Source organism: Caretta caretta, chromosome 5 (genome assembly GCF_965140235.1).
Source record: "Caretta caretta isolate rCarCar2 chromosome 5, rCarCar1.hap1, whole genome shotgun sequence".
Taxonomy (NCBI): domain Eukaryota; kingdom Metazoa; phylum Chordata; order Testudines; family Cheloniidae; genus Caretta; species Caretta caretta.
The window spans coordinates 86,694,484-86,838,662 of NC_134210.1; the positions used below are offsets into that span (position 1 = coordinate 86,694,484).

A 144,179-nucleotide genomic window follows, 5' to 3' on the forward strand; every position below is an offset into this window, starting at 1 on the left:
TCCCCTCCACTCTTTGTCCTTATAGCAATTTGCTGTAATTTCTTTGTGATGTTATCATGTGATTGCGCCTATCTCTTCTCTGGTTCAGACACAGGGTCCTGCATTCCTAAAACTCTTTCTTGGCCACCGTTTTGGAAAAGGGTGTGGTCTGATGGACACCTATGGGGGCAGGGGCATAGGATTTCTGAGAGGAAAGTTCTAGGTGTTTTAGAGATGGAGTTTTCCCTGGGGTTTGCTGCTCATTTTGGTTGTATTGTTCCTTTAAATAATGCCACGGGTACCCAGAGTGATACATGGGCTCCTTTTTAAGGTTGTTTATATCGTTTTATTTATAGCAAATGAGAATTTTGTCTGAGAAAGGATATCATGATTGGCATAGGTGAGACCTTAAGGTAAATTAGTCCTTTCCTCTGCATAGTAGGACTGAATTTCATTTTTTCCTAATGGCTCACATTCTATATAGATTAATTTAATCATTCTAATGAGATTAATTTAAATTATGCAGAATATGACTATTTTGCTGCATAATCCAGAGCTCATAATTAATATGCTTCCTATCAATTTAAAAAGCTTTTTGTTTTTTTTTAAAATATTCAAAGTATGGTTCTCCTTCCACTGTTTCTAAATCAGGTAATTTATCTGTTGAACTTTTTCACTGGGTCTCATATTTCTTAAATATATAGACTTAAGGCATAATCTCCCAGTTTTGCCTAACAACATTTCATCATGTGTAGTGTCTGCATTTGCTGAACAATTAGGCTGGATCAGACAACTCAGTCCTCTCAGTAGGCCTTCTCAAATTAAACACTATGGGAAACATGGAAAAGAAAATACCTTGATAACCCGCTGGAGGGTAGTCCTCCCATGTAAATGAAGGCTGATGTGCTTGGATAGAGCTATGTAGAGAAGTCTGCTTCACTCCCTCCCCATTAAGAACATGCTGGTAATGTGTTCTGGTAACAGAAAAAGGCCTTTTGGCTCAACAGGTCTTCTATTTCTACATCTTTTCTTTTGTCTTTAAAAAAGAATTTTGGTGATGAGAGAGAGCAAATCCAAGTAGGTAATGATGTAATTTGCTAATTTCAGCAGATGAGGTGGTTATATTGTAGAACAAAAATGTGCACAGTGATTTAATTGGGGATCGATCCTGCTTTGAGCAGGGGGTTGGACTAGATGACCTCCTGAGGTCCCTTCCAACCCTGATATTCTATGATTCTAAGATATACTCTAATTATAGTTAACATGACTCTGGAATAGTCAAGATTGCTCAATGTCAAAATGTTTTCATCCTCACTACTAAATAAAAGGCTCACTTAATTGCAGTTCAGTATCTTTACCTTCATTCGATGTGTTCGTTAGAGAAAATTTCCAATTTTAGGCAAGATGAGAATGAGTAACATCTTTCCAAATATTCAGTTAAGAAATGACCAGAACCCTTCAGGTCATCAAGGGGGGGAAAAAAGAGATAATTTGCATTTAAGAATTTTCTTTAAAGAAATGTTTTCCTTCAGAACAGTTTGTATGTGTACATATATATATAATTTATTATGATCCCTGGATGTTGAGAGTTTAGATTTCCCAATGATTAAATAATGAAGAAATGTGTTATTTCTCCACTGAGCGGCTAAATTTATAGAGCAAAGGCCATTTACTCAATTATTTGACAAAACTAATCCTGTTGAGAGAACACATTTCGTGCAAAACAGTCTTTACAGATCCAAGGATTGTGATTAAGCTCTGGCTTCAAAGGAACATCAGATGAAGGACTAAAGCTATATCAAATAAATATTATCTCAAGTACGAAACAGTAAAATAAGATCATCACCAGATTTACTAAATTATTAAATCTTGTTAAATGGATTCTGCACATCATCATTTGTTGTTCTCATGGACAGTTAATAAACCTGTTAAAGGAATCATGCATTGTACCTCAGGGCAATATGTTCAAAGCATCTTTGCTATTTCATATGTGCATCCTGGGGGATGGGAGCAGGAGAACAGAGTGCAGTAAAAAACTGAGGCCAGTTCAGGATGCTATATTCAGTATTTTAGAAGGTCAAAGACCTTGTGTATTTTATAAGACCTCCATCAATACAGTGTTAATACACTTACATCTCTACCTATCTAGGTTTGTATATTACCCCCATCACTGTAGAAATCTGAGCACCATCCCTCTGGGTGATAGAATTCACCATTGTAATACATTCCACCATGTAGCTTAGAAGTTCACCACCTATGAGTGACCATTTCAATAGGACCTACATAAAACAGTATCCATGATGGGTTTCCTTTGCTGTTCACTTTTCAAGTTAGATTAACTTTATAAACAATAAAAAGGTGAAGCTGTAACCTTTCCTTCCCTAAATAAGAACACCATTAACAACGCTTTGTATTGGAACGGTATTGCTTTAAGACAGAGGAGTACTCATATTAGGCAGAGTGGCTGGGGATGCTATGTGCATCACTCTGACCACAGGAGGTAGAGCAGAGACCAATCAGAGAGACAGGAGCAAACCAGCAGTAAGCCTAAATCCTCCTGCAGGATCATGGGGAACAAGAGTGTGGCTGTTGCAGGAAGATTTGGGAATGGAGTGAGCACTACTGGACTAGAGGATTGCTCCTCTGTTTTTATTGCGCCCTTCATCATCATTTGGTTGACTTTATTCACAGAAAAGCTATCATTGCCTGAACACTGATCTCTTGCAAAAATCTACCATTTTCTTATTCTTGAGCATGATAGTTCTTCAAGTGAACTTAGATGGGATGGTGAACCTGATGTTAAGATTGGCCCTGTAGCTACACCATGGAAATTTAATGTGTTTGGGTTTTGGCAAAATAATGATGATAATAATAATAATAATAATGCAATAACTTTCTAGACAGTCTTTAGCAAGGCTTCAACGTCTAGCTACTTGGGATGAGTTTATACTAATAAAAAAGGCAACAAAGTATTTAAAGTCCTATTTTTGCAGAGCCCTAAGGAGAGAGAGGTGTGCTGCTTGACCGGGTGCCAAGCCTCCAAATAGCATTTGTAAGTATGCTTTTTAATTTGTATTTTTTGGGTAATTTTCATGCCTGGTTATTTATGGAGACATCAAAAAGTTCTGATGAATACAAGATGAAGAGAAAACGAACATGCTCAAGAGTAACAGGTATTGACTGATTGCTTAAAATAAAGCGGTTAGTGGAGAAAGAGACCAAGCTGTCTCTGCAATACTGTCTTCTGCAAAGCTCACGTTTCTGGCTGGAAAAACAAGCAGGAATTAGTGCTACTTGAAGCATCAACTGCTGTACTGTACAGAAGCATGTGTTTTTGCAGGGAGGAAGTCTCTGTCACTGGCTATGCTACTGAGTGGGGGGCAGAGAGGAAGCCAGTGCAGTAATATGGAGGGAAAGAAAGCCTTTACAGGGTAAACTAGGTTCCCTTCCCAGTGGATGCACAGGATCAAAAGGCTGTACCCTCTGCCTCTTCTGCAAGCTGTCAGACCTTTCCACTTGAGGGGTGACTTAAGGTAATTTCCTGGGAGAAAATGTTTTGGACCCTTGTGTTGTAACTTGCTGTATCTGAAGCAGATCAGGAAGACCATGTGATCCCAGCTCAAAAATAGTACATTTAAGTGTGACTATTTTTTCCCTGGTTATTTTTCTCCATTAGTTTTAATTATGCTGGTGGCAGGCTAGCAAGCTTACTCTAGCATCAGTGGGAGTTTCACAGCTATACATTTAATTTAAGATTTGCTTTTAGAGAAAGCAGTAAAAATAGTTACTTCTTATCAGTTCCAGATTTCAGAAATGATTAATTGTTTGATTCAAACATGCACCACAGTAATTTAGGACTAGATATTTTAATTATGGAATAATCTCTACAAAGATCACTCGACATTCCCATTACATCCCATGTTAAACAAAGGATCCAAAACATATCACTTTTAAATAGTTAGAAAAAGTACATTTCAGCCATTTATAGCTGGGATATCTGTTAAAACACTTGCACTTTAAATGACTAACCTTGCTTTACAGTTAAGACACAATAAGGTCCCTTTGATTCCCCCTCCCTTGGGCTCAGACTTATACTGGGGAGAATGAGGGGCACCAATTATGTTTTGGGTTGACTTGACCATTAGGCCCTATCTATAGTATAATTGCAAGGGAATCAAGTTACCACAGAGTGAATAGTAGCAGGGCGGGCAGGACCTAGCAGCAGCACCGTAACTGGACTAATACTTTCAATTATTCTAGTTGCAGAGGAACAGTTAGATTCTATCTATGTTTCAGTTCTTAATTGTGCCGTCATGGGGTCGGCAGGGCCAGATGAAGGCCAAGGCATGAAGACATCCTAAGGCATAGAATCCCGGGGTCACACAATGACATCAGAATCTCAGCTTTTTTCTTTCTTTTTTTTTTTTTTTTAAATGCAAGGTTTTAGTCTGTATGGCTGTGAAAAATGCTTGAAAACAAACCCAGCATAACTGCTGCAGTGATATTTGCTTAAGCCTGCAGACACCATGAAATGGTTCTGAATAAAATGCCCCTTCATCTTGGTGGTTAACTCTGAGAACTGCTGCTCTTGGGGTCCTATGCCAAGATCACCCCAGCAGAGAAATCTGAAGGGGACCTCAAGGGAAGTTGGGGTTGCAAATACCCCATAAAGGCTTTGTTGGGGTGGTGGTAGCAGGGCCACCTGCCAGTCCTCTGCTCAGGTGAGTGTGCGTGAGTTCTCTCTCTGGGATAGACCCCAGATTACCAGAAGGCAGGGAGTGATGGGATGGGATAGGGTAAGCCTCATCCTGCCCATATAAGAGAGTGGTGGTGACTTCCTATGGCCCCAGTCACTGTCACCCCAAGCAGGAAAGGAGCCATGACTAGGGGCCCAAATTGCCCAAATCCAGCCTGGGGATTAAGGGGACTCTTGTGTTCTGATCAGGTGCCCTGCCCATTACTACTGAGCTATGGATGGGGCATTTAATGGGTTGTCCTCTTTCTGACTTACCTGCTTCTTTATTCTCCCACTTGCCCCCAAGCTGACAGTAACCGATCAGGCAGTTTAGAATTTTAGAGAACTCTAACACTTCCATTCCACTTCCTAATCTCTGTCCTGCCACAGAAATCCCTGTTAAACTGTCCCGTTTAATTCTATTTGTATTCAAGGCTGTTTCCAATCCAAAAGACAAAACAAGATGATTATATATTGTTTATGGTACTTTTTCTAAATTTGACTTATTTTGTGTCTTACATATTTGCCTGCTATTTAACCTAACAGGTTTATGGAAAAACGTAGCAGAAATTTCAGTGACAGTGACAACACACCCTTTACAGGATTTAAACTCAACTCCTTTGCAATATGATACAGACCTTCCTCTCACATCAGACAACAGAGATCTAGGAAATGCAAGGTGTTATGCTGGAAGGTATTAATGGCTGTCCTCAGTCACAAACTAAGTTATGGCTAAAGGGTATACTCAGCACCCTTTATCAGGCTAAAAGGAAAGAGCAATTAAATGCCAGTTGGCATAATGATAGCTGAAACAGAAGCTACTGCTCAAGGCATTGACCAGCATGGCAAGGCCCGAGCAGCAGCTAAGCCATGTGGAAATAGTGTTAAAAGACTGAGAATTCAACTAGGCAAGTTAACAATAAGTCTGTTCCATTACGTCTTTCTCTCTCTCTGTGATCACAATGCCAGGCAACATCACATACTGTTTGAGAAAAGGTGATCATCAAACTTTTAAGCATCAAACTCCACTTTTATCAAACTCAATGAACTTACCTCATAACTGCCATGCTGCGTGCAGCTCCATATGTGAAATGTTTCACCAGTGATAAAGACGCAGATGCCCGCCTCAGTGACACATGTATGTGGGAGGCCAAAGCCTATTCTTTGCACCATGCGAAAAGGAAGGAGGGAAATAGGAGCAGTGAGGGGGCTGAAGCAGCTGAGCCTGGGAAACCTCAGAGATCAAGATGGAGAAGGAGGCAGGAACAGTCTCTTTAGGGATGGAGAACATGGAATAGCCTGGAGGGGTTATTAGCAGAGGGAGAACACGGGGAAGTTCTGGGGAGAGCCTGGAGTGATTGTTTGAACTGAGATCCTGGAGAAACATCTCCCTTTTTGCCCCTGCTTCCCACTTCTCTCAGCATGTTCCCCTTTGAGCCTATCCCCTTATTCTGTCCCCTTCACTTCCCAGCTGGCTACTACCTCCAGCAGCTCCACTGTGACTGTACGCACAGGGACAAGAGGAAGGGTTCTTCAGTGGTTAGTGCACTAGCCTAGAACTTGGGGGACTAGGGTTCAATTCCCTGCTCTGCTTCCTCTGTTCAATTCCAAGCTTCCTGTGTGATCTTAGGCAAGCCACTTAGTACTTCCCCTTAAAGGTTTTGTGAGCATAAATACGTCATAAATTGAGAGTCACGACAGTAATTGGGCCCTGTAAGTACTGAAGATAGACAAAAGAGTTTAAGTTTGACACCAGACCAGACCCATTAATTTAAACTGAATTAACAAGATTGTATGCCTCGTGGTAGCTTTCAGCATATGTTCCATGGCTTCTTCTCAACAGAAATATACAGGGACATGGCATTCTAGCTTGGTCCCAAGTTTTGCCATAAACAGCATGGCTACTTTTAAACTCCCTTACAAACCGTTTTTGTCTTTCCACTCACTGTTGCACGAGCAGACATTTGTCATGGGGTCCAATCACTGCTAGTGTACCTCCTCCTGGCTCTTCTGGGGATTAGCTCCTTCCAGGCCCAACCCCCAAACTCCATCTGCTGCTCATTTGCATGCCCTTGCTCTCTCTGTGACTCAGAGTGCTCTCTTCATGGCTTGGCCCTCCAACCAGGTCACTGTAGTCCTCCCCTTTCGGGGTATCAAAGTCTCTCCATCCAGAATGGCAGTCTTCCCTTCACTGGCCAGAACCTGCTGCTTCCCCAAGTGGTGGTAGGGGAACCTGAGCCTGCCTTCTACTCCAGATTTCCAGTGCAGGGACCTATGTCTAGCAATGGCAACCTGCTTTCTCCCAGACCCTGTTGCTATTTTCCTGGACTCCTTCCTATGTCTTCTGGCTTCCCACATTCTGAGTTTACCAGCCCAAACTCCTTCCTCCCAGGGAGTAACTGAAGACTTCTTAACTCCATAGCCCCAAACACATCTCCCTTCTCCCAGGGAGGGACTGCAGACTACTTCCCTTGCAGCCTTGTTCTGCTGCCAACATCTTGGCTTTCTACTATCCCCACCTGTTCCATTTCAGCCATGCTCAATCATTTGTCTTTCCCCATCCATGCAGTCCATCAGATTAATTAACTTAATTTAACCTGCTCTGCTTTGAGTGGGGTGGACACCCCATCACATATGGAGTGAATTTATACTATAATAACAATTATGCTATTGATCCGAGTGAATTCTTGGCAGGCACAGAATTAATACACCTGGGAAACGGTGCAAGACCCAGAGAATAGATGAACAAACTCATGTTGGTGGGACTCTCCACAGAGATAAAGAATTTTTTGAACCAGTTACTGAAAACACTATTCCTCGATGCAATGCACAATAACATACCACGAGCAAAAGTAACTGTATGCTTCCCCTAGAAGTGAATTTGGTCAGCTGCTGCCATCCTTTCCCTAGAGTTGGGCATGTTCTTTGGGTTCCTGATTCTATCCTTTGTTTTGACCCTTTTAGGCTACAGGCCTACAGGCTTTTGTGGCAGATTTCTTGCTTATCAAGCAATAGCAGCTTATGGCTTTGACAGATGAGGTACAAACCCATAAGATATGTATTTCCGTACTCATCCAATCTATAATTTAATAGCTATTAAAAACTTACCTTCTTTACGGTGAAGAAGCAGCAGGCTGACCCAGGAGCTGGAACCGCCACTGGGCTTGGCAGGGGCTCCTCATGCATATGCAGGCATACACTTACCCCTTGGGGAAGGGAGGCTGGGGAGGTACAGGGCCTTTGCAGACCTGCCTAACTTCTACAATCCCACTGTGGCCTCACCAAGCAGGGATTACCACATTCTTATAAAGTGACTCCTGGGCATGGTAAATTGCCATGTGAACAAAGCAGCTTCTTGAGGCACTCTTAGCTATCCCAAGATTTGAGCCTCATGCAGCACTACATTCTTCAAACTTTCTGGCGGTGTTTTGCTACTGGAGGGAGTTGTGATATTTAAATCAAATCACAATTTGTCCTTAAATCTGTGTGTCTATCAATGCAATAAAAATATACAAAATGTACTTTGTAGCTTTTGAGAATTTTGTTAGATTTTGCCTCACCTGCCTGGGCTGATGAGTTGCCCATCAAGTACAGTAATATTTAGCTCTTTAGCATTTTCCCTCCATATATCTCAAGAGCACTTTCAAAAAGATAAGCCATTATTCTCATTTTACAGACAAGGAAATGAAAGCAACTTGCCCAGTGTCATACAGAAAACCAGTGGCAGAGATGAGACTAGGACCACTTTCCTAGTCTAGTGCTCTGTCCACTGGGCCACGCTGACTCCCAAACAAGCTTTCTTTGGACATCATAGGTCACATGATGAACTCACATTTTACAAGTATTTCCTTAACATGTTTATAACAATGATTTTTTAAGAAGTTCTCATTTTCTAATTGATCAAACTTGTGAAGAGATTTAAAAATATAAATTGATTCACATTTTCAAAGGATTAAAATAAATACCTAGGGAAGAGTCAAATCATCAGAACACAGTGAAATCCACTCAAATGCCAAACTTAACAGACGTGCCTAAGTTACAAAAAACCTTTCATCACCACAAGTGGCAACTTCATTGGCGAGCAGGAATAGAATGGGTACAAAGAATTATCCTCATGTCCCAGGGAGATGGGTCCACAACTCAGCTCAAGGTGAGTACACCTTCATCTTTGGTTAGTGAATCTAATGGCTTTATACCAAATGCCCACTCAACTTCTCCTTTTTTGGTAGGTTAACAAACCTAGTGAATAAAAAGGCCACAGTCATTTAGGGCATCTGATACAACACTACAGGGCTGTGTGACACGCAAACTTAAGTGAGATAATAGGGACACGCATTAAAAAATTCTGAGGGCTTGTATACACAGAACTGTGCTAGTTTACACTTAAAATGTGCTATTAAATTACTGTAAAAGGCTGTGTGATACTCTTATTTCATTTGAGTGGCTTATTTTGGTTTAAATTACGTCAATGTGAAACAGGTTTAAGAAACCAAAGTAAATGTTCACACAGAGGTTTGCGCACTTATTTAACCAAATCGTTTTTAATAAAACCAGTTGAAGTTTGGGTGTAGAGAATGCCTAAGTAATGGTTAGTGTTAAGTTGAATGGAGATGTTCCCAGAGGTCTTACAAGGGTCAGGTCTTAGCTATAATTAATGACTTGATGGGTAGAGTACAGAGTATGCTAAATTATACCTATGTTTCTGTGCATTTGTTAATCTGCGAGAGATTGTTTTGTCGAATAAGGTTTAAAATCTTTAAACCAGAACAATGGATTGAAATCAATAAAATTAAATTTAAAAATTTAGCAAAATTTCACATGCGGTAGGGAAGAATAATCAATCGTATCAAAATGGAATGGGAGATATTAACTTGACATCAGCTTATTTTGGCACTGGTTAGTGCCTTAACTGCAGTATATGACATTTGGATTGTTTTAATACTCCAAATTTGGAAGAGAAATTAATGAAAATTCAGAGAGAGCAACAACACTAATAAAATGATGAGAACAGAATTTAAAGAAAGCTTACAGGAGTGGCAATGTCAATCTGAAGGAAAGTAACACAGGGAAAACAACTCTTTTCAAATATAAAATGGGATGTTAGAATAGACAGGGATCATTCATTCTTATTTAGTCATCCACATCAAATTGGAGTTATGGGCATCAGCAAAGAAAACAAACAGAATTGACAGTGTGTCATGCCCAGTGAGATTACAGAATCACCATCACTGGAGAGAAGGCTGAATTAGACACATCTGTTAGATATGGCTGAAGAATTGAAATCTATCCTTCGACAATACAGAAGGATGAAAAAAATCACTTTTGATTTCCTCAACTCCAAATGATTAGTCATTCCTCCTCAAAATTAGAGAGAGGCCATAAGGGGGAACAGCACAAAACTTAACAACCAGCTACTCCAATTCACTCCTTGCAAGCAACAATGGATTACCTGGTGTTTTTGCTGAAGTAATCAGTAAGGTAAATGTTAACAAGGATGCCATTTAAATGGCTATTAGGCTTTGAAGTAAACACCTCAGAGCTAAACAGGAACAAATTATTCCTTTCTGAGATATTGTTTTAGAATGTTTGCAGACACATGAAGACAACCTTGCATCAGTTTAAAGCCAGTTCATACTTGGAAGGCTATCCTTCCATTCATAAGAGGTCTAAAAAGACCTTTAGCTACAGTTAAGCAGTTTTAGGTTCTGCAGAGAATACATAGAGCCCTACACAATATAAATGACTGTTTAGGGCTGTGATATCTGCATCTTCAATGTTTACACATTAAACAACTATTTGCTAGCTTTATGTAGATTGCCCTCAGATGGATTAACACATCTGCCTTCCTGAGTATCATTCTCTCCCTCCCCAAAGTCTTAATCAGTTGTGTAAGGATGGTTGAAGGGACTTAGAATCCATGAAGAGGGTTAACATGTCTGGGGAGGTGGCAGAGGGGAAGATAAACAACCCCCCAGGAGTTTCTTTAACTATCCACTCTGGAAGCAATTAAGCAGTTGGTTAAATGTGATGAAAAAAAGGTAGAGTATCAAAGACACTATATTTTAGTCCTGTAACTGGCTGCCTGATTATAAATATAATCCAGGGGTTTGAACTGATTGCAATGGAACAGATAGTAAACATTAAAATAAGTCAATTACTTAAAGTAATTTTCACTCAGACTTATTTCTCAGGCAGCATAATCCAGTCAATAGAACATAGGATGGAATCAGAAGAATCTGGGTGCAATTCCCAGTGCTGCAGCTAATTTGCTGTGTGACCTTGGGCTAGCCTCTTAATTAGCTTGGTATGAAAAGTTCATCCTTTTGAAAATCAAGCCAAATATTTGGATGCCCAAAGCGCTGAGTACCCAATAGCTCTCACTGACTTCAAAACGCATTCCTGTATGCTCAGCACATTTGAAAAACATCAGACCACTTATTTTAGGTGTCTAAAGATGGGCTTACAAGCTTACCTTTAGGCACCCTATTTTTTAAAAATATTGTCTTCACGTATACAGTGGGAATAATACTTACCCATCTTCATAAAGCTGAGGTGAAACATATTATGCCTATAATTGAAGCAGTTTCAAACCTCCAATTTTCAGTCTTTTTTGTGTTGTGAGTGAAATATAAATTCAAGTTTTATTTTGTTATTTAATTATGAATGTTGATTCAAAGCAGGCATGGAAGTAAGTGTCTACAAACCGACAAATGCTTCTGGAGTTCACAATTTCTGAGTCACTGCTTTTAAGAGTGCAAACTATAACGTGCACTGAAAATACAATAATTTACAGGCTCCTTCATGCATGTGCAGAATTCCCTTACACAGTGTTTTGAGAAAGTAAATTTAAGCACTATGCTTCACCTCAATCAGATTTCATCCACTTTAAATGCCATTTTATCAACATTCATACCTACTTGGCAAAAGAGAGAAGAAAGATTTGTTTTAGCAAGCAAAGAGGTTTCAAATGGCAAATTATTATACCAGCATAAATGGCTCAATGTTAAAATAATAAGTCCTTTTTTAATTATAAAACTGAAGAAACTGCTTCTTCACAATTTTAGACCACACCACTACATTTTGCTCGTGAGAACAAAATTTACAGTCATAAGTTGCACATAAAGGGTTTATTTTAAATGTTTTAAGGATAGAGTTACATCATAATTATAAAAATTACTTACAGAATTAAGTAACAGATTTAAAGTGTTTATACTTCTAAATGCAGAGAACAGGGAACTGTCTACATTGTTCAAAATAAAATAAAAATAATGAAACCAAGCTCTAAAGATGAAGTCATTACCTAATTTTAAAATGTGAACACGAAGACCTTTGAACTATACACATACCAAGAACCATCCAAATTGCACTAATGATGTAAAATACAAAAAGCACAGCATTTTAAAGGAACAAGAAACTGTTTTAGCTATAATTCTCCTTCCCTGTATTGATTGTAATTGCTGCTGTCCTCGAAGAAACCTTCAGTTTTAAAATGAATCAATTGAAAAAAGAAAAAAAAAAAAGACTTTTATGTATTGCGATTTGTGAAGTTTAACAGGGTTTTCCCCAATGTACTTAGGTCTTTATGTTTTCTATTTCAACTTAATTTAGGGTTTGGCACTCAAAAGAAAAAATGTGGTGTTTTAGATTCAACTGTGATTTTATTTACTAGTGAACAGAATACATGGTCCCTTCAAATGCTGTGACACATACAACTGGAAAATTACCTTCTGTTGGCACTATGCTCGCCTCACCGGTGCATTTAGTCCTACTAACATCCATTAAAACAGCACAATAAGCAAATTCACAAAAACTGAACACAAAATAAAACAAAACAAAAACAAAAAACCTAAACATTTTTAACATGCAACTTTAGTTTGTTACATTGAACATTCTACCTTCTAAGCATGCAAAAAAGGATGGTCTGCATTTAAGATTTTTTTTTCTTTTTTAAATTTTACATGGCAGCCTGACATCATACACACACACACACGCACACACGCACACACAATATACAACAATACTACAGCAGGTAAATGAGAAAGGCCAATAACTTTTATACACAGATCCCGGCTTGTGCTGTGACAAGCCCCATGATAATTTTGGAAAGTAATGTTGAACCCCTAGAACAAGGAACCAACATTTAGTTACCAGGGTAACGCAAGCACTGCATGCAGATCTGAAACATGAGCCTAAAACAAAGCCCAAAGCAGAAGGGCAGGAAGTGGAATTAGTGTCAAGCCACAAAAAAGGTGATTTAAGCTATCAAAAAACAAAACAAAACCAAAAAAACCCAACCCAAAAACCAACAAAGCAACAGACAACGGGGACACTTAAAAGGCCATAAAAAATTACAGATTATACTCCACTAATTGGCAGATTATGTGGTATATTAAAGTGGCTTGCAGAAAACCCACAAATGCAAGCCTTTAATGCTAAAAATGTTTCAGTAGACCTAAACTTCAAATATTTCAAAACAAACTTTGTTTTCCTCAGATGTATAGCCCAAAATTCACTGTACTACGTTATGCACGTATCCTGTGTATAATCAATACACTCACTCATTCTTGTGCCACAAATATCAACTTGGGCTCATGGAGCCAGGCTCAGCTTTGAGATTTACATGCAGGACTCTTAAGAGTCAATAGAAAACACATAACAGATCTGCAGGATGAAAACACTATGTTGCAAATCTGCTCACTTTGTTCAAAAACACAAGGAACATTTATGATTCAGGTACTTAGTACTTAAGGACTGCATTGAGAAGCTATTCACTGAAAGACAATGGCCTGCCTTTGGTTGCCCATGATGAAATACTGGACATAATGCAATAGTAGCAATGGACAAAGAATTAAGGTACTGTATTTATATGGTGAGTATTTGTTACCATTCAACAGCATAATGAGGCACAAGCCTTAAGGCTAAAATATGAAGTCAGGCAAAAATGGATAGACAGGGGCTTAAACCACTGAATCTTCAATGTCAAGGACATCCATAGTAGAGGTCATCTGGGCCTCAGATCTCTGATTAACAGCACCTTTTTCTAGTCTTCTGTGTAAGGTTGGGTATCTGGGTGTTCCTCCCCTCAACAGTGATAACTGGCTTCACATACTAGCCTTCTGTGAAGCAGTGCTTTCAAACTTGCAAAGCTCTGCCCTAATGTGACATGACAATTTAGTGCTGAACTGACCATTTTTGCCATTCTGATTACTTTTAAAAACTGCCAAATTTAAAAAACTACCTTGGTTTACAACTATCTTGCAAGATTAAAACCGTGAAAGGATTCTTCTGCTGTGGGCTGCTATTTACATCCACAATCTAATGCAGATGACCAAACCACTGAGGCTGCCTATAGCTTTCATTAGTTAGTACACCACTGGCATGCAGAACTCTAGTGTTCATTGAATGAAATTCACGTAACAGCATACCTCAAAGCGAGTACAACGTACACCACAAAAGGCGACAACAGGTTTAAGCTGTAGATGATTTGTCCGGACACTCGTAGAAAAGCCAGAAAGAAGAGCTAAGAAAGATGTTTTCTTGGGAGAAAATAATAATAAAAAAAAAAGGAATGCAGCAGACTGAGCAGAAGGCAACAAATGCTTCTCCTTCTCTAAAATAAGTCTTTAATGAAAGAGGACTGTTCTTTCATGAGGTTTTTGTCTTTACATGTAACAGATAAACTATTAGGCTTTTAAGTCCACACACAAACATCCAGGTTGCTAATTTTTATATTAAATGAGAGACTACTGATTGCCAATGTGTAGTCTAAAGATCTTTCTGAAGTAACATAATGTTATGACTGTTGTGGCACCACGCACTTGGGTTTGTTAAGACGTGTGTATAACAAAAATACAACATTTAGAATTGAAGGCAGCCTTGTTTGGTTTAGTTTTACTGGTTCCTACAACTTGTAAATGTGGGCCATTAACCTGCATTTTCTAATCAACAGTTTATATAGATGATTAAACCTTTTATAGTTTGAAGCCTTTTCACTGAAAGGTGCAAGTCAAACATTTGATGTTGTACTGTCTTGTGTCTACTAAGATGCACAAATATTCCCATGTACTGCTATTTCTTAAAAAGCTACCCTGAAATAAGGTGTAGAAACACAGTAGATTGATGTTACTTGGGTTAGGCACTCCTTAAAACTGCACAAACCAACCATTTACTTCTTTTTGAAATCATCTCAACCCCAACCCTGAAAACAAGGACTGCCAGTAGCCAAGAAATTAGATTTAATGTTACATAAGAAGGCAATATTGAAAATATCAAACTACACTTGCATGTGGCAGTTGAACAGGTGAGTGCGAGGTTGAAGAAAAAGTTAAAGGCTATGAAAAAATTTTTAGATTAATGATTACAATACTAGATCAACTTTACACAGCTTGAATTTGCAGCTGTTTACTTTAACTCCCTCTCCCCAAAAATATAGTGACTTCCTTCAAGAAAAGGAGTTCCCTTTCACAAAATGTGTCATGTTCACACAAATTTGTTTGTATTATTCAGAACAAAACAGTTTTGTTGGCAGAGATTGTGGGTTCGCAGGGACATTTAAGCTTTCATTAAACTGGAAAGCAGTCAAGTCTTTGTGTCTACAAATTTTACATTTAATAGTTCCACAAGTTTGGCAAAAGTTCACGATGATGTCTAAGATGTTTTCACTAAATCATAGACATAAATATGGAAATCATCATCAAACTTGATGAAATAGACAGAAGGTTTGGCTTCAACTTGATGAATGACCATGCCAGTCCTTTTAGAGCCATCTTCTTTGGCATATTCCACTTGTTTGCCTACCAGGCTGTCCACAACTTCACCTGGTTCCCGTTCTGCTGGAGGCGAATCATCTGTAACACAAAAATAAGATGTGTTTAGTTAGGAGTTTAAGGATTTTCAATCCACGTAACAACTGCAAAGATGTCTTCAGAATTTATTTAAATATCAGGAATGGTGAGAAGAGATGAATTACATTGTTTGAGAAGAACATTTTAAAAATTGTATTCTATTCAGTCAAACAGAGTTCATCAGTTCCACAGTTTACAATTACAGGAAAAAATTTACTTAGGTAACACTGCAACCAGAATTTTAAGAAACTGAAATCTTATACTAGCCTCCTAGACTTTCTGCATCTATTAGCTCCTGTGTAGGCACATGCACATAAAGCAAAGTAACAAATGAGGAAGTTCTTTGAGATGTGTGGTTCCTGTCTGTATTCCACTGTGGGTTACGCATGGAGACTATGTGTCTGGAGCCAGAGAATTTGAAAGTAGTGTCTGTGTATGTGCCCTGGCTCACCTCAACAGTTCCTTCTCCACCATGAATCAGATAAGATCTGAAGCAGAGGGGAACGAGGGTGGAAGAGGAATACAGATAGTGACCACACATCTTAAGAACCTCCCGTTACAGATAAGTCTTTTCTTATTCGTGTGATGGTCCCTATTGTAGTCCACTGTGGGTGATGGACAAACAGTACCTAAACAGGAGGAAGGTGCGAGGATGTGGCCGGTATGGCTGAGCGGACTACTGTTTTCCCACAGGAGGCATCAGCAGAATAATCCTGCACCAGTCTTACAAATGGGTGAATGGAACTCCACATAGCTGCTTTACAAGTGTCCAGGAGGGTACCTCCTGAAGAGATGCTACCGTTGTTGATTGCGCTCTGGTGGAATGAGCTCTTAGCCCCAGCGTGAAAGGGGAGGGGTTTGAGAGCTGACAGAGTAGAATGCAGCCAGATATCCATTTGGAGATTCTCTGGGTGGAGGCGGCCTGCCCTCTGACTGTTGTTGATACAGAGACAAATAGTCACAGGGATTTCCTGATTGATTTTGTTCTCTGCAGGTAGAAAGCCAAGGCTCATCAAACATCGAGGGAGTGGAATCTGCGGAAGCGTGTGGTTTTGGGAACAACACAGGTAAATTAATGGACTGGTTAAGGTCAAATTCCAAAACTACTTTAGGGATGAATCTGGGGCACAGATGTAAGGAAACCTTATCCTTATGGAATACGGTGTATGGAGGGGCAGCCATCATTGCTCCAAATTTCCCAACATTTCTTGCTGATGTGATGGTTACAAGAAAGGCAACATTCATGGAGCGGAAGGACATGGAGCAAGTAGCTAAAGGCTCAAAGGGGAGTCTTGTTAGCACTGAGAGAACAAGATTCAGGTTCCACTGGGACGCAAGCCTCTGAGTAGGCGGGAAGGTTCTTACCAAGCCTTTCCAGAATCTATTAGTCAGTGGGTGTGCGAAACCTCAGTAGTCTTGAGAAGGTGAATGGTATGTACTGATTGCTGCCAAGTAGACTCATAAGGAACTGATGCAAGGAGCCATGATTCCCTGCACATGACAACAGCAGTTGCCATAACTCTAGAAGAGGTATCAGTGGCACTGACTGCAGATTGGAGGGTGGTCCTGGCTATCAGTCTGCTTTTGTACATCAGAGGTAGGAAATGAGCTCTGTCAGTAAACTTCACAAACTTGCCATAGTTTAGGGAATCGTATTTAGCCAGCAATGCCTGGTAACTGGCTATTCTGAACAGGAGGCTGGATGATGAGAAGAACTTTTTTCCCAGTAGATCCAGGTGTTTATCCTCCTTGTCTGCAGGAGTAGACCTGGCATGTTGCTGTCTGGTCCTTTCAGAGATGGCATGGACCAACAACGAATTAGGAGCTGGATGAGACAACAAAAATTCTGCATCTTTAGCCAGCACATAACAATGCTTCTCTGCCCCTTTGAGGGTAGGAGCACAGGTAGCAGAGGTGGCCAAACTGTGCTAGCTTGCTCCAGTATAGTTTTGTTAACAGAGAGAGCTATTCTCTTGGGTCCGGAGAGGTACAGTATGATTAAGAGTTTGCTCTGGGAATCTTGGATCTCCTCAAGGGGAACATGAAGCTCTCCAGCGACTCTGCAGAGAAGGTCCTGGAAATTCCTCTTCCTGAAGTCATTGGGCGGGGGGGGGGGGGGGGGGGGGGGGGGGGGGAGAGAAGAAAGAGAGAATGTATGTATGTATGTATGGAGATGTAGAAGCAACCGCTTCATCTGGGGAAGATGATAGCAGTCTTCCTGGTTCTGGTGAAACCAGCACATAGTATTCTTCCTCCTATGTCAGATCCAGAGGTAGATCGGAGCAAATAGGTGCAAGAATTAGGAGTGCAGGGAGTGATGCTGCACCCCCTGGCTTGAAATGGTTTCCATCATATACAAGGTTACAGTTTGATTCAATGGCTCTCAGCACCCTGACTACACATATTGTTCCAGCATCCCTGATGGGAACATTTCCTTAGAGATGAGGCAAGGGGTGACTCCCTAGTAAATTTGATAGAGTCTGCAGGGTGGTACTGGTCCTGAGGCGTCCCCCCCCCCCAATATGGACAGCAGGAGGGGTCAGTAAGTGGTCACAGGGGCCCTGTAGCATGGAGTACCAATGGCTCTAAGTCAGATGAGGCAGAGGTTGTTTTTGAGCTTGTGTGGGTCTTTTGGGTAGTGGAGGATAAGTATGGTAAGTGAAGTTTCCAAACCTCAGGAAGACTGACTGTTCCTGGAAACACAGTGACAAGTACAAGAGGCTCCAACATCAAGCGCAGGAGATCAGAGTATCAGAACTCATTAACTCAATCTGTAACTATGAAAAGTATATACACCTTGTCTCCTCAGCTATGAGATGGGGTGGGGGGGAGGAGGGCGTAAAGGAGGGATGGAAGGGAAGACACAAAACCATGGCCTCAGTCCAATAAAAAGCCATTTGTCAGAGCTGGGATCCTTTCCTGCCCTGAAACAGAAAAAAGGACCAGGGACATTTAAAATTGCTTTTGGTAGAACACAGATTTATTGATTCATGACCCCATTTCTGAAACAGTACCACTGACTTGTTTGGGAACAGGTACAATTACAGCTTCCATCGTCCGTGATTCATGCTGGTGGCACACAGGTTTTTTTCCCCACTGCCAGATGGAGAAGCTGGGTTGATCTGACAATTAGCATATCACTCCAAAGAGCCATAGGCTGTAACCTTGAGTATATCCTGGTTGTTCAGGTATAATGACACTGGTGTGATATTGTCTACTAATAACTGTACCACATAGTTAAGAACCCAATGAATGGATTCCAGCAATAATGTTTATAGAAAGCTTCATCCATCAAGGACTTCAGCAACTAAATGAACAACCCATTATAAAGTCAAAGCATCTCTCACAATTCATTCACCTGGGTAAAGCGGTCCACTCTTGAAAACTTTTTGTTTTTATTTTTTTTTTAAAGGAATTTTCCTGTTTGTTTTCTAGATTTGTAATTCAATATTTTCTACCCTGGAAGACACTGTGAATACCTGGAGATCTACTATTAATACAACAGCACAAGAATCAAGAACCTCATTCACTGAAGGTGGGGGTATGTCATTTTTATTCAGACTATTTAAAACACTGTTTTTTGTTTTTCCTGTCTCATTTTTAAAGATTCAGCACTTCTCTCCTTCAGTTAATGGAAGAGAAATCTTCTAGTACCCATCTGACGCTCCTTCCCCTCGCCAAATCCACAGAGCAGCCAAGGGAGGAAAAGGGAAAAAAAAATCAAACTAATAGTTTCATTACTGATCATTTTAGCAGAAATGCTGAGCTAATATGCTTAATAATCATAGCTGGATGTAGGGGTATAATATGCTACAGTGAAGTGAGGGAGACAATCTCTTTCCCCCCAAAGTTTATACAAAGTACACTCTATTCCTGGCCAAGAGGGAGACGAGATACAGCCCCCGCTTCTCCTTTTCCCTAGTGCCAAAAGCTTCAATTGCCACCTGAATTAAAAAAAAAAAAAAAATCCAAGACACACAATCGCCCCTCTACCTTCCTGGATTTCAAAAATCCGTCTCTCAAAACCTCCAGCCTCCCCTTGAATAACTCCTGTAACAGACATGGTCAATACGAAATCTGCACCACACAGAGCACAAAGTGGGGGCAGTGTAAAGTGAAATTTAATCAAAAAGGGAATAATATTAAGACAAGGGTAATTTTTAATGAACTAACATTCAAGTCTTTTAGAGATGTTTAAAGAATTCTATTATATTCTTTTTATCATACCAACTTGCAAACAAACTGGTTGTTCTCATCTACATTTACAGGGCTGAAAATTAAATTTAGGGAAAAACCTTCACAATGTGTGTGCATGTATGCTCATTTCATTGTGTATTATAATGTTTGAATGGCACATGTGCACACACATTGTTTTCCCTTACCATCTTTCCTATAGTGCTGCTGACTCAGAAACACACATACCAGAAGTCTTTAAGAGTTATCAACCAAAATTCCCATGTCCTGATATGATCATTTAAGAAAACAGTGTTTAATTGGGTGACAATGATTCTAATTTGTGCAAAATCCTTTGAAAGAAATTCCAAATTCCTTTGTTACACAGACTGTCATGGACTACAAGTGTTTTCCTACATGCATTGTTTCATTTTAAAATGAACACTTATTTCTCCCTCCTCCCCTCCCCCAAACACACACAATGTTTAATTAGTGTACATGAATTCATCTAGTTTCACTTTCACCCTTATGATCTGTTATATTTAGTTAAAAGGTAACACAATGGAACAAAAAAAGCCTAATTTTGCTTCCCCATCAAAATTGTGCTATGATTAAACCAATATTTTTGAGGGAGAATACCTATACACATGGAAAAAGTGGATGGTGTTAGTATAAGCTAATACAATAACCATTTTATCCTTGTTTCAGATTACCACCATTTAGGAGTCATCCCTAATATTAAGATCATATGAATCTTTTGCAGTTCTTGCAGTTTGTCAGCTCTTTCATTTCAGAAAACAAACAAACCCAATGTCTATGGAAACTGAGCTCTCATTTTAGTTTTAGAAGGAAAAAAAACGTACTAGCGTACTTACTGGAATCAGGCATAATGCGGAGGTCACCTTCTTTATAGTCATCTAAGAGCTGATACATGTACAAGACAGGATCCTTCTCATAAGTAATATAAAACCACGTGTTCATTATAGGAGCTCGAGCCAAGACCATCCCCCTCCACTCATCTTTTGAGCCATCCTCTGTTTCAAACATATGTTCCACAGCTTTGCCAATCATTGTGTCTGCCAGGTGGGCATCACTGATTCGAGAAGAAGCTGAAATACGTACACAATATTGCATAAAATTCAGGACCACTTGGAAGCCTGCATACTACATCTTCCATAAAAATCATAAAAAGGGCTTCATTCAAATTGTTTTCTTTACAAAATAGACAATTAAATGATTTAACTGGTAGATATTTTTATTCTCTGGGTATATCCAGATTACAAAGATGTGGAATTCTAGCTATGATTATTAACTAAGGGCTTGTCGACATTGTCAATTATTCTAGAATAGCTATTCCCGGTTAAATTCCATGTGTGGATACACTTATTCTGGAACAAGAGCATTCACACATGGAGCTAATCAGGAAATTAATCCACTTTAAACTCACACCCTACTGTATTCCACATTAATTTTTATGTGTAGACAAGCCCTAACTCACTGCACTCACACTACAGAAAAGTATAATTAGAAACACTAAGGAAAACCGATTGTGGGTTACAGAGCAGATGCCACAACATCTTTGTTTCTATTAAAAATAAACTTTTAGCAAAAGGGGTGAGGACTGATCATAAAATAGCCTTAAGAGTTTTCTACTGTCACTGAATTTTTTTCTTCTTGAAGCACTGCTAACTCCTTGCAGCCAATAAAAAAAACTGATCTAGTTTGAGAGTCAGTGACAATTTGCATGAATTCTGAACTTTAATAAATGTTTCAGACATGCTACATGTTTTAAAAATTCAGACTGAGCTATTGAAAACAAAACACATTAATTCAATTATTTCATTTTTAAAGAAATTTCACTTTATTTTTATTACTTCTCAGGAAAGGCATATGAGAAACACTTAATACAGGACCATAGAATATGGAGTACAGCAAAGAAAATTCTCATGAAATTGAACTGTAAAATGTGAACTCTCACTCAGCATCAACAAATTAGCATTTAGCAGAAATATCAGTCTAAGCACTACATAAGCTTTTTAGAGAGCAATCTTGGCTGTGAATAAGGTTGATCAATATTATATCATATATAAACATGCCGATTAGATGACTGACAATTTACAGTACTGAACTTCTATAGCACTCCATGTAATATAAAGATAAGTTATTTAATTTGTGAGAGTAAAATTTCCTCCTCACTCCAAAATAGGGAGAACATTTACTAATAAAAGTCCACAGACCTGACAAAATGCAATGCAGCAGCTCCATCCAGCATCCTGTCCAGAGCATGCAATATATATGCACATGCCTCAAAAAGCACTTACCAACTCTGTCTGGAAGGACTTCAAGCGCTGACACTCTTTCATCTTTGTGCAGTTCTAGTCCATAGACACAATCAAATCCATCATACTTAATAAGGTAGAGAGAAGGGTTTACAGGAACCTGATCAAGAACTGTCCCCTTCCATTGTGTTACAGGTCCACTCCCTTCTTTCCATCCATGCTGTATTCTGCACCCTACAATATTTCTTCGGGGCTGAGAAATGGGTTTGCTAGGTCCCACGTTGTTTCGATGCTTTCTGTATATAGATACAAACAGGATTAAGCTAGTGTGCAGAAAAATGTCTTTTATTCTATTTATAACCCAATGTAGTTCAATGTTTTATTTTAATACAAGTATTCCTTATTTTTTTATTTAATACTTGTATGATTATTTAACAATGTTAGACACGTTATAATGTAGCTTGTATTATAGTGCACCTCTTTCTGAATAGGCCAAATTACTGTACTAATTGCTTTAAATTATCTAGGAAACACACTACTACAATGCTGAAAAGAAAAACTATGGTCCTGTGATCAGTTGCTATGCTGCCAAATAATCTGAAACTAAACAAGCTGGTCAAATTTTTGCCCAACAGATTTTCAGCAAAAATGCAGTTTTATCAAAATAAAAGTGTTTTGTAAGAACGTATCCATTTTAACAAAATTGACAGAAAAAGATCCAAAAGTTGCATTTCAATAGTGTTGTCTGAAATCATTTAGTTTCTACTTTAACATTAAAATATTATATTCTGTATTATACGTCTGGGATGGTTTAGGTATAAACTTGGTCCTCCTCAACATGGGAAGCAGATTAGGGTGACCTTTCTAGGTCCCTGCCAGCCCTACATTTCCATGATCCTACATATAAAATATAATATAAAAAAGTTCAAACATTTCTTGAATCAAAACGCTGCTGAACTGAAACTTTTCTGAACTTTCAATTTGTGGGAAATTTTGAACTTTCAGATTTTTGCTCAGATTTGGAATGAAATTTTTTGAAATGTCAGAATTTCTTGTCAATTTAACTTCCTGAAAGCACAACTCACCTGTTTTAAAAGCTCAATTCAGTCATCAAAGGAAAGTTAATTAGAGCCATGCCTATATCTCCTATTAACAAGGCATCAATATTTGTCAGATGCTTAACTAATCAGAGGCCAATATGAAGGATGCCTCTCACACCCACAAGCAGGATAAGAAGCAGCCATGAGCATTTGTTGGTCAACAGCTGTTTCTGTAGTAGTGTGTTTATGTATTTTCTCTGTTCTCCATGCCTATGCTGGAGTTCAAGTAACTTCTCAAACTATCAGTAACTGCAGCATCACTTGAGAAGTGCTCATCAAATATGGGTGTAGTATGCCAACAAGAAAAGCACTCTTGTGATGTTCCTTTTCAGTACAACGCCACTAGGGTCAGATGCAAGGAAGGAGCAGTATGGAAAATTCTCCTTAGAGTGATCAGTGAGGACTAGCAATCTACTTCTGCTCCTTTCTCTGTCTCTCTCTTCAGTGGTTTATTCTTTCTTTATGGAACCTTCCACCAAAAACAAATAATTGCCAGCACAAACCACTTGACACTGGTTAATATCGCCAAGTCTTCCTCACATTATGGTTGTGAGAGATCTTACTTTTGCTATCTGACAAAGTACCAAACTGTAACTAGCAGTATTTAACAGTTAAAAGTCTTATTTTTGTAATTCACTAAAACAAGTTAAGTGACCATTTATAGCATCTATGTAGGAACTATATGGTTACCAATATATTGTAGCAATTCTAAAGAGATAGAAATATAAGTATTAAATTATTTCATATATTTATTTTAGCTTGCAATAATCTGTGCCATTAATATACTATTCACATAGCTATCGCATTAAGATAAATTGTTTTTTCTTATGATAAACTTGAGATAATTTTAGTACAGTTTTAGAATAAATACTGTTTGCTTGCCAACTTCATTTAACTTGGAATAAATATTTACACAGCATTAATTATTAGAAACGGAATGTCACAAAAAGCAACCTATATCATTCCCAGAAAAAAGTTGGCAACAGTGTAAAGTATTCTCAGCAGTAGCGAGCAGACTCTCAGAAAGGAAGGTTACTTACCTTACAGTAACTGACGCTCAAGCTGCATAGTCCCTAATGGTATTTTTGCCCCAGAGACCAGAAGATTTTTCAGTAGCAAGGTCCATTGATCCAGGCCTGCACCCTACACCACCTTGTGCTCTGAATCAACGGCATTAAGGGGTGGCACAGTCTGACCACCTCTCCAGTTCCTAACTCTACCCTGAATCAAGAGAGGATGTGAGAAGAGTGGAAGGAGGGTGGGTTGTGCAATACCCATAGGGACCACACATCTCAGAGAACTCCAGTTACTGTTAAGATAAGTAACCTTACTTTCTTCTTTGAGTGCTGTTCCCTATGGGTATTCACTGCAGTGGATTCCCAAGCAGGACTCACTGGAGGAGGAAGGTGCAAGCAAATATGCTGTGCCATAGATCACAGGACAAAAAGTAGGCATCAGATGGTGAAGCTTGAACAAGAGCTTGATGTCCAATAAAAATGTGACTTGAGCCCCAGGGTGCCAGTCTAAATATTTATGAGACGAGTTCTTTGCACTGAGGTAGCTTGTGCTCTGGATGGGTGAGCCCTGACACTCTGTAGTGAAGGGGCGTTCATAATCCCATAGCCAAGGAGGATGCAGTCCAAAGTCCATTTACAGAGTTTTTGCAAAGAGACTGCTTCTCCTTTCATTCTCTCGGTGATGGAAACCAATAATCTCAGCAACTTCCTAAAGGACTTTGTCCTTTACAAATAGATGAGAACTCTGCACACATACCTGTTACTGTGGGATTTGTAGAATAAAATAGGCAATTTTGATTCAAGTGAAATTCAGAGGGAACCTTTGGATGAACCTCAGATGGAATCTGAAGGGGACTGTCTCTGTGAAACACTGTATAGGGAAGGGTCCACCATGTCTGAATGCTTGAATGGTGGGCTGAGAGAACCAGGTTCAGGTTCTAGAGAGATGTAGGTTTTCATAAGAGTGTGTGTGTGTGCGCGCGTGTGTGTGTGAGAGAGAGAGAGAGAGAGATTCTGATAATACCTTTTAAGAATCTCACAGTTGTAGGATGGGTGAAAACCGAGCAGCTCACCACCAGAGGATGGAAGAAGTTAATAGCTGCTAAATATACTCACAAGGAATGAATAGATAGACCAAGTGTCTTTAAGGACATATCTTTTACAGACTAAACAAACTCAATTTTTAAAATCTTCCCTCAGAGGTCACGTTTTCTAGACCTTTAATCATTTTTGTTGCTCTTCTCTGGACTTTCTCCAATTTGTCCACATCTTTTCTGAAATGTGGCACCCAGAACTGGACACAATACTCCAGTTGAGGCCTGATCAGCACGGAGTATAGAGGAAAAATTACTTCCCGTGTCTTGCTTATAACATTCCTGCTAATACATCCCAGAATGATGTTTACATTTTTTGCAACGGTGTTACACTGCTAACACATATTTAGCCTGTGATCCACAATGACCTCCAAATCTCTTTCTGCAGTACTCCTTCGTAGGCAGTCATTTCCTATTTTGTATGTATGCAACTGATTGTTCCTTCCTAAGCTGAGTACTTAGCATTTGTCCTTATTGAATTTCATCCTATTTACTTTAGGCCATTTGTCCAGAACATTTTAAATTTTAATCCTACCCTCCAAAGTACCTGCAACCCCTCTCAGCTTGGTATAGTCCGTAAACTTTGTACGTGTACTCTCTATGCCATTGTCTAATCACTGATGACTGTAGAGGGTTTCCTGCTGTTAAGGATGGTTTGGACCTCTTCTGAGCACGATCTCTCTAATCTCTTTGTCTATTCAAAAACCATGCTGCCAGATGGAGGGACCCTGGCTTGCAATGGTGGTTGTTCTGGCCTCTGTTCTGAGACCGTCGATTCAGGAATGGTTGTAAGCATATGCATGGGTAAGAGGTACAGGGGGTCAGTCCAATATTTCAGCGTGCTCTTTGCTTTTGGTATGGTCAGTGCAGATACATGCTCCCGTGAGCTTCAGACACACCCCTACATGGGTGTTGAGTCTGACTAGATGGGAGAGGAGGGGAGAAGCAGTCGTTTTCGTCAAGAACTTACAAGACTATTCATCCTGCTTCTTATGGGGACATTTACACATACCATCCTCATGTCTCTGTTTAGAGAAGTCCTCAGATTTGATCAAGGATCCTGAGCTAGGGAATGCCAGTGCCGGAGGGGCACTACTTGGTAGCTCCAGTCAATGTGCCGGGGAGCTCAACATCCAGGATCAGATTGGGGCCCCATGGAGAGCTCAATTAAATATCTGCAAAGCTAGAATTCACAAGACTGTCTAGTTCATGGGGGAAAGAATGGCAGTTCTCACACTTAGAAGGAATGTGTAATTCCCTGAGATAGTACAGGCATCTCTTGTGAGGATCACTAACCAGGAAGACCCAGAAGGCAAACAATTCATGCAACCCCTTACACACTCAGCTCAGAGCATGAGGTGGTGTAGAGTGCAGGCATGGACTGCTACTGAAAAATCTTCCTGTCTGAGGTGCATGGAGCACATGCTCATCCCAGTGAATATCAATAGGGACCTGCACTCAGAACAAATAATGCTTGGCAGAGATCCAAGAAATGACAGATAGCAGTGAGATCTGGAAAAACTGTTTATAAAATGCTTCCATCATTCTATAAGGTTGCTGAAGTAGGAAATGTACTGCTCCATCAGATACAATTATAACTATACATTCACTGGGAACTGCAATTCCTCTACAGTTTCTCTCACTCCAGCCTTGCATTCTCCACGACGAACTTCTTGGTGGGCAGTTTAACAGTATTTTCTTCATTTTCAGATTTCACTTCTGTCACAATTATATGCAGTCTTTAGCAGTATTTTCTAGAAAGGCTTTGAATGGCCACCTTGGCATCACAGATTATAAAACATACATAACTTAAACCTTTTCACAATTAAATACAGCAGAAACATGAAGTTCAGTATTTCATTTTTATAAGCAACTTTTCAAAACATGCATGTTTAAGAGATATAACAGGTCTTTGCTAATTTCTCTTGTTAAATTTGCTTACTAAATATATCCACTACAATGTCAGCAATATTTCATTAGGAAGGTATCAGTGATGTGAAATTTGTTCCTATACAATGAAAATAATCTGATTTTGTAAGCAATAAGTTTACTTCAACAGAGTCCCACGCTAAGTCATCTTTTGATTAACTGTCTGGTGAATAAGCTTAATTCTTTCTGAATGCTAACTGAAAAAAATCTATTAGGACAAGTGTTCAAAGAGACACTGCCAAGTTTAAATCATTTTAAACAAGTTTTCGAACATGTTATCAATATCTTAGAATTAAATTTGAATTTTTAAAAATATCTCCCCCGCATCATTTATGCTGTTTATGCTTTGCATTTCACTCATTTTAGACATAGTGAACCACTCTGTTTCAGTTTTGTTTATAGTCCATTTCACTTTCTGGTCATAATGCATATAATGCTTCAATATTGGGACTGCAAATAATTCAGGGGGATATTTAAATAAAAACCGCTCGCTATTTTCAGTGAAATAAAGTTCCACAATCATTGTAATTTAAATTTTGGGCCTGAACTATCTTTAAAATAACCAACAAGCTTCTAGCTCATAGCTACTTTTAAACATACCACTGCCTAAAGAAAGCATCATGAACGCAAACTTACAAAGTAAAAGTGAACCAGTATCTCTTCCAAAAGATACTGAATTTAAGAATAACTATTTCCAAAGTGTTTTACACTCAAAGAGACGTCAAATAGTTTTTATTATACTGAGATTTACAATTTCAAATTAAGGTCATACATCAGGAAAATATTCAAGTCAATGAACAGATGTAATAACTTAATTCTAGTTTAGCGCTACTTAAAAAAAAAAAAAAGTTTTACAGTGCAATTAAAGTTGTTTGGGTGCCCTAACTGTGCTTTTCCAAACCTTAACATATTTGGATTTTTAAATTTAATCTTAACTCTCATTAGTATTGCTGAGAGTAAGCTGTCCTCTTACTTAGAGATCCTCCTTGAAATATGACAGAGCCGGTACTTTGAATTATCAAAGTGAAAGGTGAGAAGCACCACTATGATTGCTCTACTGCAACTGCTATACTTGCATTTCCTGTCTGCAGTTGTACTATAATGATGCAGAGGCACCTGTTGCAAGACACAATAATGATGTAAATACCTATGCCCTGTGTTACACCACTTGTTGCAATGCCTAATGCTGTAATGTAGCAAGCTGTCAGGCAGTCAAGTCCCAAACAATTAAGGGCTTTGTAGAGGGCACTAGAATAGTATAACCTGATAGGTGACCAAAAAAAAAGGTAACTGGGGTGGTTTGCCCTGGAGATGAAAGGTAAAGTCCTAGCTAGGCACAGATAAAGTGCACTTTTGGCTACTGCTGCTACTTGATCACCTCACCATAGCCTAATACCTAATAAGATTCCTAGATTTTGCAGCTTGCTAATAAAAGTCAGAAAGAGGCCCCTCAGTCTAGGGATTTGTCCACAAACCTTGTTAATCCCTTCTTGTTTTCCCCAGCTAATCATCTCCATCTTGTAAGGCTTAAGCAGCCATTAACTGACATCATCCAAACCCTAGTCTTAGTTAGGCACCAGAAAAGTAAAAGGGTAAGTTATTGACCTATAGTAACTGGATTTCTTAGAGATGTGGTATTTACATGTGTTCCATTTTGAGTGCATATGCCCGATGTGCTGGAGAACAGAATGCTTTAGTCAGCAGTATCTGCTGATTGCACCTGCTCCCTTGATTACCTTAAGCCCTTCCCCCTCAAGTAGTGTTGCCAGTTTGGGTTGGACATATTCCTGGAGGTTTCATTATATGACATAATCTTTAATTACAGATTAGTCTTTAATTCCTGGAGACTCCAGAGCAATCCTGGAGGGTTGGCAACCCTATCCTCAATGCTATAAGGGTGGGTGGAGTGACCAACCGATTCTCAGTTCCTGCACCACTATGAAGAACAGACTATTAGACTTGTCAGTATCATGGAAAGGAGGGTGGGTTGTGAACACATGGAAATATCACTGTGAGTTTACTTAAGACTGCAATGCAACCCTCCCAAACTGGGCATCTGAACTAAGGAGTAATGGCTAGTGAAAGTATTACTCCAAGCAGCAGCCATACAGAAAATCAGCTATGGGTATTTCCTTGAGATGCTGCAGAAGTGAGCTGTGGTCTGGTAGAATATAACCTAACATGACCTGGAAGTTCTAAATTGACCACCTCGTAACATACCTTTATGAAGTGTGGCACCCATTCAGATATTCTCCGAGTTGAGGGTGCCTGACCCTTGGATTTCTCGGCAATAGATATAAATAGCATAGGGGGCTGCCTGAATGGTTTTGTTCTAGTCAATTAAAATGACTCAGATATTAAGTCTTATATATAGTAGATAATATAACATATTTTATATGTTAACCAAATTCCCTTTAATGCTGTGCAACTATAAATTTAGTGCCCTCTTCCTATTAAAATTTCTCTGACCTTCAGTTGAACCTTAGTGGATAAAGGAAATATATATTCAATAATGGAATGTGTAATCTTTTCCCCTGTTTTTTCCCCCTTACCTTGCTAACATAGCCCATATGTCCAGGAAGGAACCCTTGGAAACTAATAAGGATCTCTATTATTATAGAAGTGTGTTATAATAAACCAGCCTGATTAATTGATATGAGGTTCTTATAATCCAATTATGTTCTGTGATAAGACATATTTGTTATCACAGATATTTTCTGTGATTTATCAAATGACCCACTGAAAGACGTTTTTAACTCATTAGGCTTGTTTCAACAGGTATTCTTAAAAAATGATTGCAATAGAAATCCCTTTAGTTTATCAATCATGTAAACTGCGATATCAAAAGAAATTCCATAAGTAATTAGGTAAATTGAAATATTAAAAACAAAACACATGGATTTGGGGAAAGTAACTTTTCACTCCCTGCAAAGAAATTTCTTTGTTTCACATCTTATAAAGGAAAGTTTTGGGTGTTAGTTTGGGAGTGAATAAACTGCCATCATTCTGCCAGTTACAATGAGAAATGTAGTCTTCATAGACAAATGAAGTAATGAGCATTAGTCTAATGGCTCCAGTGGAGGTTCCATCAGGCTAGTAAGCCTCACATTATGATTCCAAGATGGAGGGGGCTGTCTTATTGAAGGAAAAACTCTAAAAATACCTTTCACAAACTTTAACAAGTATGAGAAAAAAACTGGATGGTCTTGAATTGGGGGAAGATATGCGGAGACAGCGAACACATAATGAGCTTAACAACAAACCAGAGGTTTATAAGGATAATAGATATTGAATGATATGAGAGATTGATGTCTCTTATGGAGAAACATTATGCTGGTACGCCCAGGATGAAAAATGATCCAAGTTTGCAGTATAATTTGTCCTTGTGGATTGCCTTCTGCTTTGAATCCATATGTTTCATATATCACCAGAACAAGTCTTCTCCAAGTCTGTTAGCCAGACAGTTTCCATGCCATGAGGTGTAGTGACAACAAACCTGGATAATTACTCATAACAGGGAAAACATTTAAGTCTAGTAGAAGTGGTAAGTGATATTGCCAATACCGAGAATTTCTGATTTCTGTGAAACAGTCATGCGTGGACCAATCTAGAGCTATTAGGATGATTAAGGCCTTCTCCTGTTTGAATTCCTTAACACATATGGGATCAGAGGAATTGGGAGATAAGTGTATAATAGACCATGAGTCCAAGGGATTATGAAGTTATCTCTTTGAGAACCCAGACTCTCGTCCCTCCCTGGAATAAAACGCTTTGCATTTCTTGTTCTGTTCAGTGGCAAACAGATCTGACTGAAAATGGACTTGTTGACTGATTTTTTTATGAACCATTCATGATTCTGAGAAAAATGCCTACCTGGATGCTCTATCTGCCAGCATGTTGTATAGGTCTGTAAGATGCACTGCAGTTAGTGTTATGTTGTGCCAGATACACCAGTTCCATAGAAGGACTGCTTCCCTGCACAAGAGCATTGGTTTGGTTCCTCACTGTTTACATAAAACATCACGGTGGTATTGTCAATTCTTACCTGTACACTCATCTTTGATATGAGGTAGAAAGGCCATGTATCAAGCTTTACTGCTCTGAGCTAAAGGGTATTGATATGAAGGCATGCCTCTCTGACACCATTGATCCTGTACTGTAAATGTTGTTGAGATGGGTTCCCCAACCCAACAAGGAAGAATCAGTCACTAGTGACTCGTGTAAGGTGCTGGGAAGAACGATGTGGATCTTTCCATGAGCTGAGGGAGTTCACAACTCCTTAAGAGATGCTTACCCCATATCTATTTTGTCAACAGCACGGAAATGGACAATCCAAAAACAGTCGACCACAATGAAAATGCAGTCTGGTCAATAGGGTCACAAGCGTACATGAAGCCATGGGACCTAAAAGCTGGAAACATATCCTTCTTGTAGTACACGGATTTTTATGAAGTTGATTGATCAACTCTATAATGTTCTTGAATCTGGCTGTGACAGGTATTCCATGGAGGTTCGAGCATTGAGTAGAAGCCCAATAAATTCTATCTTCTGTGTTGGGATTAAATGAGACTTTTTCACATTCATTCTCTGTCCCAGTTTGGAGAGCAGATGTACGAGGTACGAGGAAATCTGGTCTTTTGTGTGCTTTTACCCTACACTATATAGATTTCACAGGGAAGACCAGTGTTTCCCAAATTGGGGGTCCTGACCCAAAAGAGAGTTGCAGGGGGTCATGGTAGTGCCACCCTTACATTTGCACTACCTTCATAGCTGGGTGACCGGAGAGTGGTGGCTGCTGACTGAGGGCCCAGCTCCGCAGGCAGCAGCGCAGAAGTAAGGGTGCCAATACTATACCATGCCATTCTTACTTCTGTGCTGCTGATGGTGGCAGCTCTGCCTTCAGAGCTGGGCTCCCCGCCAGCAGCTGCCACTCTCCAGCTGCTCAGCTCTGAAGGCAGTGCTGTCACCAGCAGCAGTGCAGAAGTAAGGGTAGCAGCACTGCAACCCCCCTTACAACTCATTTTGGGGTCAGGACCCCTACAATTACAACACTGTGAAATTTCAGATTTAAATAGCTGAATCGTGAAATTTACAATTTGTAAGATCCTATGACTGTGAAATTGACCAAAATGGACCCTGAATTTGGTAGGGCCCTACCAATAATATGTTCTTTTTCTTGAACAGTCTGAGCTGGTAGCTCTACAAAACTTTGGCAGACCATTCAGCAGACTAATTCTTGAAATGACTTATAATCATCGAATGAAGATGCCTGACGAACAGTCAGCCTCATTCTGTGAAGAAGACAGAATATTCTCTGGGAATGTTTCAGAAACTTGTTGCTGAAATATATACTCATACAGAAACTGACGAAGAAGAGAGTCCGGTTCAACAATACTTGCAGATTGCTGTGGTTGCTTTTGCATGACAGGCAGATCTGGGCGTGAATGAGATTTAACCCTGGAAACTGAAGCTGAGGAATACTTTGATTTAGGATATGACCATGGCACCAGCGAGGCCAAGCAGTCTGTCCATATGGATAAAATGAGAGTGGCCAGGATGGAGGAGTACCAACTAGGGTCTTTGAACTAACATGCCTATATTTTCCCACGCCTGACCTGACTAGCAAACATATATGGGTCATAGAAAGGTACCACCTAAAAAGGTAAGAGAGTGAAACATCCCCACTATCAGAAGACGAATACCCATCCTCCTGTAAGGTGGGAGGCTGCCCCTGAGGTGCTCAGAGAATTACTCACTGAATGGCCTTATCAAAACTATCATCCTTAGAAAGCATACCAGCTGACAGAAACATCTAATAAGGGGGAGTCAGGCTGCAGGGAAACAGCCAAAACACTGTGTACTTTGTACATTCTGTTTGCATATAAAAATCTAATAGAGTCATGCCCAAGCTACTACTAATTTTTAGTTCTGTGATCCATTCCTCTATCTGTTTGAACATTGGATGGAACACTGAGGAACACATTTGAATGTATTTAAGAAATTATTAATGATAACCAGCAACCTTGGATTGTCACATACTATTTTGTAGAAGAGTGTACACTGAAAAATAATGAACAGGTTTTTGCACTTAGAAAAAATGTTTAATAGTCATAAAATGCACCTGCACTCAGTTTTTGTCTTTGAAGTGTTCCATCAGAAAACTAGCCAGACCCAATCTATTTAGCTGTTAAAAACAATGAGATCAAACATGTCCAGACTATACCTTCTCCTCCCTCAGAATAGCTCTTTCCATCATCTACTCCCTCTTAAAATCACAAGGTGAACAACAAATTAATTCCCTTTTTTTGGGAGTGATGAGTGTGTGGAGGGTGATGAGATACCCCTAACAAAAAATAAAGCATCCTTATAAAAGTGTTGAATTATTCTCAATCACCGCATTTGAAAAAATACATATGGGAAATCTCCATGACAAAAATGTATTTGAAATGAAATTACTGAAACACAAGTAGTAATAAGAAATCTATTATATGTCTGAGGTTATTTTCCAGATGCAGTTATCATTAAAAATACTTGATGAGAATAGCTTTATACTGACCTAGTCACAATGCACCACTTAGGCAGTGAAGTTACTATAGTCTTTCCTTGCCACTTCCTCTCCCTAAAGTCTTCAAGCAATTTATACCATTTTATTCACATGATCTTGTTTCTCAAGTGATGGTGCTATTCAAACATAAGTAAGTTTAAAAAGCAAGCCTGTGAGCAAAAGCAATGTAGAAAACAAATGTATATCTGCCAGTGGATATATATTACCTGAACACAATCCCACACTGTTCGTAAAACAAAAAGTAAAGGCTGGAACAGCAGTAATAAGAACATATTTCTAACAACGTAATTCTGGGTAACAAACCCTACACTGGGAAGTACAAACAGTTGAAATTTATAAAAATAAGTTTTAGAAATCGCTTACTTGTGAGAAGTTCTCTTCTTCATCATGCTGGCAGACACTCCTGCATGCCCTGTAACAGAGAAAACAACACATAAATGATTGGGAAATGAACATATTCCGTTCATGCAGAGTGCTAAGAAAGGCTGCTGTTTTGAATGCCAAGATGTAGATGAAGTGCTGCAATTCTATGGGAGTTAAATATTGAACAAAAAACCCCCCAAAAATGTAAGTATTCTGAATAAAAATCCTAGAATTAATATACTTCTGGAGCTAAACTTGCATGAAATACACTTTTAATTTCTACTCAGATGTCAGATTAAAACAGATAGTGGTTGTGGTCAAGATCACCTGTATGTTCAAATTCCAAACACAACAACGGTGTGGGAGATTCCCACACTGGAGCCATTCTTTTAAGTGACAAATCTGAGGAACTGTCCCAGAATGAGGTGTCAAGAGAAGTAATTTTGGAACAAACTGATAAATTTATCAGTAATAAGCAACTAGGACCAGATGGTATTCATGTAAGTGTTCTGAAGGAACTCAAATATGAAATTGCAGAACTACCAGCCATGGTATGTAACCTATCACTTAAATCAGCTTCTGTATCAGATGACTGAAAGATAGCTAATGTGACACCAATTTTTAGAAGAGTCTCCAGAGGCGATCTGAGCAATTGCAGGCCGGTAAGCCTACTTTCAGTACCAGGCAAGTTGGCTGAAACTATCGTACAGAACAAAGTGATCAGATACCTAGATGAACATGATTAGATGGGGGAAGAGTCAACACAGCTTCTGTAAAGAGAAAATCTATGCCTCACCAATCTATTAGAATTCTTTGAGTGGGTCACCAAACATGTGGACAAGGGTGATCCAGTGGATATAGTGTACTTGGATTATCAGAAAACCTCTGACAAGTACTCTAAGCAGCCGTGGGATAACAGGGAAGGTCCTCTAACAGATAAGTAACCGGTTAAAAAGACAGAAAATAAAAGTAGGAATTTCATGATATCATTTTTAAGAAATTGTAAGCAATTCAGAAGTGGTACAGACAGAATGCCCAATTTGCCACAGCCTCTATGGCTTAATACAATGTCGTAAAACCAGTATAAAAAACCTACACGTTTCCTTTGAGGGTGACTGCCACACATTTGTTCTCTACCTTTTTCATCGCCTTTCCTGAAAGATTCCAAACTATAAGCAATTCCAAAACAATTTAACATTTAACTTTCAAAACCAGTACAAGTGAAAGGCTGTAACCATCTGATTGATGGATCCATCATTTCCTAAGCTCTTTACTCCTGAGGAGAATTCTGCACCACTGTGCATGTGCAGAATTTATGTCCCCTGCAGATTTATTTGCTTCCCTGCAGAAAAATTACTTTCTGACGGGGAAGGCACAAAAGCAGTCATGCGGCCCTCCCCAGCAGTATGTTTTGGGTGCTCCAGGAAGCCGACAGATAGGTAAATCACTGTGGGGCAGGAGGCAGGACTGGGGAAGACTGGGCTGGTGGCTCCTACCCTGTGCTGGGCTGGGGAGGATGGGGCTTCCTCTTCCCCTGCATGGCATCTGGGGCTGGGTCAGACCCACCCCCATATTACTCCCCCGGGTGCAGGAAGCTCTGCAAACTCCCCTTCTCTCCACCCCCCGATTCCTGCACCCATCATTTCTCAGCTGCAGGGGGAGGAATCCCTGTGCAGGGAGCTGCTCCCACATTCGCCCGACCTCCGGGCATCCAGACGCCTTCATACCCAGACCCTCCTGCCGAGCCTTACCCACCACACTCAAAACCTCCCCGAAGAGCCCCACTCCCCCTATTCCTGAACCATCCTGACAAGCCACCTGCACCTGGATCCCCACCCCACCTAGCCCCAACCAGTTGCACCTGGATCCCCACCCCACTGAGCCTCTTTCCCCCAGCATCTGGGCCTCAAACTGAACCCCCCACATCCAGACTCCCCTGCCGAGCTCTATCCCCAACACACCAACTCCCACCCCCTGCAGCATCCCATTCCTGTTGCATCCAGAACTCGCAACAAGTCCCGATGCATCAAGATCCCACGCCCAGATTCCTCCACTGAGCCACCCGCACCTAGACTGCCCCACTCAGAACCCTCTTAACCCACACCTGGATCCAGTCACATTAAGCCCCACCACACCTGAATCCTACCTTGCTGAGTGTGCCTGCCCACACAGAGGGGCAGGGCCCTAGGCTGTTTCTGGGGCAGGCCAGGTCCTTGCACTCTGTCAGGGTTGGGTGCAGCCTCACTACTGAGTCCATGTCCCAGGGAGGAGCTGCACAGTGATCTCCAACCTCTGTGCAGCCAGTGGCCTGTTCTCTCCAATTCCATGCTGGAGCCTCCACATTTATTTGACAAATAAAATTCGCAGAATTTTAAAATATTGTGCGCAGAATTTTTAATTTTCTGGGGTAGAATGCCCTCAAGAGTAGCTACTGGAGGAAGAATTCTCAGTATTTACAGCCATTCTCCATTTGCAGCATTTGGTTTTATCCTTACATAAACAAGACCAGAACCACTATTAGCTTATTACTATAATGTTATCAGTCTGTCTGAATCTTTTGTTGTTCAACTGAATTAGGGAAGTTACAGTTGCTAAACTACCTAATCTTAACTAGCAAAATATATCCTGAGTTCTGCTAGCATCTTGCAGACTTCCATAGTGTTGAACAAGTTTCAGAGTATCAGCCAACTATTTGGGAAGAAAAACACTTGAAACCACTCTGTTGACACATTGCCCTCCCCCACTATGAAAAGAGAAACACTTTTCATTACCACCACCATACATCTAAAGAATACACTAGCTGTGCTAAAAGATTAGATACTAATAATCCTTACAGATGTATATCAATGCAAAATACAAAAGTGTGCACACATGTAGGGGTAGAGGAAGGAAAGGAAGTGTTAAACACACATCCAAGTGATTTGCAACCGCATTTTTGAATCTTTAGAAAAAGTTGATAGAGGTTTACCAACTTCTTCCCCCAACCACCACAGGAACACATTTTTTTTGGTGAGATGGTAAGAACTAATCAATCAGTTATATGACAAACTATTTTTTCCATTTTACTAAAAAAAAAGTGCTTAAAGTATCCGGGATCTTAAAACATCAATTTCATAATTTTAAATTGACAGTAAAAATTAAGATGGATAATTGCCATTTTCCCAGCTTGCTTGATGTATTTATGAATTCCTAGTGGAAGATGGTCCATATGCTTGAATGTGAACCAATGTACTATGGTCTTAGATTGAAAATTGATCTAAAAAGGTGTGAAGGGAACCTATTTTCTGTTATGGTTTTTTTGTACTGCAGTAGCATGTGGGGGCTCAATCATGGACCATGTCCTGAAGCAGCTGGCATTGGCCACTGTCAGAAGACAGGATACTGGGGTAGATGGACATTTGGTCTGACCCAGTATGGCCATTCTTATGTTGGTAAGTAAGTGCTAACACTGAATCCCAGCAACGTAATCAAGGGCCAGATTTTCAGACAGACATGCAAATAGGCTGCCTTTGCACATGCAAGTGCTGCACAAATAGGGTAAGTGACTAATAAAATCAAGAGTAGATACAGCTGTTGAATTTCCCCCCTCACTGGAGTGATATTTAATGTTTAGAAGGTAATTTGTCCCTAAGCAGAATGATAGCTCTACGAGCAAAACAATAATATTCAACAGTCCTCCAATTATGTCAAGCATTGGTCCTTCAATTTTGCCCAATTCACTTTGGCAAGCTCACACTAAGTGTGTGAATAATGATAATCTTCTCTTTGTAGTGCACATTCCAGGACAAATTTATTTAAAATACTTTTAAATTGCTCTGGTGATATTTTGAGGCATATTTTATTTCTGTGTAAATCTTTTCTTTTTGCAAATTTGCCCTTTAAAAGTACTTATGAATAAAAAAATTGATGAAATAATTTAACATGATCTTAATCCTATTGCACTCATCATCACTTAAGGAAGACCCACAAATCTTGTCCTGCCAGAGTGTCAAATAAATTGTGCAGAAGAAATAATTTCTATAAATATTAATCAAAAACTACTTCTCTAGCTACTTTTGGATTATTTTAGATATAAACCTATTTGTATAGGTTTGTATAACATATGATTTAATGAGCCTGATAAACGCTTATAATGCTTGAAGCATTTTACAGAAAAGCATCTTTAAAAATGGCACGACAGTCTTCTTGTTTCCCTGCAAAGTATCATTTTAAACATTACTGAAAATTGGTTGGCTTTTGGAGAGCAAGGGATTCGATAGTACCTGATGTCTGTGGGTAAAGGTTTTGATCAAGGCAGAGTTTTGCTAGAAGCTGATGCTGTTTTAGTTTTGTTTCTTTAGGCACCTTTGACAGAAGTGTGTTAGATAGGTTTTCTGTACATTTTACTAGAAATCAAACAAGTGTAGTGCAGTTTGATCCTGTACATGCTTCCTCTCACCATTCCCAACCCTCAAATTAACACAATTCCTAATCCTCTCTTCAGCAGAGAGACTTTCAAACGCACTAAGTAGGGCAGCAGTTTTGTGGTGTGAACAATTTACATGTCAGTCACTGACGCTACTTTCGGTTTGAGATCTAAACAGAATTTAGAGGATGAACAGTGAGTGGCTAATTCATTAAAAGAAAAACACTTTGATAGAAATTTCAATATCAATATTTCACCAGACATTTAATAAGTGGAAAGATCAGTGTGTATGCTTTTTTGGTATAAGTAAAGTTTGATCTCAGGTAGTAATTGGTATTAAAGCAGCCAACATTAATGAATTTATCACAAGGGAGCTGTCAGATTTCACAACACATGAATGCTATTTCCATTAAATGTGAAAAGGTTTAGATTCACATCACTTGCTGCAGTTTCTGTACTACTTTGATAATTACCAAAAACAGCATATTACTGTTCCACTTGAGATACTGCTTTCAGGATAAGCTTCCTCCAGCTACCTACACAAGCTTTCAGAATTTACTTTGCAACTGGAAAGCCTAGAAAAAAAAAATCCAGCTATTTATTATATATTCAGTATAGTTTCACAAAATGAACATTCAGCAAAGTTAATAAAATCATACGGTGACAAGGGACACTCACCTCTCGTGAGTTCCTCCTGTCGGTTAGGTGTGATACTGCAATCTTTCCTGGTCCTGGCACCTCCCCTATAGGTTGGTACCTACCTGCTTGGTAGGTCTGCAGTGGCTCAGCCCTCCAGCCAAGTCACATAGTCAAAAAGCAAACCTCTCTCAGCGGTATCAAAAGTCCAACAAGCTACCTGCCCTCGCTAGGGTCTTCAGCCCCGTCTCTTGGTCTTTTAAATCCCACCTTTCACTTGGGCTTCTAAAAGAGCCTTTTCCCCTTCTCGGGGCATAGGTCACTTTCCCAGTGGTGGGAACTCAGGCCTGCCCACTACTCCGAGTCCCAGCTCAGGGACCCTATAAACAGCAGCCATGAACCGCTGCTCTGTTTGCTGCAGTTATTCCCTGGGCTTTTCCCCCCCATGTGGTCCTGTTCCTTTCATTGGTTACCTTAGGGTTTCAGTTTTCATGTCTTCTTTCCCAAGTCTGGTAAACGCAGCCTGTTTAAAGCCTTTGGTCATTCCTTGCCCCTCTGGTCCCACCCAGGAACTGACCTGATCAAGCCCTGCAACTCCTTTTATCTGAGCCTGCTCTGACTGGTTGCTTCTATATAGCCTTTTTAGGCAGCCCTGGAAGATCAATTTTAACCGCTTTTTCCTGGGGTGGGGTGGGGTAGGAATGCAGTGCCTCCAGCAGGGGGCCTCAAAGGACCTGGTACACCCCATCACATACCTCCCCCCACACCCAATCCCAAAGAAGGGGCTTTAGGTTTGTGAGCCTATCTGAAGGTTAATGTCCCCTTCTATGCAGTCTTTGCCCTGCTTGCTCAGGGGCTCCTTGCCCAGGCCTGTCTATGTGGAGAGTTATTTGCAGTCTCTGCCCTGATTTCTCAGGATCTTCTTTCCTCGGTTGCTCTGCTTGGACAGCGTTTAACAGTCCTTTGTCCTGATTAGACAAGATTTCCCACCTCTGACCTCTTGACATGGAGAGCTTTTGCAGTCTCTTTGCCCTGCTTTGTCAGGGTCTTTTCTCCAAGGCTTCTCTGCCTGGAGAGCTATTAGTCTCTGCCCTGGTTTCTCTGCGTCTTTCTCCAAGTTCACCCAAGGGTAAGCCGTTCTTAAAATATCCCATCTGTCCACAATCATAACATCTTCTTGGCCAAGTCTCAGGCTTCCAGCTCACTGGATTCCTCTTATCTACCCAGTACCTGTTACTGTTTCTTTCCTGCAGGATCCATATCAGGTAATGCTGCAGTTCCTTTAGCCTGCTGTAGTTCCAACTGCACCACCTGCCACTCTCTAAGAGCCTCACTGAACTGCTGAAGCAATACCCAGATCGGCTTCACAGACCCAGTCCTCCCCAGAAAAGGATGTGTGAATTTTGGTGTCCAGGTCTGTCATGGCTATCTGGCTCCTTGTTGCCCTCCAGCTAGCACCTCCCCCTGTGTTTTCAGAAGAGCCATGCTACTGCTGGGCTAAAGTCTTTTCAATTCCTCCATTGTCTCCTTGTTTCAGGGGCTGGTCTGAAAAGACCCTACTTCTGGTACCAAGGAAAGATGGTGCTGCATTGGCAATATTAGGACTTCTGCTGCAAGCTCCCTCCATTTTTATTGTGGTTGACCAAACAAGGAAAATTTGCTCGACATCCTCATTGCAGGAAACCTTGCATCCTGTTAGTTCACTGCAGAAATTTAAATGAATTACAGTTGTGTGCACAATTAAATAAGTAGAAGCTCTTTGGGGGGAGAGAGAAAAGAAGAGGATGACCATGTCCTCCTTTCTTTATGGCATCCAGCTACCAGAAGGAGAAGATTAAGGAATTACCCATTTGCCAGAAGATTCAGCAAACAAGTCCTTGGAGATAACTGAAGGAGCAAGAGAAACTGTTACGGTGCAAAGAAGATCCGTAAGGGTACCTGAGGAGAAAAGCTTTGTGATCCAAGGAGTATTCCTTGGATTGAGTGCTTCCACTCTGAAGAACAGAGCACCGGGATAGGAAAAGTTGAAGTGAATTCTTTAGCATTCCCGCCTCTCTTTTTCCAATGACGCTATCATGTCAGGTGGCAGACTCTTGGGAGGTTCCGTGATCCATGTTGTAAAATGCCCTGTTAGGCACCATTTCCACCGGTGGCCGACAGGGAAGAGCATACATACACAATGCTGAAACAGGGAAAGCCCAGGGTGAAGGGGACAAATTGGGAAGATTATGGAGGCCGAAAAAGCGGTGTTGCAATTAGTTCACCTCTTCAGAGTTGTTTACTGAAGTCTTTTCTTCCATTCTGATATAGCAAAGGCAAGCTGAGACTGCAAAGTAGTCTGAGGCTCCACTTATTAATACTCTACAAAGTGGAAAATAAAACGTTGATCCTAATGGGAGAAAGGGCAGAACCAAACAGAAAGACCTAAATTGTTGAAGTGACCATTGATTTTAAGTGCCCCAATTCTTAAATCTCTAAGGTGCCAGACTCTCAGAAGGAGGGTACTCAGTACTTTCTGAAAACTAGGTCCTTTAAGGCATGTCACTTTATATACCCAAAACATATTTGAAATAATAAGTGAATGCTTCTGTATCTGGACTGACTACCCCTTCCTGCCTGCCTGAGAAGAGAGTGACCTTTGTCTATACTGGTGGCAGTTAACCTTCAATGAAAGTTAACTGCCATTTCTTAGACTGCTGCTGACAACTATCATTGTGTCAAAAAACAGGCATTCTGCCATAGCCAACTGGGGGAAAAAAACTAGATTTATTACCTGAGACAAAAATACTTTGATTTTGAAACAGTGATGTTACTTTTCTGGATGGCTAAGAGTCTTAGAGCTGCATGAACATATGATAGGTATGTAACTGCTGGGTTTAGCCATGCTCACATGCAGGTTGGCAGCAGCCCTTATGCAATGTTTTTTGCAATCCTAACACAACCCTAGAAAGTCTCCCAGGAACTTATCAGTTTAAAAATATTTCCAAATCTAGGAGAAATGAAGGACAAAAAGAAGAGGAGGAGGAATACATCAGCCTGACAGATATTCACTCACAGATGATCACTTTAAAGATAAGATAATGTCTGATTCTCCAGGAAAAATGTCAAACTTTCCAGGAAATAAATATCTGTCAATCCTGTAGCTGCTGGGAAGTGACAAGCAGTAGAAATAAAAAGAAAATAAAAAAAAAAAAAGGGGGGGGGGGGAATACCTCAGGAAGAGAGAAGAAATTATATAGAAAGAACTGCCTGTACAATCTGGCAACCACAAAGCTTGACAGACAATTCTCTGCTAAAACTGACAAAAGGACCATATGTGAGCACTAGTATACAATTGTTCTAATAAGTTAATATTGTAGGCTGGAAACTGATTTACAGTCTTATACGTCGTCTTTTAAACTGTCAGGGTCACAAGTCAGGTCACTTGTTTTTTAATCAAAATAGCTTCAGCCAGTAGATCATTACAGTTAATGCCAATTTTAACGACTATCCTCAATGTTCAATACTTGCCTAATTTATTAATGATGAACTCTCAGCATCAGACTAAGCAAGCGGGGTATATCTTCTCCCAATATATGTTTTCTGCATTAGTTTTAAGAAAATACACGACAACATGATAAATTTTAAGGTCAAAAGGATCACTATATAATCACCTAATCTTATCTTCTGCACAACACAGGCCATAGAACTTCATCCATTAATTTCTGCAGTGGAGGCAATTCTTACCTACCATGTAAACAGATATTACTAAACTTAACTTGCAGCTGAAACAGAGTGCCTCTCTTAGATATCCAACCATGATTTCAGGACTTCAAATGCAAAACCATGCTCTGAAGTGTCTCTAGCCTCTGTTTGCCAGAAGCTGGGAATGGGCAACAGGGGATGGATCACTTGATGTTTACCTGTTCTGTTCATTCCCTTTGGGGCACCTGGCACTGGCCACTGTCGGAAGACAGGATACTGGGCTAGATGGACCATTGGTCTGACCCAGTATGGCTGCTCTTATGTTCTTAAATGACAAATTTACCCTCTTTTCTTGGAAAGTTGTTCCAATGATTAATTGACCTCACTTTCATGTGAGTCTTATTTCCCATCCAACTATTTGATCTTATTATGCCTTGGTCTGCTAAATTAAAGGATTCCTTACAGGTCACATTCAACTCACGTTATTTAGGTTAAGGCACATCATAAGGCATGTTTCCAGACTTCAGTTCATTTTTATAGCTTCTCTGAACCCACGCTAATTTTTTAACAACCTTTTCAAAGCGTGAACACCAGAACTTGACCACAGTAGCTGGTGTTCTTCTTCCACTATGAATAAAAAGGTGAAAGGATAAGATCTAGTTATAGGATCAGTTCAATTTAGTAACTATAGATAAATAAATGTTATCCTTTGTTAAATAAATGTTTTGGATAAACTTTTTCCATATCTAGTCTTATGTATGTACACTTATGGCAGTTTTATTTACCTAATAAAAAATTAAAATACTGTTTTTGTGCATTTTAATTGAACTGAATTTTCTGCCAACTGTAACTTATTGCAAATCTTGAGTAAATAAATAGGATTGTAGTAAATAATAAATGCATCATTCACCATTTTCTAAACAATTATATATGAAACTAAAGAAATCAAAAGAAAATGTTACCATGTGACATTTCTAATGCTTTAAACTTATGAAGTACTCACTTTTTTAAAAAAAAGTTTTAAAAATGGCTTCTTTGTCCTATTCTGGAATAGCACAAAGCAGACAGAGCATACAGGTCAGCTAAACTGGGTTTACAGCTGCTTTGTTCTGGCAGTGCATAACAAGACAGCTGAGTGCATACTCCGTTTCCCCTCATTTCTCCCATCTTCCAAAATACCTCTGCCTTTTACAACACACACTCAAACTTCCCTGTCCTTCCTGCAACCCCTCTTTTGTGCATGGTATATATCCCCCTTCTGTAATTTCCCCCTCCTTCTTGGCCTACCCGTTGAGTAGATGTAGTGGTACAAAATAGCTTTTGAAAATATATTTATGATTTTTTTTTTCCTAATGGAAATTTTCATCTGTCAAAAAGAACGGCTTTCTTTGAAAATGGCCACCATCTCCAATTATTCTCAGTGAGACTGAAGCCACAAGTTACCCTCAGGGAAGATGGTTGCTTTCCATGCTGTAAGCAGGCCAAGACACACAAAGAGACCCTTTCTCAAAGTGGCCACCAAGCGAGGGCAGTGGAAATTGTGGAATTCTCTTTATTAGACCACTGTAATCTTCAGCCTATGCTGAAGGAGAAACTTTACCTATTATTCTTGATAACAAACACTACCAATAATCCTAAAATAAGTTACTCAAATGTAGCATATGAACAATATTTTAGTGAATTTTCACTTTAGAGGAAGTTTGACAAGTGTTACTCTGTTAATGAGATCATTAGGGGCAACAAAATAATAATATTGGGTGTTACATTTCTTAAGGATTCATTTTTAAACTTCATTTTAAAGCATAAAGAAACAGATTTACTTTTGGTTTTGTGCCAAGGGACAAGTACCAGGTTCTCTTTGAACTCCTGATAAACCTGTAGTGGGTCACGGAGTCTCACCCAACATAAGAATGGACTGGAGAAGTCCTTTTCTTAGATGAGGACCTAGAGGAGATTGCTCACATTTATCCTCGTAAGGGTGCTTATTCTTACCCTCTTTGTGTCTTCCCTGTTTACTGCTGGTCCCTAATTCTGCTTACAACAGTCTCAGAGCCAGAGACAACTGTGTACCAAAGGCAGATTCCTGGTGCCTCTGACTGATGTACCAGGGTCAGACTCTGGTCTCAAACAATCTACCAGGAAAGTATGAAGTCTGAACTCATGGGATTGAGGGGTTCAGCAAGGGAAAATCTGGAAGATACAACACTTGAGGGGATATGTGCTTCCCTGAGGCCATACAGATGGGTGTCATGACCTTCACTGATTGGGAAGGCCACAGTACTTAAAACCTGGGGCCCTGGGCATGAAAGGCACCAAATATAGGTAGATGGCTGGGGTTGGGAAGAACCCCCCTAAGTTTTCCAAAACTAACACTGAAACTAAGAAATAGGTAGAAAAGGAGAACTATTTAACAGCAATAAAACAAAAAACGCTAGCTAAAGCTGTAGACACTAGAGAAGTTTCATCTCAGACCACAGATGGTAGAAAGGAACCATGGAAGTGACTGGTCTGCACTGCCCCATATCCTCTCAGCTGGGAGCACAAGGAGACGGGTGCAGGTGCAGACCAATGGACACCACTAATGAAAAATAAATCTTCTGGTCCCAGGCATGTGGAGTACATGCGCACTTCAAGTGGAATAGACACAGAAACCACCACTTGAAGAAACTTTGTTTATAATCATTTTGATTGAGGCCTATCCATACTCCTCTTAAATCTTCATTAATGCATTTTACCTCTTCTCTTGCACTTATACGACATGAATGGTTTAGACATAGGCTTTGTTTGATTCCTGCTGGTTGGCCAGCCAAGCCTTCCATAAATTTTTAGTCTTTACTCATAGACTGACATTTGAAAACTTTCACCCACTTGTCCCTCAGGTGTGAAGATTAATTTCTGAAAAAAAAAGGGGAGCAATTCTAAAATCTCAGCCAATGAACAAAATTTAATCAGATAATTATGAACTGAATTGATAAAACAATCACCAAACTATGATTTCTAGTTACCAGAAACATTTCCATACTGAATGACAGAAAAACATGCAAAACACTATTTTTTAAGTACCAATTTAAAAAAAGATTTTATAGTTTGCCATATCTGAAATTTACTTTATTATAGTTGAATACAGATTCTTAGCTCAGCTCTTTAAGAAACTGATTCATCTGTTTCTTCCTAACCCTCCCAAACTTTGTAGGTAGCTTTCCTGTACCTGTAAAGCAAAGTTAGAAAACTGCTTTTAATAGTAACCAAAAAGTTTATAATTGCAAAAGAAAAACTAAGTACAGTAACATTACTATGAATTTGATCAGTAAAAATGCAAGTGAAGCAAAAGCACCCTTTCCAGAACTATTTTCCTCCAATGGTAGTTTTTACTGCCTGATGCTCATTGGACAATCATAACGCAGGTAAAGACTTGCTAACGTGAACCATATATGAAATAAGATGCACAATACCCCTCAAATCTCATTGAAAAGAATGCCTTCAACACCAGTTGCTCCTTTCAAAAGTTGTCACTAGCAATACAGAAGATTAAAAAATTATTGTATTACTACTGGAACTGAATACTTAACACACACCACACTGGATGACAATTATATTTCACAGCCCAGAAGGAGTTAGTGTTGTACTGGTTGCTTCTATGGGTCTAATATTAAGGGATTAGGTTACTGAATATGACAGACTTGCAGCCTTTCATGGAGATTAAAGACTTTTTGTAATTTATTCAACAAATCTGAACGATGAGCTGGAAACACATATGGAAGCACCAATATGGCCTGTATGGTTAGTTTCATATCAATTGAGCTTTCCCAATTTTATATTAAATCACAGGAGCTTCCCATAAATCTACTACAGTACATGCACCGTACAGCGTACTTAAATACTCTTTTATCCCTCCCTTCAGCTCATTAGCTATGTTGTATGCTTTACAAAGTAAACATGATTTTTCTCTGCTGGGAATGAAAGCTTAACGGAATGACTCTGCAGCAGGGGGGGGGAGGGAGAAGGGGGGAAGGGAGGAGCACAAAACAAAAAAAACCTCAACAAAACAGAACAGTTGTACCAAGCAAACTTTCTCTCTCAAAGATAAACTATTCTGCTTTTTTTAATGAAGGTTTATCAAACATATTAAAACAGAACTTCCAGCTTTTGGTTCAACAGTTTTCTAAAATGCCTGGATGTGAAGTTCTATGTCCCAAAGCCATTCTCCCCCCAACTCACAAGAAATGACTTAGGGCTTTGTATACTAGAAAGTTAGTTTAGATTATTATAGGTGGAAATTTAAAGTACAATAGCTATTTCTCTATGGCTCCATGTGTACACAAGCCCTTTCAGACATCCCCCCTTAGCACCCAGTGCAAGGGGAAAGCTGAATTAGTTAGCTTTTGTTCACAGAGGCCCCAGGCACTTAATTAGTTTAAACCTTGTTAGTTTACACTTGCACTGTCTTTATTTCTTCTTGCCCTCAAAGCATGGAGTAAGTGCTTGTCTTCAAGACAAAGCTGTACTGGCTTAATTATATGTGCAATTTTAAACAACTTTAGTTAAATGGGTGCATAAGGCTGCATGAACACTTATTTTCAAATAGTTTAAGTTAGTCAGGAGTTGATTTAAACTCAACTGAAATAAGACATTCAAACCAAGATAAGGATTGTCCACATAAAAAGTTGCACTGGTTTAACAAAAGATTTGTCCACAGGGGGAGTTATTCCTGACTAACTTCCTACATGGATGCTCTAGAAATAGATCAAGTTAATTTAGCATAAGGCACTCTTATTGTGGAAGAAGAGCACCCACATAGACTTAATCAGGAATAGCTTTAACTTCACACACTACCTTAATCTGAATTAATTTCCCTACCTAGATGACGCCTAAATCTCATGTAAACAAAGCCAAAAAGTCTTACTGATGCTCCTTTACAGATATTGGCTGATCAGCTTCTTCAGAATGCTGACATTTTATAGTAAGTTTTAAGTAGCACCTACTGAATATACCATGTTCCAGAGTTCTCTTTACTAGCACTGTGGGGGATCGCTGATGAACAGTTTATGTTCTGAAACTGACAGACACTAATCTTGTTGTGACGCATTTTCCCCTTCCTTTCAAAATTTCATGTCTGTGTGCAATATGAAAGCTTCAGCAAAACTAAAATATAACAACAAGATATTTTTACATACAGGCCTCCGCTGGATTTCTGACAAGCTGCTGTCATACTACGACAAAATAAAGTCAACGAGGTTGACAGTAGCAGAACACACACAATTTTAATACCAAGATGGAAAAGAACTGAAAGTTACTAAAAACTTCACAAAAACATTACAGACACTTTTGTGTTTTAATATTTAATTCAATATTTCACCACCCAGTTTTAAAAAAAAAGATTGCCTACCTGCATCAGCTCTGGATCGCTGACCTGGTGTCTTTCCGAATGGGGTCTTCATTCATCTGTGTTTAAGTGAGCAGCAAAGCTGCTGGACTAGGGTGAAAATCCAGTTCTTTCCAACTCTTAAAATTTCCTCTTAGCCTTCAAAATGATAAAATTACTACTTGTTAATCCACCATTCAAACGAGAATTTGCTTGTCCCAAGATTAGCTGAAGAAGTATTTTCAATTATATTTCTCTGCAAAACAAAAAGAGATTTTAGTTTAAGCAGTCAAATATGAAGCGTGGTCAAGATAAGCAATGTAAAAATTAAAAACTAAAATTATATTAGCAAATATGTTAATTTTCATGCTCAGGGAAATTATATTTTTTCTTTTAATGTTTTAGCACTGTGTGTAGTAAAAACAATGGAATAACCTGGCACAAAACCAACTTGGACTGACAATATCTGGTAGGGTTTGTCCCTTAAGTTAATTTCTGTATAATATACAGTGCCATTCTATAGGCCAGTATTTAAAGATATGGATCAGAATTATCTGAAAGCAACACGGAATAAAATGATTAGGTATCAATAAACTAACAGTTTGTTTTCAGCCAGGGTAGTGCAGGGTGTTATTGTAATTTTTAATTCTTAAAATGTAGATGTTTGTATGAAAGTCTTTGCTTTAGAATAAGAAACTAAATATCACTGGATCTGCACAGCAGGAGGTAGTGGCAGTAACCAAATACTTCTGTTAGCTGATAAAACACCAGATTAACTTCTCAGTAGAGAAAACCAGCTCTACAGAGAACAGTGATTTGAGACTTTTAGAACACATTACTGAAAAAATCATTCAACTATGACAAAAGGGAGAAGAGCTCTGCAGTGTGTGAAATTAATAATCACAAATTTACAGAAATTTTGCAGAAAGGGTAGGTATTTGAATAAAGTAATTTGTAAAGACAAGTGAAAAGAATTTAAACTTCTGAAATATTTAATCTCATTACATTTATCTACATCAGTTGCTACATGAGCTCTTCATAGAAATCTGCATGGATCACTCTTATCAAGCAGTTTTCTCCTGAGAGTTGGCAACATCTTTGCTAAAACAGTTCCTGCTAACCAAAGAGAAATCACAGTAACTGATCTGAAACAACTTAAAGCTTTTTTAACTTTATTCACTTTTTCACACCACAAACATCTGCTGTCCTGGCTTAATTAGTGTTTACCAGTAGCTTTGCAATTTCATGAGGTCATGAAAATTGAGACAAGGAAGTTAAATCTAAAGAAAATAAAAAGCGTATTAAATTGGTTTGTTCAATGAAACCAGGGGTTAACATTTTAGAATACCTGACTTCTTGAACTGTGTGGGGAAACAAGCAAAAGAATCATCAAACTGGTGGTAAGAAGTCAAAATCATTCATTTTAATTAAGAAATTTAGAGCCCTTTAGATCACTTGACATTCTTGGGACTCTATCATTTTCATCCTTCAGAGATCAAAATCCTACCCAGTATATTAAAACTAGTGAGAGTAAAACTATGTTGCAGTCTATTAAAAAATGTAGATATTCAAAATGTTTAAATTTTCCACTAACTCAGAAGAGTGCAAAGACATGTGGATCAACATTTTGCTGACAAAGGAAACTTTCTTTGTTTGGAAGAACATTTAGTAGAAAAAATCTATCAAGATCAAGATAGTCTTATTTAGCTAGCTTGTTCTGCCGCTACTTGTGGATATGAGTCAAAAAATCAAGACTGGTATCAAAGTGAACAAAATCAAGATCTAGAATACTTCAGCGTAGCCATACAAATATAATAATTATCTCCAATGCCATTTTGACTTAAGTCTCTCTTGCACAGTTTATTTGTAATTTCTGCTCTAAGCTGGAGGCTGTTCCAAGTCCCTGCAGTGCAGCTCTGTACCTGCCTAGCACAAGTTATCCCTGCCATTCCTTCCTTAACACTCATATTGGATCAAAAAAAATCACTCCACTACTACTGTATTGGGTCTTCAAGACCCCAGTATGTCAACATTGGAAAAACACATGGGATGATTTAAAACTGATGTTATGATCAGTTAACTATAAATCTATGAACAAATCAAAACTTTTCTAGATTCAGAAGCACACTACACAGTACTTGTGTGGGGGTCTAACTGACCCCATGAACACACACACTTATTTAAAAAGCTACGCTATGCAGCTTTCAGCATTTAACTGACCCCACATTTAGACAATGGAAATAGCAATATAAAAAGGCACAAACACAGCAAAGTGGTAGTGAATAACCTACTACTTTGGACAAATGGAGCAAATAGGTGACATGTTCTGAACATACTAAGTTTTTACACTTTACACATTCTTGATGCATTTTTCTGTCGTATTCTCTGAAGCAGATGTAACATCCTTCCTGTTTCTTAGGTTCTGGATCAGTACTCCGCACACTAGATGCTGCTTCCCTAGAAGCCTGAGGCAAGGTTGCAATGTTCCTTTTCTATTCCTGGTTTCACCATTTCTGTACCCAGGTCCCTGAGAAACATCCATCTCTTACTCAAAGATTATGCCATGTGCAGTTCAACAAAATCCAAATAATATATGCATTCAGACAGTCAACGTACATGTGCAATGTAATAGCCAGTCTTTGCCCCAGCAACAGAATCTGTCAAGTGTGGGCTGCCAGCAAATGCATCTGATAATTGTGACTTCCCCAGAAACTCTTCCTAGCAAGCACAGGCTTCCCAGAAAATCAATTTGACAGTGTTATCTTAAAAAAGACCCTCAATTTTCTGATATGAGGCAAATGTTATCTGGGGACTCGATCCGCAAGAAAACACTTTTAGTGCATTTTTTTAAAAAATAAAAAACAGAAACTATGATAATAAAAACAATCATTATAACTGCTGCTTCAAAGGGATAGCTCAGTGGTTTGAGCATTGGCCTGCTAAACCCAGGGTTGTGAGTTCAATCCTTGAGGGGGCCATTTAGGGATCTGGGGCAAAAAAAATTGGGGATTGTGCCTGCTTTGAGCAGGGAGTTGGACTAGATGACCTCCTGAGGTCCCTTCCAACTCTGATATTCTATGATTCTAAAATAAAAATCTGATCCAGGAATACCTACATAATTAATATGAGGTCTAAGTGACCCCAATACCTTTTGAGTGACATTTTTCTGCTACACAAACCCCCCAACAGGCTATATTTAGATGCATATCAGGAGCTGCCAGAGCCTTTTCCTGCTGCTGGAGCCTTTCACAGCAACATGTAGCTACACATGTAGTGCCTTTACCCCACACACTGTCCAAGTGTAGACATAGGCTCACAGTAAGGCATTTTCACTAGACCTCAAATAATTTTTGTGGCTGTTTAATACACTCTCTCCAATATTTTCAAACATCCTTTAAAATATGTTGAATACTACGTACAATTCTGGTGTCTAGGGGCAGTCTTATTAATGCCATATACTGAGGTCAAATCACCTCCCTACTCCTCATCACTCCTCTTCCATTTATACATCCAAGGATCGCATTACTTCAATTTTTCTATATCACACTGGGAGCTCATATTCAATTGGTTTGTCCACTATGAGCAGGAAGTCCTTTTCAGAGTTACTGTTTTTCAGAATGCATTGCATCTTTTATCTCAGCCTCAAACGAAGTCTGCAGTGACAACTAGCATTTGGCTTACATTATTCCTCCCTCTCATTCACTTTCCCTCTCCCGGAAAGCGTGACAAGATCTTGGCACAAAGCACTCCCTCTGCCTCTTGTACCTGGGAGTTAATATACAACATAGCTCCCAACATGGCTGGTTGTCCATGGTAAACAAGCAGCAGGGCTAAGGAGAGAGAAAGAAATGCTGTTTAATGAACTTCCGGCAGGCAGAGAGCTCGAGAGTTACCCTCCCTTGCATTGTAGGGAGCAGGCTAGGAGGAATAAAAGCCAGGTCGGGGGAAAAGCAATACACATCATGTAGAACCCACAGTGGAATACCTCCGACTTCAAAATATGCAAATAGGGCCATGTACATTCACTTGGTTAAACCACCACTTAACATTTACAAGAGAAAGAAAAATACCACTGTAACCGATTCAAAATTTCACCAGATCAAAACACAATCTGCATGAAATTACAGATACACCAAATCAGTTTTATGAAATAGCACTATTTCTCTTGAAAGTAGCCAGAACAATATAGAATTACAGCATTTTGCTACACCAGCAATACTTATGCCTATGTTTTATATACAAAGGATTAGGCTCTGCAACTTCTTCACGTCAGCAGAGCCAAAAATGTACACCTGAATAGAGAGCCAATGATTTTTTTTCTGAAAACTGGCAGTGTCATAGAACCAGTAATACAGAGTTTCGAGAGCTATCAGAAAAAATGTTTGGGGGGGAGGGGAGGGGAAGGCTGACGGTTCCATGGCAGTTGGGAGAATTATGGGGGAAGGGTGTGTGAAAAAGGAGGTGATGGGTTGTAATTATGTTTTCAGCAAAATTCCCAGAATGGCTGTTTTAGGCCTTGTCTTTATAATAAAGTTAACTCTGGTTCTTATTTGAGTGTTGCCCCGAATCTGAGTCCTGTCCATGCACAAACACCTCTCACTTAACACTTGGGTGTAAAGCACCACCAGACAACTAGCTTATCAGTGGTATAGACCAAGCGTGGCCAAACTTACCCACTGTCTGAGCTGCATACGATATTTTCAGAAGTTTGGGAGCCGCAAGACATGAACAACCTTTACACATGCATTTTTTAAAATATTAGCATCCTACTTACTGTATCATGGCTAATTACTACTAGAGCTAGAGACTGTGGGTCTCCATCCTGATCCTAAGTCTCTGGAAATCTGGTTGATATGTTGTTAAGGTGGTTTGGAGGAACTCTGTCAAATGTTGATTTGTACGGACTGCACGATGTTTCGTTTTTACAAACTTCATTACAGAGTACTGCGATTCACAGCAGTATATTGTGCCAAAAATTGAAAATGAGTCACACACTAGTCTTTTTGAGTTGAGGATACTTCATTCCTGGCACTTGCTTCCAGAACTTGATTGTTGACTGTGATTTATGCATCATCTTTAGAACCTGGTCTTTCTGGAGTTTATCATGAATGGGTTTATAAGAAAGCCGAAGCAGGATCTCAGCTTCTGCAAGTCTTCAAACTTGGTCTGAAAGTCATCATGCAGTCCTTGTAATTTACCTCCGTATTCCTTAAGTTTGTGATCTTCTACTTTGATTTCAGGAAATGTGTTTAACCCTACTCTTGAGACAGGGAATGTGGTTGAAGTCTCTTGATGCTATGTCTCTTTGCAGAAGCTTTAACTTGTTCTAGAAGCTGAAGACTGTCCGAGTAAGGTCAGAAATAATCTTATCTTTCCCTTGGAGTGCCAAATTGAGTGTTTGCAGATCTTGCATAACATCAGTGAAAAACATCAGATCCTGCATCCATCGCTCATCTTTCAGTTGTGGATAGGACTTCTCCTTTTCTTCAAGGAAAGCACTGATCGGCTCAAACAGTCCCACAAACATATTGAAGACATCGCTGATTGATAACCACCTCACAATACAGTAGAAAGAGACATCATTAGGTTTGTCTTCATTTTTGAACTATTGATGAGTCTTCTGATTCAAGCGGATGAAATTGATAATTTCCAGGACTGTTTTCATACCATTTTCATATTTGAAGTATCTGCCTGTGAGATGTTCATGATGGATGATGCAATGAACAAGGAGAAACTCTGGAAAATTGGGACTGCTTTTCAAAAGTCCAATAAGGCTTACTTTTCCCCTCCCACCATTGCAGGTGCTCCATCCGTTGCAACACTGACAAGTTTATCCAGCGGTACATTGATATTTGTCAATGCTTTGTCGAGTGCATTCTTTATGTCAACACATTTGTTTCCTTTAGCACCATTAAGTCCAACATTTCTTCTTTCACAGTTAGATCTGAGGAAACATAGAAAACAAATATCGCTAGCTGTGCTTTTATCTTGAATGTCTGTAGATTCGTCAACAGCGAGGCTGAATGCTAGAGAATTCTTTAGATTGTTTTGCATCTTGCTTGCAACATCAGCACTGATCTGGGAGATTTGCCTCTCCATAGCGTGGCATGAAATTGGAATTTGCTGTATTACTTGTTGAAGTTTTGTGTTACTTGGATCTAAAATTGCAACCACTTCCGCAATATTCTTAACAAATTCTCCATCACAATACAGATGTTTTGCACAAGTGATATTCCATGCCATAACAAAACTAGCTTCAGTCGCCATGTCAGTTTCCTTCCTGAATGCCAAAAGTAGGGTCTGTTGACAGTTGAGGTGTAATTTTAATGCAGTTAGCTTGTTTTTCCTTAATTCTGATCCAGGTGGGTATTTAGAGGAAAAGTTAATGTGATTTGTTTTATAGTGATGTTTCAAGTTGCTGGCCTTGTGGTGAGAGCGCGATGCACTGCCAGATAAGGCACAGCGGTTTGCCACCTTTACTAGTGAATGCAAAATCTTCTTCCCATTCTGACTGAAAAGTTTTTCTTCATACTTGCGTCTCTTACAATTTGAAGATGCCATTGTCATCCATGAAATTAACATAGGGTTAACACTTAAATCTACAACTATTCAACTGCGACTTATGAACAGTAAACACAGCCTGTAGTGTGCAGAATGCAAGATAATAGCACACAAGGTCTGCACAGCACTACAGTGACGCAATTTCCTGTTATAATGAGCACGTGCCGCTGAAGCCCTAAGCAGTGGCTAGCCAGAGCCTGCGGGGCTGAAATCCCAAGCAGTGAGTCGCCACCCCCACGTGGGGTTGAAGCCCAGCCTCACCACCCCCATGCAGGGTTGAAGCCAAGAACACCAGCTCACTCCTGCGGTACTGAAGCCCTAAGCCTTGGAGCGCCCTAATGGGGCTGAAGCTGCAAACACCGGTTTACCATCATGCAGGGCAAATCCCAGAGCTTGGAACCCCACCCCCCATGTGGGGCTGGAGCTGCGAGCACCAGCTCGCCCCTCCCCACACAGGGTCAAGCCCCGAGCTCTGCGAGCCACAGTTGACCCCTTAAAGAACCGCATGCGGCTCATAAGCCGCAGTTTGGCTTTGCCTGGTATAAACTATAGCCTATAGTCAAGCTGCTAACCTGACAACTGTGTCATGTGGACACAGGCCTAATCTGAAGGCAACCATGATCTATAACTAAGGTTAAGTTTGTGTCACGGATATTTTTAGTAAAAGTCACAGACATGTCATGGACAACACACAAAAATTCACAGAAGCCCGTGACCTGTTCCTTACTTTCACTAAAAATATCCCTGACAAAATGGGGAGGCGGGTTCAGCACCCACTGCTGGGTTTCCAGGGTCCCCCACCACTGCAGTGAGTGGGAGCTCCGGGGTTTGCCAGCTGCCCGCCATGGCTGGGCAGCTGCAGGGGGTTCCCCCACCAGGGTGGGGGCTGGGATCTGGGGGGGGAGGGGCCAGCGAGCTGGGAGCTCCAGCTGGGAGCTCCAGCCCCAGGGCAGAAAATTTCACGGAGATCAATGGAAGTCAGATTTTTGTATCTAGTTTGTTTTAATGGGGTCCTGATCTCACTTTCTGGAATACTGCATTCAGTTCTGTATATAATATCTAAAGAAAAGGCAAAACTAGGAAGGGATGGGGGGAGGGAAGAGGATAGAAATGTGGAGAAACAAAAAGATTTGAAATGTTTCATTTAAGGAACAGGACATGGTAAGAGACATATACAATACCGCTATCTGCCTTCTCTCATAAAACAATGACAAGAGAACGTTAATTTAAAGTGAAAAAAGGAAGTATTCTGTACATAATGCATAGTTAGCCTATGGAACTCATGGCCACAAGACATTACTGAAGCCAAGAGCTTTGCTGATTTCAAGAAAAAAGAAGATTAGGTGTTTACAAGGATAAACGTTTAGAAGCAATATGTACCCCCACGCTTCCAAAAATAAGACAACTACCAACTGTTATGAAGAAGTTTCACCTATAGGCAAGTTATTCTATACTTTTCCACCATTAGACTTCTTGCTTCTTTCTATGAAGCACCTGGTACTGGACACAGTCTGATAAGACATTCAATTAGCTTAACCCTGGGTCTGATCAATATGGCATTTTTCTAAGTTTCTAAATTTGTATTCCTCCATGCAAGCTAGCCATCTGTTAAGCAAGTCTTCATGTTAATTACATGGTTGGGTCTGGCTTTCTTTCAGACTTAAAATATTATAGTAGCAATTGCAGTTTTTAGCATAAAACACCAAAAAAGGACAGATGGATACAAAATGTACTGTTACAATATGTAAAACCCACTGTCAAATTTTTCTTAACATTTTAGGAAGAACCACCATGAGGTTGTATGCAAAACGTTGCATTATAAAAGTAATGTAATGCCCAAAAATGTTGTCAAACTTCAAAATTTAGAAAACCTACTTGTAATAGTCCTTGAGTTTAAATATTGATTCAACAGTTAACTAGTAATATTAAAGAGAGTCATATCCAAGGAACCCTAAACTCCAAAAAGTATACTATTGTAAAGTAACACTTAAATATGGAGTGAATATGGTGTACATGGAAAGTGTACTAAGTAGCATTACAAAAAAAATCCAACTGGTTTCTTATCTTTTCTTTATCTGAATAGTGTTATATGTACTGGCATGTATGATCACAACAGAACTGGTATAGGTAAGAATATGTACATGACATAAATATAATGTCATGTGTAATCTTTTACCCTTCATCTATTGGCATCAGACCTTACTGCTTGGGGAAAACCCTGTGGCACCAGTTTACAACAAAATATTATACTTGGTCATATGTGTCTTCTCCACCAAAGTACTGCTATCTTATGTGTTAACTTGAGAATGGTAAAATCTGTGAAACAAACTAATGGTTCCCTTCTGGCCATGTAGCATGGCTCTCATCCTGGCACTTCCAACAGCGACACTGGCTGGGAAAAGGTTTTCTGCAGACCACCCAAGGCTTGAACCCTTTGGCACAGGCCTTCCCAGTAACAGGTAGGGGCCAGTGGCCTGCTAAGCAAACTTCAGCACATGGAGTGATGGAAGTTTCTCAACTCTGGAGGGAGGACTGACTTATCAGTGATCTCTTCTGAAGTTGCAACAAAGTATCAATTGTGACTACATGTGCATAGCCATACAGCTGTCCACTAAGAATTGGACAGGGATCATTAAATGGATTAAGGTAACTCCTCGTTTGCTGGATTTTACCTAGCAACAAAAAGATTTTTTTTTTATTAAAAAGAAAACAGCTGTACATAAAATTAGTTCATAGCTATGAAAAAAGAGCTGAATGCCATCAGATCAGATTTAAGAACGTTTAATATTTGTATAACAAATAATTCTGATCAGTTTTCAATGCATGACAAACATTTTTCTTTATATTTACACACCAGTTAAAATTTGGATCAAAGATTTATATATTTAAATAAATTTGATATCTGATACATCTGGAGCATTAATACAGCAGAAAATAAGAATTACTAGATTTACCACAAAAATTTGTTTCCAGTAGGATTCTAAGACACTGCAGCAGAGGAACGGAGAGGAGGCAAAGCAGAATGAGTCATGCCTTCCCAACACAGCATAGATCATAAGAAATTTTCCCTTTTCAGCAAAATAATTTAATTTTATCCATAAATCCTTTAGTTGTGTTATTTTAATGAATCAATAAACACTTTCCTTTAGACAGACATTTTTAAAATCAATCTAAATAGACGTACATTATACTTAAATTAATTATGTAGATTCACTGTTCTCTGATTAACATACATGCCTACTTTGAGCCCCACTGTAACAATTCAATAATAGCACAGTAATGCAAGAGAGTTGCTTACTGCATTCGAATTTCTGCACTTTTCAGTAAGTGTCGAAGTGGAATTACACCTAATTATTCAAGAATAGGCCTTTTGGCACCCTCTAGTGGCTTCCTCCCTCTTGGACTTTTCTAGTTTGGTCTTCCAAAACCTTTCCCCTTTCTACAAGTGCTTAAAGTTGACCACAGTTTAAAACTATAGATGTGATAAGTTTCATTAGAAGTTGCAGGTTATAAGTTAAATGTCAAGAGTCCATAATATTCATTCACATTTTTCTCTGGAGTGAGTCATTCTGAACTGAAATATACTTGATGCAGAATATGAAAGTTTATCCATGCCTTACTCCAAGAAAGTAAATTTACAAGAAATGAGTTATGGCTTTAGGTCTCTGATCCATGCATTCTTGGGGGCAAACCAGATCTGTTATTCTGTGGCAAGGGAGATATGGCTCCATCTCTGTTAAGCCACCAACTGAAACACTTCCATGGCCCAGGGAAAAAAACTAATTATACTAGTAAGCACTGAGACTAAATAGAACAATCCTCCAAAAGAGCATGAATTTAAAACAAAACAAACAAACCACTGAGTGACAATTAATAATACCGTTACCTTTCCCCAATTGACAGCCTATTTGGGGTGGGTTAGATCTGTGGACTTCATTACCTGAAAACTTTTCCTTTGTTGTAATAGAGCAAAAATAAAACTATTTGTATTTGTAATGAGGTCACAGACCCAGGACATTGGGATTTTCATAGCAGTGTTCACTTGAGACAAGAGGGGGGTACACTATACATATAGTTATGTAGAGATGTGAAAGGGGGTAACTTATTTCTAAAAATTACTGGAATACAGTGAGGAGTACCCACTTACCAAAGGCAACATCAGATGATTTTTACTCTTATGCTTCCGAGATACTATATTTTAGCCCTATGTAAATGGAAGATTTTGAAGCCTTCTTTCCTCTTGACACTGGATAATAAAAGAACAAAGAAAGCATTTGTCTTTCTGAATTGAGCTGTGCAGTGAGTATATACTTTGGGAACTCTACAGAAATCCAACGAATATCATGTTGTATTTAGGGTACTCTACAGAGCCTGGAGTTAGTTTTTGGTACAAAGACACAGTTGGTTCTGAGTATCGCTTAATCTGTATGGAAAGATGAGTGTCAAAGTTGAGAGCATTGAGGTGCCAGATAAGGTGCTCCTAGTTCTGATACCCTGTGAACTACCATGATTGTTATCAAAAAGGCCACATTACTAGAAAGTAATGGAACCACCTTCATACGTAGTTCAAATGGAGGACCTGTGAGGGAACTGTTAACGAGGTAAAATCCCAGGAAAGAACTCTGTACTTTGGAAGGATGCAGAAGTCATGCTACCCTCAAAAAGGCACACTAGACATCTAAAAAGCATGAAATCCACTAATTCTCTGCTATAATTATGAATCTGCCAGATGAAGCAGCAACTTGATTTTCAAATGTCTGAACTATCAGGCCCAGCCTGAGTCCATCCTGAAGAAATCGAAGAGCCTGAAATACTAACACACATGTAGGAGAGAGACCCTTGTCCTGGTACCAATGGGTAAACGTCACTCAGGACCTTGAATGTGTTATGTTAAATAAAAAGAAAAGGAGTACTAGTGGCACCTTAGAGACTAACCAATTTATTTGAGCATAAGCTTTCGTTAAATGTATTTCTGGAACCTTAAAACATGGATATTATCTCTTCTGAATAACCTCTTTGGCTTTAGAGGCTCTGTTCAAGAACTAGGCAGCGAGGCTCTGACTGTCTGGATTCTGATGTACAACTGGCCCTTGTAATGCATATCCCTTCTGGATGGATAGCAGAGGAAAGGTATTTGTACCATGTTAAGGAGGTCAGAGAACCAAGGTATTCATGGCCAGAACAGGGCTACCAGAATTAGGAGTCCTGCTTTTCTTCTGAAGCATTCTGATGAAAGAAAAGGCATATTTAAAAAAAAAAAAAAAGTAAGTCCCTTTTAGACATCTTTGCAACAACGCATCTGTTGCCTTGACTTTATAATCTCACTGGCAAGAGCAGAACACTGAATCTTTGTGATTCAAATGGGATGCAAACAGATTTATTGCTAGGAAACCAAATTCCTTTACCAGTACAGTAACTCCTCACTTAAAGTCATCTGGTTAACTTTGTTTCATTGTTACATTGCTGATCAATTAGAGAACATGCTCATTTAAAGTTGTGCAATGCTCCCTTATAACATCGTTTGGCAGCCGCCTGCTTTGTCCACTGCTTGCAGGAAGAGCAGCTCATTGGAGCTAGCTGGTGGGGGCTTGGAACCAGGGTGGACTGGCAGCCCCCCTAAGTTCCCTGTGCGGCAGCCGCCCAACAGCCTATCAATTGCCAGCAGTTCAGTTGTCCCTCCCCACACTGCCATGTGCTGCTCCTTCCCTCTGCCTTGGAACTGCTCCTGGGAGCCTCCTGCTTGCTCTGTAGGGTAGGGGTGGGGGGGAAAGAGGGGCACTGTCAGGGTGTCCCCCTCCCCCCTGCTCTTGCACCCCACTTACCCCATCTCCATGGGGAAGCTTCCTGGGAGCAGCTAGTGTCTCAACTTGCTGATTAATTAACAAGGCAGTGTACTTAGAGTGGGTTCATCCTACTTAAAGGGGCAATGCGCATCTCTCTCACACACATGGGGTGTGGGTCTCTGTCTGCCATGCTGTCTCCCCTTCCTCCATTTGTCCTGCCTTGCCCCTTTAAGTAGGATGAACCCACTCTAAGTATGAGGCTACATTAACAACAATGGGTTAACCCTTAAGGGCTCAGCCAAAAGCTAGTTCATCACTTAGCAGTAAGGCATTCCCTGGAAATATCCCACCCTCTGACTTCACCACCTCAACCAAGCTTCACAATCATCATCGCTGTGTACAGTATTAAATTGTTTGTTTAAAACTTATACTGTGTGTGTATGTGTGAAAAAAATTCCCCTGGAAAGAACCCCTTCATTTACATTAATTCTTATGTGGAAATTGGATTCGCTTAACATCGTTTCGCTTAAAGTCGCATTGTTCAGGAACATAACAACAACGTTAAGCGAGGAGTTGCTGTAAATGGAAGACCGCTCGGTATAGTCCCCATTCTGTATAATCTACCTTTTGCCTGCTGAGTTGTTACATTCACTTTCCAGTGGATGCAAAGGGAGCAGACTGACTGCAGATTCTTCTCAGCTCAAGTCATAGGACATAAGCTTCCTTTTGACAGTCTGTAGATTTTCTTCCCCTTTGTCCGCTGACATACGACATGGCAGAGGTGTTGTCTGTCACAGTCTGCATGAGGGAAGTCCAGATATGGGAGCAGAGCCTGATATCACATTGGACTGTCCTGATCTCTCACCAGTCTACACTGTGCTTGTTCACGTTTGGACCAGCTCCCTTGGATGGGCCTTGACCCCGTCCCTCCAGCCTTGCATCTGTGGTGATAAGTGTCCTGATGAGTTTGCTTACTGGAAATCCTGACTTGAATCCTCTCTGACACACCCACCATCTGAATGACCTGAGAATCCTCCTGGGGAGAGATGCTTTCACTGAGGGGAGGATAAGAGGAAGTTCCAAAGCAGCCTCAAGTCAGCATGGGACAGCTAAGAATATCCACAAAGGAGATCACTAATGAAGAATAGACAAAAGTGTTTTAATGGGACTTCCCTTTGATAAAATTTCTCAGCTCCTTTTGTATATCCTGCAGCAAGAAACTTCATCCTCACCCACAACTACTTCAGATTTGGGGATGATTTATACCTTCAAGTCAGCAGCACTGCTATGGGTACCCACATGGCCCTATAGTATGCCAACATTTTTATGGCTGACTTAGAACAACGCTTCCTCAGCTCTTGTCCCCTAGCGCCCCTACTCTACTTGCGCTGCATTGATGACATCTTCATCATCTGGACCAATGGGAAGGAGGCCCTTGAGGAATTCCACCAGGATTTCAACAATTTCCATCCCACCATCAACCTCAGCCTGGACTAGACCACAAAAGAGATCCACTTCCTGGACACTACAGTGCAAATTAGCGATGGTCACACCACCCTATACCCGAAACCCACTAACCACTATATTTACCTACATGCTTCCAGCTTTCATCCAGACCACACCACATGATCCACTGTCTACAGCCAAGTCTTAAGATACAAGCGTATTTGCGCCAATCCCTCAAACAGAGACAAACACCTACAGGATCTCTATCAAGCGTTCTACAATACCCACCTGCTGAAGTGAAGAAACAGATTGACAGAGCCAGAAGTGCACCCAGAAGTTACCTACTACAGGACGGGCCCAACAAAGAAAGTAACAGAACACCATTAGCCATCACTTACAGCCCCCAACTAAAACCTCTCCAGAGCATCATCAAGGATCTACAACCTATCCTGAAGGACGATCCCTCACTCACAGACCTTGGGAGACACGCCAGCCCTCGCTTATGGACAGCCCCCCAACCTGAAGCAAATACTCACCAGCCACTTCATACCACACAACATAAACACTAACCCAGGAACCAATCCCTGCAACAAACCCCATTGCCAACTCTGTCCGCATATCTAGTCAAGGGTCACCATCATCAGACCTAGCCACACCATCAGAGGCTCGTTCACCTGCACATCTACCAATGTGATATATGCCATCATGTGCCAGAATGCCCCTCTGCCGTATACATTGGACAAACCGGACAGTCTCCATGCAAAAGAATAAATGGACACAAATCAGACATCAAGAATTGTAACATTCAAAAACCAGTAGGAGAGCACTTCAGTCTTCCAGGACACTCAGTAACAGACTTAAAAGTGGCCATTCTTCAACGAAAAAAAAACTTCAAAAACAGACTTCAATGAGAAACTGCAGAACTGGAATTAATTTGCAAACCTGACACTATCAAATTAGGCCTGAATAAAGACTGGAAATGGCTGGGTCACTACAAAAAATAATTTTCTCTCTGTTGATACTCACACCTCCTTGTCAACTGCCACATCCACCCTGACTGATTTGGCCTCGTTAGCACTGACCCCACCCCCGCCCACTTGGTAAGGGAACTCCCATCTTTTCATGTGCTGTATATTTATACCTGCCTACAGTATTTTTCATTCCATGCATGTGATGAAGTGAGTTCTAGCCCATGAAAGCTTATGCCCAAATAAATTTGTTAGTGCCACAAGGACTCCTCGTTGTTTTTGCTGATACAGACTAACACGGCTACCCCTCTGAAATTTGTAGACGTGTGTATCTCCACACGTAGAGATAGATAAAGGCCTTGTTCCCTTTTCAGAGAAGGGACAGGTTGTATTACTCCCATAGATGGGATGGCTGTCTGCATGCCCAGACTCCTCTTCTCAGGAAGAAGCCTTTAGGCAGCACTTTTTTTTTTTTTTTTTAAAATAGGCTGAGAGGGACAATACTCACAATACTGTCCACCCAAGTTAGTTTTGCGTGTCAAAAAAACATGCAAGAGATATTTAGGGTGGCAGATAACTGTTCTTATTTTAGTTATTTATTCTTGTTTGCCTGATGCCCCCAGTGGTTTGCATGCCTGAAGAAGAGGGCTGAGACTATGCCCGCCTGGATTTGGCTGTCCAGTGAGGAAGCGACTCTTTCAGAACTCTCCCAGTTAGAAACAACACTCTGACATCAAGCAAAGTGCAGTCTTGTCGTAACAGCTGTGCTGGTCACAGATATTAGAGAGGCAAGGTGGGTGAGAGTATCTTTTATTGGACCAACTTCTGTTGGTGAGAAGCTTTTAACTTCACAAGAGCTTTGTGTAGCTCCAAAGCTTGTCTCTCTCACCAACAGAAGTTGGTCAAATAAAAGTTATTACCTCACTCACCTTGTCTGACCAGGGAAACGCACATTATCTATCATAATGATTACAGGATAAATTTTGACTGGAGCACAGCAAGGAGCCTTTTGGCCTTACGTAATGGAGATAGGGGCGGGGGATGATCATGCAGTAGAAATAAAGAAGTAGTGGGTCAAGAAGCCCCTTCCTGCCTGCCAGCCCTTCCAGAACTGGGCTGTTGTCCTTCATCATTCCATAATCATCTACTTGGGGTGGGAAGTGGAGGCAAGGCACAGCAAACTGCAACAGAAGTTGGGGGCAAAAACCAGGACATTAAAGCATGGTGACCCCCCAGCAGCAGCAGTGAATTACAGCCTCATAGTTAAGGGCATGGTGACCCACAGCTGAGGATGGACAATCCAATACTTTCACAATCTTGTCAATGTGGCAAGAACACTGTATCCCACTGTTGCACTGTGGAAGGGTGTATGAGGCATATATAGCTATAGCTTTTATGGGCATCTGTATCTCAATGCACCTCAATCAGAATTTACGTTACTCAAAATACTCACAGAATCATAGAATATCAGGGTTGGAAGGGACGTCAGGAGATCATTTAGTCCAACCCCCTGCTCAAAGCAGGACTAATCCTCAACTAAATCATCCCTGCCAGGCCTTTGTCAAGCCTGACCTTAAAAACCTCAAAGGAAGGAGATTCCACCACCTTCCTAGGTAACGCATTCCAGTGCTTCACCACCCTCCAAGTGAAAAAGTTTTTCCTAATATCCAACCTAAACCTCCCCCACTGCAACTTGAGACCATTACTCCTTGTTCTGTCATCAGCTACCACTGAGAACAGTCTAGATCCATCCTCTTTGGAACCCCCTTTCAGGTAGTTGAAAGCAGCTATCAAATCCCCAGTCATTCTTCTCTTCTGCAGACTAAACAATCCCAGTTCCCTCAGCCTCTCCTCATAAGTCATGTGTTCCAGTCCCCTAATCATTTTTCTTGCCCTCCGCTGGACGCTTTCCAATTTTTCCACATCCTTCTTGTAGTGTGGGGCCCAAAACTGGACACAGTACTCGAGATGAGGCCTCACCAATGTGTAATAGAGGGGAACGATCACGTCCCTCGATCTGCTGGAAATACCCTCACTTATACATCCCAAAATGCCATTGGCCTTCTTGGCAACAAGGGCACACTGTTGACTCATATCCAGCTTCTTGTCCACTGTCACCCCTAGGTCTTTTTCTGCAGAACTGCTGCCTAGCCATTCGGCCCCTAGTCTGTAGCAGTGCATGGGATTCTTCCGTTCTAAGTGCAGGACTCTGCACTTTTCCTTGTTGAACCTCATCAAATTTCTTTTGGCCCAATCCTCTAATTTGTCTAGGGCCCTCTGTATCCTATCCCTACCCTCCAGCGTATCTACTACTCCACCCAGTTTAGTGTCATCTGCAAACTTACTGAGAGTGCAATCCACGCCATCCTCCAGATCATTAATGAAGATACTGAACAAAACCAGCCCAAGGACTGACCCTTGGGGCACTCCGCTTGATATCGGCTGCCAACTAGACATGGAGCCATTGATCACTAACCCTTGATCCCGACAATCTAGCCAGCTTTCTATCCACCTTATAGTCCATTCATCCAGCCCATACTTCTTTAACTTGCTGGCAAGAATACTGTGGGAGACCATATCAAAAGCTTTGCTAAAGTCAAGGAATAACATGTCCACTGCTTTCCCCTCATCCACAGAGCCAGTTATCTCATCATAGAAGGCAATTAGATTAGTCAGGCATGACTTGTCCTTGGTGAATCCATGCTGACTGTTCCTGATCACTTTCCTCTCCTCTAAATGCTTCAGAATTGAATCCTTGAGGACCTGCTCCATGATTTTTCCAGGGACTGAGATGAGACTGATTGGCCTGTTGTTCCCAGGATCCTCCTCCTTTCCTTTTTTTTAAGACAGGCACTACATTAGCCTTTTTCCAGTGGTCCGGGGCCTCCCCCGATCGCCATGAGTTTTCAAAGATAATGGCCAATGGCTCTGCAATCAGTTCACTTTCACCTGAAAAAAAAAAAAATCTATCTTCCATGTCTTTTTTTATTGTTTGTTTTGTAACTATTTTACTATTTGATCCTCTAACTCTGATCTGGAATGCTGGCCCTCCTCCCTTAAGCAAGAATTTCCTTTTGCAGGGTTGTGAGTATGCATGCCTAGAAAAATCAGCACATGTATATGGCCTTGGTTTTTCTGAACTAATTGCCTTGCTGTACACCATGAAGGTGAACAGGGAAGCTGTGACTGATGTTCATTTGCCCTACTGAACTCTGCAGATGTATGCAGCTTAAGAGAAACAGATTCCACTTTGTGCCTTTAGAAGCACCTCCTGGAGGAATCGCCTGAATCAGACTCTTCAGAAGATGGAGGATATGGGGACCTTTTTTCTTCCCTTAGTGCTTTATATGGGGGCAACCAGAAGAGTCTGAATGTCTAACATACTTTTCTTAGGTATTACTTGATCTTCCTCCTCCTCAGATGGAGAATGAAAATTCAGACAGAGTCCCCTGGAAGAACCAGTTATGGTGATGGTGAGAATTCTGTAGTTACCCTTTCAACCAGTTTTCTTGCCATGAGAAAGAGGAGGCTCAGACTGAAGGGTTATGCTGGACTGGGTGAAGAAGTCTTCCATGGTCCCTTTCTCCATTCAAGGGAGATACTCAGATATGGCATGGACATAGGATGAGCTCACCCCAGGGGCACCAGATTCAAACTTTGGAAGTTCAAAGGGAGTCTTTGGTTCGTTTGCTGAACTGGGAGAGAGAGCTGACACTGCTGGCAAGGAGTAGCCAGGAGCCACTGCAGAGCTGATATGGGGCATGCTTTAGGAATAGAGGAAGGGGTTCGGTCCAAGGTCCCCTTACCAGACTCTCATGTTGAATGCTCTGAATCCCTGTTAATAGCTCTCTTCCAACACAGCAGATGTGGAGGATGGGATGGGCAGCTGCTCCAGTCAGCCAGGTCTGAGAGCAAGCTCGAGGGGCTGGGCATTTCCTGGCCCTTTGATATTGTGCTCCATCCTATATTGCACCACCCTCCCACATAAGGGGAGGAAGAGGGACCAGCCACTTGTGCAAATCTCGGGGCTGTGGCAAATGCTGCTGAGGTGCTGCCACTGCTTTCAGGGACTCCTGTGGTCATACTGACATTTGACCTGTCAGCTCTTGTTTGGAAATGTTTGCATCGCCTCTAGGTTGATCAGTTCTTCTCTCCACCTGCAGGAAGGCGTTCAATAACACTGATTCGCATTTTGACATCCCTCCTCAAGTATTTTTAGCTGTGTGTGCCACATTTTCAGTTGTGTGGCCCTTGATTTTTTATGCTGTTGCATTGCAGCTAGGAAGTTTTTTCTGCAATTTCTAGTAACTAACTGCCAGAACTAACAGGAACTTAGTAACAATATTTCAGCTACAAAATATCATAGGTTTGGTTATGAGAGATGGGGCAGATAATGGTTACAGAGACAGAGAGGCTGGCGAGCAAGGATCTTAATTTTCCTCAGAAAAAAACCCAAAACTGACTTAAAAAATAAAAAATAAAAATCCGCTGTTTTCTGCGACTAAAATGAAATGCTGAACTTTAGTTTCTCTAGCCACAATATATATAGATATCAACTGAATACAATGTTTTACTGATATACAGTAGACCCTCATTTATCCAAGCCTCCATTATCTGGCTCTCCGTGTTAACCAAACCACCATCCACCCGGGCCCTATTGCTGGTGGATCAGTTAACATGGAGAGCCCGATAACAGAGGCTTGGATAAACAGGATTCTACTCTATGTAAATTAAAAGCGCATTCAAAAATCGACCACAAGAGGGGAGGTTACACACATTGAAACAGTGACACTGGTTCTTTCAGTAAAATACAGTTAACAGTTAATATGTTAATTTTTTTTCACAAAATGTAAAAACTAAAGGTTCTCCGTAAAAATGCAAATTCCATGTTTTTCTGTGGCAAATGGATTTCTAGGATCCCTGTTGGTCAGTAAAGAAGCAAATCAGAGCAAGGTGTTCTGCATAATCATTTGCATGTTAATATTTAGAATCCTGTTAGCTCACAAAGATTTATTATGAGTGATAATGTTTAAGGCTACGATTATGTCACAGAATCCGTGACTTCCATTGACCTCCGTGACATTTTCTGCTCTGGGACTGGAGCTCCCAGCCAGCCCCTCTCATGCAGCTCCCAGCCCCCAACCTGGCAGCGGGACCCAGCGCAGCTGCCCAACCACAGTGGGTGGGCGGCAGGACCTGCTGTGGCTGGGGGACCCTGCAGCAGAGTGGGGGGACCCCACAGCAGTGCAGCCTCAGGGGCAGGGGGACCCCGGAGCTCCCATAAACTGCATTGGTGGGGGACCCGGGAGCAGTGGGTGCTGAACCCACCTACCCCTTTTGTCAGGCATATTTTTAGTGAAAGTCAGGGACAGGTCATGGGCAGCCACGAATTTTGGTTTATTTCCCATGACCTGTCCCTGACTTTTACTAAAAATATCCGTGACAAAAACTTAGCCTTAATAATGTTAGATGTCTGTGAACAAAGATTTGAGTGCCCAAAGAGCTTTTTTTTTTCTCCCTCTTTTCTACAGTATGCGATTTGCAAGTGACAATGGCGGAGAGCTTTACTTTTCAATTGTAGATTCATTGGTTCATAGGGCTCAAACTTAAGCATTATCTATATCTCTTCCCTTACCCTTTAAGGTTTGCCTATGCAATTTTTTCATGGGTGTATCTATCTGTTTAGAAGCTTGTCAAAACAAGCCATGCAGTTATAAACACTTAAACCATTATAGCTGTAACCATGTGAGGGACAACACCAATTAAACTGTATTGGTTGCTAAACAATTAGTTAAACCAATGCAAAATTCTGTGCATAGATCAGGGGTGGGCAAACTATGGCTTAGGGGCTGCATCCGGCCCTTAAAACGTTTTAATCCAACCCTCAAGCTTCTGACAAGGAGTGGGGTCCGGGGCTTGCCCCGCTCTGTGCATGCTGTGGCTTCGTGCGGCTCCCGGAAGAAGCAGCATGTCCTCCTACGTGTAGGGACAGCAACGAAGCGCCGCCCGTGAAGCTCCCATTGGCCACAGTTTCCTGCGGACAGAAGGGAGCACAGAGCTGCCTGGCCGCGCCTTTGTGTAGGAGCCAGAGGGGGTACATGCCACTGCTTCTGGGAGCTGCTTGAGGTAAGTGCCACCTGGAGCCTGCACCCCAAACCCCTCTAGCACCCCAAACCCCTGCCCCAGCCCTGATCCCCTCCCCCCCTCCGAACCCCTTGGTCCCACCCTCCTGCACTCCAGAGCCCGCACCGCCAGCCAGAGCCCTCACCTCCCCACCTGCACCCCAACCCCCTGCCCCAGCCTGGAGCCTCCGCCCACACTCTGAACTCCTCATTTCTGGCCCCACACCAGAGCCCACACTCCAAAACCCAATTTCGTGAGCATTCATGGCCCACCATACAATTTCCATACCCAGAGGTGGCCCTCAGACGAAAAAGTTTGCCCACTCCTGGCACAGATTGACAGTTAGCAGTGTGTGTGTGTGTGTCTATAAGGTATGTTCCAAGGCCAGGCCTACCTAATTTGACTTCCTTTCATAACAGAAATAAAAAGCAGAATTAAGACACAACTTACTACTGCTTTCACTGAAAAATGAAGTGTTTGACTGGCAGCTAAATACTAACCCATTGCCCAGCCATTCCATCCATCCCTCGCTCCCCACTGGGCTTGAGAACTTTTTAATAAAAAGTTAAATTCACCTTACCAACATTAGCTATTATCCAGTAATGGGGGGGGGGGGGCGAGGGAGGGAGAGGGGAATGCCCATCCCATGATTACAACACATTATATATAGCTACCCACACCCTTCAACTCTGCCCCTTTCCCCCGGACTGCCAAACACACACCAGAAGACAAAAATCTCTCCAACCCCAATGCTGGAGTGAGACAGTGGGTCAAAGTATGGCCAAAAGTTGAACAATCCTTGGCTTGTGTAGATGGGGGAGTGTATGTATGCACACATGTATGTACACATGCAGTAAATTCCAGAACAAAAGGATCCCTTCAAGGAGGATGTCTCACTAGCAGTTCCCTTTCATTTATACCTAAAAGATCGCCACCCCAAGTACCTCCACTGATTTCAAATGTAGCAGTATGGCATGGGGCAAGATGAAATCAGATTCCAAATCTTTGAGGCTTTACAGATCAAAACCACCACCTTGAATTCTATCCAGATGCTTTCTGGCAGCCAGTAACAGATCCCAAATCACTAGCATTACAAGCTTCTGGTGTGAAACTCCACTTAAGCGAGCTACTTAGATTTTAGTTACAATTTTAGTCTTAATGGTAGCAAACATGAGAGGGCATCATCAGTGATCCAATCTGAAGATAAAGGCAAAAGGTAACCGGCAAAGTGCACATTAGGCATATTTCTCACAAAGTGCATGTCCCTACAAACAATTGTGAGGAGCCCAAGGTCTACTAACACATTGCATTACAAACATATTATAGTTCAGGAATGTCAATAAAATCCTCATCAACTGGCAGCTTCCCTTTGCCTAAAAACGTTCCCAATCTTAATGGCATTAAATCACAGCCAGGTAGCCCTTATCAAAGCCCTACATCCATCTAGGCATTGAACAATTTCTTCTAGTGTCGCAGCCCAAACTATACATGCCATGTGACAGATCTACATGTTGTCAACATATGAACTCCATCACAGCCCATGTTTCCTAATTAACTTTCAGTGTCCTCATGTGTGAGGACAAATGATCTCTATGTACTAAAAGAGGAGGAGCCCCTGAGGCAGAGCAGCAATTGTTCATTTTTATCTCAGACAGAATGGAGCAACACTCAAGAGCAATACCATCCACCTCTGCTAGGTTCTGCAGGCAAGTCAACAAGAACCTTGTGGTCAACTGTGCAGCATCAGGTCTAAAAGAATGAACAAAAACACTACTGCTATGAGGTTGTGTTAGTTTCTGCCTCAAACCCAGTTCTATGTCTGGAACCATTGAACTTCCTTGACCCAGTAAGAGAAGCCTCAAAACCACCTTTTCAAACCCCTGATCCCTTTAAAGAAGAGAGGAGAAACTGATGAACAGTTGGTAAGATTGTCAACATCCAAAGTTTTGTTTCTTGAACAGAAGTCAACACAATTTAAGACTAGCTGGCACCCTCTACCTTCCTACACTTAGACAAGGGGGTGAGGGGTCGGGGGGGAATGTATGTCCAACCTCATCCTCTTGGAGTTCTAGAGCTGAGAACATATACCATTAATAGAAGCTGCATTCCCGGTATAGTTCACTGAAATGTCAGAACAGGGAAAGACTGAAAACTACACCTCTCCTTAGCTATTCTGGAAATGCTGAATATATACTTCAATCCCTCCGCTTCTTTCCTGAATTCCAGTAAGTCCAGCCTATTCAAACTGCCTTTTGACCAAAAGGGATACTGTTCAAAATTCATTTAACATCTTTCTACTCCATACAGTATATGGATGTAGAAAAAAGTGTAACACTCATAAATTATGTATACAATAGGAAAAAATGTTGATTAATATTTCAGTACTGCAGCATGAGACTGACATTACATAAAAATGTTTAATTTTACAATAAACTTATTTCTATTTATCCCTGGGTGAGGACAATGAGAAGTGGGTGGGAGAAGTGACTTCCTCCACTTCAGCCTCCAGTTCCTCCTTTTCCTCTTCGGGGTTCAGAAGCCCTGAAGGCAGCAACCACAGGAGGGCGTTTCCTCGGTTGCTGTAGGTCACATTAGAGGTAAGGGACGCTTGCTGTCTTTGAGCCTGCCAAGAATCCTAGTATGGCCATTGTGATGGGAAGGGACCAGGTGGTCAGTACCATGGTTGGCCAAAGCAGGGAGGCTCTGGATCAGGGGGACGATAATCATGATGTCTATAGTGAAACTGAGACCCATATGGCGGGTGAGAAAAAAAGCGGGACACCACATCCTCTTGCTCACTTTCTGACTCCGCCGACAAGAAGGGCGGTCAGTGGCAGGAAGATGTTGGCAAGTCAAGGGCCCCAGTACTGAGCAGAGGAGAGTCCAGTGCGTCAGACACCAAAAGATCTGTTGCGCACCGGAAATCTGAAGGTATGGACAGCATCTGTACTGGTGGTTGTTGTCAGTGCCAAGAGGCTTGTATTGATAGGGTCAGAGATGTGGACCTGGTAGGAAGATCCGTCGGTGCCTGGCATACCACAGGTCGTGCCGATGTTGAAGTCGGACCAACAGAACCTTCCCTATGGCAAATCTTCCGTTTTTCGTGCCCCTGTAGTACCGCTGCTTACTTGCCTGTGCCCATTGGATCTTTAGGCAACCCAACTTGCTCTGTTGGCTCAGTACTGCGCATGCCCTGGGTACCAGATTTAGATGGCATCAGTGCCATCTGTACTTGATGATACTGACTGAGACGGAGATCATTTTCAGCTTGATTGGGGCTCGCTACAGGGACTCACAGACCTTTTCTTACAGGCCTTAAGTGAGTGGCTCATGGGCATCTCTCTGGGCTCACCTCCATTCAAAGTAGAGGGTTGTGGTGAAGGCTCCCATAGGGACTCTGGAGGTTGAAGGGCTGACTCCATGAACTGGAGTTTGAGCCCTCCTTTCTCTGTCTCTCCTGGATCTGGACTTCAGTTACTGACACAAGCCACACTTCTGTGGCATGTGTTTCTCTCCCAGGCAGCAAACACACAGAGCGTCCATCAGTCACTGAGGCACTTTTCGAAGCTCAGAGAGCTGGGCATACCCTTTTCCAGGTGGGTTGCCCTGCACAGGGGCTGGTGGGAGACAAGTCCTTTCCTTTTTTCTAAGCATGGCCAACATAAAATGCAAAAGAAAGAAAGAAAAAAGGCTTCAAAGGAAGCTAAAAATTAGCTATTCTAAAAGAGTTAACCATCTACAAACGGGTAGCTACAGCTCTGTCTCTATCCAGAGGCAGTTGAGAAGGAACCGAGGAGGGTTCCCTCTTGCATGCTTGCTAGCCTCATGGCAGGTGAGGAGCAGCTCATGTGCAGGCTGAACAGACACTGCTACCAGAGTTCTCTGATCAAACGGCACACAGACGCAGACAACTACAGTGTAGCACCCACAGGGCCACTACTCAAAGAAACAGCTGACTCTCACTGGGAGTTGTCCCCCGTCTCCCCACAATGTAATTTAATTTTGGAATTCCACATTGGAAGTTTGATTACAACAATAATGATCAGCTATTTGATAGATTACCCTAGCTCTTCTTTTATTTTCCCATCAAAATTTATCCCAGCAATATTGAAGACTTTGCAGCTCAATGGGTTTACAAGAGAATAATCTTCCCATGAACCAAGTCTCCGAGCAACTCATATGTTCCAACTTTCTCCTACCACATGCATTGCTTAGTTGTACTAAGGTTAAAAATAAATTAAGTCATCTTTTGTGAGAAATAATTTTTTTTTAAAAAGTTACAGTTCCATGACTAGCAGCTTTCTATGCAGCTTTACAAAGTTGTGGTATGTATGACAATAAATATTGCACTTTTAAAGTGAACATGTCAATGCTGGTTAGAATCTAATGTGCAACCATCACACTGAAATTCTAATGTTAAAGTATTTCCATTATCTTTCCTTGAGACATATATAGAATGCTCATCTCATAGCTGTCAGTGTACACAATGTAGAATCAAAGAGTAAATATCATCCTTCCTTATCCCCAGAGCTTTTATTTATGCAGCAGAGACAATTTGAAGATGATGTAAATAGGGATGATCTGTGTCTGAGTAAGTTTCTGCATTCAGTTCACTCTAAAGGTAACAATAAGACCCGCATTACAAAAAGCAAGCTTAAACACCTTGAAGGCATCAGTACTATGAAACTAAGTGCTTTAGTGTACTTGTTCAAATGTCAAGGTCCAAGGACTCCTGACTGACAGCCTCATGACAGCTGAAATAAATGAACACATGATAAAGACTGGATGTGGTTCTGCAGTTTATCATAAACCTTTCATACCTCATCTGCACCCTGACCAATAATCGCTCTTCAAGACTAGCATCCAAAATCTCCACACATCTTTCAAACAGCTGTGATTTTATTTTTTAAAAAATGGTTTTAAAAGACTGTCACAGAGAGGTTTCTTTCAGTACCTCCAACATGCATAGTATTTCCCCTAAGAAGTTGTACTGGTCGAACTTCTCATTCTGAGATTTTTGTATAGTGTAAGTAACAGCCAAATTGCTGTTCCTTCAGACACCTATGATTTCTATCTGGAGTGAAGCGCTTGAAGAAATAAAACTCTTCATACATACAATTGACTCAGTTACTCTGGGAGATGAAAGGCACAGGAATTTTGTGAAGTAAGTCTTTGCTTGAATTGACAGAATCCATTCATCATTTGTTATGCCAGTCCAGGCTGTAATAAAAACAAAACAACAAAAAAACGTGTAGGATTTTCTATTAACTGTGAAGAAGAGCAAAGATATAGAAAGATTACATTCCAGACTGCCTGCCCTGGGAGATTACAAGAACTTTTTCTCCAAAAATACCATTCAAAACAGTATCCAGCTTATGATTAAAATAAGCCTCCCCAGCTGACAGGGTCGTCCCTACGGAGGCACAGGGCCTGGGACATAGGCACCAACTTTCAAATCTGCCAGGGGGTGCTCTCCCTCGGTTCCACCCAGGCCTTGCCCCGACTCTACCCCTTGCCAAAAGGCCCCACCCCCGACCTGCTTCTACCCACCCTCACTCTGCCCCCGCCCTGCCTCTTCCCACCCCACCCTTTTCCCTGCCCAGTTCCACCCGTCCCCTAAGCATGCTGCACCCTCGCGCCTCTCTCCTCCCCACCAGCGCCTCCTGATGCCACAAAACATCTGATCCACGGGAGGTGGTAGGCGCTGGGGGGGGAGAAGGGGAGGTGCTGATCGGCGGGGCCTGCCAGTGGGCAGGAGGCACTGGGAGGAAGGGGAGTTTCTGGTAGGGGGGCTCCTCCTCGCCCACCTGCCTGCTGCTCACCTGCCCATTCACCTCCTCACCTCACTCGCCCACCCACCTCCTCATGCCCACCTCCTCATGATTTTATCGAAGCGCGGGGCCCAGAGTGGTCACCTCAAGTCGCCGTGCCCAAGAGATGGCTCTGCCAGCTGAAAATGGTCAGATTACCCACGTATTCTCTTGATCAAAAACATAGTCAAGTGCTTTGACTAGCAAATCAATGGCACTGTAGTCATTTGACCAACTTGCCATCCACATCTAACTCAACTGTCCATGCAATTAGTTTTTGAAAGAGACTTCCCAAATTCCCTCAGAACAGGAAACTCAGGCCAAACTTTGCAACTATGAGTGGCCCGAAAATTAGGCTCTTACATGTATCTTACACTAAGCAATTAAATACAGAGTTGCTTGACTTTGGAGTGCTGTGCTCTCACAAATCCCATAGAGGTCAATGAGAGCTGCAGGTGCTCTGCCTATCTAAAAGTATGAAAGTTTGAAGATTACAGCCTTCATTACCTTACTTGCATGTGGCTGGTTAGCCATTCTACAGCAGCCCTAGAAACGTAAAAAGGACACATTGTAGCACCTAAGACAGTTGTAGAAAGTTCAGCTTCAATGAACTCTGCAGTCCAAAATATTCCTTGGGTAATATTGTCTTCACTTGATATTGAAGATTTCATGCAATTCGGCCACAGATGGACCTACATAGGGAGCAGTTAACTAGATATCCTTAGTTAACTTGTAATGTATGAATTTTTCCAGAGTAGCCCAGCAACTACCCACTAGTTCAGGGGTGGGCAAACTACAGATCCGGCCCACAAGCTGTTTTAAGCTGGCCTGCGAGCTGCACCACGCGCCTTGGCCCCACTCTAGCCGGGGCGCTGGGTCGGGCCCGCACCACACAGCTCCCGGAAGCTGCAGCATGGCCCCACTCCAGCTCCTACGCACTCCAATGGGAGCTGCAGGGGTGGTGCCTGCGGATGGGGCAGTGTGGAGAGCCGCCTGGCCACACCTCCGTGTAGGAGCCGGAGAAGGGACATGCCACTGCTTCCGGGAGCCACTTGAGGTAAGCACTGCTTGTAGCCTGCACCCCCTGAGCCTCTCCCCACACTCCAAACCCCTGCCCCAGGCCTGATCCCCGTCCCGCTCTCCAAACCCCTTGATCCCAGCCCGGAGCACCCTCCTGCACCCCAAACCTCTCATCTCCAGCCCCACCCCAGAGCTCACACCCCCTCCCACACCCCAACGCCAATTTTGTGAGCATTCATGGCCTGCCATACAATTTCTATTCCCCGATGTGGCCCTCAGGCCAAAAAGTTTGTCCACCCCTGCACTAGTTAGAGGGGGAAATCTTGGTCTGACTCCTTTTTTAGTGTCTTCCATGTAGATAGTTACACACTATCTTTACCCTGTTCAATTACAGGTTAAAATTTTAAGGGTGCCTAGTATGTGCTTTATGCATGATGCCCCAGGGTTCTACACATCCAAAAACTCTGCTTTTATCTTCAGTCAGGTAGAATAAAGGTTTCTGCACAAGTTCAACGCTCAAAGCACAAGATCAGAAACACAGCCCTGGTCCACCACTGCTACACAGATACCCTCTCAGGTTTCAGAGGGAAGGCCTGAACAAAGCAGGAGACATTCTCTCAAGGTAACCTCCTTCCTAAAGAAATCTTGTTGAAATCACATTTTGATCCTGGATACAAGAACCGGTCTTACTGTGCTGCTCCTAAACTGATCAAGTCTGCATAACTCAGGTCTCTATTTCTTGTTCCTCAGGAAAAGTTTTCTTTTATACCCACACACACAGCAAGGGTGACCCCTCATAATGAGTTAACAGTGGACACTTCCTTTGAAGTGGTACCAAAAGATGCTCCACCAGCTGTGCAAGCAGGGCAAAAAGATCCTGTTACAGAAGCCTACAAAACCAACAGAAGATTAACATTTACAGCCTTGTTTCTTTCTGGTGGGCACTTTTTTTACCTGGAGATTTCCTTTTAGCACAGCATTAAGAAGTGTACAATATACAAAGTTTAAAGATTACTTATTGGATAGCAAAAAAAAAAAAAAGCCTTTGTTTATGCAGCATGGAGTTTCCCAGTGCCCTTACAGAACATAAAGTTTAGGAAAACTCAAATTTCAGAAAATTCCAATAGGAGTGTGCGCGTGCCACATGAACGATCGCCAGAAGCCTTTTCCTAGTGGTACCTGTCGGGTCGACTGTGGAGACCCCTAGAGTGGCACCTTCATGGCAGTGTATATATATCCCTGCCGACCCGCCACCTGCTCAGTTCCTTCTTGCCGGAGTACTCCAACAGTGGGGTGGCGGGCGGGATTTGGAATGGACATGAGCAACACATCTCGAAGAACAACAGTTACAAGAGGTAAGTAACCGTTTTTTCTTCTTCAACTGATTGCTCGTGTGCATTCCAATAGGTGACTTCCAAACAGTTACCCCGGGGGAGGGGTCGGAATTCACCAAATTGCCGAGTGCAGGACTGCCCTACCAAACCCAGCACCATCCCTCGCCTGCTGGGTAATGGCGTAGTGGGAACTGAAGGTGTGAAATGAAGACCAGGTTGCCGCCTTGCAGATGTCCTGGATAGGGACCTGCGCCAGGAAAGCTGCAGACACTGCCTGCGCTCTGGTAGAGTGCACCGTAATTGGCGGGGTTGGAACTTTAGCCAAGTCATAGCAAGTCCCGATGCAGAACGGGATGCATGACGAGATGCACTGTGATGAGATTGGGAGGGAGTCCTAATTCTTTCTGCAAGAGCAATAAAGAGCTGTAGTGACTTCCAAGGCGGCTTTGTGCGTTCAGTGTAAAAAGCTAAGGCCCATCTAACGTCCAAGGAATGGAACATGCGCTCCCTGTTTGTGGCATGGGGTTTAGGGAAGAACAGAGGTAAAAATATGTCCTGGTTCACATGAAACTGGGAGACAACCTTAGGCAGGAACGCAGGGTGGGGGAGCAGCTGCACCCTGTCTTTATAAAATACCGTGTAAGGCGGTTCGGAGGTCAGTGCTCTGAGTTCGGATACCCTTCTAGCAGAGGTTATAGCCACCACGAAAGCCACTTTTCAGTGAAGGTAGGAGAGAGGGCAAGTAGCCCTGGGCTCAAAGGGGGGCCCCCATGAGCGATGACAGGACCAGGTTGAGATCCCAGGGGGGGACGGGCAGACGTACTGGAGGATAAAGTCTGTTGAGGCCCTTAAGAAACCTGCTCACCAGGGGATTACCAAACACTGATCCCCCCACCGTTCCCAGGTGGAAGACCGAAATGGCCGCAAGGTGTACCCTTAGGGATGATATTGCTAAACCTTGGTACTTTAGATCTAAAAGATAGTCCAAAATAAGGGGAATTAGGGCTGATTGTGGCTCAGTTCCCCTTTGTTGAGACCAAATGGAGAAACACTTCCACTTAGCCAGGTACGTGGCTCGAGTGGAGGGTTTCCTACTCCCCAACAGGACCTCCCTAACTGAGTGAGAGCACTGAAACTAAAAAGGTGGACTAAAAAGCCATGAGGTGGAGTGACTCTGGGTTGGGGTGCTGTAGACAACCGTGGTCCTGTGATATTAGGGTGGGACATAGAGGGAGCGCTACTGGTCTGTCCGCTGAGAGGTTCAGTAGCATGGTGAACCAGTGGTGGCGGGGCCACGCTGGCACTATGAGGATTAAGGAAGCCCTGTCCTGACGAGTCTTGAGGAGCACCCTGTGTATGGGGGGAATGGCGGGAATGCATATAGCAGGTGACCCGTCCATGACAGGTGAAAGGCGTCCACTGTGGAGCCTGGGCTGTGGTTCAGGAAGGAGCAGAATCTCTGGCAGTTCCTGTTGCTCCGCGTCATGAACAGGTCCATGTGGGGAGAGCCCCACCTCTGGAAAATTGAGTGAGCAATGTTCAGCCTGAGGGACCACTCGTGAGGCGGTCTGCCAGCTCGATCTGCACCCCCGGAAGGTGCGATGCCTGCAGGTGTGTGGAGTGGGCAATGCAAAAGTCCCACAGTGAGAGGGCTTCCCGACAGAGGAGAGAGGAACAAGCACCACCCTGTTTGTTTATATAGAACATAGCTGCAGTATTGTCCATGAGCACTGATATGCACATGTCCTGAAGATGGGCATGAAAAGCTTGGCATGCCAGGCGAACCACCCCCAGCTCCCTCATGTTGATATGCAGCGATAGCTCTGCCTGGGTTCTGACATTGTCCAGATGCACTCCCCAACCAAGCGCCGAGGCATCTGTGACAAGGGAAAGCATGGGCTGCGGTGAAGGGTACTCCCGCACAAACCAGCTGTGGTTGCAGCCACCTTTAGAGAGAGTGGAGAATTTGAGGTGGGAGAATCACTATTGAGTTCAGTGGGTCCCTGCCCGGTCTGTGCACCTGCACTAAACACGTCTGGAGGGGCCGAAGGCGCAGCCTGGCACGCTGTACCACGTATGTACAGGCTGCCATGTGCCTCCATGGTCTCATACAATTCCTGGCTGTAGTTGTGAGGAAGCGGAGAATGGTCTGGATAATGTCTGTGAGTGCTTTGAAACGCAGTTCCGGAAGGAAGGCCCTTGCGCTGAGTCCAAGAGAGCGCTGATGAACTCTATTCTTGGCGTGTGTGTGTGGGGGGGGGGGGGGTCAACGTGGACTTGGGCTCGTTCAATACAAGTCCCAACCTGTGAAACGTAGCCCAGGCCAGAGATACGTGCTTCACCACCTGTGCTTGGAACTCGGCCTTGATGAGCCAGTCATCCAACTACGGAAACACCTGCACCTGGCGCCTGCGGAGGAACGCCGCTACTACCACCATATACTTGGTGAACACCCGTGGGGCCACTGAAAGGCCAAATGGGAGCACCCTGACCTGGTAGTGCTGGCCACTGACCACGAATCTGAGAAAGCGTCTGTGGGCTGGGATAATAGCAATGTGAAAGTACGTGTCTTTCAAGTCGAGGGCGGCATACCAGTCTCCCGAATCCAGGGAGGGAATGATGGCGGCCAGAAAAACCATGCGAAACTTCTCTTTTTTTTGTGTTTGTGTTGAGGTCTCGTAGGTCCAGGATAGGCCGAAGCCCATCCTTGGTCTTGGGGATGAGGAAATAGTGGGAGTATAACCCCTTGCCCCTGAATTCCTGAGGAACCTCCTCTATTGCCCCTAGAGCTAGGAGCGATTGTACATCTTGTGAAACGAGTTTCTCGTGAGAGGGGTCCCTGAAGAGGGACGGGGAAGGGGGGTGGGAGGGCGGAAGGGAACAGTATTGGATAGAATATCCCGCCTCCACCGTGCTGAGGACTCAGCGGTCTGACATGATCTGAGACCAAGCACGGTAGAAACGGGAGAGTCACTTCACAAGGGGGGGGAGGGGGAGGGAAGATCCTAGAAGGCGACTAATGCGCCATTCTCGTGCACATCTTCAAAAGTTGGGCTTGGGGCCGGGGGGCTGGTGGTTGAACCTTGGCCTTGGCCCGATGAGGATTGCATTGGGCGCCTCCTGTTATTTCTGCCCCTCCTCCTAGGCTGATCCAGCCTAGGGGCTCCAGGTAGAAATGGGACGGGGGCTGAGGTCTAAGGGGCTTTCTCTGAGGCGCTGGGGTGTGCAGCCCCAGAGACTTCAGAGTCACCCGGGAGTCCTTCAGGCTATACAGGTGCGTGTCTGTATTTTGAGCAAACAGGGGAGGTCCTGTATTGTGTTTTGGACCTCAGGTGCGATGCCTGAAACCTGAAGCCATGCACTGCGCCTCATAGTGATGGCCACAGTTGTAGCCACAGAGTCCGTTGCACCTAGGGCTGCCTGGAAGGCGGTCCTAAAGACAATTCTACCCTCCTCAAGGGGCGCACCGAACTCCTTGCAAGTATCAGCTGGGATTAACTCCTGGAACTTAGCCAATGAGCTCCAGGAATTAAACGCATGTTGGATAAGCACTACCTGCTGATTCGCTACCCGAAGCTGGAGCCCCCCAGTCAAATAGACTTTACGGCCAAAGAGATCCAGCTTCTTGGCATCACGTGACTTAGGTGCAGGGCCTGGTTGGCCCTGTCACTCCTTGTGGTTTGCCACATCAACCACCAGAGTCCCTGGCTGGGGGTGGGTAAACAGGTGCTCATAGCCCTTTTGCGGCACAAAGTAGAGTCTCTTGACCCCTTTAGCCATTGGTGGTATAGAGGGCAGGGTTTGCCAGAGCACCTTTGTGGTGTTCTGAATTGTCCTTATGAGGGGCAAAACTACTTTGGAAGGACCCTCGGGTGTGAGGATGCCCACCATCGGATCTGAGTCCTCCATAACCTCAACCTCCAGGCAGAGGAGGTTAACTACTACCCTCCTAAGCAGGTCCTGGTGGCCTTTGGTATCCATTGGTGGTAGAGTGGTGGAGGTGCCCGCAACTGCCTCATCCGGCAAAGAGAAGGAAGAGGTTCCCGGGACACGGTCTTCCTGCCCCTCGGGCCCTCTGGAGGCCAGGTCAGGTACCTCGGAGCACCCCGCGACTGGAGGTTCAAGTGCCACCAACGTCAGTGGAGGAGGGGCTGTGCTTGTCTGCGGCTGCTCAACAGCCCTGTCCCATAAAGGATCCTTGGGGCCCTAGAGGTGTAGCGTGCCATCGCTGTCGCTGATGGAGGGATATGGGGGGGCCAATAACACCAATACCAGCCTAGATCCCTGACCTTGAGCCTGGTGGTAGGCCCAGGGGGTCCAAAAGGGCCATTGCACTGGGCCCTGCAACTGGGGTGGCCAAGTGGTGACTGGTGCCGGTTGTTCCGCCAGCCGACGGTGCCGGGATCGGTGCTGGTGCCAGAACCGGGAGCGGTAGTGGCTGCATAAGAACACAGATGATTCCAACTCTGATGAGTACTCTGTAGCCAACCACTGGGGAGCGGAGCCCGACAGTGCCGGGGAGCAGTACCGAGGAGACAGAGATCGGCACCACAACCGGCATCATCACCTGTGATGATGAATCAACGGTGGCGCCACCGTTGGAGTCGGCGCTGCCGATGGTGCCGCCATAGCCAACGGTGTCATGACTGACAGGAAAGAATTTTCTGTAGTATCTGGCTGATGAATCTTGCCCATATCAGCTCAGGGTTTAGCTGATCGCCATATTTGGGGTCGGGAAGGAATTTTCCTCCAGGGCAGATTGGAAGAGGCCCTGGAGGTTTTTCGCCTTCCTCTGTACCATGGGGCACGGGTCACTTGCTGGACAATTCCCTGCTCCTTGAAGCCTTTAAACTACGATTTGAGGACTTCAATAGCACAGATATAGGTGTGAGGTTTTTGCAGGAGTGGTGGGTGAAATTCTGTGGCCTGCGTTGTGCAGGAGGTCAGACTAGATGATCATAATGGTCCCTTCTGACCTAAATATCTATGAATCTATGACTGGTGTTGTAATCGCCTGCGGTGCCGGACATGACGCCACAGTCGGTGCCGTCGACGGTGCTACTGGCGGTGCCCGAGTTTGCGAGGCCAGGTTCCGCACCTGCGGGGCAAGGTACTGCGCAGTCATATCAATGAGGTCTCGAGTCACCTCATATGTGTCCAAAGTGGAGGGGAGGTCAAGCTCTTCCTCCAAATCATCACGGGTAGGAGAGTCCGTTCTCACCAGACTCAACGGCTCTGCAACTGGGGCCGGAGTCAACGGCACCAGTTCTTGGGGACCAGACCGAGGGTGTCCCGCAAGAGGACACACGCCACTGGAATCCCCCCTCGGCTTCCTGACATGCGAACGTCCCTTGTCTGGTTCGAATGTCCTATGTCTGGTTTCTTTCTCTTATGCAGCACCGGGGACTGAACGGTGCCTCCGTGAAGCACTTGCCTTGTGGGCCGGGGAGCAGTGCCAGTGCTCCCTGGCGGAGTCCTTCCTCGGTGCCGAGACATCCCGCACCATGGCCGGTGCGCTGTGCACCGAGGATGCCTGTGTCGGCTCAGGCTGTGGCTGAAGGGTCAACTCCAACAAGAGGAGCTTCAGGTGATAGTCCTGCTCCCTCTTAGTCCTGGGTTTGACGCTCCTCCAAATAGGGCACTTATCTGTCTGATGGCCCTCCCCGAGGCACTTGAGACAGGCGGTGTGGGGATCACTTGTTGGCATAGGTTTTGCACACCTCTTGCATGCTTTAAACCACTGCGACCAACGCATGCCCCGGCGCCAGTGAGAGTAGAACGGGGGGAAACTCCCCAAAGTAAGCTAAACTAATCTACAACTAACAAACAAACAACTATTTACACAGAAACAAGGGAACCACTAGGTAAGGCACTTGCAAAAGCAAGAGACTAAGCTGTTCCAGCGACTGTCACGGGCAGTAAGAAGGAACGGGCAAGTGGCAGGGATATATATATACACTGCCATGAAGGCACCACTCTAGGGGTCTCCACAGCTGACCCGATGGGTACTGCTAGGAAAAAGCTTTCCGTGATCGTACATGCGGAGTGTGCACACACCTATTGGAATGCACGTGAGCAATCACTCAAAGAAGAACTAGGAAATACAGAGCTATGGTACATACCTCTGTAACCTTGACTCTGACTTCCTGGAGCTGACAGCAGCCACTGGGAATTATCACCATGCACTGTAGCGGTGTTCAGTGTGAGAGCTGTAGCAGTATTGAAGCGTTTGAATGATGGAAGCAATAGTTGGGGCAGGTTGGTAGAGGTGTTTGTGAGCTGAGGAGATGAGGGATTAGTTTGAGGACTGTCAAAGAGCTGTGACTGTGATATGAGATCAGATTTCTGTCCTCTCCATGTGTGCAAGTAAAGAAAGGGCAGCATGTGTACCCTGAGGAGCTAGTCTATCATACTGAAATATTGTGTAGGCATTGGGAGGTGGAGGGGGTCTTGCCACAGAAAGCGTTAGTAATAAAGTTGGATACGAGATCAGTCTGAGTTTACTGATGGGCAAGGGAAAGTATAGGTTTAGAGGGCATCCTGTGAGTACACAAAGTGGCTGCTAAATTTCATAACTATGGAATTCTGTCAGGAAACTAAGCTAAGTATTCAAGAACAGAGCCAGTGCAAGTACAGCCTTTCTTGTACGTGAAAAGAGTGAGAGTATACGTATGTTATGGGTGTTTTGGGGTAAAGAGGGCAGAGTTAAAGTTATGTACTGTAACTCTGTGTTTTCTGACATTTGAGTTTTGCTGAACTTAATTTCCCCTCTTTTAAAAGGGGGGGAGGGGAAGAAAGAAAGAAAAAAAGAAAGCTTGCTGGTAGGGGTTAGTGGTCATTGTAGCAGTTATAGACAGCATGCAGTTCAAGTGGACTACTGATCCTAGCCCTATGCCAGAGTTTCTCAAATTGGGGTCCACAAGGGGGTCTGCGAGTCATGTCTGGGGCCACTGGCCCTACTGATCAACTCCTCCCACTCCCTTCTAGTGCCTCCTGCATGCTGCAGAATAGCTGTTCAGCAGCGTGCAGGAAGCGCTGGGAGGGTGGGGGAGGAGTGGGGTCAGGGCACACTTGGGGGAGGAGGTGGAAAGAGGCAGGGAAGAGAAGGGGTAGGGGTGGAGTGGGGCAGAAAGAAGTGTGGCAGTGGTGAGTCTTGGGGGAAAGGGTGGACTGGGGCAGGGCCTTGGGAGTCTGTGAAAAGTTTTAAACCAAAATGGAGGTCCATGGGTTGCTGAAGTTTGAGAACCACTGCCCTATACCATTCTCACCCTGATGCTCAGCCCGACAAACCAGCCTTTCCCCTTCCAATCCAGCTGCCCTCCCACCACTCTAATTTTATCTAGGCTTCCCTCTCACCCAGCTCATACAGGGGAGTAGGGAATGGGGATCAGACTCCCGAGCAAGGCAAGCCCCCTCCAAAACCTGGATCACATGAGGTGACACATTGAGGGGGATCAGACCCCCATATATGAGCAGGGGTCCCCAGGTACTGGCATACACAGGGATGGAGAGCAGGACTCAGATACCCCCATAGAGGCAATCCTTCCCAATATCCCATTTCACACGAGGGGGACAGGGAGCTGCTCCAGAGAAGCAAGAGGCCCTCTGATCCTGAACATGCACAGGGTAGCAGGGAGTGGGGCTCAGACACCCCTTGCGGGCAGGAACACCCAGATGCCTGCTCACATGGGGGGTAGGGAGAGGGACTCAGACCATTCTAAGATCTTGGCACATACCCAGAAGGGGAAAATGTGGGGCTGACCCTATTCTCCTTCAGTCTGTCACTCAGTACCCACATATCCCTCTCCCTCACCTAAGCCCCCATTCCTTCTCATTTTGCCTTTCACCCATCCCCACCTATCCCTCCTCCTCCTGGATGCAACCCTGAATGCCTCTCCCCACTATTTCTTCCACTTCTCTACCCCCTAAAATGTCTCTCCCTTGCCAGCATTTGCATTTTTAAAGGGAAAAATACTTGATTATATTCCCAAAAAAATTAAAAACAAAAGAAGTGACAGATTTTAGCAATAGGCTATTCCACCCCTTCCAAATTTCTGACTGAGGTAGAACCTGAAGTGACAATGGCTGGGTGGGTCAGTTTCAAAGCAGTATTTTTTAGCCACTTGACCGATGAGAAACTTCGAAGACTAAATCCTGTTAACTCCTCATTCCACACATGCTCAGTATAACCCATTAGGCATGTGAATAGCCTTGTAAACCTTAGCATGCCTAACTGGAAAAGCACCATCTTTTCTCAAACATTTTAATTTGATTTCCTCCAAAGAGCACCAGGTCCTCAAATGTTTGAAACCCCCGATACAATGATCTGAGACCTGATTTGATCTCTATCTATAAGGAAAAATAGGTTGTAAGAACCTGACAACTTTAAGGAAAGCTTGTGTCCTCCCTAAACCAATGGTTGCATCTTGGGGTGCCCCTGGGTTAAATGGCCCCAAATTTAGATCACTAACAGGACCCCTTGCACCTAAGGCACACCAAATTTGAAGGCAACCCAAGTAACCATGTAGATTAAGAGCATTTAAGTGTCAAGTTTTAAACAGAAAGCTGCTCTTAATCTAACACTATAACAATCTAACACTACACCATCAATCTGTTTTAATAAAGCAAGCCATCCAAATAGAGCTGCCTCTGTATGCATGTTGTCTCTGCAAAGGCAGACAGAGACACTCAGAACAAGAGCAGAGGGCTACTTTTGGAGGTCATCGTAAGTACTCTTACTGTTTTCCAGCTGTTTAACTCAAAGTGCTAAACACAATTACCTATCATCTTACACTTGTAGCAACGTGGGTGCAAAATTCCAAACCGCCACACACACTGTGAACACAGAAAAAACCCTAAAAATCATATCCTCTGTGCCAGTGCCATCCAACCTTTTTAAGCTCAAAATCACTTTTTGAATTCAAGAGCAACCAAGGATCTAACCCCATACATTCCCCGAGGCCCCTCCCCTTCCCCAAAGCCCCACCCCACTCACTCTATTCCCCCTCTCTCCATCATTTGCTCTCCTCCACCCTCACTCACTTTCACCGGTCTGGGGTAGGGGGCTGGCGTTCGGGAGCGGGTGTGGGCTCTGTACTGGGGCCAAGGGGTTCGCAGTGTGGGAAGGGGCGCTGGGCTGAGCCTGGGGCAGGGGTTTGGGGTGCAGGAGGGAGTGAAGGGTGCAAGCTCTGGGAGAGAATTTGGGTGCAGGAGGGGGCTCCGGGCTGGGGCAGGTAGTTGGGGTGCAGGAGGGTACCGGGTGCTGGCTCTGGGAAGGGGGTCAGGGCTCGGGCTTGGGGTGCAGGCTCTGGGAGGGGGCTCGGCTGCCAGAAGGGGTTTGGGATGCTGGCTCCCAGAGGGGGCTCAGGTCTGGGACTTGAGGTGCAGCCTCCCGCCAGGCAGCACTTACCTCCAATGGCTCCTGGTCAGCGGTTCAGCTAAGTCAGGCTCCCTGCCTACCCTAGCCCCACACTGCTCCCGGAAGGGACCCACGCACCCCTGCGTCCGGGGGGGAGGGCTTGTGCGGCACATGGCTCCACGCGCTGCCCCACAGCTCCCATTGGCCACAGCTCCCCATTCCCGGCCAATGGGAGCTGCGTGGCACTGCTTGAAGGCAGTAGCAGTACACTGAGGGAGACCCCTGCTCCCCCTACCCCCAGGGCCATCTTGGCTCCTACTGGGAGCAGTATGGGGCCGGGGCATGCAGGGAGCCTGTCTTAACCGCAGCCCCGCTGAAGATCACAATCGACCAGTTGATGACCACTGCTCTATGCACAAATTAAATTATGTCCTCTGTCCCCAGCACATAGTGACACCAAGGCTAATGTATAGCTATAAAGTAATTAGGGAAGGGGGAAAAAAATGACAATTTTGAGATTGGTAAGTAAGTGATATTGTACGTGAGTTACACAACTGAACTTCATTACTCAGGTTAGATTACAGATCAAAGTCCTTCCATTACTTTGTATATTCAATTTGCTTTAAAAATACTGCTAAGCAGGGTGGATAAAAATCAATGATTTTAAAAAAAAAATAAAAACACTCTGATCTTTTAAAGTTAAATCTGAATTTATATGATATAATGCTTTTTGCAGAAAAAACCTATCTGAAGAAAGTTTTAATTAAAATACACTATAGCTCAGATATCTCATCATGGAGTAAGGATTATAAATTCTAATTCTATAGTATGAGATAATATATTCATGTAAATGTTTAAGAAAAGTCTTGTAAATGAGTGCCAATAGTTCATGGATTAGGGACCCAATTTTATGGGGTTCCAGGGGCTGCCGTATAGATTAATTAGGTTAATCGTTCTATCTACACAATGGGACTCAGTGCTCAGTCTAGAAGATACCATCAAACATGCTTAGTTTTGCAGTTCTCAAATGGTGGATTTGTGTCTCCAGAGATAACATGCTTGTTAACAGCAAAAATGCTTTTAAATAAATATATATAGAGGTGAGAAATAACAGACTTCAACCCTAGTGTCCCTCTGCAAATTTGTGTACACAGAGTCAATCCCTTACCTCTCTCTAAACGTGCAAAGTTTCAAAATGTTCAATGAATAGAAGATTACTGGAGGCAAAATAGATCTGGACAAAGAGAAGAAGCCTGGAGATAAATATGAGAAGGGAGGGACAGGCAGTAGAAACAAAAGTGAAACTGTTTGAGCAGCATATTCCAGAAGTCTGGAGGTCTTTCTGAGTGTAGCCTTCATTGATTTGAGATCCACCATACCATTCTCTCACTAGAAGGGAAGACCTGTAATGGCAGCAGGCAGTAAGAGAGACCCAGTTTGGGAATATTTTAATGAAGTTCCTCTACCTGTGGGTAAGACAGACAAGCGTGCGAACAGTGCAACAAACAAAAGCAAGGCCTGGTTGCCTGAATGAAATAACATCATGAAAAGTGTTGCTTCTCAGGAGAAAGCTGTGTTGAAGTTGATGAAAGGAACATGTCTGAACATGCAGGATCTTCAGGTTGGTAAACTTTTTATTTCATACTTTTTTCTTAAGGACTGCCTGTCTTCCTTCTGGACTATTCTTGAATTCTCACGTTTAAGCAAAAAATATAGTTGTTACTCTATGGTACTATCATTTTAGATGCAGTTGTGATAAAAAATAAATAGCTGAATTAGGCAGATCTTCCTTTTACAATTCACCTTTAAAGTAGTACTGAGTGTCAGTGAATGCAGTAAGTACTACTAAATGAGCAGTATGGTAATAATAATTAAATAACTGCATTGACTTATTTTGTTTAGGAGAATCTATCCTCATCATACAGGATTCTGAAGACTATCCACCTTCAAGATCACCATCATTTTCTACAGTTTCAGAGTTATCTGCCAATGATAGTGTTTCAGGTCAAATCATGTACGTCACACAGCCACAGTATAACACCTGTAGCAAAAAGAAAAAAAAATCTCCATCATCCAGGAACAATCACAGATAAATTTGTGATAAGAACTAGCAGATTACAAAAAGAGGTAATTGATGAAAAAATTGCCCGGTTTGCTTATGCAATAAACTCTCCTTTCCATATGATTGAGAACCCACATTGTATTAACATGGTTCAGTCATTAAGACCACGATACAGTCCACCCAACAGAGCAAATGTCGCAGGCAAATCGCTGGATAAAGTGTATGAAAGAGAAATTGAGCAGTGTGCAAGAGGTCTAGAGGATGAAATTGTTAACCTGAGTCTTGATGGGTGGAGCAAACTCTCCCACAAGACGTGCGATGGAACTCAGTAGTGGACTGTTTTGAACACAGTGTCAAGAACTGGCCTAATCTGATGACAGTTTGTGAACAAAATCATGAAAAAAAATAGATGGCATGGTCACAACCAAAGTTCTCAACATTGGGCTTAAGAGAAATGTTGAACACATGCTGAGTACCTTGAAGCCTATTTCTGTAGCCTTGAACAAAATGCAGGGAAATAGCTCTTTTATTGCTGACGCTGTTGAAATTTGGAAGAAACTGAGATCTTAACAAGAGAAATATGGAATGACCAAGTTAAATTACAAGCATTAAAAAAACAATTGGGACAAGCACTATCTCCAGCTCATTTTCTTGCAAATATTCTCAATACTCTGTACCAGGGTCAAACCTTAACTGCTGAAGAAGAGGAGTTGGCTATGACATGGACATCCAACAATCATCCCACTATACTAAACTTCAGAGCTAAGCATGAATCATTCAAGAAATACATGTTTGCTGATCATGTTTTAAAGAAAGTCACACCAGGGAAGTGGTGGAAGTCACATAAGCACTTGATTCAGAGACTGTTGAAGTGATAATCTCACTTTTAACAGCAGTAGCTTCTTCTACTGGTGTAGAAAGAATATTTTCTTCCTTTGGACTAATTCATTCCAAATTGAAAAATCGTTTGGGACCTGAAAAAGCTGAAAAACTTGTTTTTCTTTTCCAGATTATGAAAACAACTGGAAAATGAAGGTGAAAACAACTGAGTTAGCTGCAGGAGCCAATATTTTAAGTTTCTCATGTTGAGCTGGCTGACACGGTCGATTTATTTATTTATTTATTAAATACTTCATTTAACTATTTCAGTTAAAAACAATTTTAACAAAAACAAACCTGATTTAAAAAAAATTTGAATGTTTAACTAAATTCAAAAATTCATATGCTTGTTCTATTAAAATATTATGTTTGCTGTTGAAGAAGAAAAATCCAAAATACATAACGTTGTTGTTTTAGTTAAATAAAACAATTTAAATGTCTGTCTGGTGATGTTCTCCTCCTAATACAGTGTGGCAAGAAAATCCTCCAAATATTAATGATTAACCTGTTGAATTGGAGATATTTATGAAGTCATAGGGAGGTGAACTATCTGCTTCAATTACTTTGTTTGGTTATTTCATTTACCAATCATTCATTTTCTGATATAGCTGTAATACTAATCTGAAAAGTTTTCAAAATAAATCACTTAAAAAATGTATAGTGTGTACCTTCTAAAAATCAAACCTACATCTTTCTCTCCCCACAGCAGCACCTGGGCTGGAGGGGAAGATGCACCTCTCCCCACCGCAGCAGCTACAGGGCTGGGGCCAAGGTAGGTGCCCCTTCCCCAGCCGGTCCTGGGCTGGGTTCAGGCTGCCCCTCCCCCAGCTGGTCCAGGCCTGAGTTGGAACCGAGGGACAGGTGCCCCCATAGGCGCTGACGTAGTGGGTGCTCCAGGGCTGGAGAAAAATATGGAGATCATGTGTGACACATCACCTTCATACTGGTGCACATAAAATTCATGTGCTGGGGAGGGGGCTCAGGGCTGGGGCAGAGGGTTGGGGTGTAGGAGTGTGAGGGCTCCAGCTGGGGATGAGGGCTCTGGGGTTGGGCCAGGGATGAAGGGTTTGGCGTGCACGAAGATGCTCCAGGGCTACACAGAAGGAAGAAGGCTCCGCCCAGCTCTCTCTCCCCGCTAAGCAGCCCCCACCAGCAGCCAAGCTCCCCCTGTCCCCAGCAACTCTCACCTGTCAGCTGCCCCACTGACCAACTCCTCCCCCTACCTCCCAGTGCCTCCCGCCCACCGCGAACAGCTGTTTCATGGCAGAATAGGAAGCTCCGGGAGGGAGTGGGAGGAGCGGGGACGGAGTGCGCTCAGGGGAAGAGGCGGGACAGGGACAGGGCCTGGGGCGGAGGGCAGGATTGAGCACCCCCCTGGTTAGAGGGGAAGTCAGCGCCTATGGCATGGCCCTCCCCCGGCTGCGGCAGGTTGGGGCTGGGGGAGGGGCACCTCTCCCCCAGTTACAGCAGGTCGGGTGGACGGGTTCCCTGAGCGTCTGTACAGTGCTAAATAGACTGCTGCACAGCCGCGCAGCTTACAGGGAACTTAGATGACAGCCTTATTTCTTCCTCCGTGGTAGGATCCTTTCCCACACCAGCTGACAATAACTTTGGCAAGCACTACTGCAGTACACAGGCTAGCAGCCTGTGGGCCTCGGTGGCTTCAGTAGCAGCTGTGCTCGCTCTGCCTTTATTATCCTTAGAGTGAGATATCAGCTAAAATCACTATCGCCTGTGGAAATGGTGACAGTATTCAGTGCCTATACTCAGTTTCATGCAACCGAGTAATTCCCTCCTCATTTCCCTCACCATTGGCAGACCACACACACCAGCGCTGGTGCTCTGAGTGGCGCGGTCCACAAGCACTCCGAAGCAGAAGGGTCAATAAACACGTCCTGTTGAAAACTTAAGAGGAGCAATGGAAGGGAGTTCTGAATCTTAATGTTCACTTTTCGTTGTGACTATATTGATAATGGTATGTTTTTGTGTTTTATCTGTAACTGTTATCGTTGCAGCCTTGAGGGGTTCTCCCCCCCCATACACACCTGTGGAATGCCTGAGCCAGATAAGGAAGAGAAAGAAATGACTCGGGATGACATGTTCAATGTAATCCTGTCAGTCAGTACGACACAGGACCATGAGCAAAGGGCCTGGAGGGTGAACACTGCAGACAGCCTGGAGAAGGAAAGAGTGGACAGGAGAAAGGTCCAGGAGTCCAAGCAGGAAAAAGGAGGAGATGCACCAGGACATAATGAGGCTTCTCCAGCAGTAAACGCAGATGGCTCCAGTCTCTTGTGGACCTACAAGTTCAACAAACATGGGTTCACCTCTCTTTGCAGTCCATGGAGAACTCCATTACAGCACCTCCCTACACTCCCTCAACATTCCATGTGGCATCAGGGGCTGCATACCTACCTCTACAAGTACTCCCCGGGAGACATTAAAGACAAACATCTTCACATACATTGATTTGTGAAAGCTGCTGTTTCTGTATGTATAGATAGAATGGACAAGAATGTTCTTTCCCCTTGACAATATATTAATAGAACAGAAATTAAGTTTTTAATGTATTTGATTTCAAATTGCAGATTTTATTTTGCACTGGTTTTGTTACATAATAAAATTCTATTAGAAAAATTAATCATCTTTATTAGTTCACAACATATGCTGCAGAGAGCACCCACTTGTTACGCTACAATGAGACAATGCATAGGATCAGTGACAAAAAAGCATAATAATCATAATAGCACCACAAAAGTAGTATTTGCATTGACAATGTTATAGTCAAACGTACACCAAGCACCACACAATTCCCAACAGGCCGAAAACAGCACATTACACCATAATGCACTGTGTGGTTTGATGTTAAAGTGCTCTTTCAAAGCCTCCCTGAGCTGTATAGCTCCACTTGAGCTCTCCTAAAAGCCTTGTAGCTGGCTGTTAAAAACAGACAGCAGCCAGTCTACCACTACCAGCCATGCCAGCAGCAACTTTTCCCCCTTTCGTTTCACTGATATTACGCAGGACATAGCATTGTGATTTCCCCCTCTCAACTCCAATATTGTGAATAAATATCAGTGTCCTTTCAATCTACCAAAAGCACACCTAACTGTCATTCTGCACCTGCTGAGCTGGTAGTTGAAACTTTCTATGGCCAGTGTACAGCTTCATGAGCCAGGGGAAGGCTGGGTCCCCCAGGCTCAATATGGGCATTTCCACATTGCCAACAGTAATCAACCAGTTGGGAAAGAACATCCTTGCTTGTAGCTTTCTGAACTGTCCTGGGTTCAGAAAGATTCGAGTGCCATGCACCTTCCCTGACCAGCCCACGTTGATGTCAGTGATATGTCCCCAGGAATCCAGCAACACATGCATAACTATAGAAAAGTAACCCTTTCTGTTGATGTACTCTGTGGCACGGTGGTCTGGTGCCAAAATAAGGATAAACATGCTGTCTGTTGCTCCACCACAGTTTGGGAACCCTACTGATACAAATCCATCCATTATGTCCTGCATATTTTCTGAGAGTCACTGTCCTGCATAGCAGGAGGCTCATAGATTCTAAAACCAGAAGGAGCCATTGCAATCATTTAGTACAGCCCAGGCCATAGAAATTCCCAAAAATAATTCCTCAAGCAGATCTTTTAGAAAAATATCCAATCTTGATTTAAAAAATTGTCAGTGATGGAGAATCCACCATGAACCTTGGTAAACTGCTCCAACTGTTAATTAATTACTCTCACCATTATAAAAATAGTTTGTTTCCAGTCTGAATTTTTCTAGCTTCAACTTCCAGCCCTTGGATTATGTTATACCTTTCTCTAGATTGAAGAATCCATTTTCAAATATAATGGCCTTGCACACTTTCATAACAAATGCCTCTAGAGGGGATTTTCCAACTCCAAAATTATTTCCCACTAATTGGTAACAATTTGGTGATGGAAGCTTCCACAGGGTGATCACCACTTGCTTCTCCACTGTCAGTCCCAAAATGAGAACTGCATTCCTGCGCTGGAGGACGTGGAAGAGCTCACCACACAGATCCAGGAACATGGCCTTGCACATCCGAAAGTTCTGAAGCCACTGCTCACCGTCCCAAAATTGCATTACAAGGCGATCCTACCAGTCAGTACTCATTCGTTAGGCCAAGAAGTGGTGCTCCACCACCCACAGCAGCTCTATGAATGCCACCAACAACCTTAACTTGGTTCTCACTATGTCCCACAGCAACCTGCCCTCCAGGAAACTGCCATGTTCCCCTTTGATTTAATTCTTCTTACGGTTCTGCAAATACCAGATGATCTGGCATCTTGTGCTTGCAATGCTCATGACAACAGTGCAGAGTTGTGCAGTAGCCATGCTTCTGTCAGAGATGACAAATAATGAAAAGAGCAGCATGGGTTTGTGGGATTTTTAAAAAGGCACAGATGGAATATAGATGACATTATGGGATGGAGACAGTTACTCTGGGAAGTTGTTGATCCTTTGCTCCCATTCATCCTTGCATGACTTGTTTCTGCTCCACCATGCACTGCCAAAGATTTCCAAAAGACAGTGCACTGGAGGGTGGCATATTGCAAACTGGGACACCTACCCATGGTGCACCAGACTGTGCATTGACACAACTACTTCTGGTGAGTGCATGCAACACCAACGCCAGGAGCAAAGTATCCAAGCGTATAAATGTTAAACTAACTGCAGTGGCTCTATGTCAACTTAACTTGCGTCAACCAAAGTTTGTAGTGTAGGCACAGCCTGAGCTCAGTTCTAGTACCCATTATCTGCTGAAATAGTTAATTCTTTTAACACTGGTATTACATATTAGTTTCTCTCTTGTTTATAGTTTTAAAGCTTGAGAAAACACGTTATCTAGGTCCCCTAGGTCAGTGTACTGAGCTAGTTAAAATCTCCCAGAATACGTTGTACTCATACTAAGCTTCATTTTGAAACTCTTGTGGTTAAAACTGTTCATTTATGCAAACTTTGTCAGAAGCAATATTATGTTACAGAAGTTCGTCAAATATGGCTTGCGTGCTCGGTACAGCTAGAGTAGATGTCTCCGTGGTCTTATGAAATCTGGAATGTTATGTACAAAATCTAGATAAGGAAAGGCGTATAAGGTATGTGGACTCTGTAAAATCTTCTACCTGTTGAAAACAAGAGAGAGATAACTATATTGCTACTATACAGTACTTTATAACTCAAGCTGGTCAAAAAATGGAAAAAAAATCCAGTTAAACTCAAAAAAAAGTTTCCTTTTCTTCAAATTATAAAATGTTGACCAACTCTATTCATAATGCTGCTAAAAATAATACCAGTCAATGAAAACAGATGTAAAGGTTTAATTTAAAGCTAGTCATGATCATAACTTTTGCATACAACTATTTTCATGAAGGAAAGTTGGAAGATTTTATTTTTACTTTGACAATCATTTTCAATTTAAAGCAATCTCTACCCTCTTCATATGCCCCATTTTTCTTTTTCGTACTGTGCGTGGCTTGGGATTTGGCCCCTTTTACGATAAAGATATACCAAATTTTCAGCTTGCAGTCTCTCCCTATAGTTCTGAGTGGATACCAGTGTATTTTTGCTACTTGTTTAGCAGAACACAGACTACTAAAAATTTATTCAGTTCTCACATGCATAAACATAAAAATATTTATGGATAGCCCTCCAGTAATTATATGGCTAATCCATATATGGAACTACATAAACCTCCCTCAGACCAAAAGGATGCATCTTAAGAAGTTGACCAGCAGTAAACCTCAAAGCAATTCAGCTTTGTATTAATTACACTGACGTATGTTTATAAAAGACTATCTTAAACTTCTGAACACTATTTATTGTTTTAAGCATTTAGTTAAATAGATAAGACAAAGGAAAGAATGTAATGATAACCTATGTGATAGCAGTGATATTTGGTGGTTTAATCTTTGTAGTTTTCAGAGCAGAATCAAAAGTATAATAGTTTCCATTAGTGCTGCCAAATTTTACACAGACACAAACAATTCGATTATAAACCTGTTACCACAGGTTAATTCCACATATATTTTCAATCCACTAATTCACAGCAGGAGTTCTAGGGAGAACAAAGAGTCAATCACATGTCCTCCCCAAGCTCCCAACTTCATCCTATAAAAAACAGCTTGGGAGAAACAAGTTTGAATTCCTTAAAGACAGACCTCGAAAGATAAAGACTGATGACATCCTTCAGGTATCCTTTCCATTTAACATGTCTTTAGAGTAAGCTGTCCTACGTTGTTTTTCTTATCTCACCAATCATGAGAAGCATGACAAATCACTTTATAAGGTCTCGGTCACTGGGCTAACTTAATGCAGTAACATCGGTTTTCTCCCCAGAAGAATGCCAACAACTACAAAGTGTTCCAAAAAGCAAAGAAACTTTATCTTATGTTTTTAGGAAAAGAACATATCTACAAGATGCATGGTAATTCAACTGATTTGTGATATAGTGCCAAGGACCAAAATTTCTACCTATATAATAAAAAGATGAATGAAAGATTCATTCAGCATGTCTTCCACATCTGTCTAATTTATCAATCACCTAAACAAGTGAACAGAGGCATATTCAGCAGTTTCAGAATCTTTACTAGAGTTTCTAGACTTCTTAGAAGGAAGCAACATACTTGCCAAGTTTAGTTCTGTCTCTCATTAGTTAACCACATGGATTATTTTCAAACCTAAATGCATAAAAGCTTTACTACAATACAGTTTACAGTTCTCAAAGTTCAGAAGACACTGAATAATAGAAACCCAACCTCTATGAATCTGGAAAAAAAATTCAGATATTCCACCGTATTCTTAAAAATTATTTTCACTTTTTACAACATGCATAAACTTTTAATCCGTGTGCAGTCATTTTCTTTAGCAAAGCAAGCACTCCGCACTCACAAACTTTTATCCACATATTCTCAGGACTCTTTATTAAATAAAATTACCATTTATGCTCAGAGGAACAGGAACTTCATTAGAAAGCAGTGGCAGGATATATCCCAAAATTTTAAGACTACACCTTATGGTGCTTTGTGCCAATAAAAAAAATTAAAGATTCCCTTATTACTCTGCAACTACTTCATTATGCAGGAATGCAGCCAGTTAAAAGAAGAGAAGTGTAAGGTCATGCATTTAGGGATTAATAACAAGAATTTTAGTTATAAGCTAGGGACGCATCAATTAGAAGTAACGGAGGAGAAAAAGGACCTTGGAGTATTGGTTGATCATAGGATGACTAATAAGCCGCCAATGTGATATGGCTGTGAAAAAATCTAATGTGGTCTTGAGATGCATCAGGAGAGGTATTTCCAGTAGGGATAAGGAGGTTTTAGTACCGTTATACAAGGCACTGGTGAGATCTCACCTGGAATACTGTGTGCAGTTCCGGTCTCCCACATTTAAGAATGATGAATTCAAACTGGAACAGGTACAGAGAAGGGCTACTAGGATGATCCGAGGAATGGAAAACTTGCCTTATGAAAGGAGACTCAGGGAGCTTGGTTTGTTTAGCCTAACAAAAAGAAGGTTGAGGGAAGATATGATTGCTCTCTATAAATATATCAGAGGGATAAATACCGGAGAGGGAGAGGAATTATTTAAGCTCAGTACTAATGTGGACACAAGAACAAATGGATATAAACTGGCCACTAGGAAATTTAGACTAGAAATTAGACGAAGGTTTTTAACCATCAGAGGAGTGAAGTTTTGGAATAGCCTTCCAAGGGAAGCAATGGTGGCAAAAGATCTATCTGGCTTTAAGATTAAACTTGATAAGTTTATGGAAGAGATGGTATGATTGGATAACATGGTTTTGGTAATTAAATATTCATGGTAAATAGGCCCAATGGCCTGTGATGGGCTATTAGATGGGGTGAGATCTGAGTTACTACAGAAAATTCTTTCCTGGGTATCTGGCTGATGAATCTTGCCCATATGCTCAGGGTTTAGCTGATCGCCATATTTGGGGTCGGGAAGGAATTTTCCTCCAGGGCAGATTGGAAGAGGCCCTGGAGGTTTTTTGCCTTCCTCTGTAGCATGGGGCACGGGTCACTTGCTGGAGGAGTCTCTGCTCCTTGAAGTCTTTAAACTACGATTTGAGGACTTCAATAGCACAGATATACGTAAAAAGAAAAGGAGTACTTGTGGCACCTTAGAGACTAACCAATTTATTTGAGCATAAGCTTTCGTGTGAGGTTTTTTTTTGTAGGAGTGGTGGGTGAAATTCTGTGGCCTGCGTTGTGCAGGAGGTCGGACTAGATGATCATAATGGTCCCCTCTGACCTAAATATCTATGAATCTAAGAGTCTTCTTTTGTCTAAATAACTTGAACAGAAAAAAAATGTTTAAAATCAAAGTTTGAACTGCACGAAGAAAAATTTCAATAGACAGACAGCACATATGAAATATTTCTAGCCACTTCAAGCCTGTAAGATGGCCCACATAACAGGCAGTACAGGAGTTTGATAAATCCACAACTCTGTCTCAGTTCGAAGACATTTTGTCCACAAATGAGACATGGACTTCATGCACAAGGCTATGAGACCTATTCATTGAACAACACCTGATTTGCTACAACAGATGAACTCTGCTTGCATGCAGCCTAGCTAGATGAACTCATCAACGCTCTCCACAGGACTTGATCCCACGTGAACCATGATTGTTCTGGCAGCCCAGTTCTGAGGTTCTGGACCTTTGCCTTCTGCCATGAGATGTGCAACCCCACAGTACCGACGGCATCTTGGAGACTTTAGAGGGCAGAGCTGAAATTCTCCAACTTCTCCACAAAGCAAGGCAACATCAATGCCATAGTCTTGGTTGGTGAACATGTCTTGACCAAAACTGATTCCAAAGTGTGGAGCAGCAAGTCTTAATATTCAGTTTATAGCTCAACAGAATAGTGCCAGGGCAAGAATGCATCTCTACAACACGTGAAGTTGTGAAGAAATGTGGTGAAAGCCATGAACCAACACACATGGGGAACCAGTGTGAAGAATGAGACTCAGAAAATGGTCAAATAGTTAGTTTACCCTTAAGTAAATGCAATCCATGGTGCAAAAAAATGTCATGAGGATCTATAGTAATAAGCCTATTCTAGCCTACCTATGCCATTGAAAGTCATGAGGTCATGCAGTCAAAGTTCTCTCTGTAGAAAGAAACAGAGCATAAACTCCTCAGGCAGGGATCAAACTTTTTGTATAACATAACATTGTGGGTGCTATCTGAAACATAGCTCATGAAAAGACTACATGGACAAATAAAATTACTAGTACTAGTTCACCAGTGAGATACAAATAAGGTTCCCTCCTAATTCTGAAGTTCTGCAGCTCACTGATGCTAGTCCCAAGTCTCAAGAAGAACTATGTCCAACTCGATGTTCTATCTGGAAATCGGCTTGTCCCAGCACAAGATTATGCTTCTCAACCACAAATTGTTGATCCGTATCTGCTGGAACTGTCAAGATACCATCCACTAACTCATTGTAGTCACCTCAAAACAGGGCAGATAAAAATAGGAATTTAATTTTTTTTAAAATAAAACTTGTTTAAAATGAAATCTCAATTTAATACAAAACACATTAAGGTCTAAACTTATTACAATCTCTTAAAACGTTTAAACAAAAAAATATGCTGAATCCATAAGCCTCTATCAAAAATTAAGTCAATGACTGCTTTTCTACATAAAGAAAAATTCAGGGGGAAAACCATCTAACTTTTGAAGCCAAGCTTTATAAATATGGCACAATAGGTTATGTACTATATTACAGGCTTGATCCTGTGGAGGACCCAAGGACTGTGCTACCGGGAGGTGCAAGAGACTGGTAAAGTTATCACAGACATGGGGACCCAGCCTCTGACTCCAGATGACATATTCATGTATCTCATCAGAATCATCTGCTGAGATCACCTGGAACGTCTCATACTCTGTGCTACAGCTTATACCTGCCTAGCTTTGATCGGCTCAGTTCTCAAGTTATGAATATTTATGACTCCGTCCACCATGGACACAATCTCCAGCTCATGGGAAAAACACTGATCTGACCAGTAACTACCAGCATTTGCTTCTGGATGGTTCTGGGCATGTCAAGTAAATTACTCTGCTCTGTCTACTTGCATGTGTACACAAATGAATCCCCCTTTCCCCAATATCTATTAATTGTGTAACTGTCTCTAAATAAAACATTGCAGTGCAAAAGGCATGTAGGTTACACAAGCAGGAATTTTGAATGTTGTTAGTTCTTTTGTTTATCTGGGGTAGGGTTTTGGATGTGGTGGGGCAGGTGTGATATGTCAGAAAAGGCAGAATGTGTTACCACAAAGTAGCAACACTGGTGTCAAAGCAGGACACCGTGGGAAGAAGGGACAACATTCTTCAGAGTGCAACTTCTAATGTTGACTTCAACACCTGGGAACTGAAGAAAAAACTGCCATAACTGCGGATCGTAAAAAAGGCCCTTTTTGGGAATAATTCAAGAAATGCCTGCAACTCCGGGTAAAAAAACGAAACAAAAAACATTTGCCAAATGGCTGCCCAGGGCGGACAGCCCAAACCCAGCCACCCAGTTTGGTTAATATGGAGAACCAGATAATGGAAACTTAGATAAATGGGGTTCTACTGTACTTAGCATGTTAGTTTCTTGTGGGAGTATTTATCAATTACGTTTCTACTGTTACTGCTGAACTTCTACACTGATTTTTTTATTGTTCGATATAATCAAATGACCTGGTGAGAACGTCCTGTTTAAAAGTTTTATTAGGCACTTATGAATTAACTTTTAAAACATGTATTATTATTTTCCCTATAAAACTGGGTTTAGAATAAATCATATCATTTCAACAGTGGTATAAACAATTGCAGTAGGAGGAATCTTTCATTTACCATCTCATTTTTTAAAAGCAATGCACTGAGTAATATACTCAGTGAATGAAAGTGACTTTTTAAAAAATCATTCTGTTTCAGAGCCCAATTTAGAAATAAGGTGTTAAGAATATCCATCATCTGCAATATCTATAACCTCAGAGTAATCTGCTGGTAACACTAGCAGTGCTGTAACTAAACATATGTCAGACAGTAAATTACCTGCATAAAAACAAAACAAAAATCTTCCATCATCCAGTAAAATCATGGCTGAGCTCGTAAATCAGGACCAGCAAATTCCAGCAAGACTCCACAGATGAGAAGATTGCTTGGTTCTTATATTCAACAAATTCTCCTTTTTGTCTAGTTCAGATCCAAAGATTTCATTAACACGGTCAATCATTACGACAGCCCAGATATTGCTGGACGGTTCTAGGCACAGTGTATGAGAAGGAAATTGAATGGCATGCAAAAACATTGATGGGAAATTCATTAATCCGAGTCTTTATGAGAAGAGCATTGTACACAATGATCCTGTAATTTGTGCTTGTGAGACAGAGGATGTGGTTGTCTATCTTACTGAAAAAACGGATACATCAGCAAATGTCCATACAGGGGAATATTTACAAGTAGCAGTAAAAACTGTAATTTTTGTTTACACAGTTTGTTAAAGTGTCAAGTGCATGGCTTTGTCACAGATAAGAAATCTACAAAGATAATGAAAGGAATCTGAAATTTATGACTTGCATGAAGTGCTCATTTGACACATCTTTTAGCTAAAGCTTAAGTACAACTCTAGGGTTAAAGAAAAATGTTGAAACTACAAAATACTTCCATAGCAATCACTTCGCTTAAGCTACACTGAAGAGAGCAGGAGAATCGAATGTAATTCTCCCCCCAAGATGTACAATGGAATTCAGTGCTTGATTGTTTTGAGCTATTTATTAAGAACCGGCCTATTCTGATGATTTGTGAAGAAAATCATAAAATAGATGGAACTACTACCACAGCCAAAGAGAAACATAGAAGATATGCTGAATATACTGAAACTTATTGCTATAGCCCTGGACAAACTGCAGAAAGTTTGGTTCTGTATTGCTAATGCTGTTGAAATTTGGAAAGCACTTCAAAAATACATTGAACAAAGTAATACCCAACAACAAAGTTAAATTGCAGTCAGTATATGGATCAAACACTTACTCCATCTCATTTTTCTGCCAATATTCTCAACCCAAAGTACCAGGCAAGATGCCTAACTGCTGAAGATGCTGCTGCTACGACATGGGCATCTAACAAGTACCCATCAATCATGCCAACCATAATAAATTTCAGGCCTGGAGATGTGCCATTCAAGCAGTATATGTTTGCAGATATTTTAAAGGAAGTCATACCACTGAACCAGTAGAAGTCACTAGCTAAGCACCTGGAATCAAAGCTTGTTGAAGTGTTATTCCAACTGTTGACAGCAGTAGCCTTTCCTGGAGGCACAAAAAGAATATTTTCTTCATTTGGACTAATTATTTCAAAGTTGAGATTAATTATTTGGGAGTTGAAAAGACAAAAATACCTCTTTGTCTTCTAGTCTATGAATATAAATGAGGAGGGAGATCTACTAGTTTTAAAGGTTTGAAAGACTGCCTAAGGAACTTGGGACAGTTGTCTCATTTTCAAGAGACTTAGGCAAGTAGGAACTTAAAACTTCAGTCACTTTAGTTTAGGCTTATTTGAAAGTTTTCCCAGGCTGACCAGAATTGACCAGTTTAAGTCAATGACTACAGTTAATCTATCTGTTCCTTTAATAAATCATTTAGTCGTAAAGGTGAAAATTTTTGGTAAGAGAAATTTATATATCCAAAACATTTAAGACTGTTTGTCTAATAAAATTTGTATATGTTGTATTTAACTTCCCATTACCAACCTAATGCAGCTTGACACAAATCATAAGCAAAGAGTTAATTATCTAGTAAACAAAATATATAATTCACCATTTTCTAACATACTAAATATATTCAATAAGAATCTGAAAAATATTAAGCAATATAATTAGATTGATTTAAGCAGAATTATAGTGTATCCCCCAAGATAGCAAAAAGATGTACCAAATCTAGTGTAAAGGCTCTATTTAGTTGTAAGTCAACATGATTTAATCATTAAATATCTGCCAATGCAGGGTGGATAAAAATCAATGATTTAAAAAAAAAAATGTTTTTTTTTCCTCAAAAACCATTTTATGAAACAAAATCCGATCTAAAGATAAAAATACATTATAGCTCAAAGATATCTCACCATGGAATAGGGATTATAAATTCTAATTCTATAGTAGGAGACAATATATTCATGTAAATGTTTAAGAAAAGTCTTGTAAATGAGTGCCAATAGTTCATGGATTAGGGACCCAATTTTATGGGGTTCCAGGGGCTGCCGTATAGATTAATTAGGTTAATCGTTCTATCTACACAATGGGACTCAGTGCTCAGTCTAGAAGATACCATCAAACATGCTTAGTTTTGCAGTTCTCAAATGGTGGATTTGTGTCTCCAGAGATAACATGCTTGTTAACAGCAAAAATGTTTTTAAATAAATATATAGAGGTGAGAAATAACAGACTTCAACCCTAGTGTCCCTCTGCAAATTTGTGTACACAGAGTCAATCCCTTACCTCTCTCTAAAAGTGCAAAGTTTCAAAACGTTCAACGAATAGAAGATTATTGGAGGCAAAATAGATCTGGACAAGGAGAAGATAAATGTGAAAAGGGAGGGACAGGAAGTAGAAACAAAAGTGAATCTGTTTGAGCAACATATTCCAGAAGTCTTGAGGTCTTTCTGAGTGTAGCCTTCACTGATTTGAAATCCACCATACCATTCTCTCACTAGAAGGGAAGACCTGTAATGGCAGCAGGCAGTAAGAGAGACCCAGTTTGGGAATATTCTAATGAAGTTCCTCTACCTGTGGGTAAGACAGGCAAGCGTGCGAACAGTGCAACAAAGAAAAGCAAGGCCTGGTTGCTTGAATGAAATAGCATGAAAAGTGTTGCTTCTCAGGAGAAAGCTGTGTTGAAGTTGATGAAAGGAACACGTCTGAACATCCAGGATCTTCAGGTTGGTAAACTTTTTATTTCATACTTTTTTCTTAAGGACTGCCCGTCTTCCTTCTGGACTATTCTTGAATTCTCACATTTAAGCAAAAAATATAGTTGTTACTCTATGGTACTATCATTTTAGATGCAGTTGTGATAAAAAATAAATAGCTGAATTAGGCAGATCTTCCTTTTACAATTTCACCTTTAAAGTAGTACTGAGTGTCAGTGAATGCAGTGAGTACTACTAAATGAGCAGTATGGTAATAATAATTAAATAACTGCATTGACTTATTTTGTTTAGGAGAATCCATCCTCAACATACAGGATTCTGAAGACTATCCACCTTCAAGATCACCATCATTTTCTACAGTTTCAGAGTTATCTGCCAATGATAGCGTTTCAGGTCAAATCATGTATGTCACACAGCCACAGTATATCACCTGTAGCAAAAAGAAAAAAAAAATCTCCATCATCCAGGAACAACCACAGATAAATTTGTGATAAGAACCAGCAGATTACAAAACGAGGTAATTGATGAAAAATTTGCCCGGTTTGTTTATGCAACAAACTCTCCTTTCCATATGATTGAGAACCCACACTGTACTAACAGGGTTCAGTCATTAAGACCAGGATACAGTCCACCCAATAGAGCAGATGTCGCAGGCAAATTGCTGGATAAAGTGTATGAAAGAGAAATTGAGCAGTGTGCAAGAGGTCTAGAGGGTGAAATTGTTAACCTGAGTCTTGATGGGTGGAGCAATGTCCACAGTGATCCTGTTGTATGTGCTTGTGTGACAACAGAAGAAGGGAATGTCTTCCTGACAGAAACAACTGATACTTCAGGAAATGCACACACAGCAGAATACTTACAAGAAGTAGCAGTAAAAGCTATAACAAACTGTGAAAAAAAAATCCAATGTCTAGTATGCAGCTTGATCACAGACAATATTGCAAATGTATCCAAGATGAGAAGAAATTTAGGAGAGAGAGTCCCAAGCTAACAATATACAGTGGCAGTGCTCATTTCATGCACCTCCTAGCCAAAGATTTCAGTGTTCCAGAAATAAAGGATAATGTTGTTGAAATTCCAAAATACTTCCGTAACAACCACTTTGCAGCAGCTGCTCTGAAAAAGTGGGAGGAACCAAGCTAACTCTCCCACAAGACGTGCGATGGAACTCAGTAGTGGACTGTTTTGAACACAGTATCAAGAACTGGCCTAATCTGATGACAGTTTGTGAACAAAATCATGAAAAAAAATAGATGGCACGGTCACAACCAAAGTTCTCAACATTGGGCTTAAGAGAAATGTTGAACACATGCTGAGTAGCCTGAAGCCTATTTCTGTAGCCTTGAACAAAATGCAGGGAAATAGCTCTTTTATTGCTGACGCTGTCGAAATCTGGAAGGAACTGAGTGAGATCTTAAAAAGAGAAATATGCAATGACTAAGTTAAATTACAAGCATTAAAAAAACAATTGGGACAAGAACTATCTCCAGCTCATTTTCTTGCAAATATTCTCAGTACTCTGTTCCAGGGTCAAACCTTAACCGCTGAAGAAGAGGAGTTGGCTATGACATGGACATCCAGCAATCATCCCTCTATAATGCCAACTATACTAAACTTCAGAGCTAAGGATGAACCACTCAAGAAATACATGTTTGCTGATCATGTTTTAAAGAAAGTCACACCAGGTAAGTGGTGGAAGTCACATAAGCACTTGGATTCAGAGACTGTTGAAGTGATAATCTCACTTTTAACAGCAGTAGCTTCTTCTACTGGTGTAGAAAGAATATTTTCTTCCCTTGGATCAATTCATTCCAAATTGAGAAATCGTTTGGAACCCGAAAAAGGAGGAAAACTTGTTTTTCTTTTCCAGATTATGAAAAAACAGGAAAATGAAGGTGAAGATGACTGAGTAAGCTGCAGAAGCCAATATTTTAAAGTTTCTCATGTTTACCTGACTGACACGGTTGGATTAACATTTTGGGGGTATTTTTTAAATATTTCTTTTAACTATTTCAGTTAAAAACAATTTTAACAAAAACAAACCTTATTTTAAAAAAAAAACTTGAATGATTAACTAAATTCAAAAATTCATATGCTTGTTTTGTTAAAATATTATATGTTTGCTGTTGAAGAAGAAAAATCCAAAATACACAATGTTGTTGGTTTAGTTAAATAAAACAATTTAAGTGTCTGTCTGGTGATGTTCTCCTCCTAATACAGCATGGAAAGAAAATCTTCCAAATATTAATGATTAACCTGTTGAACTGGACATATTTATGAAGTCATTGGGAGATGAACTATCTGCTCCAATACTTTTGGTAAATGAAATAACCAATCATTCATTTTTTGATATAACTGTAAAACTCATCTGAAAAGTTTTCAAAATAAATCAGTTTAAAAATGTATAGTGTGTACCTTCTAAAAATGAAACCTACATCTATCTCTGAGTTGTGAAGAATATGTATTAAGGTTATAACAACCAACAAGAATGCACTTTCATGTAGAAATCCATGATTAAATCGAGTCTTCCTTACTAGTAATTTAAATCAAATCCACTCTGTGCCAATGAGAATGCACCTTTTTTTAGAAAATAACTGAAGCACAAATCAAAAGGATGATTTAAATTGAGGCTTTCCACTTGCTGATTTATATCACTGATTTAAATCAATTCACCGTGCCTAAAAAGCTCCAACAGAAACTTTCCTGCTGAGCATAGAGCAAGAGCTGAAAATTTAGCTTATTTTCCAGGCCTTGTCTAAAAAATATAACTGATCCTAGAGACTTGAGAGTTTGACTGACCTCTTCTACATTTCTCCTTGGATTGCACAAGGGCCTAAGCCTCCTACAAGCTGACACTGAAGATAACTTTACCAATAGTTGTGAAATGGATACTCAAAAACAGTGCTACTGAAATAGCAAAATAAAGAGAAAGCGTGGACATAGTACAAGGCTTAAATCAAACCACTATGAATAATTTGTGCACTGTGGGCACTTAGTTCAATGTTATCCCACTGGTTCCAGTTATCAATAATTTAATTCTCTCGTGTAGACAGCACTGAGACTATAACTAGTCACTGTCACATAAAGTCTAATTTGAAAGGAAAAAAAGCTGGATGCCAGCACAAAAAAGGAAATGAGGCCGGAGGATGGTAATGTGAGAAAAAGGAAAATGGATAACATGGATGAGGATGAAAGAAAAGACATAAACAGATCCAAATACAATGAGGGAAAGAGTGAACTGCTTAATTTCAACACAAGAATGACAGCCTCCCCACTCCCTCACGTCCAAGACAGACATACAAAACTTATCCATTAATTTTCAGGAACCCATCCCAGATGTCTGGAGGTGTATGACAACAAAAACAAATGCAATTCCTGCAAAGGATGTGTCCCAAAAAGTGTTAGTTGTTCAAATATTACTTTAAAGGATCATTGACAGTAAAGCAAACCATTAACATTTAGGTAAAATGAAAATTTAATAGTTTCCTATTTGCTTTACGTCCCTCATAATTAACACCACAGCCACATTCGAGAAGATTTGGCTAAGGCACTGGACAATTTACCATCTGCTGTCCCTATGGAAAAGTGACTTTCTGCCAGATTAAACCAAGGATTAAACTGGAACAGAATGATCCAAAGAAAGTTAATTTGAGGTTAAATATTAAAAAAAACAAAAATAAAAAAACAATCCAGTGGAACAACCCACTGTTTAAGAGTCAGCTATAAGAGAAATAAAGAGCAGACTACTGTCAAACAAAGCTGGATAAAACTTAAAAGTCAACTTTAAAACAAAGAAGTGTATTGGTATCAACCAGTATAAATATTTATATTATGTACATACAAATACATGTAAATTTCAAAAGAAATTCACTCAAGCTTCTAGTCTGTTTCAATCTGACAATCACAAGGACCTCTTGAAACGTTCATCTGCATAATGACCTTTCATAACCATATCACTGATCCAAAGAACAGGAACTTTTTTTTAATAAATTATTGCAGAATAATTATTCACGTACCTTGGGTACTAGAACACAACCACACATTCCACACATCCTTTTCAGCATTACTGCCACCGAGCCAGTTATGGCCCATTTTGTAGTAGCACATTTGTTTTTTCTTCTTAATTGAAGGAAAGTTCACTGGTCTTTATTAAATTTCATCTTGTTGAATTCAGACAAGTTCACTAATTTGTCAAGATCCTTTTTAATTCTAAAATCCTGTCCTCTAAAGTGCTTGTAATCCCTCCTAGGTTGGAGCCATCTGCAAGTTTTATAAGCATACTTTCTACTTCATTATCAAGTCACGAATGAAAATACTGACTAGTACTGGACCCAGGGCTGACTCCCATGGGACCCCCTCAGATATGCCCTCCCAGTTTGATAGTGAAACATTGATAACTACTCAGAGTACAGTCTTTAAGCTAGCTGGGCACTTCCTTATCGTAATTTCATCTAGAGCATATTTCTTTAGTTTGATTAGGAGAATGTCATGGGACTGTGTCAAAAGCCTTAATAAAAATCAAGATATATTAGGTCCACTGCTTCCCCACATCCACTACACCAGTAACCCTGTCAAAGAAAGAAATCATCATCTTCAGTATCTTGATGAAAATACTTGAAGAAACATCAAGTTCCACCTCAGTTCATTACTTTGGCTCAAGTAGGAGTTAAAAAAAAAGTTTCCCTTTCTGTATCACAGTAACCATTCCAGCTCAAATTCTTTCACTTAGCTGTGTCAGGCCTACTTGGTACTTGAATAAGAGGCCAAGAAGAGACCAAGACTAAGAAAAAAAAATCTCAATGTTTTAAAGGACACTGCATGTACTGGACCCCAGTAGGCGTCACTTTCTTCTTAGAGTACTGAGGATATATTAATAATCTTTCAGATAAAATAAAATCCTAAACCATAACCACTCATGTCATTAGTATATCACACTCCACTATTCTCAGGAGGGAATTTGCTAGTCAGATTTCAAGTTGGCTACTCATGATTTACCTACTTAGAATGAATCCTGTAATTTCAGTTAAAGAAGTTATACTTAACTCCTCTCCTCAAGTTTGCGTACTGCTACCATGTTTAATTTCTATGTGTATAGTCAACTCTAAAGCATGTTTGAATGTTTCTGGATCAAAGATGCTATATAAATATAAGCTATTATTAAGGAGTTACAACTCCCTTTATATAACCTATTAATATCTGGCTGATCAATTTATAGTCCAACTGATAACACATTTATCATTAATGGCTGACAACTAAAATCCTATTTTCATGTTTTAAGAGTTCTACAGCTCATTACAAGCAGCACTGAATGGATTAAGCTAACCATCTAGAAAAGAAGTCATATTGAGTATCAACTCTATAACCCATTCCCCTCTCCCTCCCCCCAAAATCAAGTAAAGTTAACACTACCAACAAGGAAGAAGTCTCCTTCAGTTTTTAGAGACTAACCAAAGTGATCTTGTTAAGTATTATCAGTAGTGAAAGGGCAGACATTTTTTATTATGCAATTCAATACATAACTGAACTAAAGAGATTCCAAAGATTGTCCAAAGGCAAAGGGGAAGTTATCAGTACTACCTGCAGTCTTGACCCTTTAAAAACTTACATATGTGCTTAACTACTATGTAAGTTTTTCCAGGATCAGTCCCATGAGAAGAAAAAAAATGAATAAAATGAACATGGAAAGGAACTCTTCCACTCACTTTAACTGCATCTTTGCAGAGACCAGAGGAACAAACCATCTCCAGGTGAACTTAACTCATGCATTTTTGCTAGTCTCCAACAGTCATAACTCACTATTTGATTAATCTTAACTACTTTAGATAAACGTAGATTTTTACATAAAAACAACCCCCATTGTGAAAATGTTTTCCTTGACATATCTGAATAAAAAGTTTCTAGAATATGAAATCCCATGGTTATAAATAGCATGTTCATTGTGTAATCTACGTTTCTGCCAAATTTAGAGAATAGCACAATATTCCTCTCATTGTAATCATAACATTTAACACTGTTCCTCTGAACCCCAATGCTGCAAAGACTTACACATGTAAGTAACTTTAAGCTTGCAAGTAGCCACAACAACTTAGCATGTACTTAAATTTTTGCAGGCTCAAGGGACAGAAAATGAAATCTTGAACTGAAAGATTGTGTTGGTATTTTCAGAATCTGTAACAAGCATACATCTAGCTTCAGTTAACAAAAATTAGTTTACTGGATAAACTTGGAATGTGAATGGAATACAGTTTTTGAATAAAAATTTAATGAATTGTAGATGGAGAACAGAAAGAAATGAAAATTCTTAACTATTAACCAGTATTACAGTCCATAAACGGTAAGAAAATTCAAATTAAAACTATTTACTAATTAAACTCTGAATGCTCCATAAAAGCGTTTATTCTCAGGAAAATGAGAAGCAGCGATAGTGTATGGTTACTTATTTATTGTGCCTCAAGTTATCACATTTGCTCAGTTTACCAGTAAAGAGTTTTCCCCAAGGGTTTGAAAAAAAAAAAGTCAATATGTCCAGGATGAGTAAATATTCTGACCAGGAAAGTAAAGCTGGAGAACCAATTGCTCCTTCTTGGAAGGAATGTAGGGAAGCAAGGAACAGATAGGCCCAAGTGTTGCTATTTTTTGTTGAGGACTTTGGGGGGCAGGGCAGCAATAACTTCAAAGCTAGATGGTGGAGGATATACATGCACTCAGGAAGACAGTGGTAGCAAAACCGTCCAACAAAGATGGTAGGTCATGAGCGTGGGGCAAAACTGTTTAGAAATATTTTGTGGGAAATGATTTATTGAACTGTGAGAAGAAGGAAAGAAATGATTTATTTAGAGAGTGAAAATATTCCCATGTAAGTTTAATATTGAAGTATATGCATGGCTTTGGGTGGGCATGGCATCACTAATACACATCAGGGAATTCCTTCAAGGTTTTTGGGGGCGAGAGCAACAGAACACAAACTCCACCTGTGATCAGAGGCCCAATGCTGTATTAAACTCTGACTCTGGATGGAGGTGTAAGGCCAGAAGAGACTAAGGATATGTCTACACTACCCACATCGCGTAGCGTAGACACGCTTTATTGAATGGCTCCTGGCAATAAAGCGCTGTCTATACTGGCACTTTTCAAGACTAAAACTTTTGTCCTTCAGAAGGGTATTTTTTCACACCCCTGAACGACAAAAGTTTTAGCACTGAAAGTGGTAGTGTAGACACAGCCTGTTAGATCACTAGTCTGATCTCCTGGATATCACAGGCTACCAACCACTCAACAACCCTTTGCCCCACTAAACCCAATGACTGAAGTTGAACCGAAGCACTACAGAAAACTGTTATGTGCCATAAGAAAATATGTGGGATCAAGGCGCAAACACGCCTGAGGCCCCTGCAATGGCAAGGAAATGATATACACAGATAATCCTGGCAAATAAGCTGCATTCACACGCTGCAGAGGAAGGCGAAAACCCCTCAAAGTCACTACCAAGCCTGACCTGGGGAAAAATTCCTTCCCAACCCCACATACAGCAATCAGTTAGACCCTGAGTGCATGAGCAAGAGCCAGCCAACCAAACACCTGAGAGAATGCACACAGAAAAAGTGCAGTTTTTCAAAAAGCAAGATACCAACTTTCATGGACTACATTAAGTCTTCATGAAACGTAATTACATTTAATAGCCTTTTCCAACAAAACAATACTTTATAAGACGCTAGACTTGGACACTTTTTAGCATGCTGGAACTTTCAACTTCGTAATCTTTCAAAAAAAAAAAAAAAAAAAAAGACAGTTTGTGAATAAATTGTCTACAGAAACAGCTCCTCAAGGACAAGCAGAGTAACCAAAAGCCTGCCTGCAGTGAAATAAATTAAACCTTTAAGAAGTGGACTTGAAAAGGAAAAGAATAAAGTCAAGGACTCAACAATTGGAGGGGGTTCTCCATTCTAAGAGTGTTGTTTTCTCTGGAATTTTTTTCTGGGCAAGGTCAGAAGAAGAAGGAGAAATGTGCATTCCTTTTCCCCTTAAATCTTGTAGTTTTTCTTCCTTCCTGCTTCTGCATGACTAAGGCTATGTCTTCACTACAAAAAAAAAAAAAAAAAAAAAAAGCCAACCATGTAAAAAGGCACCTATCTCAAATCCTAGAGGAGACAAAAGGCACGGAGAGTTTTTACATCATTGTAGGGAGCTGAGGTCAGTTTTGTACTCCCCAGCTGGAATTGACCTCAGCTAGGTCAAAACTATCTGTGCCTTGTCTCCTCTAAGATTTTATATCAAGATAACTATCTTGATGTTAAAAAGACCAAATACCCTTTTTGTTGTTGTTCATCACCTTCGGGCACTTGAAACAAAACATGTCCTACAAACTACTAGATCACAGAGTACTGGGGGAGGAGGGAAAAGGACTCAGAAGAGGGAGAACTGGACAGTCTTTCAAGAAAATTGTACTTTAAAAAACAAATAAAAAAAAGAGTGGTTCCCTTTTCCCCTAAGCTTGTGAGTTTTCCCTTCTCCCTCTTTTCTCAGGAGTTCTGCAGGCTCAGCCTGAGTGTACACAAGAGCAGGCCACTGCTCCACCAGTCCCATGTACCCATTGCTACCTTGGTGAAGTCAATTCCTTAATTATCTATAATTAAGATTAAGATCTATAGGTACAATAGTGCCTACAAGCCCCAAATTGAAATGGTTCATATCTGTCTCACAGGCATCTCTCTATACATTACAAAGCGGGGTGGGGGGGAAGAAGAGAAGTGTGGTTGAAAAAAAATGCAGAAATTCAAGTTTTGTGAAGACTGTCACTTTAAGGCTGTATTTCAATCAATTAGAAATCTAGTTACTTAAAAAAATTCAGAAGTTGTCTCAGGTATTATGTTCCCCTTCAAGCGCCCCTGCCAATTTCTGTGTGCTTAAAAAAAAGTGTGCTTCTCTGCGTTGTTTGTGCAAGTCTGATACAGCAGCAACACAGGAAACAGTGAAACTGACTGTCCATAAAACAGTGTCAAATGGAAAATTAACCAAAAATATAGGTAAGTATGTTCCCATCTTTGTTACAGTAGGTTCTACGTAATCATAAAGGGGTAACCATTCAGAAAGTATGTTTTTTGTTTTGTTTTTAAAGCTGTGATCTTCCATTTAATCATCTGTAGTAGTAAAGTTATTTTGGAGCAAATTCTGTACTTTTTATATGTAGGCAAGTCAATGCCAGACATAACTGAGGGACAATTTTAACCCTGGAACTGAAGTTAACAATTCTGTTTACCCATGAGCTAGAATAGAATCCAGCTCACCCTTCTGTTTATGTATTGGCTCTGCAATGCCAACAATCATAAAATATTTTTAGTCACCAATGGCCTGATTTTCAAAGATGCTGAACACCTGACGTTCATATGGACTTCAACAGGATTTGCCAGTGCTCATGACTATTGGAAGTCAGGCCATAGAGCAAGCATATGCATCCCAAATTACAAAACAGAGAACTTTCTATTAAGTAGGTGTCATTCTTACATTTTCACTTTTCAGAGTTGAACTGGATTTAGTATTATTTGGGACACGAAGTAAAAGGGAAAAAAGGAGTTCACACCTCTTGCCACTATGTACTACCACTTGTCAGGATGTATATTCAATAGCCTGGTCTACTCTGCCATTTTTCTTTAGATTTATCACACAGGAAATGCAATGATCAACTTGGCCACCAATGATTTTTACTACCAAGTTACTTAGGTCTGCTCTAAGCTTGGTTAGACAACACGGTGGTCATGCAACAGAAGATGTTAAGAAAGTGATCAATAATATTACGTCTTACATTAATAAACCTGTCTTACATTAATAAATCTCTCTAACCATAGGGTTTTGAGAAGAAAGGTGTGAATTCGTTTCTAAAAGGCTATCAAAACTCATTTAGCATCAGATACCTCTCTCTGCCCTTTGATTGTGTTTCTGAGGATGGAAAGAAAGACTGAAATGATATAGTAAGAGTTATTTTTACATTTTTGTAGGATTCAAAGTTGAGAGAAATTGTCTGAAACAGTATAAAGGAGACAGACAGCTACATCTGTTTCAGAAGAAAGAATCCAAGGTATGGTGAAAAAGCAAAAATGTGGGATTACAGAAAAAACAAGAAGGCAGCTATGTTAGTCCAGGAAAGCTTCATATATAGTTCAGAAAAAAGAAAAGGAGTACTAGTGGCACCTTAGAGACTAACCAATTTATTTGAGCCTAAGCTTTCGTGAGCTACAGCTCACTTCATCATGCATCCGATGAAGTGAGCTGTAGCTCACGAAAGCTTATGCTCAAATAAATTGGTTAGTCTCTAAGGTGCCACAAGTCCTCCTTTTCTTTTTGCGAATACAGACTAACATGGCTGCTACTCTAAAACATATATAGTTTAGAACAAACATGATGAATTTTACTGTAAAGTGCTCAATTTTTTCACTTTATGGGTGACTACCAAGTGTGTGCAAATAAATTCCATTCTAACTAGGTGGGAGGAAGACACCTATGGTTGATGTTCAGGTGCAATACAATAATCTAATACAGATATGAGGTAAAGTTACTGTATAGTTAACTGGGTTACCAGTTTCCTGTGTCAATGTATTTGTCCAGCTCAGTAGCTCCCAAACTTTATTGTTTCACCATCTTCAACTGCTGAGAAGTGAATGGATGGAATATCAAGATCACTTAACACAGTTTAACAGGGAGCTGCTGGAATAACAAGCAGGAAAGGGGGAGGGACAGCTCAGTGGTTTGAGCATTGGCCTGCTAAACCCAGGGTTGTGAGTTCAATCCTTGAGGGGGCCATTTAGGGATCTGGGGCAAAAATTGGGGATTGGTCCTGCTTCAAGCAGGGGGTTGGACTAGATGACCTCCTGAGGTCCCTTCCAACCCTGATATTCTATGATTCTATGAAAGCAACATAATGGATCTAGATAAGCAACCTCTCAACAAACAGTTTGGAGGAGGAATAGTTCCACAACAGTTGCGTCAGGTTTCAGAGTAGCAGCCGTGTTAGTCTGTATTCGCAAAAAGAAAAGGAGGACTTGTGGCACCTTAGAGACTAACAAATTTATTTGAGCATAAGCTTTCGTGAGCTACAGCTCACTTCATCGGATGCATTCAGTGGAAAATACAGTGGGGAGATTTATATACATAGAGAACATGAAACAATGGATGTTACCCTACACACTGTAACAAGAGTGATCACTTAAGGTGAAAAGAAAAGGAGTACTTGTGGCACCTTAGAGACTAACCAATTTATCTGAGCATGAGCTTTCGTGAGCTACAGCTCACTTCATCGGATGCATCCGATGAAGTGAGCTGTAGCTCACGAAAGCTCATGCTCAAATAAATTGGTTAGTCTCTAAGGTGCCACAAGTACTCCTTTTCTTTTTGCGAATACAGACTAACACGGCTGTTACTCTGAAACCTGTCACTTAAGGTGAGCTATTACCAGCAGGTATTTCCAAGCTCTATCTAAATGGGAACCAACGAGATCAATGGTCACTAAATGGGTACCATCCCTGCCACTACTTCTGAGGAGCGGAACTATAGGTACAGAAAATAACTCTGGCCTGCTGAGGTAACCATGGTTTGTACTTTGGACTGACACCTAAGGCCAACTCTGTGTGGTAAAGATCATATGAGTCTATGCAGAGAGAAGTGAAGGTGAGATCGGACATGAGGAGAACTTGAAGAGATCAGGAAAGGTCAGAGATGCAGATAACCCAGTAACTGGAACAGCACATTCTTCCCAGATTTAAGTGTAATGATGTCACAAGTCACTATCATGAAATCACTCAATGAACAGAAAAGGCCATTTTATAAAAAACAAAAATTAAATATGCCAACATCATTCTCTGCCTCTCTGATATGGGGGGGAAGAGGGGTGCAAAACCAATCCTTTCTCCAATGAGATTACAATCTAAGTGCCTCAGCCTGCACACATTTGCTGTTGAACGCAGTGCTGCATTGAAGTTGAGGCAATAAGTACTACACTTGTCGGTAAACACTTGCACGATCAGGCCCTAAACTGTACACATCATTCAGCAATGATGGATAATACAGAAGCATTACAGAATAGTTTAATAAAGTTTTATTAAAGTTATTTTAACTCTGTCAGTGGTTCTTCACCTTAGCTTCTTGAATAGTAAGCTGTAAATTCTATTTATCTCTAAAAAATTTCCCACAATGTAACAGTTAGTTGAAAAATACATAATTGAAAACACTGAGAAGTCTTGTTTTGCCACCTTCCTTCACAAACCCAAAAAACTTCATCTACAACTCTATAATGTCTCAAGCATGCTTCGGGAAATAAATACCGTAGCAGAGCACTGTTGCTCTTAATAGTTCACTTACAACTCCCCACGTCTTTTCCAAATTTACTCATATTGATGTAAAATGATTCCACAGACATCAATAACCATCTTGCTAAGATCTGCAGACACTGGGACCTCATGTCTAAGAATAATTCTAAAACAGGGATCAGCAACCTTTGGCATGCGGCCCACCAGGGTAAGTGGCCAGGCCAGTTTGTTTACCTGCTGTGCCCGCAGGTTCGGCCGATCGCAGCTCCCACTGGCTGCGGTTCGCCGCTCCAGGACAACGGGGCTGCGGAAAGCAGTGCGGGCTGAGGGATGTGCTGGCCGCCACTTCCTGCAGCCCCCATTGGCCTGGAGCAGCGAACCATGGCCAGTGGGAGCTGTGATCAGCTGAACCTGCAGATGTGGCAGGTAAACAAACCAGCCCAGCCCACCAGTGGGCTTACCCTGGCTGGCCGTGCGCCAAAGGTTGCCGATCCCTGTTCTAAAATGTAAGCTTTTGACACCATCCATTCCTGTGATTAATGCACTGTGGCAGTTGGCTGTACCACTACACTTAAATAAATAAATAAATAAATAAATAGTTAAAAGAGAGATGAGGGAAATATGTATGATCTCACTTAGTATGGAATTACACCAATTTCAGACCATACACTACAGAAGAGGAATATAGAAAGAGTCTCCAGTCAGGAAAACACTTTCAGCACTTGTCAATTTCACTTTTAGAAGAGTCAATTACATTCTTAAATTCAGAGTTACACTGGCTTAAAGGACTTCGCTTCCTGTTTTGGTTTAATACATAACATTCATCCATATGGTAAAAGCAGTTCTAGGTACTGCTAGTAATTCAAGCAAATGCCTTGGTTGAAATTTTCAAAGTAGTCTAGTGGTTTTAGACACATCTTGTATTAAACTTTAATGGCATATCTGACAAATCCCTCCGCTGCTTTAAAAAAAATCTCATTCTTCACTGTATGTTGAGGGTGGAGTAGGATACATTTAGTCATAAAATGAATTCTGATTCTTCATGTTTTTGTTATGAAATATGTTGATGTTTAACTCAAAGAAACCTACCTAAAGAATGTGCAGAAACTACTAGCTAGTAACAGAATAATAAGAAACAGGACTGCCACTGAGCCATAACCAGAGATCTTTTAAATCATACATAAAAGCAAGTTGAATGATTAACATTTTTCTTCTAAGTACAAGCTACATGTCTATGCCAACTACTTAAAAGAAAGAGAAGATGAGAAAGTAAGTCAACTTAACCTGACTTTTACAGAAGATTTCTTTCACATCCAATATAGTAGCTGGTTTAAAACCATGCAAAGTGACACAATGAAAATAATATAAGAACAAAGAATAAGAATAAAGATGAATCCTTTCCATACGGTATGAAAAAAATTGAGCCGATCATAGCCATTTTGATCTGAAAGTTTACTTCCTCTCAGGTATTCTAAAGCACCAACACATTTTTACAAGGTCAGTTAGATGCAAAATAAGCCTCCATGTTAGTCATTTTTCAGATAACATCCTTTGGACACATTGACATTAGGATATTTTGGCTATGGTCTAAAATTGTTACATACAATTCCTGCCCATACTAACAAGCAGAGTCAGTTTGATCTCCCTAATAAGTTTGTGAGTAAAACCAAAAGCACAACTTTAATGGCAAAGATAAACTGTTCTGTCTTGTTCTTTAAAATCTTAATCCTATTTGGCAAAACAAGTTCAAATTTAATGAAGTTATCTATAATGCATTAAAATATTCTAAAGCAAGTTTGACAGACATTGCATCAGCAAGATTTTTATAAATCTCAACATGGCAAGAAGGGTTTAGCAGCTATTACTGGGGAGAAGGTACCGAATAAGATGAATGATGGAAGGGTACTATTCACACACCCACATGAACAGCTAAACCAGAAGAGCTGTAGGAGTTCAAGTGTACACGAACTAAAACAGCCGATTACCTTCAGAATTCATTTAATCATTTGTGAAGCTCTGTGCTAAAATGAAGAATCTCACTCTATTACGGTTTCCTGTTTGTACCAAGATCCACTGATAAAAATGTTAATAGAGAGTAAATCAGTTTATAAGTTTCCCCACTTTTCACCTCCTCCTGCTAGCCTACCTGTAACAATAGGTGTTTTACATGTTCTTCCCCTTTCAGTCTTGTTTTACAATATTGTTATATTATGAGTAATTTATATTAAATCTTGATGCACATTGTTCTGTTCTATGCTTTTCAGTAAACACCATACTTTGCATTTTAGGCACAATAACCTTGACAGCTTCTTGAATTTTATATTTCATTGTCTCCCAACCCCCAATATGCAAGAAGTGGTCCTCCAATTGCACCCACCTGCTCTATTTGTACTTGAAAAAGATGAAAATTGAGAGGATTCTCTGGGCAAATCCCTAGGTCAGACCAATTCCCTATGCAACACTACTGAGAAAAATCAATGACTTCCATTCTGGGCTAGGACTCACCTGTACACTAAAAAATTCATGTTGTCAAGTGTACAGGGTATGCAAAAAGACTTGTAGGATACCTACAACAGTACCAAGCAACCGTGAACTAAATTTATTCAACTGCAAGAAAAGTTAGTTTCTAGCTTTATAGAGTAAGATCCAGTTCCAACATAAATTATATGGGTAAACATTTTGACTTCATATTACATTGAAACAGTTGCAATGTAAGTCCATCATTCAAATTAGTTTTACTTCTGCAATGAGATTGCAGCTGCGTATCAACAGGACGAAGGAGGAGAGGGGACCTGAACACACACAGGACACATGCAGGCTTTTAATATAAAAATACAAAAATTAATAGCAGTTTTGAAGTGTGGTTGATATATAATGCACAGCCATCTTCGGAGTATTTACCTGCTACTACTAGAACATTTTAATGGTTCCACAGATATTACTATAAAGAAGCTTGTGAGGTTAAAGGAATAACTTAATTTTGCAGTACTGCCATTGTATGAAGTATAGAGGACAGAGATACCTATTCCAAAATGATCTTCTAATTTGGACCTCACCTCTACTCAACTGACATTTTGTAACAGAGATGCAAATATTAGAATATTTATACAGCCAGTATGACACATCATACCTAATTCCAAAACAAGAAATATAATTCCACTAAACTATCGCTTAAAACCTATACAAATGCAAATATACCAGTCTGTTTCTCTTCCAGAAACTACCAGAAGCTTCCAAAGCAAAGCAGGCCATCAAAAACTACAAAATCTAAAATGTTACCTTGGAGCACAACTCAGATATTTATTAATGGAAGTTAGGCCTATCAGTAAGTTACTGCAATGATTCCACACAAATCTGCAGTGTATGTTACCCAGGTAGTGAAATAATTTTAGTTTCACCTACGTTAACTTCATTTTAGACAATACACCAGCAGCATTATACTGTAAATTTAAGCTTTGGAAACGAAATGTTTACCACTAACGTCACAAAACATGTAGCAAGAGGCCTAGAAAACACTAAAAAGTGACTATTAAAAGGCTTTTGCATCTTCATTTTCCTAGGTTCAAAATAACCTAGGAAAAAAATTCAGCTCTACTCCTAGTCACTTTAGAATGGGGAAAATATGCACAAGAAATTGCCTTCAAACAGTATTACTTTAGCATCTAGTTTAGAAATTCATCATCATTTATACACTGATTTGAGGACGTTCTTCTGGAAGCCAGAAGGGGGTGCTGTGAATAACTGAGGCCTCAGGGTGTGGGACTGAATGTTAGCCAGTGCTAGGACTCCATCCAGAGTCCAAGAGCAAGTAGGAAGGAAACATGCTTTCTTGTTGCAGTTCAACACAGCACACTGAAAGTTCTCAATTCTTTTCAGATTTTTGGCATACCCAGCATCATGTTTCTTTTATAAAGGAAACATCCTTCAGCCATGATGTGGTCATCACAAGGGCAAATAGGTTTGTACAACACACCTGGCATTGCAAAAGAGAATTCAGCAATCCTCCTTTCCAGTTCTGGATCCTATGGTATGAAAGCTCCTCAAGATATTGATACTGTATTAGAGAAGATACAACCAAAAATTCCAAGAGCCTACAGTATGATTTTTATCCACCCAACACCCATTCTGACCTAAGTGATCCAGTTCTTCTTTCAAGTGACTGTATTGGTTGATACCTTTATAATGAGCCACATTCTTTAAAAAAGAAAAAGAAAAGAAACTGCTCTAGAGCATTCTGCAAGTGCAATACAGAGTATTTCATCTCTGCCAACATTTTGGTGCATCAGTTTCCCCCCCACCCCCACCCTAAAGAGAAAAAGACACGCACATTCCAATCAAGCCTCTCTCAGCAGGGCTCACCCCATTCACCTCCCTCCCCCTCCGCCCCAGACCTTGCCAGGCTCCCTCTGATTTTAGGTTTCATTTTGTTGTAAACAGCAAAGCGAAAGGAGAAAGCTTCCAAAGCAAGGATCCTTACCCTTGAAATCCCGCCATGCGCGCAAGGAGGGTGAATTGCTTTTCCTCCCTTTTTTTGGGGGTGGGGGGGGAAGAGAGGAAATGGGGAAGGAGATTAGGGATGGGGGGAGAGACAGAAAAGCACCTACGACTGAAACATTAAGAAACGGAGAGAGACAGAGGAGGAGAGCCTGGTGGAAGAGCAGGGCGAGCGTCAGCCATGTTGTGTGTGTGTTGGTCCAGTATTTACAAACCTGCAGCTGCAGCAGCGCTTGGAGTCTGGGAGAGAGGGGAAGGAAGGGAGGGAGGGGGAAGGGCGAGGGGGCGGGAGGGAGAGAGGTACCGAGAGAGGGAGGAGGGGAGCGCGGCGGCGGCAGCAGCAGCAGCAGACAAAGGAAGCCAGCAGCGCCCGAGCCAGGCGCGCTCACACACACGCGCACACGGAGTGTCTCAGATAGCGGCAGCGCCGTGTGTCGCTCCGGTGCTGGGGGCCGGGCGCAGTCCCACCGCCACAGCAGCGCCCCCACCCCCCGCGTGCCCTAGTGGGGCACCAGCCCCCGTGCGGCGCACCCCCTCGCCCGGCCCCACGGGAGGGTGGCGGGGAGAGACAAACACACGCGCTGCAGCGCCACTGGGAGCGGGGCTTGACTCTGGGGCTTTGCCAGCGAGGGGGACCCCTCCCCCCGTGCGGGGCCCCCCGCTAGCAGTTTGGTAGCGGGGGAGGAAGGTGCAGCCCCGGGGGGGGTGACGGTATTGGGGGGACGGCAGCCAAAGGACCCCTCTCCCGGATCCCGAGGTCACACCGGGGCCTTCCCCCGCACACCCCAGGACAGAGCTGGGCCCCGAGGCTGAGGCGCAGCAGCCACGGCGGGGAGGGGGCCCTGGGGCGGGGCCAGCTACGAGTGAATAACTCAGGGCAGCCCCGGGGGAGGGGGAGGCTGGGAGCGGCGGCTCCGGCTCCCCCCACAGCGACTCCCTCCGGCTCGGCCTGGTACTGGGCCAGGCCAAGGGCGGCGCGACAGGCTCCCCCTCTCCCCTCGTCTCTCGCTCTCACCTGCTGGCCGGGCGGGGCCCGGGGGTGCCAGGCGGACGGCCTGGGGGTGCCAGAGCTGCAGTTGCCGGAGCCCCCCTGCCTCGCCAGGCCGCTCAGCTCCGCCGCGGGGACAGCTGCGCCCCTTCTCTCGTGTGCCCCCCTCCTCTGCCGCCGCTGCCTGCTGCTCTCCCCTGCCACATTTGGAGCCACCGCTCCCCGCCTAGGCTTTGCTGCCAGGCTAGAGGCCTCCTCACCTTCCTGCCAAATACTGAGCCACCCGCATCCAGCCGTTCAAAATACAGCCCCGCCCTCCTCCACTTCCCCAGCGCGCAGGCGCACTCAGCCTGCCTAACTGCGACAGGAGGACAGAACGCTCCCCTCCCCGTCTCTCCGGGCCCGCTTGCTGCCTGTGCTGGGCAGCAGTGCGCCTGCGCGGATCGAGCGGGTCTCCTCCCGCGGTGGCTGTGGTCCGCGCTCCCTCGAGGCGCGGGCACCTCCGCCCGCTCGACACGGGACGGTGGGGCCGGGCTAGCGCCACGGCCCCCCAAGACGTACCTACTGCTGGGTCTCCTCGGCGTCACGGGGCCCTGCCTGGCCCTAGCGGCCTAAGGAGGTGGCACGTGTCAGGCCGGATGCCCCCACCTTCGATGGCAATGGGAACTTCGCCGCTGAGCTGTCCCCTTGCCAAGGCAGCAGCGATGCTAAAGCTTCCTCACGTATCCCATTGCTTAACGGCGGTGATGCTAACTCCCTGCAAAACTGCATGAGACGCTGGGGGAAATCCGAAACGTCCACCAGTGTGTGGTGGCACTATACCTATAGGGCTAGATCTTGTTCCGAGCTGAAATGAAGGGCAGAATCTCTAGTAATTTCAGTGGAAATAAGCCAGAAACAATATATATATATATATATATATATAATACAAAATATAATGGAAAAATAAGTTGCATAATTAGAGAAATACAACCCTACAATAAAAAAGCAAGAATTCCTCCCATTCCCCTTCCTTAAAAGGGCAATGTTTCAGCATCTCCGTTCATTGTGTAGGACACAGTGTGAACATCAGGCTGGCTGCAGTTTCAACCAAAATGAACTGCCATGTAATGTTCACATCATAAGAGTAGACTTAATTCAGTGCTGTAAAACATGACTGTTAAATTATACAAATACACTTGCTGCTTCTCAAGACCTATGAAAGCAACTGCTTCATTTCTGGTTAAAGAACTTCTCTACACACATACTTTTGAAGTGTATTGATGTTGGCCAGTTATTTCTAGTTCCCAACTCTGTTTTCACTTCCTGATTCTAATGCAGCTGCATATATCACATTCCAATACAGTCACTGATGTAATGGTATCCCAAAAGGACTGGACGCAGGAAGCCAAGAATTATGTTGTGAATATAAAAATCTAAGTTTAAAACTTTTTCATATTCATTATTGCATTGAAATGATGAATTTTACATAGAAATTGCTCAACTGGGGAGTGCAGAAATGTAAGTCTATTCCCAAAACCAAAAATCTTTATTTTTATTTTGAATTTTATTTATTATGAAGGTTCTGAATATTGACACTTAAAATAACAGCAGAATGTTTTAAAAGAAAATCTAAATGCTAGAAGCTCAGGAAATTTGCAGGTAAGTTTCCCTTTCATTTCTGTTCATCTTCCACAAAGAGGTTGAAGACCTTCATCAAACACATCCTATTCACGTCATTCTTTTGAACCCTGTATTAGGCTATTAAAGTCATATGCAGGGAATCAAAGTAGTATGGGACCCCTGAGTCCAAGGGTCAGCTAACAAGGAATCCTAGCTTTCAAACTCAGAGGTTGAGAGCTGAATGAAGGGGGTGTTGAACAGTCATATTGAGTTTGGTGTGGTCTCTGCATGAGAATCTGAAAAGCTCTTGGGACATGGAAGTGGTTTCTTACCTGGAATCCCTGCAAAAGGGAGTTGTCTACATGCAGTTTGTTCCTACTACTGTCCAAAGAAACAGAGCTTGTGTAAATTTTTAAAATAAATTAACTATGAAATTTCTGACTCCACATCACCAATTTCAGCTCCAAATGGGAAAATTCCCTGTGAAAGCCTTGAATTTCACCTGTGACTCAGACAGGCAACGCCTCTTGTGGAAAGTGACATATAATCCAATGGATAGGACCATTGTTTTACATTTCACTAGATTCACAGGGAAAAGTGTCGCCTATTGAATCATTAGCATCACTTCCCGCAGCACCTCCGAGCAGGGCCATCCTTACCCATATGCAAAGCACGCAGCTGCGTAGGGCACCAGGAAATTTGGTTCCCCAAATTTCCTGGTGCCCAGCCCAGCTGCGTGCTGCTCCAGCCTCTGCTCTGGCTCTTCCCTAGGCCCCCGCCCCTTCTCTGCCCCAGCCCCTCCTCGTCCTGCCCCACCCAGCCCCACCCCGAGCCCCCTGAAGATGGCAGCCAGGCCCGACCCTGCACGCATGGCATGGTAAGTGGAGCAACTCGGCCCCAGCCTGCTCCGTTCCCCTGGCTCCCAGCCGTGCCACCAGCGAGTGCTGCGGGGCGGTTCCCCCCTCCCCCCAAGCCTAGTAGCCAGGGGAGCAGAGCAGGCTGGGGCCAGGTCCCTTCACTTCCTGCAGGAAGTAGCCAGCCCCCATTCCCCACAGAGGCCTGGGGGGCTGCGAAAGGCACCAAAATAGCTAGGGACGGCCCTGCCTCCGAGATCCCTGAAAATCACTCCAAACATGAGTATGACCCGTCTGTTTAATTTATGAGATCTGCAGAAAGTAGACAACTAAAGGCATGGTGAAAGGTTCCAAAAGAAGTTTTCAAGAGGACAAAATTCAAGAACATTTACCATGACTGAAAAATCACTCAGCATAAACCAGTGTGAAAACGTAATCCTCATACAGCCAGAAATGAAAATAAAGATTTCAGATGAAACCGTATACAAATAAGAACACATTATCACCTAATCATAGTTAATTTTCCCCTGCCAATTCATCCAAGGATATAACATCAAGACCTTTTCAGAGCCTTACAAATGCAAGCAATACATGGAGAACTCCAGTGGATCAAACATACTTGTGGCGGTTCAATACAAGACAGGACACAGCTTTAGGCAAGCAAGCAGGCTGGTCTGCTGACGGGATTGCCCCTGTCAGCTTTTCCACCTCTCTTTTATTTCTCTCCCCCCTGCGCATTACATACTCCGACCGCAAAAGGCATCAACAAAGGAAATAATATGACTTTGATTAATATTCTTATTTACCAGCCTCTATCTACTACAATCTTTGTTCTCAGGCCTTGAGCCCAGGCCAAGGAAGCTTCCCACGGTTGATGTCCTTTAATTGACTTTCCAATGGTCCATGTTCCCATGGTCCACGTCCTTGGACAGAGCAATGTGTGCATCGCTCCTACACAACAGTCAGGGTGTGCCCTGACTGTTTTCAGGTGCATGAACGCTACATGAACCCTTCATCCCCCCCTTTTTTTTGTTATTTGTGCTCGGCCACCTCATGGTAGCCATCAATTTGTTTTGCAAGCGATTTAACTCCCGGACAGACAAGGACATAACTCGGGGAGCCTGCCAGGGTGGGTCTCTACAAAGCCTTAGCAAAGAGGGAATACATTGTATACAGCAGCAGCAAAATATAAGCCCAACAATCACAAACACAGCATAACCGAAAAGTTGTCGCAGCCATCCTAGAGAGGGCAGCCAACCTGTAAGCCAATTCCTAAAGCCCTCAAACCCCAAATCTTGGCGTATGTGTGCCGTAAGATTGGTCAATTCAGCCAGTCTAGTTTCTATGGAGCGACTATTATCAGTTAAATTAAAACAACACATATGCCGAAACGTGGAACAGCCTAGATGGTGTTTCAAGAGCAGAAAATCAATGGCTGCTCTGTTATCTAAAATTGCATCCCTTAATTCGTGTTGCTCTGTGTTAAGTAGGGCAATCGCCTGGGATGTTGTATTAATTGTCTTTGCCGCAAAACACGCCAGGGTATTCAAAGTTCTGGCTGTATAAGTGGCAACCCAGGGGACTCCAACAAAAGAGGCCGCTAAGGCGGTATACTCAGCGCGACTGAAAAGATCAACATCTGCAACACAGTCTTCTGAAGGGGGTACACCTCTTTTACTGCGCTTTTGGCCGGCAAAAGGCAGAATGAGCGTCATTCTACTGAGGCAGCAAAGGGTGCCATCGCTTGAATTTGCGGGAATATAACTAAAGGTGCGTGAGCCGCAGGTAAAAAACCACCCTGATGGTAGGATGATATGGCCATAATTGTACGAAACATTCACGGTGTGGGAACAATTTAAAAGGGGTTGAGAAATTTGCCGACAGCCCAAGGGAACCTTTGTACTAGTGCAGTTAACCACACGCGCACAGGTGACATTGTTGGCCCCAGCCAGGTACGGTGTGTGGAGGGATATGGCCGTGTGAGGCAAAGTATAGTTGGCCGGGCCCCAATTAGCCATGCCAGAGTACTGGGAAGAGAGATTCGCGTAAGCAGCGAGCATCGTCTCATTCCCTATTTACTCAGGGTGATGACATACTGGAATAAGGCATGTACCTAACAATTCTCCGGCTGCTACAGAATCAGATAAACAAAAGTGGGTAACATTTGCTATTGATGCCAATCTTTCCCATAGGTTATATGTCATTCGGCCCTGTAACGGAGAAAGCGCTCCCGAGCCAACCCCTACAGGAAATAGCAGGCACAAAAGGCATACAATCAATATAGAATTAGCAGTAATTTGGGCAAGAATTGCCACAAAGTCTCAGGAGTCTCTGGCTGTTGGTTTGCTGCCAGTCATCATTGAGTCGCGGCGACCAATGCTTTTACTGCTCCCCATGTCACGGGCTGGCTTGGGACACTACGCCTCTTCCGTTTTCGTCCCGTCGTTGTCGACCCGGGAGGCACCGCGCTCTCCTCCAGAGTCAGCTGAAACTCCGGTATGGGGTTCGATAGTCCCTGGAGCCACGCCATGCTGCTTCAGTGCCGGTCGCACACACCGGGCCGGAACCCACAACCGGAACCTGCAGGGAGAGACACAGCAGCATATCCCCGACCCCAAGTGATTAGAGGTACTGGGCCCAGCCATTGCGGATCGGGCAGCTGACGGTAATAGACACGCGGTCTTTCCAGTACCTCGGATTTATGAAAATGCCAATCCGCGGGGGTCTGCTGATCTGTGTTCAGCGTTATGTTATTTAAAGTGAACAAAAGGATATGCAATTGCTGCTGAATGTCTCCTAAGGTTCGGAGACGCAGCTCCCCTTGTTTTAACTGTTTGTCAAGCAAGGTTTTTAGCGTGCAATTTGCACGTTCAACAATGGCTTGGCCCGTGGAATTATAAGGGATCCCGTGTGTGAGACGGACGTCCCATTGGGCACAAAAGGTGGAAAGGGCTGTGGAGCAATAGGCTGGGGCATTATCCATTTTTATCTGGCTCGGGCGGCCCATAACAGCAAAACAGGCTAGCAAATGGTGAATAACTTTGGGAGTGGCTTCTCCATGCTGTGGGGTTGCCCAGAGGAATCCCGAATAGGTATCAATGGAAACATGTAAAAACGAATAGGGGCGGAATTGTGGCACGTGAGTGACATCCGTTTGCCACAGATGATTCGCTGCGGTGCCTCTGGGGTTAACGGCATAAGAAAAGGTAGGGGCAGCAGCGGCACAGTGGGGGCAGGAACGAACAATAGAACGTGCATGATCAGCAGGAATGTGAAACTGCCGGGCCAAAACAGAGGCAGACTGATGAAAAAAGGCATGGCTTTCAATGGGGTCAGAAAAAAGGGAATTTACCTCACCACGTAGCGTGCGATTGGCGCGCACATTGCCCTCAGTGAGTAGCTGAGGCAGAGGGGTATGACTGCGAATATGAGCAACAAAATAAGGGAAATTACGAGTGGTGATGAGATACTGTAAAGACAAAAACAGGCGAAGGAGGTCTGCATCGACCTGAGGGGTAATGAGGGCTAGGGGTAAATGATCAATTACCTGATAAACATAATGGGTGTCCACAATCAGATTAAAGGGACAGTCAGCAAAAAGTTGAAAGGCTAAAACAACAGCAGCCAGTTCTGAGCACTGCGCGGAACGCTGAGGCAGCGTAAAACGAGAATGCCAACGAGGGAGGTCACCAAATTGATAGGTGACAACACCTCGATGTGGAGAGCCATCCGTAAAAAGAGTGACAGCTGAAACAATGGATTGAGAGCGGCTAAGACGATGTACAATTAGGGACACCTGTTGGGTAATTACCAATCGGTGATCTTTTGGGGGATTATAAGAGATCTCTCCCACATAATCACAAAGTGCAACCTGCCAGGCCAAGGAGGCGTGGCACAAGGAATCAAATTCACTACGGGACAAGGGGAACACAATGGCAACTAAATCGGTACCCGTCAGTTGCACTGCACGGTGGCAGGCTTTACGAACAAGATCAGACAGGGCATCTAAATAAGGATAAATGTTCCGAGGAGGAGTGGATGACAAATATATCCACTCTATAATAGAGACGGCTGTGACCGTACGAGGTACAAACAGAGCCGCAGTGGGCGTATGAGGGGTGGCAAGGAGAACCAACCGGAGGGGATGGACCTCAGTGAGTCTATCCACAAACTGCTGACTCAACACTGCATTGATCTGTCGAATGCAGGCAATGTGCTCCTCAGTGATGGCAATAACTGCGCCCGGTGCCCGAGCTCCACGTAGGAGCTCGAACAACGGCCGCAGCATTGATGTGGGGAGACGGAAGTAGGGTCGGATCCAATTTAAATGACCCAAAATCTGTTGTAATTTAACAAGGGTTAGGGGTTGAGGTAGAACCAATTCTGGGTGAACAGGGGCGGCATAGGTTTGTAAAACCTTATGCCCGAGGTAGTGGTAGGGATAAGAGCGTTGGATTTTTTCTGGTGCCACTAATAGGCCATTTTGGCCGAGAATCTGGGACAAGGATTCAAGCTGTTCTGCCGTGACCTGGGGACAACTAAGCAAAATGTCATCCATATAATGGTAGACCTTTAGTGTGGGGTATCGGGCACGAAAAGGGGCGAGGGCCCGATCCACAAAGAGCTGACACAAGGTCAGACTATTTTGCATTCTCTGGGGCAAGACCTTCCACTGATACCTATGAGAGGGTTGCTGATTATTATATTGTGGCACCGTAAACGCGAATTTTTCGCGATCTTGTGGGCAAAGGGGGATGGTGAAAAAACAATCCTTTAAATCTAACACACAAAGCTGATCAGTTTGAGGAATTAAATTTGGGTTCGGCAAGCCAAATTGTAAGGGGCCCATGGGTTGTATGCATTTATTTATTTCTCTTAAATCATGTAACAGCCGCCATGCACCCGATTTTTTCTTAATAACGAACACCGGGGTGTTCCAGGGACTAGTGGAGCGTTCCAAGCGCTGTGCATGCAAATGTTGTTGCACAAGCGAATGAAGTGCTTTCAGCTTCTCTGAAGGGAGGGGCCACTGGTCAATCCATACGGGCTCTAAGGATTGCCATACCAATGGTAATGTGGAGGGCAAGGTGGGTGTGGGAGGGTTTGGGGCCATTATATATTAATATCGAGGGTGGTGTCCAGCTTTGTAAGTAAGTCACGGCCCCAAATATTGAGGTGGACAGGGAGCACAAAAGGGCGGATTGTAGCAAGGGCACGGCCTCCTGGTTTAGAGACCGTGACCCAAGACAAACTTTGGCGCCCGGGTTTACTACCCCCGATCTCCCACAACTCTTTAGAAGGAACTGTTGGCCAACTGACCGGCCACTCCGGATCACGAATCACCGTAACGTCAGCTCCAGTGTCCACCAGTCCTGTAAAGGGAACATTATTTAAGAGAAGTGTTAACTGAGGTTTCGAGGGGCGGACCGACATTGTTAGAGCAACAAGTGGAGAGGACGTGTTGTGAGATGGCGACTGAGCCAGCGTCGATCCAAAGCCGCCTCCGCCCCGGGCGCGATCCTCTGCAGCTGGCACCTGATAGGGGACTAAAATCAATTGCGCAATTGACCGTCCACGCGGGAGCGACTGTGGAAGATGGGTCCATACCTGAACCTTAATAACGCCGGTGTAGTCGGCGTCAATGACCCCTGGGATGACAAAAAAACCCTGTTTCCCAGCGTGTGAGCGAGGGAGAACCAGACCCACAAATCCGGCAGGGAGAGGTCCCGTCACCTGGGTAGGTATGGCGCAAACCTCCCCCGGCAACCGAAAGTCAGCGTCCTCCTGCATAATCAAATCAAGCCCTGCACTTCCGGCAGTCGCCGCCTTCATGGAGTCTTTGGGTTTTAAAGCAGAGGAACAGTTGTCTGAGTGGGAAACACCTCCGTTTGGCCCTGGGTTCGGGGGGGACCCGCCGTGCGGTTTCCCCACCCGCTACAACACTGATTAGCCCAGTGATAGCCCTTCCGACACTTGGGGCACTTCTTTGAGGGGCGAGCGGGCGCCATTGATGAGCGCTGAAAATGACCCTCCTTACCACAGCGGTAACAACGCTTCCCCTCCTTCCCGCTTTTCCGCAGGGCGGCAGCCAGAACTCCAGCCTTATGGGCTTGGGTGCCGATGTTTTGGCACGCCCGCAGCATGTCCGACAGCTCTAGAATCCCAGAGGCTTGTGCCGCCTGGAGGGCACGGCGGCAATCCTCGTTCGCATTTTCAACTGCCATTTTTAACAGGATCTCCTGAGCTGCTGCAGGGCTATCCATCTGTCGGAGGATAGCCTCCTGCAATCTGTTGGTAAAATCCATAAAGGACTCTGATGCACCCTGACGGATACTGGCAAAGCTTTTGGTAGGCTTGCCTGAATCCGGGACCTTCCGGAAAGCATGCTGGGCGCAGGTGGAAATAATGGGGAAGACGGCCGGAGGGAGTTGAGACTGCAGCTGGACAGTAGCAAACTGGCCCTCCCCTGCCAAGTGCTCATAAATGACACCTTGCTCTCTATACACCTGGGCTTGGCGTTCCGCCATCTGCCGAAATTCACTAAGCCAAATAACATACTGACTAGGTGTCAGCATCATGCGCAACAGCGCCTTCCAGTCTTCAGGGACCAGGGAGTACCCAGAACCTAGCCCTTCAATGAGACCACGCACATACGTGCTGGTCAGGTCGAAATCGCGAATCGCTTTCTTTACCTCTCTGATCACCGAGTAAGGCAAACTGACCCAGTTTGCAACCTGGTTGCCCTGGCCATCATCTTGCCAGGTCACCGGACAGACTGAGACCAGCTCAGCCAGCTCCTCTGCTGTAAGATCTGAGCGAGTCTTCGCTGCATGAACCATTTGTTGCACCAGTGAAAGCCCCTGAGCAGACGCGGACAACCCCCCGGGGGGCCCCGGAGCATGGGGCCCCACGAGAGGATGGTAATCACACACTGGCTCCGGTGGGGAAGGCAAGGGAGGCGGTGGTAATAGAGGCACTGGGGGCGAAGCAGGGGGAGGGATGGTTGCAGGAGCGGACGGGGGTGGCGAGATCGGCAGCCCCTCTGTTGGTGCGGGAGAGGGCCTTTCCGAGGCGACACACTGTGTCACATCGCTAGGAGGGGGGACGGCTGCAGGAGCGGACGGGAGTGGCGAGAACATCAGCCCCGCAAGGGAGGGCCTGTCCGAAGCGACACGCTGTATTGTGTCGCGGCAGAGGTGCCAGGCATGTAAAGCCTGCACGGGCGCCCGAGGCTCCTTGTGCAATGTCTGGCCCAACCGCTCCCAGTCCACTAGCTTAAGGGTTCCAGCTTCAGGGTACCACGGGCATTGGGCACTCACCTCCTGTAGCAGGAGAGTGAGTTCTCGAGTGGGGCAATCATGCTGAGCCTTACGCAGCAAATACTGTAGCTTGTTGCGGTGTTGCACTTGCAAGGCAGAGAGGGAGCTTCCCATACTTACCACAATGAAAAATACTCACCGGGATCCGCGAAGCGGATGAGTGACGCGTCTGAAACCCTTGGCGGGCGAGGTGAGTGCTGAGGGCCCCACGTTTGGGTGCCAGTTGTGGCGGTTCAATACAAGACAGGACACGGCTTTAGGCAAGCAAGCAGGCTGGTCTGCTGACGGGATTGCCCCTGTCAGCTTTTCCACCTCTCTTTTATTTCTCTCCCCCCTGCACATTACATATTCCGACCGCAAAAGGCATCAACAAAGGAAATAATATGACTTTGATTAATATTCTTATTTACCAGCCTCTATCTACTACAATCTTTGTTCTCAGGCCTTGAGCCCAGGCCAAGGAAGCTTCCCACGGTTGATGTCCTTTAATTGACTTCCCAATGGTCCATGTTCCCATGGTCCACGTCCTTGGACAGAGCAATGTGTGCATCGCTCCTACACAACAGTCAGGGTGTGCCCTGACTGTTTCCAGGTGCATGAACGCTACATGAACCCTTCACATACTCTTATTTTTCAAACAAACATTGCTCTAATAATGAAACTGGGTGAATTGTTAAAGCAGTAATCTGAACCAGCCACTGTGATGGGATCCCAGGGGTACAACCTGGAATTGTGGGACCTTATTAGATTTAGCAGTGTTTGGATCAAGCAGTTTTTCTCACCATACTAGATGTTGCAGGCAGGTTACAGTCCTTAATACATAGGCTGACTTTCCTTCTCAGCCTGGGACCAGTCTCCTCAGCTCAAGTCTTTGTCTTCCCACTGTTCTTGTCACCTTCAGCGTAGGTGAGAGAAGAGAAGTAATCTCATGATGCCACTGTCCCTTTTTTTATATCCTCAGTCCTGAAAAGTATTAGTCCAGACATGTTCTGTTGGGCCTTGCTGAGTCAAAGAGTTGAGAAAGCCCCATTGTGTGATGCTTGCGCAACTCTGTTACAGAATTATAAATCTCTTGTTTACAACTTCCTTGCTGATTAATAGTCATTTAACGCCCGCCTGGGTGTGGGTTGTTGGGATGGTACCAAATTGGTGTGGCCATGCTGAATGAATGGTGAGAGCATAACTTGACATGACTTAAACGTGGCTGAATGGCTGCAGAGGATGCTGGGAGCAGGTTCCCTTTAAACAGAAGCAAATTTGATAAAGGACTAGCAAAGTCTGCGTGTATGATCAATATTGAACCTATTAGTCAGCAAATATGGGCCCATGCAAAAGTAAATATTACACGTATGAAGTTCCAACATGGAGCACAGGTCGACCTGATTATAGTGACCTTATAGCAGGAACATCACACAGAGAGATAGAGTGAATGATTGATCAGTGAGTAAATGTGGGGTGATCTTCGTTTGGTACCGCCCCCCAATCCTTTCTAAAATACTAATCAGGTAAAAATTAGTAACCACATGGCCACCGAGCATGCTTTTAAGATATGTGACTCCTTTGGGGAAAAAGTGTATAAGAATCAAGCAAAGTAAATGACTGTGTTTGGGATTCCTTAATTAACGCTTGAAGAATCAACGCTGCTAGACAGAGTAGCCAAAACTCTGCTCCATGGGCTCCAGGAGGACTATGAACCAGAGGGGTCTCAAGGCAATGAGGGCCTTGCCTTGAGGGAATCTGAGACAGATCAGAGGGCTGAGAAGAAAAGAAGCCGTGTATAAAATTGGTAACCACCTTCTCTGTTTGCCAAGCAGGAACTACGTGAGGCTAGAGCAGGGCCTGTTTGTGAAAGAGAGACTCATTAAGAGGAATGTATAGCTCATAATGTATAGCTCTTAATGTCTAACATCAGAGTTATGTGCTTAATATAATCCTTTATGCTTCTGTAATTCCTTCTCAATAAACTACTGTGTACTGAAGATAATTACTGTGGAGCTTTTTATGGTATGAGAGTAATCTGCTCCACCAGGAGCCAGCAAAGATCCATTTCAGGGGTAATAGCACCTCCTGTTGTCAACATAGGTCGCTCCCTTTGTTGTCACTGAAGAACTAGCATTGGGCAACTCCCAAACTCACAGCATATTTCAGTAACAACCACACAACAACTTCTGATAATTTCATACACACCAATGATACACATATTTTGACAGAACAATGGGTTTCAGCAGATCATGACCTTTCATATGATATCTTACAAGGCATGCTTTGTATGAAATATCACAACCATATTTGAACGATTATGCGTTACAGGGTACTACTTCGAGGTTTATTGTGTCACAGCCTCATTCTGCCTTATCTGAACTTTCGCAAGCTTGTGTTTGACAGAGATAATATGGAAAAATGATTTAGGTGGTGTTGACACTGTAACACAAGCATCAAGGCACAAAAGAAGCTCTGTCGCATCTCAGGGGAGTGAATGAGAGCATGGGTTAGGGGTCAAATTTACTGATGTTTGAGGTAAGAACCCAAACTTAATCTAACTAATAACAAGTAACAAGTAATAACTTTAACAAGTCTTCTTCTACATCATTAGCCAGACAAATATATATCCAAGTCCCTGTTAGTGTTTGAGGTACGTACAAGGTTTGGATGGGAGAGGAATGGCTGAAGTCTTCCAGAAGCACCACACATAAGTCTTGAGGGATAAAACTAAGAGTAAAACGTGTGAAAAATGGACTACCCGACAGTGGGTATGCCCCACCTTGCTGATTTTAGAGGAGCCTTGCTCCATGCAAAACAAAAATTTAGCACATGCTACTGGGATGAATTGGATAATAGCACCACCAAAGTATACTGTGATGGAAAGAATTGTGTTTGTATTATTGCATTGGGAAAAATTGTGTGGCAGGAAAAGTATACTCAAAGGCCACCTGTACAACAATGTATGTGCAATGTAACAATATTGCGAACTCCCACCATGACTTACTATTTTCCGGTTCATGAACATAAGGGTGTTAACCTAGTAGATGCCAATAATGCCCTGAGTTTTCATTTTTCTTTGTGGACCAACTTGTACCAATGGCTATCAGGTAATAAGCAAATTAGTCAATTAGCTGCAGCAACCTGGACAAAAGTACTAACACGAAGTCTGGCTATTTTGCACCAGAGAACTGAAATTCTAAAAGTATCCACACAAGCTCAACAAATGACGGTGCATCATTGGTATGACATTTTTAGATGCTGGTCCCCCTCATGGATATCAGTTTTAAATATTATGATTCATCCCATAATTGTTTTCTTTGTACTAATTGGAATAATGTTGGTATAATGTGTTTTATGTGCTGTTGGATTAAGAGAATGTACCTCAAAATAAAACCACAAGCCCAAATTGCTTCGCAATACATTGCCCATTTAATATATGATATTAAAGGGTCAAAGGGGGGACAATGTAGGCCAAAAGCCTAATGGGAAGAAATTGTCTCAAGTCAAATTGTACTCCACTTTGCTTATTTTGCATTATACTCCATTTTGCTAGCTTTGAATTAGTAAGAAGAAACTGTAGCTTTGAATTAGTAAAAAGAAATTGTTCTGAGTTTATTTTTTGCTGATTGTGTTAACATTTGTTCTTAGAAGGATAGAAGTTTTATGGCTGTAATTGCCTTATTTACTGTTTGGTGTGAGTGAAGAATGTATGGTAATTAACTGAGAAAGGACAACTGGGCCGGATGGTCAAGTAGGGAGTGGAGGAGTCAAGAGGCACCAACTTTATTATCAATCACCCAGAATGCAGACTGACGACCCTAAAGCAAAGGCATACACCCCAAGGACGAGATAAGGAGTTGAGCCAAAGGGATGAGATAAGAAACAGCTGCCGGATTCTCCGGGTAACAACTCAAAATAATGCTAATTAAGAGCAACCTTGAATACCTCGTGATTGACAGCTCCGCTGTGACACAGCAAGGTCCATACACTTATATGGGAACTTATCACTATAAAAGAAGAAAAGGAGTACTTGTGGCACCTTAGAGACTAACCAATTTATTTGAGCATGAGCTTTTATTTATTTGAGCATGCTCAAATAAATTGGTTAGTCTCTAAGGTGCCACAAGTACTCCTTTTCTTTTTGCGAATACAGACTAACACGGCTGTTACTCGGACACTATAAAAGAAGGTTTCAGAGTAGCAGCCATGTTAGTCTGTATTCGCAAAAAGAAAAGGAGTACTTGTGCATCCGATGAAGTGAGCTGTAGCTCACGAAAGCTCATGCTCAAATAAATTGGTTAGTCTCTAAGGTGCCACAAGTCCTCCTTTACTTTTTATAAAAGAAGAGTGTATTGCCATGGGACTTTGGGTTCATTCTGCATCAACATCGGAGCTGTGGACAGAGGCCCAGCTCCCCTCCCTCATGTGCAGTTTCAGCTAGCCACTGGAACTGACCGAACTGACTAAGCTGGTAACTATAAAATCCAGCTGCAGAACCTTTTGTGTGTGTGTGTGTGTGTGTGTTTGTGTGTGTTTCTTTTAAGCATAACAAAACAGAGTCGGACATGGTGCCCATTTGCACTACAAAAACGTGTCTACTACCAGCATGGATATTACATGGCCTGGTTACAGCATAGTTACGATATGTCCTGGGGGTAGAGCCTAACTGTTCTATACCAGCGTTCCCTGATTCAGTTGTTTTTGGTAGTCTATACAGACCCATTAAGTGGCACTGTGGCAGGCTTCAGAAATAATACCTCAGTGATATGAACTGAGCCAGTTGATATTTCTCTAGTATTTTAGGATATCAGTCTGCAAATTAATGGAAATTAGGAGCCTAAATACTTTGCGGAGTTGGGGCTTTTTTTTTTTTTTAAATGAGATTATACATTCTGCAGAAGCAAGCGAATAAGGCCCAACTTGCAAAGGAAAATGCCCTATTTGCTATTAGGGTTGCCAACCCTCCCGGTTTAGCTGGGAGTCTCCCGGAATCCGGATTGATCTCCCGAAGGCGACTAAAGCCAGTAAAAGTCTGATGATGCAGTGAGGCTAAGGCAGGCTCCCTACCTGCCGTGGCTCCACACCACTCCGGGAAGTGGACGGCATGTTCAACAGCAGCTCCTAGGCTTAGTGTGGCCAAAGGGTCTCTGTGTGCCTCCCCATGCCCTGAGCGCCGACTCCGCAGCTCCCATTGACCAGGAACAGGGAACCTTGGCCAATAGGAGCTGTGGGGGCAGTGCCTGCAGGCAGGGGCAGTGTGCAGAGCCTCCTGGACACCCCTGAGCCTAGGAGCCTCTGCCAGACACACCGCCGCTTCCGGGAGCCACACAAGGTAAGTACCGCCTGGCTGGAGCCTGCACCCCAAGCCCTCTCCCTTACCCCAACCCCCACCCCCAGCCTCCTCCTGAACCCAAACTACCTCCCAGAGCCCACACCCCACACCCACTCCAGCACCTGGGTGGCTCGTGAACCGCTGGCTGGGGGAGGCTAGCTCCCAGCCCTGCCCCTTCCACCCAAGGCACTTCCCCTTCTGCACACCCCAGAACCCAGAGCTCCCATACTGCAGCTGCCGGCCCCTGCCCGAGGCTGGCTAGTGCCCACAGCCCCCCAGCACAGGGACGGAGAGCACGCAGTCTTGCCACAGCCCCCCAGTCCCTGAAAGTGGGTAGCGTTGCCCAGCCCCTGGAGCCGAGCGGCACCGCTGAAGTGGGGCCCTGGGGGTGGAGTGTGGGAGAGTCCATGCTTGGCTGTTTGAGGAGGCACAGCCTCCCCCAGCCTCCCCTATCTGCTGCCCGTGCTCCCGCACGCCAACACCCTGCCCCAGCCTGTTGAAAGTGAGTGAGGGTGGGGGAGAGCGAGTGACTGAGGGAGGGAGGCTGGAGTGAGCAGGGGTGGGGCCTCAGAGAACTGGTGGGGCATAAGTGTTTAGGTTTGTGTGATTAGACAGTTGGCAACCCTATTTGTTGTGGATGAGCAAGTGTGTTTGTAAGGCTCTGCCTATTTCAAAATCTCTCTTCTCTGTCAGCGCACCAAATGACTTCAGATCAACAGCCTCAGCCCCCAGAGAAATAAGGTTGCAAAAACTCACTGCCTTATCTGGAATGAAAAACAGAATCTCTGAACCTGAGGAGGGAAAAAAATCAACTAAAGATGACTCACATTTAGAAGCTGAAACATACACATTCATTCTGTGTTGGCCTAATTCATCCATCAGTAAGTTCAAAAGACTGGCGTGAGTTCAAAAAGTAACCAAATGCCAGAGAAGTGGTGGATTTATAGCAGAAAATATACATTGTATAGGGCCAGATCTTCAGTCCCATCAGGGCCTGGCCTACTCTAGAAAGTGGTACTGGCAAAACTAGCCATTTTGCCATTGCTTATTTTGTCTCCTACTAACAAAATCCTTAACTTTTTCCAGCACAGTTATTCCGTTATCCCCTTTTGTAAATCTTCTCATGGCCTTAACAGATACCAGCTAATGACAAGCTAGTGAAGAAATAATCTAATAAAAGTGTCAGGCGAGAAAGTCATTAATATTAGCCAGACACCCCTTTGAAACATAAGTGACTATTCATCATGCAGAGGAGTTTCGTCTCTAAGGTGCAAAAAAAAAAAAAAAAATCATGCAGAGGAGTCTCATCTTTCAATAGACTTTTTCCACTCATAGCAAGAGGTAGTCCTGAATGAGTGACCCTTGTAATGCAGGTATACTATACATTATTTGCTTGCTGGCAGACAAATTATGGCTTTTGATGTGGTGGTTTCCACGCAAATAGGGACAAATTCTGTAAAGAACAAAGTAGGAGTATATTTCAAGTACATGTATCCTCTTCCTTATTTCCTTTACAATGACCTTGTAATCTTAGCAACTTAATTTTCACACAGATAACATTCATTTCCACCTTGAGAATTTTTGTTGAACACCAAGCAAGGAAACATTTGAGAGATATGTACCTTCTGTGCTTTGTGTTTTATTGCTCCCCTGGGGAGCCTAACAGTTATAATATAAAAAGAAACATAGCAAAAAAAAAAAACACTGGTAAAGAAATCTCAGAGAGACAGAGATGACATCCTACTTCACATCCTAATAGTTCCAAAAGAAAATATGAAAATTATTTTCTCTCAGAGACACAGTACTGATGATGGAGAAGAGGAGAGTCTGAAATACTGATAGAAGTTTCTTGACAAAAATTGTGAGTGAATTTTTCCCTCTATAAAGACACAGAGAAAAACATCTTTACAGATAAAGCTTGTGTGTTTTTGCCTTCAGTGACTTTTAATTAGTTTGTAACTGTTTCAGAGCACTTTAAAATTATAATAAAACGTATCATACCTCATTAAATTGTGCTTTAATCTTGTTTTTGTGTGTGTGTGTTGAACAATTTGCTCTCATTTATTGTTTATTTACTGTTCCTGTTATAGGATCTTCTTTCCACATTATTAAGTTTGTGCAGCTCTCTAGAACTACTATAATTAAGATGATATCATCACTTCTGGTTAAGGCCCATTTTTTAAGATTTATGTCTAGGCTATATGCAAAGAAAATAATCAAAGCATCAATCCATTTTGAGTTGACACTGAAGGAAAAGTACATACGTCTTGTAGCGAGGTGCATAGGCACCAACTTTCCCCGGCGCTGGTGGGTGATTGTGCCCCCCCGCCTCAACTCCACCCCTTCCCCGCCCCCATTCCAAACCCTTCCCCAAAGTCCCCACCCCAACTCCGCCCCCCCCTGCCCCTATTGGACCCCTCCCCAAATCCCCGCCCTGGCCTCGCCTCTTCCCCGAGCGCACGGCGTTCCCCCTCCTCGAGAAGTGGGACGTGGCACGCTCAAGGGAGGAGGCAGGGTGGAAGTGGAGGTGAGCTGGGGTCGGTGGGGGAAACTGCCAGTGGGTGCAGAGCACCCACCAATTTTTCCCCCTGGGTGCTCCAACCCCAGAGCACCCATGGCGTTGGTGCCTATGGCGAGGCGGTGTGGTCCCCTGCTGCTCCGGAGAGGGACGAGCCCCTGTGGACACCAAAGTGAGGGGGGAGCCAGCGAATCCTGCGCCCACCCCCCAGAGGTCAAGGCGCAGGACAGGCATAGGGGCTGACTTCTGCTCCTGCCAGTGGGTGTTTGACCCCCTCTGTCCCCAGCTCCACCCCGACTCCACCCCTACCCTGCCCCCATTCCAACCCCTTCCCCAAAGTCTCAGCCCCCAACTCCCTCCCTGCCCCTATTCTGACTCCTTCCCCAAATCCCTGCCCCAGCCCCGCCTCTTCTCCACCTCCTCCCCTGAGCGTGTCCTGTTCCCACTCCTCCCCCTCCCTCCCAGCATGCTGCCAAACAGCTGTTTGACGGTGGCAAGGTGGGAAGCTCTGGGAGGTAGGCGGAGAAGCAGGGACATGCGTACTCAGAGGAGGAAGCGGAGGAGGAGGTGGGGCGGGGGGTGAGGGGAGCTTGGCTGCCGGTGGGTGCAGAGCACCCACTAATTTTTCCTAAGAGGAAAATTTTTTCCCTGTGAGGACAGGAAGTATAAAAGCCCAACCCCAGAGCTTACTGGAGAAGCAGCCACCAGAGAGGCCAGATGCCTGCGGCCTAGCTCCCGGTTGGGAGACCCCGGCAACCGGTGGCGGACCGGAAGATTGGCCTGCCTGACCAATGCCTGACGCTGACCAGAGCTGATGCTGACCAGAGCCTCGAGGAGCTCCCATGTAGGACCCTCACCAGTTACCCAGAAAAGCTGCCAAACCTACCCCTTGCCAGTTACCCTAAGGACCCCATAGTGCTTGACCCCCCTAGAGACACCGTCCGGACCCAGGTATCTCTAGAGGGGGAGTTAGGAAGTGGCTTGGGGGCAGCTGATCCTAGTCTGACTGCAGCAATGCCAGAGCCTATGTCAGTCTGTTGCGGTCAGGATCCCCACTGACTCAGCAACAGGCCTTCTGCTGCTGCTAGGGCCCCAGGCTGGGACGCAGTGGAGTGGGAGGGCCTGCGTCCCCCTGCTACCCAACTTGTGGGTGGCAGTTTCCCCTCTGGGCCCCTCTGAGCCAAGAGCTTGGGCTTGTTGTTTACCTGCCTTTGCTCAGCCCCTGCCTGAGGGCCTGAGCCATTGACACTCTGCTTCCCCGCCCTGACCAAGGGCCTGGACCTGCTAATTATATAACTGTTTGCTCAGCCCCTGCTTGAAGGCCTGAGCCATTGACACTCTGCTTCCCCGCCCTGACCCAGGGCCTGGACCTGCTAATTATATAAACTATTGCTCAGCTCCTGTCTGAAGACCTGAGCCCTTGACTCCCTATTGCCGCTGACCATGGGCTGGCATGAATAACTGTCTGTGTTTGCCTTTATTGCTGCCGTGGTGAGAGACTCCTGCAGCCAGGCTAATTCCCGGTCAACAACTGGAAGGAAGTACTGAGGTGGTGTGGTCCCCGACACGAGCCCCGGCCAAACCTCTCTACAATGCTTAATTTGGAAAAGTGACTAAGGATTGGTCTACTCTACAAAAAGTTAGATTGGTGTTAGTCACCTTGCGTTGACCTATGTGTGCATGTGTCTACACTCAAATTTGTCTCCAGACAACATAAGCCGTTATGACACTCCGTTACAGTGACACAGTAAAATCCCTTCCACAAATGGCGTAGAGATGTGGACAACTTACCGAAATAGTGTAAAGATTGATAACCTGTGTTAACCCTTACAGTCCTCCAGCAGCTGTCCCACAATGCCTGATTCTCTGCAACAGTGACTGTTTGAGGCACTTTTTAAATTCCATTGCCCAGGGATCACAGAGACCAGAAGCTACTCGCACATTTTAAATCCTCACATGTTTTTGAAATGCCTTTTCCTGATTGCCCACATTGGTAAGCACACCTAGCAGCTTGCCCTCGTTGTATGAAACTGCCCAAGTGACCATCAGAGGTGCTGGAACAATTTTTATTGTGGGGATGCTGAGAGCCATTGAACCGAACTGTAAACCCTGTATATAATGGAAACCACTTCAAGTCCGGGGGTGCTGCAGCACCCCCTTTCCCCCTTAGTTCCAGCACCTATGCTAACCATGCCAGCTCCATGCACTAGATGCGCTTCTGCTTGGACTAGACAGGAAGTATTGGATCTCCTAGGCCGGTGGAGAGAAGAGGCAATGCAGGCACAGCTACAGATCAGCCATAGCAACGTTGACATTTACAAGCAAATTGCCTGGTGGATACAGGCAAAGGGGTATAACAGGGATCAATAGCAGTGCCCTGTGAAAACGAAGGAGCTTCTTCAGAGATACAACAAGGCCAGAAAATGCAGCAACAGATCTGGTGCTGCACTGCAGACCTGCCGCTTGTACAAGCAACTGTGTGCCATACTTGGCAGACACACCACCAGCACCCTGCCTACTACTGAGCCTGAGACAGAAGCCCCTGCCATGAACAGCAAGGAGAGGTGGAGGAGTGGGAGACACAATGTTGTGAACCAGGACCTGTTTGAGACTCTGCCACAATGTAGCCAGTCCCACAGGCAAGTGCGGATAAGCCTTACAAAGGAGGCGGGAATTCAGCTAAGTGTGTGCATGCACGCTTTTTCCCCTTACAGTGCTTAAAATTTAAAGATGGTGCCCATTTCCTTCCCAAGCTAACAAGACTTGGTATTAACTTTTCACTAGTTTACTCATATAAGAAGAAGTAATGGTACAACAAATAGAAGTACAGTTGGCATGTGCTTTTCAGTCCCCTGTTGGGATAAGTATACAGAGCACTTTGTTTATCTGACCAGGAATGTCCATTTTATCCTCCTGTAAGATCTGAATGAAACTTTAATGGAGATACTCTGCAATCTTCTCCTGAAGGTTTCTGAGGATGACTGCCTTATTTCTTTCTCCACAGAAGAACGCTTTCCCATGCAACTCTGCAATGAGTTCAGCTGGCAACATTGCAGTAAACAGGCTGGCAGCATATGGGCCTGGATGGCTTTAGGATGCCAGTAGCAGCTGTGTTCTCTGTGACCCTCAGGAGTGAGATATCAGCTCAAATTATCACCGGCTGTGGAAAATAGTGCCAGTATTCAGTGCCATTGCCATATGCTTGGATCCATGGCACAGGGACAGAAATTTTATAGCTTAATGCAACAGAAAATCCTTCCCCCCACTTGGTCCTGGCAGGCCAAACTCACTGTACCAAGGAGCTCCAAAGCTGAAGTGTCAATAAGCATTTCTTATTAAAAGTGTTTATGGGGGGAAAGAGAAGGGAGTTTTTAAACTTTTCTTTCCCGTGTGACTGTAAATCTGTCCATTTTTATTAGCAGCTTCTGGTGTGGCAACCCATGCCCACAGTACTTCTGAACCTCATGATGAGAAGGGGCGGGGAGAGAAAGAAGGATATGTTCTGTGAGATCCTGCAAGCCAGTGCTACATTGGACTGTGAGCAAAGGATCAATATAACTGACAGCACAGAGAAAGACGGACAGGACAGGTGAAAGGTCCAGGAGTCCAGGCAAGACATGGAGAGGGAAATGCTCCAAAACACAATAGGTTTTCTCAGACAGCAAACCTGAAGGTCAACCAGGGTCTGTAGCATTTAAGTCCAATGATCCCAGACTCTCCACTCTTTGCAGAATTCCATGGTCACTGCTCTTTCCCCACTTCACAACATGACATCATGAGGCACATTAGTACCTCTACCACCTCCTGGGATGGCAGCAAGACAAACCTACTGTGACTGTCTGTGGAAGGGCTCTGCATAAATCCACACTGAGCTCTTGTAATGGCCCTTGTGTCTGGCTGTTCAAAGTCAGCCGACAGCCACTCCATCTCCACCATCCATCCTGGCATGCTGTTTTTTCCCTTTGGCCTCACAGATATTATGGAGGACACAACAGGAAGCTATAACCATTGGGATATTTTTTTCATTGAGCTCCAATCTAGTGAGTAAAACCATAAGCATCCCTTCAATCTGCCAAAAGCACATTCAACTGTCATTCTGCACCTGCTGAGATGGAAACTGGATCTTTCTTTGGTCCTGTTGAGGTGGCCAGTGTATGGCTTCATGAGCCACAGGAGCAAGGTGTAGGCTGTATCCCCCAGAATCATTATTGGCATATCCCTGTTGTATGATCTTGGGCTTACTTAAATAACAAACCAGTGAATGAGACAGGAAAAAGCTTCAATAAAACAAACTGGAGAGCTGCTGAGGTGAACTGCTGCACACATCCATGTGGTGTTCCCAACCCCTGCCTCCAGACCACATCTCCAAATTCCTATGTTCCTTATGAGGGAGCGCCTCTAAATTATAATCTGCTACAAACATATCTCTATATCTTCCCTCTAAAAGAAAAACAAATTAACTCATATACATATCTATAAACAGCTAACAAGTATCTAATAACACATAAATTTAAATTCTTAACCCATGTAGTATATTTCCATAAACACAATGTGTCAACTGCTTAGAGAGGAGAGGTTACCAGCACATCACTCTCAAGTGAGTCTTTCCCACTCACTTTCCTCAAATACCCCTTCTCCAGGCAGGTTAGCAAGTCTGTGAGTCTTTCAGGATGTTAAATCTCATGCTCTGATCTTCTCAGTACCAACATTTCATTAGAGTCTGAGTTGTTCTCTTGTTCCTTGACAGTTTCTCTTTTGTGCACGGATGATAAAGGATCAGTCAGATGGGAAATGCCAGAGTCCACATCTACCGTCAGTGTGTTGCAACTATCTGGGATTACTCATAGATCTCTTTGATTATGTTGAAATGTGTTTTCCTGGTCTGTCTGAACTACATAAGATCTTGGATGCAGCTGTTCTTCATGGTACCCCTTTGGCCCCAAGTATTAGAGGTGCGATTCCTCAGGCGCACTCTATCACCGAGGTTAAGAGATGGGAGACCAAGGGCCCTTTTGTCAAAATAATATTTCTGCTTCCATGTCTGATTTTCCTTCCTCTTCTGTATGGTTTCATTGTTATGAGGTTTCAGCAGATATTGGTAAATTGGTAATTGGTAAATTAGATGTGATCTTTCTTCCCATTAACAGCTGAGCTGGAGAAAAGCCATTCTTCAGGGGTGTACTTCGGTAAACCAGTAATGCTTTATACAAGTCACCCACACTGTCAAAAGTCTTTTTCATAAATTTGTTTATTGTCCTTATAGACAATTATACAAGTCTACTTGATTGTGGGTAATTTGGATTTGATGTTTTGTGATGAAAATCCCA

General features: G+C 42.6%; 1 protein-coding gene across 10 annotated transcripts; it reads right to left on the reverse strand.

Annotated features, from left to right (window-relative positions):
• Nucleotides 1-11,822: 11,822 nt before the first annotated feature.
• SPIN1 (spindlin 1) lies at nucleotides 11,823-121,465 on the reverse strand. 10 transcript variants are annotated; one of them, XM_048849488.2, is made up of 8 exons: nucleotides 121,273-121,465; nucleotides 74,162-74,265; nucleotides 58,873-58,971; nucleotides 48,189-48,420; nucleotides 34,078-34,126; nucleotides 22,053-22,306; nucleotides 20,607-20,840; nucleotides 11,823-15,561 (listed from the first exon to the last, which is right to left on the reverse strand). In XM_048849488.2, the coding sequence occupies exons 4-8, from the start codon at nucleotides 48,238-48,240 to the stop codon at nucleotides 15,362-15,364; spliced, it is 789 nt and encodes a 262-aa protein (XP_048705445.1). In that variant the 5' UTR covers nucleotides 48,241-48,420; nucleotides 58,873-58,971; nucleotides 74,162-74,265; nucleotides 121,273-121,465; the 3' UTR covers nucleotides 11,823-15,361. The 10 variants fall into 10 exon arrangements, with proteins under 10 accessions (XP_048705445.1, XP_048705450.1, XP_048705442.1 ...); XM_048849493.2 differs by lacking the exon at nucleotides 74,162-74,265; XM_048849485.2 differs by lacking the exon at nucleotides 58,873-58,971.
• Between the last annotated feature and the right edge of the window lie 22,714 nt (nucleotides 121,466-144,179).

Bases quoted from the DNA above. Each gene is read 5' to 3' on its own strand.
- SPIN1 (XM_048849486.2), bottom strand. From the start codon at position 48,240: ATGAAGACCCCATTCGGAAAGACACCAGGTCAGCGATCCAGAGCTGAT. The intron at 34,127-48,188 runs GTAGGCAATCTT...TCTCTGTTACAG, and splicing joins GCGATCCAGAGCTGATGCAG to GGCATGCAGGAGTGTCTGCC. The intron at 22,307-34,077 runs GTAAGCGATTTC...ATCTATATACAG, and splicing joins AAGAAGAGAACTTCTCACAA to AAAGCATCGAAACAACGTGG.